The sequence below is a fragment of the Rhinoraja longicauda genome, chromosome 1 (assembly GCF_053455715.1).
Source record: "Rhinoraja longicauda isolate Sanriku21f chromosome 1, sRhiLon1.1, whole genome shotgun sequence".
In the NCBI taxonomy this organism is placed as follows: Eukaryota; Metazoa; Chordata; class Chondrichthyes; order Rajiformes; family Arhynchobatidae; genus Rhinoraja; species Rhinoraja longicauda.
This window is the reverse complement of record NC_135953.1, coordinates 96,489,405-96,599,965: the sequence shown is the minus strand read 5'-3', so window position 1 is coordinate 96,599,965 and position 110,561 is coordinate 96,489,405. Positions and strand designations below refer to the sequence as shown.

Here is a 110,561-nt window from a genome sequence, read left to right as displayed (position 1 = left end):
TAAAAAATGGTAAGTTATTGGAAACATTTCTTAGGCATTCTAAGGAAATAGATTTGTGTGTTTTCATGGCTGTAGATCAATGTGAGTTGACTAGGATGAATTGTTGGTGGTATTAAGTTGAAGTTCTCAGCCATCTCCCCTTTGAGGGGAACCGACAGGCAATGTGTTCCTATATACCTGCTACTCTTGTCCTTACCAGTGGTAAAGATCTCAGATCTCTGACATACATATAATAAAAGTTTGGATGGGAAATATTTGTTTGGGATAGATTCACACGGGCACATTAATAGCATCGTGTTATGTTACGTGGCTGTCTTCAAGTGATAGATGCTAACATCTGAAAAAAAATCCAAACTCCAGTTCAACTCAGCAAGAACTAGCAGCCCATGAAACTCTTGACCAGGTCATGACATTCCATGAAAGGTTTATTATAAAACTGTGTTGAAGATAGCTTAGAAATTTCTATTTAATGTAATGTTAATTTTGGAACATGTCAGTGTACCAGTCTCCTTTTCAGCCTGGGTATGTAACAGCATTGAACTTGGGTCTGTCTAGCAGTGCAGTGTATCATAGAGCATGGAGTTATTTGGCTTGGAAACAGGCCCAACTACCCCATGCTGACAAAGAGGCTCCACCTATGATAGTGCCACCTGCCCGTATTTGGCCCATATCCCTCTAAACCTTTCCTATCCATGTACGTGTCTGAATGTCTTTTAAATGTTGTTGCAGTACCTGCCTCAAATACCTCTTCTGAGAGCTCATTCCATACACCCACCACCCCTGTGTGAAAATATTTGGCCCACAGGTTCTTATTAAATCTTTCCCCTCTCACCTTGAACCTATGTCCTCAGGTTCTTGATTCCCCTATTCTGGGTAAAAGACTGTGCATTCACCGTATATATTCCCCTCATGATTTTATACACCTCCATAAGATCACCCCTCAGGCCCCTGTGATCAAGGAATAAAGTCCTAGCCTGCCCAACCTTTCCTTACAGCTTAGGCTCTCAAGTCCTGGTGAGATGAATGTTTGCATTTGAAGAAAATTCCCAGTCAATGTGAGCGGGAATTCCCAGTCTGTGCGCCTATTAGAATCATAGTCATACTGGCCCCTCGGCCCAACTTTCCCACTCCAACTAAGATGTTCCATCTACACAGTGGTGCAGCGGTAGAGTTGCTGCCTTCCAGCGCCAAAGACCTGGATTAGATCCTGACTACACGTGCTGTCTGTATGGTATATTGTGTGTTCTCCCTATGACTACATGGGTTTCCTCTGGGAGTTCTAGTTTCATCCCCCATCCTAAAGATATGCAGGTTTATCGGTATTTGGCTTCTGTAAATTGTTCCTAGTGTGTCGGATAGAACTAGTGTACAGGCAATCAATGGTTGGTGTGGACATGGTGGGCCAAAGGGCCTGTTTCCACGCTCTATATCTAAACTAAACATGTTTACAGCTTGAGGGAATCCATATCTAGCATTCATAGATAAAAGTTATCAATCTGACCTCAAGCTGTCCCTGACCTCCTAGTCACAGTCTGTAGACATGGAGTTGAACGATGTCTGAATGTCAGAGAGGTGGTAGGTCCTTGCTACTCCCATTAGAGCGCAATCTGTCCCAGTGTCAAATTAATTAAAGTAATCATGTTTAAAGTAATCATCTATTAGAATCATAGTCATACTGGCCCCTCGGCCCAACTTTCCCACTCCAACTAAGATGTTCCATCTACACTAGTCCCACCTGCCTGCGTTTGGCTCATATCCTTCTAACCCTGTCCTATCCATGTACCTGTCTAAATATTTCTTAAACGTTGCGATAGTACCTGCCTCAACAACTTCCTTCGGCAGCTTGTTCCATACACCCACCACTCTTTGTGTGAAAAAGTTACCCCTTAGGTTGCTATTAAATCTTTCTCCCCTCACCTTAAACCTATGTTCTCTGGTTCACGATTCCCCTACCCTGAGCAAGAGACTCTGTGTCTACCTGATCTATTCCCCTCATGGTATAATAATTGATATTATAAAGGATTGTAATGGAAAATATCAAACACTTCAAACAAAGAAATAGGTTTTATAGAATGCATTTTCAATACAATTCACATAGAACAGCACAGATACAAGGCCTTTGGTCCACAAGGTCTGTGCTAAACATGATGCCAATTTAAACTAATCCCTTCTGCCTGCATGTTATTTGTATGTCCGCATATCTCTCCATTCCCTGCATATCCATGTGCCTATCTAATAGCCTCTCGAATGACACTATCGTATCTGCCACTACTACCACCCATGGCAGCGTGTTCCAGGCACCTACCACCCTCTGTGTAATAAAATGCTCTGCACAAGTATATTTTCCCCTCTCACCTCAAAGCTATTCCTTCCAGTATTTCCACCCTGGGTGAAGGTGTTTTGACAGGCAACTCTATCTCTGCCACTTGTAATTTTAAAAACTTCTCGGAGACATAGATAGGACAGGCAGTCAGAATCTTTATCCCGGGATGGAAATGTCAAATACTAAAGAGTATAGCTTTAAGGTCAGAGGGGGAAATTGGGGGAGGATAAAATATGAGGAGAAAAGAATACAAGGATATGGTGTTGGTGTCGGGTCAAGTAGCTCATCTCTGTATTCCTTCCTCCTCATGTTTTATCTTCCCCAAACCCCCTGAAGCTGTCTCTGCTACTCACTGATTCACATTGTCAGCAGTGTCTTGAAGTGGGTCTTTATCCTTTTTTTTTAACTCTTTGCAAAAAATTGTCCCTCATATCGCCTTTAAACTTGCCCAAGACCTTTCCTTTTAACTTTCTCCGACCTTAAAGCTATTCTTGTAATAGTTGCATGTAATGGGTATACTTTTATTACTGAGCATCATGATTTTTGTTTGATTTAATTGATTGAAAGATGCAGCATGGAAACAGGTCCTTCGGCCCACCGAGGACACATCGACCAGTGATCACCCATTCACACTAGTTCTGTGTTATCGTACGTTTGCCTCCACTCTTTATGCACTAGGGGCATTTTACAGAGGCCAATTAGCCTAGAAACCCACATGTCTTTAGAATGTGGAAATATATACTGAACTTTTTTTGTTGTTTATTATGGTGTTTACAGAGTACTATGTTTAGGTATCTGTTCTGCTGCATGTAAGACTTTCATTGCTCCGTTTCAGAACATATGACAATGAAACTTTTGACTCTACTTGACTCATACCGGAGCATCTGGAGGATTTTCCAAATCCATTTTCAATTTACCGCAGCTTTCTGACAGAACAATTGGATCCCACATCGACGTAGCCATTTTGGTATTAACTCCACGAGAATTCTGTCCAGTTTGGCCGCCCACTCCACTGTGGAGTGGCACGATGGCACAGCGGGAGAGTTGTTGCCTTACAATGCCAGAGACCCGGGGTTGATCATGACTGATGCTGTCAGTCTGCTGACAAGGTGCTGTCTGCACTGAGTTTGTACGTTCTCCAAGTGACGTGTGGATTTTCCCCAAGTGCTATGGTTTCCTCCCACACTCAAAAGACGTACAGGTTTGTAGTTTGTGGCTTTGGTTAAGATTGTAAATTGTCCCTAGTGTGTAGGATAATGCAAGTGTACTGGAATCGCTGATCCGCGTGGACTCATTGGGCTGAAGGGCCTGTTTCTGCGCTGTATTTCTAAACTAAACACTGCTCTTGCCACATAGCCGGGTATAATTTCCTACCTTTATGTATTCTTTTGGAAGTTACTTCTGCATCAGATTCCTTCTATCAGATGGTCCAGTTTATTTTTAACGTTTTTTATCAGTCTGAAGAAGAGTCCAGACCTGAAATTCCTGTTCATTCCCACCAGAGACGCTGCTTGACCCACAGAATTACTCCAGCACTTTGTGTTTTACTCAAGATTCCAGCATCTGCAGTTGCTTGTGCCTCCATAATTTTTAAGGTATATACTTAACCTTCCTCACTCCTAGGAGAATAATCACAGCTGCTTCCGTCTCTCCAGAAGGCTCTTTAGCACTGCAAACTCTCCAAGTATTGCACGCCCCATCAACTGCAACCAAATATTCGTGTGTGAATTTGCAGAGAATGTACTTGCCTGCAATAACAGCAGAGGCTTCAATCATGTTAACATTCAGGAGTAATAGGATGCTTGGAATTGCATCAAGGCCCTTGGCACACTCTTGATGAATTTGCTTTCATCCTTTTCAGTCCTGAACAGAGCACAACAGATTACAACATAATAATGTTTGGACTCGTCTACTTTCAAGAAGGTAACTTGGATTTACATAGAACACAAATTTGAATTTGTGTAATACTTTTCAGCCAATTGAATTATTGCAGAGTTAGAAATCTTGCAGCTATCTTCGTCTGGCAGCAGATTTGAGATGATGGCTGACCTATTGCAGTGATCTTGATTAAAGGTAGACAGTCAGAATCTTTTTCTCGGGTGGAAATTATCAAAGACTAACTTTAAAGCGAGTTTAAAGGAGATGTGCGGGACAATTTGTTTATACAGAGGGTAGTGGGCAGCTGGATTGCTCTGCAAGGGCTGGTGATGGAAGCAGATGAGATAGTGTTATTTAAGAGGCTGTTAGACAGGCATATGCATTAAACGCAGGGAATTGGGGGGATTTGGAGCCTCTGCAGGCAAAGGAGATAAGTTCATCTTGGCATCATGTTCAGCACAGAAATTGTGGGCTGAAGGGCCTGTCCCCATGCTGCACTGTTCCATGTTCTAATGCTGGCTTTTGTGCCTGTAGCTAATTGGAATCTTACTATAAAAAACAGTAACTACACATTAACCATCAAATTGTGAAAAAAAGTGTAAGTTAGCGAAATCAAATTCAGAGTTTAGTTCAGTTTTTTAGTTTAGTTTATTATTGTCACGTGTACCGAGGTACAGTGAAAAGCTATTTGTTGCGTGCTAACCAGTCAGAAAAAAGACTATACATGAATACAATCAAGTCGTCCACAGTGTAAAGATGAAGGATAAAGGGTACAATATTCATGCAAGATATATAATTGAAATCTGATAAAGTCCAATTAAAAATTGTTCACAGGCCTCCAATAAGGTAGATGAGAAGTCAGGACCACACTCTAGCTGATGAGAGGGCCGTTGTGCTGCCTGGTGACAGCTGGGAAAAAAACCTCCCTGAATCTGGAGGTATGTGTTTTCAAACTTCTGTAGTTCTTGCTTGATGGAAGACGGAAGAAGAGGGAGTGACCGTGATGAGACTGGTCCTTGATTGTGTTGGTGGCCTTGCCGAGGCAGCATGAAGTGTAGATGGAGTCAATGGAAGAGAGGTTGGTTTGCGCGATGGTCTGGGCTATGTCCACAACTCTCTGCAGTTTCTTGTGGTCTTGAATGGAGCTGTTTCCAAACCAGGCTGTGATCTATCCCAATAAAATGCTTTCTGTGCCCTAGCCAAACCAGGGACAGAAAGTGAAACACAGAAAAAGCATGGATAAAGGGAGCAAAAATAGTCAGAAATGAAATCACATTTAAAAAATCTCTAACAAAATTGGCAGCACTGGTAGAGCTGCTGCCTCAGAGCAATAGAGACCTGGATTTAATTCTGACCTCGGGTGGTGTCTGTGTAGATTTGCATGTTCTCCCTGTGACTGCATGGGTTTCCCATGGTTGCTCCAGTGCCTTCCGCATCCCAAGGATATGCAGGTTTGTAAATTGCTCCTCGTGTGTAGGGAGTGAGAAAGTCAGATAAGGTAGAACTAGTATGAACTGGTGATTGATGGTCAGCATGGATTCGGTGGGTCGAAGGACCTGTTTCCATGCTGTATCTCTAAAATGAAATAAAATCCTCCAAGCCTGCAATTATTATTTTTTAGTACCAGAGATAAACATCGGTAATCAGCCTGAAGAAGTGTCCCGACCCAAATTGTCATTTCTCCATTCTCTCGTCAGATGCTGCCTCATCTGCTGAGTTCCCCCAGCAGTTTGTGTTTTGCTCAACCATTAGTAATTAGTCCCTAATCAGTTTTTGTAAGGCAGTACTTAGACAGATAATGGCCAAGACTGACCAGTTGGCGGTTTTGCATCAGTCTCACCCACGTAATGCAGGCAACAAGATGTGGCTTCAGGGGAGTTAATAATGAAGAAATACAACAAGGATAAGAATACAGTAAGGCCTCATTATAATGGACCATGGTGGGGGAATGATGTGTGATTGCCAATTGTCCGCTATAACCGGGTGTGGGGGGTAACTATTAACTAGTTTAACCCAAGGCTGGGTGGGAAGCGTGGGGTGGGGTGGGGTGGGGTGGGGGGGGGGTGGGGGGGGGGTGGGGGGGGGGGGGGGGGGGGGTTAAACCAGGGGAAATTCACAGGCCGGGGAGCTGCAGAGTCCCCAGCTCCACAAACAATGGAAGGGACGGGCCCGGTACACACACTGCCTTTATGCCACTCGCTCTCTCTGCTCCTGCAATCGGAAACACCCACCACATGGGGGCAATGCAACAGGAGCTTGACGCTGTCACCAGGTGACCAGGGCACACTTTGCCATGGTGACAGGTGTAGCATTGTGCGCCGCGTGTGCAACCAACAACCCACCCGGGACCTCGCTTTGTGGCAGCCTCTACAAACACATGCCCAATGCAACGCTCTCTCGCCACCGCCGCCTCTCCGCTGTGCTGTGTCGCCAACCAACCACCACCACAAATGGATGCCTCAGTCCGCCATAACCATAATCCGTTAGGAAGAGATCCATAATCTCTTCTAGGGTAGACTAAATTGATAAAAAAAGACCTTTTATGCTCTGAAACTGCTGTAAAATTTACATACAAATAACTTGCAGGAATAACAGTAGCCATAATTCTCAGACGATAAAAACTTCGACAGAAATACAGTTAAAATACATGAAGAATTGTTTGTATATTTGTTTGGTGGTGCAATGGAATTGGGATTGAAAGTGATCACACAACAAATGTCTGGGGGTAAACAGTATGGATATTTTGAAATGTAACTTGGTGAAACTTCTGGATGGATTAGTGTCTATTTAAAGTAAATGGAATCTCTTACTCTGAGCTTCGGGGTGTGGGGACGTTGTTAAATATGGCAATCACTCTGCCTGACAGAAAGTCTGGGAGAAAAAATGTAGCTCGCCAGTTGTCTCCTGTTGACAGGAGTTGGTCTGATATTAGTCTTTCTGTCAGATGTGATTATCACTTCTCAATGGCCAAATTAAGGTGGCTGCAGCTGACTAATAACTAGACAACCTACCAAAGTCCTGAGCAGCCTTCTGACTGACCATTATATCATTAGGATCTACACCAATCAGCCAAAACATTATGGCCACTTGCCTAATATGCTGTTGGTCCTCCGTGTGCCGCCAAAACAGCGCCGACCCGCCGAGGCATGGACTCTAACACATCTAATGCATCAACTTCAAGAACTGACTGTTCACTTGCTGCCTAATATATCCCACCCCTTGACAGGTGCCATTGTAACAAGATAACCAATGTTATTCACTTCACCTGTCAGTGGTCATAATGTTTTGGCTGATTGGTGTATGTTTTCTCTCTACGTTAGATAAAGTCAACCTGCTCACTACAGAGTTCTAGTTCTCATGTTTTCCATCTGCTTAATGCTAAATAATGATGCTCCTTTTTTTTTGCAAATGAAACATTCCTGAGTAACTCAGCAGGTTAGGCTGCATCTCTGGAGAAAAGGAATAGGTGGTTGGAAACCTTCTTCAGACTGAAAGATAGAGAAGGCCAGATCAAAATTGGGCCAGCAACAGATGCCCACAGGAAGAATGGTGCACATAACGCAGGCCCTGTTTTGTTCTGGCCTTCTCTGTCTTTCAGTCTGAAGAAAGTACCAACCCGAAACGTCACCTATTCCTTTTCTCCAGAGGTACCGCCTGACCCGCTGTTACTCCAGCATATTGTGTCTATCTTTGGTATTAATCAGCATCTGCTGTTCCTTTCTATGCCTTCTTTAGTTTAGTTTAGTTAAGAGACAACGTGGAAACAGACCCTTCAGCCCACCGATTTCACAATGACCATTGATCACACGTACACTAGTTCCATGTTATGCCACTTTCGTATCTTACACACGAGTGACAATTTACAGAAGCTAATTAACCTGCAAATCTGCCTCATCTTTGGAATGTAGGAAGAATCTGGAGCGCTCGGAGAAAACCCGTGTGATCACAGGGACAATGTACAACTCCACACAGATAGTACCTGAAGTCAAGATCAAAACCGGGTCTCTGGCGCTTAGAGGCAGCAGCTCTACCACTGTGCCACTGTTCCGCCTTCTGATGTCCATTACACTATTTCAGGGCACCCTAAAGGACAATATTGTAGTCAATATTGTATTGTGCGAAGTAAGCAGCCAATCTTTGCAGTGAGTTGGGGTGGCATAGTGGTGCAGCGGTAGAGTTGCTGCCTTACAGCGCCAGAGACCCAGGTTCGATTCTGACTACGGGTGTTTGTATGGAGTTTGCATATTCTCTCTGTGACTGCATAGGTTTCCTCCCACACTCCAAAGACGAGCAGGTTTGTAGGTTAATTGTCTTCTGTAAATTATAAATAGTTTCTAGTGTGTAGAATAGTGCTTGTGTACGGGGTGATTGCTGGTCGGCATGTTGGGCTGAAGGGCCTGTTTCCATGCTGTATCTCTAAAGTCTATAGATTAAAATACAGTTCTCAAAACCAGAAATGTGATGAAGGCCCGGTAACCTGCTTCTGATAAAAGCAGGGATATTTCTTCAGCTACCTGCACATTGCAGCCTGGGTACCTCGTACTAAACTTATCACTGAAGGAGTTAACTCTAAGGACTTTATAGATGATCCTATTTACTGTTATCCCATTCTACCTGCACCAGGTTATGTCCAAAATGTCACGTTTATTACTAAAACTTGACTTTAAGGCTTATTGCCAGTTTCATAGAATCATGGAGCTGTAGAGCACGGAATCTGGCCTTTCAGCCTAACTTGTCCATGCCAACCAAGTCGGCATTCTGGGTTAATCCTGTTGCCTGCATTAGGGCCCCATAGCAGAAGCGTCCACGTCGCGGGGCTGGAAACTGGAAGTGTCCTGAGCTAATTCTGCTACCACCATCCTCTACTGTACAAGTGAGGCTCCCACTGATTGTCGCCGGAAGCTTGCGCCCTTTTCAGGACGGACGATGATAGTGCTGTAACATTTGAATGATGGACACGAAAGAAGAAGCCTGCATTAGGCCTCCAAACTTATCGTTAAGCCCTTTTCCATGGGAAGGAGTCCTCCCCCCCCCAGTGATGACCACTTCTCCCGTCTCCAGCGGACCCCCTCCTCTTGGACCCCCCGGTTGGCCAATTACCCTCACTAGAACTTTTCATCTCCAACTGCCGGCGTGACATTAACCGCCTCAAATTCTCCACTCCCCTGACTCACTCTAACCTCTCCCCTCCTGAACGTGCAGCCCTCCACTCACTCTGCAACAACCCTGACTTAGTCATCAAACCCGCTGACAAGGGAGGTGCTGTGGTAGTCTGGCGTGCTGACCTCTACCGGACCGAGGCCAGACGACAACTCTCAGACACCTCCTCCTACTTATCCTTGGACCATGACCCCACCGACGAGCACCAGACCTTAATCATCAACACCATCACGGACCTCACCAATTCCAGCGCTCTACTCTCTCATGCTTCCAAACTTATCGTTAGGCCGACCGCTGCTTACCCGGGCTCCAGTTCCCCTCGGGCCTCCACCAGCGACTGTGTCGACCCGCGCCGCTCCACCGCCCAGCAGCAGACCACAGCCGTCGCTGTACCGAGCTCCCAGGCCCAGCAGCAGACCGCAGCCGTCGCTGTACCGGGCTCCCAGGCCCAGCAGCAGGTCGCAGCTTCACCCGGCTCACAGACACCGCGCTGGGCCCACAGTCCCCACGAGGCAGAGTCCCACAGCACCGCTGGGTCCTACTGTCCACCCCCTACTACAGGTAACCGCCGCAAGGTTTCCACTGGGTCTCCCCCTTCCCCCTCTAGCCAGGCGACCCTAACTACTCCCCACATCGGTCCTCATGCCCTCCTCTGCTCTGTTAACGCACCACCCCCTCACCATGCATCCCCTCCACCTCCGCTTGCCCCCCTGCCTTCATCCGACCCCAACCCCCACACTTGCTGGGTGTTCACCATCCCCCCTGACCTCCCCCTTCCAGACACCGAACGGTCTGTCCTCAGCAGGGGCCTTACCTTTGTTCCCCTCCGCCCCCACATCAACGAGTTCCGGGTCCGCAATGATGTGAAGCGCTTCTTCCGTCGCCTCCGCCTCCGAGCCTTTTTCCATGGGAAGGAGTCCTCACCCCTTCTCCCGTCTCCAGCGGACCCCCTCCTCTTGGACCCCCCCCAGTTGGCCAACTACCCTCACTAGAACTTTTCATCTCCAACTGCTGGCTTGATATTAACTGCCTCAAATTCCCCACTCCCCTGACTAACTCTAACCTCTCCCCTCCTGAACGTGCAGCCCTCCACTCACTCTGCAACAACCCTGACTTAGTCATCAAACCCGCTGACAAGGGAGGTGCTGTGGTAGTCTGGTGTGCTGACCTTTACCGGACCGAGGCCAGACAACAACTCTCAGACATCTCCTACTACTTATCCTTGGACCATGACCCCCACCGACGAGCACCAGACCTTAATCATCAACACCATCACGGACCTCACCAATTCTGGCGCTCTACCCTCTAATGCCTCCAAACTTATCGTTCCCCAGCCCCGCATGGCCTGATTTTACCTTCTACCTAAAATCCATAAACAGAACTGTCCCAGCAGACCAATTGTTTCTGCCTGTTCATGTCCCACCGAACCCCCCTGCCTGTAGGTATTTCCACCTACCTCGACTCCATCCTATCCCCCCTGGTCAAATCCCTCCCCACCTACGTCCAAGACACCTCACATGCTCTCTGTCTCCTCGATAACTTCCGGTTTCCAGGCCCCCACTCCCTCATCTTTACCATGGATGTCCAGTCACTCTACACTTCAATCCCCCACAAGGATGGTCTCGAAGCCCTCCGTTTCTTCTTCGACCATAGAACCAGCCAATCCCCATCTACTAACACTCTCCTCCGCCTAGCAGAGCTGGTTCTTACCCTTAACAACTTCTCCTTTGACTCCTCCCACTTCCTCCAAACCAGAGGCTTAGCTATGGGCACTCGAATGGGCCCTAGCTATGCCTGCCCCTTTGTCGGGTACGTCGAACAATCCCTGTTCCAGACGTACACTGGCCCCAACCCCAAACTCTACCTCCGCTATATCGACGACTGCATTGGTGCTACCTCTTGTACCCATGCAGAACTCACTGACTTCATACACTTCACTACCAATTTCCATCCTGCTCTTAAATATACTTGGACTATCTCCGACATCTCCCTACCGTTTCTGGATCTCACCATCTCCATCACAGGAGACAGACTAGTGACTGACATCTACTATAAACCCACTGACTCGCACAGCTATCTGGACTACACTTCTTCCCACCCTGTCTCCTGCAAAAGTCTATCCCCTACTCCCAATTTCCTCCGTCTACGCCGCATCTGCACCCGGGATGAGGTGTTCCACACTAAGATGCAACACCTGTCCCTTTACCAACCCCCTCAACTCCATCCAAGGACCCAAACAGTCTTTCCAGGTGAGACAGAGGTTCACCTGCACTTCCTCCAACCTCATCTATTGTATCCGCTGCTCTAGATGTCAACTTCTTTACATCGGCGAAACCAAACACAGGCTCGGCGATCGTTTCGTTCAACACCTTCCCTCAGTCTGCCTTAACCAACCTGATCTCCCGGTGGCTGAGCACTTCAACTCCCCCTCCCACTCCCAGTCTGACCTTTCTGTCATGGGCCTCCTCCAGTGCCATAGTGAGGCCCACCGGAAATTGGAGGAACAGCACCTCATATTTCGCCTGGGCAGCTTGCAGCCCAGCGGTATGAATATCTCCAACTTTAGATAGTTCCTCTGTCCCTCTCTTCCCCTTCCCAGTTCTCCCTCTATCTTCCTGTCTCCACCTATATCCTTCCTTTGTCCCGCCCCCCTAACATCAGTCTGAAGAAGGGTCTCAACACGAAATGTCACCCATTCCTTCTCTCCTGAGATGCTGCCTGACCTGCTGAGTTACTCCAGCATTTTGTGAATAAATACCTTCGATTTGTACCAGCATCTGCAGTTATTTTCCTGCATTAGGCCCATATACCTCTAAACCCTTCCTATCCATATAAAACTCTCTATTGTATCTACAAGTCCATATAAATAGTATCCGCTTCTATAGCTTCCTTGGGCAGCTTGTTCGTGATACAGATGACCCTGTGAGTGAAACAGATGCCCCTGAGGTCCCTTTTAAATCTTCCCCTCTCACCTTTGGCCTGTTCGCACTCATCTTTGAATCCTCTACCCTGGAAAAAAGACTATGAGTGTTCACTTTATTCATGCCCCTCATGATCTTGTACACCTCAATAAGGTCACCCCTCAGACTTCTACACAACAAAGAAAAAAGTCCCAGCCTATCCAGCCTCCCCCTATAACCCTAGGAGCCTCGATAGTGAGCTCATTCTATGGGAGCTCTGTTGGAGAAGTTATATTTGACAGTTTCAAATGTGGGAGGAAATTGGTGTTTTAAGTACATCTGCTGACTCGTGTTAATTAATGCAGTTGCAATTTTCCTACACTGAACACGAAATCCCTGATTTCTTGAATAGTAGCCAATTATCTTTGAGTCCCTGGTTATCCATGCATGCCAATAGGGAGAGAATGAAAAATAATACCCTCTGTTTGAAAATTGCCCACTCGGTTATTTGGGATTTGGCTGTCAGCGGCCCAGTTGATTAAATAAAATCCTACCTGGAATTATTTCCTAGGATCGGAAGCCAAAATAAGCTTTCCAGTTTACGTTGATGAAAGCTGGGGGCAAGTTCAAGTCAGCCTTGGGTAACTAAAGATAGCAAAGGACAATAAACAGCATAATAGTCCATTGCAAGCTGCGTAACTGACCTTTTTACAGTTGTTAATTTAACCCTTTGATGTACAGTGATTGGTTGTTTAGGTTTTTTAGTTTAGAGACACAGCGTGGAAACAGGCCCTTTGGCCCACCAAGTCCGTGCCCACCATCGATCAGCTGCTCACACTAGATCTAAATCTGAAGAAGGGTCTCAACCCAAAACGTCACATATTAATTCCTATTCTCCAGAGATGCTGCCTGATCCGCTGAGTTAGACAATAGACAACAGACAATAGGTACAGGAGTAGGCCATTCGGCCCTTCGAGCCAGCACCGCCATTCAATGTGATCATGGCTGATCATTCTTAATCAGTACCCCGTTCCTGCCTTCTCCCCATACCCCCTGACTCCGCTATCCTTAAGAGCTCTATCTAGCTCTCTCTTGAATGCTTTCAGAGAATTGGCCACCACTGCCTTCTGAGGCAGAGAATTCCACAGATTTCACAGAGAATTCCACAGACTCACAACAAGTTTTTCCTCGTCTCCGTTCTAAATGGCCTACCCCTTATTCTTAAGCTGTGGCCCCTGGTTCTGGACTCCCCCAACATTGGGAACATGTTTCCTGTCCAACCCCTTAATAATCATACGTTTCGATAAGATCCCCTCTCATCCTTCCAAATTCCAGTGTATACAAGCCTAGTCGCTCCAGTCTTTCAACATATGACAGTCCCGCCATTCCGGGAATTAAACTAGTAAACCTACGCTGCACTCCCTCAATAGCAAGAATATCCTTCCTCAAATCTGGAGACCAAAACTGCACACAGTACTCCAGGTGCGGTCTCACTAGGGCCCTGTACAACTACAGAAGGACCTCTTTGCTCCTATACTCAACTCCAGCATTTTGTATCTATCTTTGGTGAAAACCAGCATCTGCAATTCTTTCCTACACACTAGTTCTATGTTATTCCACTTTCTCATCCAATCCCGACACACAGGGGGCAATTTACAGAGGGCTATTAATCTACAAACCCACAAGTCTTTGGGATGCAGAAGGAAACGAGCATCCGGAGAAAACCCATGCAACTCCACACTCAGACAGCATCGGGGATCAGGATCGAACCCGGGTCTCTGCCTCTGCGTCACTGTACCTCCCGAACAGTGTGGTTATGTAGTGTGTTTATTTCAACCACACCAACGATCCTTGCGTGTCAGCTCTTCCAACAACAGCAACTTTCCTTCAATGCAGTAAATTATCCCAAAGCCCTTCGAAGGCATAAAAATTTGATATCGAGACACATAAGGAGAATAACAGAACAGATGACCAAAACCCAGGAAAGAAAGCGGTTTGAAAAGAATGGAGAGGGAAGAAGAGCATTTTTTTTTTAAATCATCACATTTAAATAATCTAAATTACTGGGAAGGATGTTTCAGGGGCTTTGATTGATTGATTGAAAGATACAGAATGGAAACAGGCCCTTTGGCCCACCAAGTCTATGCTGACTATCGATTAAAAAAAGGACACAAAGTTTTAGAGTAACTCAACAGAGTAACTCCAGCACCTCTGGAGAACATGGAGAAGGGTCTCGACCCAAAACATCACCTATTATGATCTCTGTCCATCGATCACTTCTTCGTGCCAGTTCGAGGTTATCCCACTTACTCACCCACTCCCCACACACCAGGGGACAATGTACAGAGGCCAATTCACTTATAAACCAGGTGTGGGAAGAAACGGAGGACCTGGAGGAAACCCACCTGGTCACAGGGAGAACGTGCAAACTTCACACAGACAGCACACAAGGTCAGAATGGAACCCGGGTCTGGCTCTGTAAGGCAGCAGTTCTACTGCTGCACCACTGCTCTATATTAGCCTGAGCTGAGTGCACACCACCGATGCTGGAGTGATTAAAACAGGGTTGAAATCACACCCAAAAGGCAATTAATTCGGAAAACTAACCTTTAAGAAAATGATCTACAACATTTTCAGCAATGTATCTTTTGTAAGTCACAAAGTCAATAAAAACCTTACCAGAGTCGTCTGGTTTGAAACTTTCAGAATCCCAGGTTTAATGCCCAACTTCCAGCATTGCTATAACATTATTACTAGAAAGGTTAAGGGGTGTGCTCACCTTGAAAGGAAAGTAGTAGCTGTGGCAAACCTCTAAGGCCCCCCTCGGTCATGGCCGACCATGGGCAATGCATCCCAGTCATTGGCAGCCCAATCCAAACCTCGGCTAGAGCAGCGTCAATGTGTGGTCGGATGCAAGCCTGGGCGATGTCATATGAAGGACAGGCTGTTGCCCATGCAGCACGTCCCCCCTCTCCGCGTCGCTAATCAATTCAATGGAACAGCAGAGCCGTTACAGTTTGGCACCAGCACTGTCGCAGGAGCTGCCAGAACAAGGTTGTAGACAACAACGAACTGCCTTAGGGACTCCGACTCCGGATTTTTTTGAGGTTTACTCCTGGAGCCTTTTCCATGACTGGATATGGCCACAAGGTAGTGGAGGTTTTAGATCAGAGTTTTCCCTCTCCTAGGTGGACTGCCTTCCCAGGCTGACGAGCCTCATCTGCCCGAGACTTGTGGGGGCTGGACTGTCTACCTTCCCGTCTGTAGCACCTGCCCACTGCAGCCTTCATCTGCCTTCCCAGCCGTTGTGACGCTTCACTAAAGTCAGTTTCACCGTAGAGGTCTTGGTTGGGTTGCTCTTTGACAGGGACCACCCCCTCGACCTTACCACCATGGGTGACCCTACCAGGAGCATAGCTCCAGACGGCATCACTCTCAGGATCTCAGGACCACACAAGCTTCTCCACCACGACAAGGTGACAATCCACGGAGAAGGTGGCAAACCATGCAGAAGATAATCAAAAGGAAGACACAAAGTGCTGGAGTAACTCAGTGGGTCAGGAGGCATCTCTGGAGAACATGGAGAGGCGACATTTTGGGTCGGGGCCCTTCTTCCGATTGATTGTGAGATGGGACACAGGAGGGGTAGAACAATAGGTTTATATAGGTAAGGAGAGTTCTTTGATAGGCAGATGGTTGGACAAAACCAGAGATGAAAGGACAGATGGTGTGAGTCAAGATTGAAGAGAAAGGAATTGTGAAGCTAGAGGAGAATTGGAGGTGGAAGGGGAGAAGGAGGGGAGAAATTAGTGTGAGGGCAGGTGGGGTGCAGGGGAGGGGGTATATGGGGGAAGAGGGGAGAGGGGGAGGGGTTTTTAGTTGCCCAAAATTGGAGTATCAAATGTTCATACCATTGGGCTGTAAGCTACCCAAACGGATTATAAGATGTTGTTCCTGCAGTTTCTGTGTGGCCTCACTCTATCCAAAATAGACAATGTGCAACTTCCAAAACAGGACCCAAATATAATCATAATCATAATAGTAATTTATTATAATATGTTTTGTAACATATTTTCAGGTAAACACATGAAAAGTATGTAAAGAGGTTTCTTGTTTCATAAAAAAGATGGGAATGTAAGGTCCACTTGATTGCAGTGCTGAATAAACAATGTGTTCAATGGTACTTTATTGTCACGTCTGCCGAGGTGCAGTGAAATACGATTTTTTCATACAGTTCAAATCTTACTATACATAAGCTCAAGCATACTTAGGAATAGTAGATTATACTAAGGCAGTACACAAGAGTCGCCATGTTTCTGCTGCCATCTTTTATCCTTCAAGTTTCAAAGTTGGAAAATGTGGAGTCTTTCTTAAAGACAGCACAGATCAATCTTTCGAAGAAACGCAGAAAACTGAGAGATCCAGCAGACCCTGGTTGATTTTCCCCTAGTTTGTGTGTGGCCTCACTCTGGTAATTTTCTCCAGTTTGCTCCCTAGAGAAATGTGTGATGCTGCACCATAATGTATCACCAAAACAGTCATGACACCTTCCATTTCACCTGCAGTAATAGGCTGCATGCACTTCTCAACCACATACTATTCATGGTCAGCTGTTATTTATGGTGTAATTAATGTAAAGGTGTCAGGAGCTGGGCAAAATGATATTTTGTGCGTACTGAAATGCACCCTGACCTGTTCTACAGCTCAGATTGTTTCTTTGAATTATTCCCAGAGAGTTTAGTCCTTCGCTAACACTTTAATGTGAATAAATTCAGTGTTGCATTCGATTTATTATTATCATGTGTACAAAGTAGAAAACTTTGTTTTGCGGGATATCGAGGCAAATCAAACAATAGGTGGTGGGCCGAGAGCGAGGATGGACCCAGCAACCGCTGAGAACAAAGACCCAGCGGTCGTCGAGAACGAAGACCCGGTGGGCTGCTACCTACAGGGAGAAGCTCGAGAGCCACGAAGACAGAGTCGAGGAGGGAGCCTCTGGTGATGAGGGACACGAGGTGTGGGCCGGGAGGAGAGGGATTGGGGTATTGCCTCCAGCGCCTTCAAGGTCGGCTGCAGGAGGTGCCCACTGGGATACAGAGGCGGTCGGGCAAGGAGAGGGATATCAGCAGTCTGGGGCTTACCTGGGCTTACCTGGATTGGGGGCACTGTAGCGCTTCCAGCATTTGAACTTTTGTTTCGTAAAGGCTGACAAAATATTGTGACTGCAATTGTGGGTTGTGCAAAAGAATTTCACTGACAATAATGAACTGTTAAAACATGCATGACTACAACAGGTTGTGCAAAATGAGAGAGGAAACAGTGGAGAATATGGTGTTATAGTTGCAGAGAAAGGACAGCAAAGAAAAAGTTCAAAGGGCAACAACGTGGGAGATTGGGCTTACGTTTTAACATATGAGAGGTGGATTCAAGAACAGGGAAGATGCTGTTCTTCAATCTGGTGGTACGTGCTTGTGTATCTTCTGCCCTAAAGGAGACGGGAGAAGAGAGAATGACTGGGGTGTGAGTAGTCCTTGATTATGTTGGCTGTTTTCCCAAGGCAGCTTGAAGTGTAGATAGAGTCAATGGTGAGGTGGCTGGTCTGTGTGATGGACTGGGCTGTATCCACAACTTGCAATTTCTTGCAGTCTTGGACGGAGTTGTTGCCAAACCAAGCTGTGATGCATCCCAATAGAATTGGTAAAAGTCATTGGATATTTTCCAAATATCCAAAGCCTTCTGAGAAAGTACAGGCATTGTGTGCTTTCTTGGCCACAGCATCGATGTGGTTGGACTAGATCAACTTTATGGTGATATTAATAAAGCTTTCTTCACTGCCTGCTGTACCTGCATGCTTACTTTCAGTGACCGATGTACAAGCACACCCAGGTCTCGTTGCACCTCCCCTTCTTCTAATCTGACACAATTCAGATAATAATCTGCCTTCCTGTTCTTGCAACCAAAGTGGATAACCTCACATTGGATAACCCACGGACCTTTCACCGTCCGGCGCGGCCTGAAATAGGCCGTTGACCTTTCACCGCCCAGCGGGGGCTTCAATATCGGGAGCCCCGACCGCCCCGACGTGGCAACTCCAACAGCCTGACCGCGGGACAAGACGGCAGGGAAGAGAAAAAGACATTTTGGCCTTCCATCACAGTGAGGAGGGACTGGAGGAGACTCACTGTGATGGATGTTTCTTTTTGTTTGGTGTTAGTTGTGATTGTATGTGTTATTGCATTTTTATTGATTAATCTTATTGGTCTTATTGTTCAACTGCGGGTAATGTTTCATTTTACTACACATTTATGTGTATGTAACAAATAAACGACTATTGACTATTGACTATTGATTTATCCACATTATACTACATCTGCTATGCTTCTGCCCACTCACAGCCTCACAGCATCCTCCTCGTAGCTCACACTGCCACCCAGCTTTGTGTCATCCGCAAACTTAGAGATGTTACATCTAATTCCCTCGTCTAAATCGTTAATATATTGTAAATAAATGGGGTCCCAGCACCGAGCCTAGCGGCACCCCACTAGTCACTGCCTGCCATTCTGAAAAGGACCCGTTAATTCCTAATCTTTGCTTCCTGTCTGCCAACCAGTTCTCTATCCATGTCAATATCCTACCCCCAATAGCTCTAATTTTGCACACTAATCTCTTTGTGTGGGACCTTGTCAAATGCTTTTTGAAAGTCCAGATACACTACATCCACTGGCTCTCCCTTATCCATTCTACTTGTTATATCCTCAACAAATTCCAGAAGATTAGTCAAGCATGATTAATCCATGCTGACTTTGACCGATCCCGTCACTGCTTTCCAAATGCGCTGCTATTCCATCTTTAATAATCTGCCTGCTGTATGACAGGTGATGTCTGTTTGGAGTTTGTACATTCTCCCTGTGACCACCTGAGTTTTCTCTGGGTGCTCCGGTTTCTTCCCACACTCCAAAGATGTCCAGGTTTGTGGGTTAATTGGCATTGGTAAAATTGTAAAATTGTCTCTGGTGTGTAGGATGGTGTTAGTGTGCGGGGTGATCACTGGTCGGTGTGGACACAGTGGGCTGAAGGGTCTGATTCCGCACTGTTTCTCGAAAATCTAAAGTCTAAAGTACAGCACCAGAACAGACTCTACGGTCCACAATGTCTGCACTAACCACGATGCCAATCTAAATGAATCCCATCTGCTTTCATAAGTTTGATATCATTCTATTCTTGCCTGCTAATGTGTCTGTTCTAATGCTTGTTAAACATTTCTATCATTTCTGCTTCCACCACCTCTGGCAGCGTATTCAATTGTTCAATGATTCTTTATTATCACATGTACAGGTTCTTTTTTTGCATACAGTTCTGTAAAGTATTGCCATACCTAAGCTCAAACCCCGATAGTACAAAGAGCATAGAAATAGTCCACTGAGAATAGACACAAAATGTTGGAGTAACTCAGTGGACAGGCAGCATCTCTGGAGAGAAGGAATGGGTGAAGTTTTGGGTCGAGACCCTTTTTCAGAGTAGTCCACTGAGAACACATGCAAGAGTCATCAGGTTTTGGCACCATTTTTAAAGTCCAGTCCACGTGCTCGGCCTTCTGGAGCTGTGCCCGATCCAGGCGAGCCCCAGGCTGCTGCAGGACCTCCAGCCGTCGCCTCCAACTGGATCGTCCAGCGAACCATCGTCTCTCTCCTCGCCCGGCCACCTTCAGCCTTTGTCCCCGGAGTACCTCAGTGGGTCAGGCAGCATCTCTGGAGAAAAAGGCTTGGTGATGTTTCAGGTCGGGACCCTTTTTCAGACTGAATGTCGGGGGTGGGGGGAGAGCAGGAGGCGAGAAAAAACCAGGCCCAATCCGGGTTGGCAACAAATGTCCTCAGGCAGGGCGGTGCCCTGGAAGGCCCATTGTTGGCGAGGGAAAGTGTGATCTCAAGAGGAAACAATGTGGTGAACTGTGGAACTGGTTCAATGATGGGGGTGGAGGAAGGGGGCAATGGGAAAGGGAGGTGGTCTTCTCAGGAATCTTTTTGCTCGAGATTCCAGCATTTGCAGTACCTTATGTCTACTTTTCTGTTTTTAACCCGGTTCCAAGATAATATAGTGCCACGGCAATGCTTCATGTGCAACAGCTGTGAAGCTGTGTACAGCACCTCTCTCACTCTCTGTGTAAATTTGTGGATCATGTTCCTCTCCAGGGACTTGAACCTCGAGTCTACACCAATAACATGTTGAAGGACTGAGAGCACTATCCGAGGTCCTGCGTTTCCAATGAGACGTTAAAGAGAAGCACCTTCTGCCTTGCCACGGGTATGTGAGAGATCTCACGACACTCAGCCTGGACGTGGCTGATGTCTGCCTCACCCCATCCCATTCACATTACTAAATAAACCATTAACCCGGCCATTATCAGATTCCAAAACACAAAGTGCTGGAATAACTCAGCAGATCAGGCAGCATCTATGGAGGATATGGACAGACAATGATTCGGATCTGAAGAAGGGTCCCGACCTAAAATGTTGCCAATCAAAGAAAAATCCAGCACAGGTATAACAGGCTGCATTCAATTTGATACGGTACAGTGGTGCAGCGGTAGAGTTGCTACCTTACAGGGCCAGAGACCTGTGTTCGATCCTGACTATGGGTGCTGTATGTACAGAGTTTGTATGTTCTCCCTGTGACCTTGTGGGTTTTCTTCGGGTGCACCGGTTTCATCCCACACTCCAAAGACATTCAGGTTTGTAGGTTAAATACAAAAAGCTGGAGTAATTCAGAGGGTCATATAGCATCTCTGGAGAAAAGGAATAGGTGACGATGCGGGTTGAGACCCTTCCTAAGACTGGCCAGTCTGAAAAAGGGTCTCGACCCGAAACGTCACCTATTCCACAGACAGGCTTCCCGACGGGCTGCGGCTGTGGACTGGGAACGCGGCCGGAGGCTATTATCGAGGCGCTTCTACGCGGTCTCGATGCCTCCCGGATCACTGCGTAGAAGCCCAGGTCGGGGTCTGGCCGGGGCCCCGCGGGTCGGAGTCCGGGTCGGCGGAGCCCACGGCTGAGGCCCGGGTCGGCACCATGGAGGCGTGAAATGGGGCGTCGACAGCGGTGACGCCTCGGCAACGGTGAACCTATGGCAGCGGTGAAGCCTCACAATGATGGGGCATCGGCAGTGGTGAAGCCTCACGGCGGCGGCGATGCCTCGCGGGTCGACTCGCGGTCAACAGTCGATGAGAGCGTGGAGGACCACCGTGAGGGGGAGAGGAAGAACAATGGGGGAACTGCTGTGAGGGAGGTGGGGGAACAATGGACAATGGGGGGGGGAGGGGACAAAGGACAATGGGGACCCGGCATGGGGGAACTGTTGGGGGGGGGGGAGAGACAACAGGGGGAGCCGACGTGCTTTGTAATTTTGTCAGAGCTGTAGGTGGCTGCTATTTTTATACATTGTGTATGCAAGCAAAGAATCTCACTGCCCAGTCACACGTGACAATAAAGTATTCCTATTCTCCAGAGATACTGTCTAACCCCTGAGTTACTCCAAAGGTATCACAAAATGCTGGAGTAACTCAGCAGGTCAGGCAGCATCTAGGAGAGAAGGAATGGGTGACATTTCGGGTCGAGACCCTTCATCAGACTGATGTCAGGCGGGGGGGACAAAGAAAGGATATAGGTGGAGACAGGAAGACTGGGAGAACTGGGAAGGGGGAGGGGAAGAGAGGGACAGAGGAACTACAGTGGGAGAACTGGGAAGGGGTTCCTCTGTCCCTCTCTTCCACTCCCCCTTCCCAGTTCTCCCACTGTCTTCCTGTCTCCACCTTTGTCCCGCCTCCCCCTGACATCAGTCTGAAGAAGGGTCTCGACCCGAAACGTCACCCATTCTTTCTCTCCTAGATGCTGCCTGACCTGCTGAGTTACTCCAGCATTTTGTGATACCTTCGATTTGTCCCATCTTTTGCAGTTATTTTCCTACACAACCTGAGTTACTCCAGCTTTTTGTGTCTATCTTCAGTTTAAACCAGCATCTGAAGTTTCTTCCTACACAGGTTTGTAGGTTAATTGGCTTCTGTAAATTGTCTCTAGTGTGTAGGATAGTGCTAGTGTACCGGGTGATCGCTAGTCGCCACAGACTCGGTGGGCCTGTTTCCGCGCTGTATCTCTAAAGTCTAAAGTGCAAATTCTCAGATGTTCTCATTTGTCAGCATTTGGAATAAACAACTGCAATCACACATCAAAGTTACTTCTGAGGAACTCAACGGTTCCAGCAACATTTGTCGAGGGAATGGATGAACAAGATTTCAGGTCATAAGGTCATGTGATAGGAGCAGCATTAGGCCATTCAGCCCATCAAGTCTACTCCACCATTCAACCATGGCTGATCTATCTCTCCATCCTAACCCCATTTTCCTGCATTCTCCCCATAACCCCTGACACCCGTACTAACCAAAATCAAAATCAGTTCTTCAAACTGAAACCGGTCCCGACCTGAAACGCCACCTGTCCATTCCCTCCACAGATGCTACCTTACCTGCTGAGTTTTACTGAGGCTCTCAGCATCTGCAGGTCCTTGTGTCTCCATTATCAGATGCCTGTCTGGGAGCTTGCTTTCAGTAAATTGGCTGCTGTGTACCCAACATTACAGCAGCAATTTCACTTCAAAAGTTTATTATTGTTTATGAAACATTCTGAAATACTGTGAATGGAAAGGAAAAGGTTTTGTATGAATGCATATCTTTCATTTTTTATTTGCATTATACTGATAAAAAGGATAGCACAGTGGTGCAGCTGGTAGAGCTAATGCCTCACAGCACCAGAGACCCTGGTTTGCTGTCTGTGCAGAGTTTACAAGTTCTTCACATGATCGCATGGGCTTCCTCCGGGTGCTCTGGTTTAGTTTAATTTAGTTTAATTTATTATCACGTGTCGCAAGGTAGAGTGAAAAGCTTTTTTGTTGCGTGCTATCCAGTAAATTGAAAGACTATACCAGATTACAATCAAGCTGCCCATAGTGTACAGAAACAGGATAAAGGGAATAACATTTAGTGCAAGATAATATCCAGTAAAGTCCTCCCACATTCCAAAGGTGTGGGTTTGTAGGTTAATTAGCCTCTGTAAATTGCCCCTGGAGTGTAGGGACTGGGTGAGAAAGTGGGATGACTAGTGTGAATGGGTGATTGACTTGGTGGGCTCTAGGGCCTGTTTCTATGCTATATCTTTCAATCAAACTTTAAATTGCCCCTGGTGTGAAAACAAAAGCAGGATAACAGAACCAGTGTGAGCGGGTGATCGATGGTCGGCGTGGCATCGGTGGGCGGAAGGGCCTGTTTCCATGCTGTACCTTTTAATCAAAAATTCTACGACTAGAAATTTACAAGTTGCAGCTTTGCTTGCCTCTTACAGCTGCCTGGAAAAGCTTTGACCTCTGGGTTTTCATTTGCTTGTCGCTGCCTTGGTGCAAGTTGCCAGTTCATTTCAGTTTTAAATACAGTCCCAGAACAGTGCAGTGATCTTTACCCCATTCTCATTACGTCATAACAGAGTATGTACATGATGTGTAGGAAGGAACCACAGATGCTGGTTTATACCAAAGATAGATACAAAATGCCGGAGTAACTCAGCGGGTCAGGCAGCATCTCTGGAGAAAAAGAATAGATGATATTTCGGGTCAGCACCCTTCTTCAGATGGGATGTTCCGACCCAAAACGTCATCTATTCCTTTTCTCCAGAGATGCTGCCTGACCTACTGAGTTACTTCAGCATTTTATCTACATGATGACTAACTGCACTGAGTAAATTGAGTAGTGGCCTTACTTATGTAATTCATCATGCCTTATTCACAGAAACCCAGGATTAAATTCAACATTATTAGCTTTGATGTTGACTCAGTCTCTTGATTAACTGGGACCACTAACAAAACACCAACTGCACTTAAGGGACGAGATCAAAGTCTAATGACCATGAGTGTGAGCTTCAGGAATGTGACTCTTGCCCTGTTGCTCAATCCTCAGTACAGCAAGCCAATGAGCTCCCGCACTCTTATGCAAGTCCGTGCCTACATCTAGCTAGTTATTTCATTTATGAAATACATCTTTGAGTGCTTGTAACATGTCTGTGACAGAGCCTAAATTGCAAAGTTCCCAAATGGTACTGGTATTGGTTTATTATTGTCATGTGTGGTGAAGTACAGAGAAAATCTTTGTTTGAGTATTATCCAGTCAAATCATGCTCTGCATGAATATAATCAAGCCATACACAAGCACAATGTTGCGCAAAGAGAAAAATACCAGCGTGCAGAATATAGTGTTGCACCATTATATCGTTACATTACAGAGAAAGTGCAGATTTTAAAAAGTGCAAGGTCAGCAATGTGGTAGGTTGGGATATTGGGACTACACGCTCAGTAGTCTGATAACAGTGGGGAAGTAACTCTTCCTGATTCTGGAGGTATGTGTTTTCTTGTCTTAAGGTCATAAGGAATAGTAGAATTAGGCTTTTCTCTCATCAAGTCTACTCCGCCATTCAATCATGGGTGATCTATCTCTCCCTCCTAATCCCATTCTCCTGCCTTCTCCCCATAACCTCTGACACCTGTACAAATCAAGAATCTCTCCATCTCTGCCTTTAAAAATATCCACTGACTTGGCCTCCACAGCCTGCTGTGGCAAAGAATTCCACAGATTCACCATAAATTTCTCCTCATCTCCTTCCCAAAAGAACATCCTTTAATTCTGAGCCTATGACCTCTGGTACTAGACTCTCCCACTAGTTGAAACATCCTCTCCACATCCACTCTATCCAGATAGACACAAAAACCTGGAGTAACTCAGCGGGATAGGCAGCATCTCTGGAGAGAAGGGATGGGTGACGTTTCGGGCTGAGAGAAGGGTCTCAATCCGAAACGTCACCCATTCCTTCTCTCCAGACATGCTGCCTGTCCCGCTGATTTATTCCAGCTTTTTGTATCTATCTTCAGTTTAAACCAGCATCTGCAGTTCCTTCTTCCACTCTATCCAAGCCTTTCACTATTCTGTATATTTCAATGAGGTCCCCCCTCATTCGTCTAAACTTCAGCGAGTACAGACCCAGTGCCGACAAACGCTCATCATAGGTTAACCTACTCATTCCTGGGATTATTCTTGCAAACCTCATCTGAACCCTCTCCAGAGCCGTCACATCCTTCCTCAGATCTGGTGCCCAAAATTGCTCACAATATGCTAAATGCGGCCTTACCAGCGTCTTATGGAGCCTCAGCCTAGTGTTGCAGCATTATATTGTTACATTACAGAGAAAGTGCCGATTTTAAAAAGTGCAGTGGTAGATTGGAACTACACCCTAAGAGAGGACTGCTCAGTGTCTGATAACAGTGGGGAAGTAACTCTTCCTGAATCTGGAGGTATGTGTTTTCATGCTTATGTATCATCTGACTGAAGGGTAAAAAGAGAATGATCAGGATGAAAATGGTCTTTGATTATGTTGGCTGCTTTCCCGAGGCAGGTTAAAGTGTAGATAGAGTCGATGGCAGGGTGTGGGAGGAGGGTGAAGTGCGAGGAGAGACGCTGGTTTGACTGATGGACTTGGCTCCATTCACAACTTTCTTCAATTTCTTGCAAACCAAGCTGTGATAACTCCCCAACTGGTTGAAGGAGTATCCATAAGCAACTCAATGTTTACAGTCTTTGCAGCACAGAAGCAAGAAGTGGTCCAATCTCTAGCGCATTCCCAGTTTCTGCAATTTCAAGATCAGCAATTCTGATGCTGGTTTACAAAAATAGACATGAAGTGCTGGAGTAACTCAGCAGGTCAGGCAGCATCTCTGGAGAATATGGCTAGGTTACATTTCGAATTGGGATCCTCCTTCAGACTGCTTGCCATATCCATGTTCTCCAGAGATGCTGCCTGACCTACTGAGTTACTCTAGCACTTTGTGTCGTTCTTTTGTTGTAAACCGGCATCAGCAGTTCCTTGTTTCTCCACGTTTGACCAACCTCTCCTTAAAGCTAACACCCTCTAATCCAGGCAGAATTCTGATTAACCTTGAGTAGATCGTTGGTCATTGGCCTTTCTTCACGTTTCCTGACATCAATCTTGGTGAGTAACCCCCACCCCCCTGGTGAAGTGTCTTGTGATGATTTAAAGGCCCTTCCCCATGGGGGAGATGTCATTGTCAGTGCTGTAATTCTGCTCTGCCGGTGTTTGAAGGGCGAGCAAGGGGCACGCTTCCAGGCCATAGTTCAAACCCAGCTCTGCTTTCTGTCATCACCTTCAAATGCCGCAGATGACTAGCTGAGTGGAAGGGCATGGTGTGTTGATTGCAGGGATTGTGCCTTGATATTTGAGATCCTCGTTCCTTCCACAGTCCCCTCTGACTAAACGTGTTGTTCTGCGTTGATGGCTACCAACGAGGTTAACCCTGGCGTCCCTACTGTAAGAATACAGATGCTGGTTTGTAGGTTAATTGGCTTCGGTATATTGTCCCTCATGTATCGGTTAGAACTAGTGTATGTGGTGATCATTGGTCAGTGAGGACTCCATGGGCAGAAGGGCCTGTTTCCACGCTGTATCTCTCAACTAAAAGTAGAAACAAGGAAGTGCAGATGCTGGTTAATACACAAAAGGACACAAAGTGCTGGAGTAACTCAGCAGGTCAGGCAGCATCTCTGGAGAACATGGAGAGGTGACAGCACAGTGGAGCAGTGCAAGAGCCGTAGCTTCACATCGCCAGAGACCCAGGTTCAACCCTGACTACGGGTACTGACCATGTGGGTTTTCTCCGGGTGCTCCAGTTTCCTCCCACATTCCAAAAACATGCGAGTTTGTAGATTAATTGCCTTCTGTAAATTGTCCCTAGTGTGTAGGATAGAACTAGTGTATGAGGTGATCATTACTCGGCGTGGAGTAAGTGGGCCGAAGGGCCTGTTTCCATGCTGTATCTCGAAACTAAACTAAGGTGATGTTTCCGGTCAGGACCCTTCTTCAGACCTCTGGTGTCTCTACTGGTAGGGTGAAAGGAAAGTAGAAAATAGATTAGTTTAAAGGATGAGAGGGGATCTTATCGAAACATATAAGATTATTAAGGGGTTGGACACGTTAGAGGCAGGAAACATGTTCCCAATGTCGGGGGAGTCCAGAACCAGGGGCCACAGTTTAAGAATAAGGGGTTGGCCATTTAGAACGGAGATGAGGAAAAACTTTTTCAGTCAGAGAGTTGTAAATCTGTGGAATTCACTGCCTCAGAAGGCAGTGGAGGCCAGTTTTCTGAATGCATTCAAGAGAGATCTAGATAGAGCACTTAAGGATAGCGGAGTCAGGGGGTATGGGGAGAAGGCAGGAACGGGGTACTGATTGAGAATGATCAGCCATGATCACATTGAATGGTGGTGCTGGCTCGAAGGGCTGAATGGCCTACTCCTGCACCTATTGTCTATTGTCTAAAGGTTTATTATTGTCACATGTGTTGAGGTATAGTGAAAAGCTTTGTTTTGCTTGCCAACCAATCAGATCAGATAATTCTATAAATAAATATAATCGTCAAACTTGAGTATGATCGGCAGAGCAAAGGGGAAGATAAAAAGTGCAGAATATAGTTTTCAGTATTGTAGCTCATCAGTTCCAGGGACCAAGTCCAATGCCCACAATGGGGTAGAGGGGAATTGTACTGTACCATGGATTATGGAAGTACCTTCAGAAGCCTGAAAACAGCAGTTTCAGATGCGTAATTACAAGCTTCATTATCTTCTGCCTGATGAAGGCAGGGAGATGATGGAGTGACCGTGGTGGCAAAAAAATCTGTGATTATTTTTGCTGCTTTGTGTAGATGAAGTCAATGGTGCGGAGTCTGGTCTAAAAGATACAGCATGACTCATTTGAAGATATATCATGGAAACAAGTCCTTCGGCCCACCGAGTCCATGCTGACCAGTGATCACCCGTTCATGCTAGTTCTGGTATCCTACTTTACCATCACTCCCTACACACTGAAGACAATTAACAAAGAAAAATTAATCTACAATATATTGATTGGGAATGATCAGCCATGATCACATTGAATGGTGGTGGTGGCTTGAAGGGCCGAATGGCCTACTCCTGCACCTATTGTCTATTGTCTACACCCTGCATGTCTTTGGGAACACACAAAGAAAATCCAAAGATATATCCCAGGTGGATTAATTTTATCCTGAATATTTAACAGGTTACCGGATTAGAAACTTTTGCTCGGTGCCAACAGATTAATGCTTGTTGGAGAGATTGCTGGAGAGAATAACATAGAGGGGGAAAGCCTCCTGTGCTTCTACCATGTCTTCCACAAACTCAGGACATCACCAAGCTCCTGACTGCTGTTAAAATGTGGCCACCACTGCAATCTGGAAACACAGCAAGCAATGTGAAAATCTAAAAGTATAAAAGAAAGGTAATGTACTCCTTTTTAAAAGAGGTGCAAGGGCAAGTTCTTTACACAGAGGAACGCCCTGGCAGGGGTGGTGGTGAAGACAGATACGGTGGTGATGTTTAAGGGTATTTTAGACAGGCACATGGATATGCAGGAAATGGAGGGATACGGATCATGAGCAGGCAGAGGAGATTAGTTTAACTTGGTATCATGTTTAACCTGGATATTGTGGACCAAAGGGCTTGTTCCTTTGTTCATATATGAGGGAGTGTCACACTATCAGAGGGCCAGTAGTAAAGGGTGCCGCACCACTGGAGGGTGGGACACTTCTGCTCTCCTGCTCTCCCTGGGAAGAAAGCCAACGGATCTTTTACACCAACTGAGAAGTCATCAGTTTAGTGTGGCACTGCCTCCAGCTGTTTGGCACACCTTTAGTACTGCCCCTCTCACTGTGTGGCACACCTTTACAACTGCTCCTCTCACTGTAGTGGGTGCAAGAAGACTGAAAAAGAGAAGAGGGGGCAAATCAAAGCCTGGTGAGTGATAGGCGGATATAGGTGAAAGGGTTGATCCTCCCCTCTCTGTTCCAGCCTTCTCCCCCCCCTATTCATTCAGTCTGAAGAAGGTTTTTCTGGACGTCACTGTAGCATAATGGTAGAGCTGTTGCCTTACTGCTCCAGAGACCCGGGTTCGATCCTGTCTAAGGGTGCCGTCTGCACGGAGTTTGTACGTACTCCCTGTAACCACCTGGGTTTTCTCCGGGTACTCCGGTTTCCTCCCACACTCCAAAGAAGTACAGGTTTGTAGGTTAATTGGCTTAGTTTAAACAAATTGTAAATTTTCCCTCATGTGTAGGATAGTGTTAGTGTATGGGGTGATCGCTGGTTGGCCTTGACTCGTTGGGCCAAAGGGACTGATTCTGCGCTTTATCTCTAAAGTAAAGACTAAAGTAAAGTTTAACCTGAAACATCTGTCCATTCCTTCTACAGGTGCCCCCTGACCCACTGAGTTCTCCAGCATTTTGTTTTTGCTCAAGATTCCACCATCTGCAGTTCCTTGTGTCTCCATTTTACTGTTCCTTTAATACCTCATTGAGAATGTTGACTGCTTCATTTTTTTGGAAGCTCAGCAGCAAGAGTGTGACCAATTGATCACGGCTGACAGATCAATCAGTGAGAATTAACGGAGGATCTGTTGCTAATTTGGTTCCCTGGGCCTGACGGCCGTATATTTCCCCGTCACAGTTAGACCATCTTCTACAAACACAATGCATAAGGACAGACAGAAACCTCTTGAATCGCAACCCATCTTCTGAAGACCCTTAATTGTCTTCATATCATCAAAGTGATGTTTTTAGGGTTCTTTGTTTGTATCAAGTAGCCATTTCTACATCAGTGGGAAACCTTTACGCTCAAAGTACTCCTCTCTCTTCACATGTAACGCAGTCAGATGAAATTCCTTGGCCAAAGTCACTGCAACCAGATATGCTACTCACTCTTGTTTCTCATGTCCAATGAGTTTAGATACAAACCTAATCCGTGACAGGATGTGGCTGTATATCAGTTACATGTGGGCCAGTGTGGGTCCCATTCCAGCCCAGGTTGGAATCAAGGCACGTAAACCCTCTAATTTCAATCCACGCCGCCCTCTGAGGACTGGGTACAGCGGAGTTCACAGGCGATGTAGATAATGAGCTGAGCTAATTGCTTCTCCAGTCTGAAGAAGGGTCTCGACCCGAAACATCACCCATTCCTTCTCTCCAGAGATGCTGCCTGACCCGCTGAGTTACTCCAGCTTTTTGTGTCTATCTTGAGCTAATTGCTGCCTTGTCCGCTGAGCCCCAGATCCTCCTGCAAAACAGTTAAATTTAGTTGGGTTTTAACCACACTGACCTGTCAGTTCAGAGCGATCAGTTTACCCACTGACGAACTAAGGCAGCAGATGTTAAATCACAGCCATCAATCAAAGCCCTGAATGCCTCCACCGACCTTTTTGGGCTGTCTGTTTCGGAGGTTCAGGTTTAAGTCTAATGTGGCAACACAACATTGAATTAAATTGTACTGCAGCAGGGCAAATAATATCCAGGCATAAATCCAACCCACAGGAACGCAAAAGAGTGGTGGACTCAGCCCGGTCCATCACGGGCACAGCCCTCCGCACCATTGAAAGCATCTACACCAGGCGCTGCCTCAAGAAGGCGGCATCTATCATCAAGGACCCCCACGATCCAGGCCATGCCCTCTTCTCATTGGTACCATCGGGCATTTGGTACAGAAGCCAGAAGTCTCACACCACCAGGTTCAGGAACAGCTACTTTCCTACAACATCAGGTTCTTGAACCGACCCGCACAACTCTAACCATCCCTCGGCAACGGAGCACTAGGGACTACCGCTTGTGCTACCATGGACATTTCCTAGTTGTGTTTTCATAAGATTATGTGTTTGCTCTGGGTTTGCACTAATGTCTTGTGTTTTGCTATCATTTTATTTTGACTGTCTTGCATAATTTAAGTGTAATTTACATTTTGTTTGTTGTCTGAGCCTGTGTGCCTGTGATGTTGCTTTCAATGTACCTGTACCTTTTCAGTTTAGAGATATAGCATGGAACAGGCCTACCGAGTTCACGCCAACCAGCAATCCCCATATACTACACTATCCAAGCATATACTAAGCCAATTAACCTGAAAACCTGTACGTCTTTGGAATGTGGGAGGAAACTGGAGCACCCAGGGAAAACCTACACGGTCACAGGGAGAACGTACAAACTCCATACATTCACCACCCGTAGTCAGGATCGAACCTGGGTCTCTGGCGCTGTAAGGCAGCAACTCTGCCGCTGCACAATAAACCCGACTTGATAAATTGAGGCGCAATGAAACACAGATGCTTGAATCTTGAGCTAAAGGACAAAATGCTGGAGGAACTCAGTGGGTCAGGCAGCATCTATGGAGGGAACAGGTATGTGACGTTTCAGATTGAGACCCTTCTGAAAAAGTGTGAAGGAGGGTCCCGATCTGAAACCTCACCTGTCCAATCCCTCCATATATGCTGCCTGACCTGTTGAGTTCCTCCAGTACTCTGCTTCGAGTTGAAAGTGTCTGCCGAGCTAACCACACTCCCGTCCAGCAAAGAAATAACATGCAATGGAATCAACATACTGTAAACCTTGTGTAACTGTAGATGGAAATGCTGTGTCATTTGATCATGTACAGACAGATTCACCAAATTAGATCTTTCCAAGTTAAACCTTGTAAACCTTGAACTAAGGGCTTTTCCTAGAGCAACAACATGGTGTCGATTTCCACCTCTATCCTGAGGCCTCTCAGCTTTACCTCAGCAATTCCACTCTCTTCAAATTGAATTGAATTAAAAGATACAGCAGGCAAGCAGGCCCTTCGGCCCACTGAGTCCATGCCGACCACCAATTATCCTTTGGCACTAGCTCTAGTGCGAAAAAGCTTTTCACTCTACGTCGGTGCACGTGACAATAATAAACTAAACTCTATGTTCTGCAGGTCAGGTCAGGCAGCATCTGTGGAGAAAATGGACAGGCGACATTTCGGGTCCGGACACTTTGTCAGACTGATTAATGATGGTTTATCTCTGGTACAAAAAAATAATAATTGCAGGAATGGAGGCCAGTTAACTGAGGTTTCCATTTAGTTTTAGAGATACAGCATGGAAACAGGTCCTTCGGCCCACCGAGTCCATGCCGACCATCGATCATCCGTTCACACTAGTTCTGTGTTATCTGACTTCCTCCCTACAAACCTGGGGGAATTTACAGAGGCTAATAAACCTACAAACCCGCACATCTTTGGGATATGGGAGGAAACCAGTATTCCTTCTTCTGACTTCATGATTTGGAACTCTTCAATCCGTATGTCTTTTCAACTTTGGTCTTTGATCAATCCTTTGTCTATCAACCCCCCCAGCCCCTCACCTGTATCCACCTATGGCTTACCTTGCTTCATCCTCCCCCTCCTCTCTTCTTAACCCTCCTCCCCACACAATCAGATTTAAAAAGGGTCTTGACCGAAAGCATCATTTATCCATATTCTCCAGAGATGCTGCCTTACCCACTGATTTACTCCAGCACTTTGTGCCAATTTTGTAAGCCAGCATCTGCAGATTCCCACCTTCTGTGTGAAATATCCTCAGTTTGCTATTAAATCTTTTCCCTCTCACCTGAACCCTGTATCCTTTAGTTCTTGATTCCCCAACCCCAGGTAAAAGCTGTGCATTTAGCCTATCTATTCCCCTCATGATTTTACACATCTCTTTCAGATCACCCCTCAGTCCCAGCCTGCCAACCTCTCCCTATGAGATGGAACCAATGATGTGAATGAGACAATGAGATGAAACCAATGATGTGAATTAAATGAATGTGACTTTTATAGAAAGAGGAATATGAAGTAGGCTCCATTTCTCTACAATTTTCTCCCTGCTGATGATATCTCTGACAACCTCGGTAAGTCTCCTTGCACTGGGAACAGTCAGGTTAAATATTGGCGCTGGCAAGAGTCCTAATCAAAACTCTATATTTACTTTGACTGACACGGCTGGGTTGGCAGTGATCATACAGCAGATGAGCATGAGCAGGTCAACAGTATTTGGTTACTTAAACCCAACTTTACTTTAACTTCAAGCAATGTGCTTTCTGAAGCTTGCATGGCATGCAGGTTCATGTTGTCCATTAGTTACCACGATTAAATCCCACACACTTAAGTAATGTTTTCCTATACAACTATTCAAAAAACAGCTACTTTCACTACAATAATCAAGTTCTTCAATCGACCTAATCCTACTTTGACAACATAATACGATTGTCCACCACTTGCACTACCCTGAACATGTTTTTATTTTGCTCTCGTTATGTTTTTACACTGATGTCTTGCATTTTACTGACACTTCTGTCACACTCTTGTGCTTTTCATGCTTTACGCCACTAGAGAGCAGTCATGAGCTACCATCTACCTCATTGGAGACCTCGGACGACTATCCTTAATCAGTCTTTACTGGACTTTATCTTGCACTAAATTGTATTCCTTTTATCCTGTCTCTGTACACTGTGGATGGCTTGATTGTAATCTTGTGTAGTCTTTCCCCTGACTGGATAGCATGCAACAGGAGAGCTTTTCACTGTACCTCAGTACAAGTGACATTAAACTAAACTAAACTAGAATTTTACATGTAATTTATGTATATATTTTTAGGTGTTTATTTGAGTCTGTGTGGCTGTGATGAACATAGAAGATAGAGCAGTACAGCACAGGAACAGGCCCTTTGGCCCACAAAGTCCATGCCGAACATGTCAAGCTGATCTCATCTGCCAGCAGATGATCCATATCCCTCTATTCCCTGCATACCCATGTAGCCTGTCTAAAAACCTCCTAAACACCACTATCCTCTCTACCTTCTCTACTATCCCTGGCAGCACATTCCAGGCATTCTCCACCCTCTGTGTAAAAAACTTGCCCAGCACACCTCCTTTAAAATTTTCCCCTCTCTCCTTTGCCCCACCATGAATATAGCTATATTCATAGACTATAGCTCTGCCTTCAACACAGTCATCCCCACCAAGCTCATCACCAAACTCCACCAGCTAGGCCTCAGCTCGTCATTATGTGACTGGATCCTGGACTTCCTGCTGGAGCGACCGCAGGCAGTGAGAATGGGCCCGCACCTGTCCTCCACTATCACCCTGAGTACCGGCACACCACAGGGCTGTGTTCTGAGCCCCATGCTCTAGTCCCTCTTCACGCATGACTGTGTTCCTGCATTCGACACCAACACCATTGTCAAGTTTGCAGACGACACAACGGTGATCGGGCTGATCACCAACGGTGATGAAACAAACTACAGAGCGGAGGTGCAGAACCTGGTGGACTGGTGCTCAGATAACAACCTGTCCCTAAATACCACCAAGACCAAGGAGCTGATCATCAACTTCCGTAGGTCACATAACGGGGAATATGCCCCGATCTCTATCAACGGGGACAGTGTGGAGAGAGTGTCCAGCTTCAAGTTTCTGGGCACTCACATTTCGGAGGACCTAACATGGTCCAGTAACATTGCTGCGCTGGTCAAGAAGGCACAGCAACGACTGTTCTACCTAAGAACACTGAAAAAGTCTGGTCTACCCCAACAGCTGCTGACGACCTTCTACCGCTGCACCATAGAGAGCATCCTAACGCATGGCATCCCTGTGTGGTACCTCAGCTGCACGGAGGCAGAGAGGAAAGCTCTACAGCGGGTAGTCCATAGAGCTCAGAGGGCCATCGGAACACAACTACCAGCCTTGGAGGGCATCTACAACACACGATGCCTCAGAAAAACCACCAGCATCCACAAAGACTCTTCACACCTCTGCAACAGTCTGTTCGAACTCCTTCCATCGGCAGACGATACAAGGCCTTCTACGCCCGCACCTCCAGACTCAGGAACAGCTTCATCCCCAGGGCCATAGCTGTTATGAACCGGTCCTGCTGAGCCGGATGGTCACATCGCACAGTGATCCGGCACAGATCTACTTGCACTTTATCCTGTCTAAAACTGTTACAATTGTTTCATTGGGTTGCTGTTGTCTAAATTAATTAAACTATTGCATCGTATGGGAGGCGCATTCCCAATCTCGTTGTACCCCTGGGTACAATGACAATAAAGATATATTGTATTGTATTGTATTGTATCAGTCTGAAGAAGGCCCCGACATAAAACGTCACCTATCCATATTCTCTAGTGATGCTGCCTGACCTGCTGAGCTACTCCAGCATTTTGTGTCCTGTTTTTATCCAGATGTGCTGGGGAGAGGGTGGTGTGAGGGGGTTGGAATTTGGGGTGCTGGGAGGGGGGGGGGGATGAGGTTGCATAATAATTACTTATACAAAAATATTTTAAAGTGGCTGTTAGAAATACAGCATGGAAACAGGCCCTTCGACCCACCGAGTCCATGCAACCTTCGATCACCCATTTACATTGATTCTATGTTATCCCACTTTCTTATCCCTCCCAACACACTAGGTGCAATTTACAGAGGCCAATTCACCTACAAACCTGCATGTCTTTGGGATGTGGGAGAAAATGCACGTAGTCACAGGGAGAACGAGCTGACTCCACACAGACAGCACCTGAGGCCAGGATTGAACCCGGGTCTCAGGCACTGTAAGGCAGCAGCTCTACCAGCCACTCTACTGTGACATCAGGTTAATGGGTGCCTCAGGCAAAGAGCTAAAAGCAAATTGCTGGAAAAACTCAGCAGGTCAGGCAGTATCTATGTGCGGAGTGGACAGAGGAGGTTTTGGGTGGTGTGAATCTTAAGAAGGGTCCCGACCCTAAACATCGTCTGTCGACTCCTTCCACAGATGCTTTAGTTTATTATTGTCACATGTACTGAGGTACAGTGAAAAGCATTTTGTTGCATGCTATCCATTCAGCAAAAAGACTATACATGATTACAATCGAGGCATCCACAGTGTACAGATATAGAATAAACGGTATAGAGTTATAGAGTAATAGAGTGATACAGTGTGGAAACAGGCCCATCGGCCCAACTCGTCCACATCAAACCAACAATATCCCAGCTACACTAGTCCCACTTGCCTGCGCTTGGTCCATATCCCTCCAAACCTGTCCTATCCATGTACCTGTCTAACTGTTTCTTAAATGATGGGATAGTCCCAGCCTCAACCACCTCCTCTGGCAACTTGTTCCATACACCCACCACCCTTTGTATGAAAAAGGTTACCCCTCGGATTCCTATTACATCTTTTCCCCTTCACCTTGAACCTATGTCCTCTGATTCTCGATTCCCCTACTCTGGGCAAAAGACTCTGTGCGTCTACCCGATCTATTCCTCTCATGATTTTGTATACTTCTATAAGATCTCGCCTCATCCTCCTGCGCTCCATGAAATAGAGACCCAGCCTAATCAACCTCTCCCTATAGCTCCCTATAGTCCTGGCAACATCCTTGTAAATCTTTTCTGAATCCTTTCAAGCTTAACAATATTTTTCCTACAACATGGTGTTCAGAACTTAACAAGATATTCTAGATGCGGTCTCACCAACGTCTTACACAACTGCAACATGACCTCACAACCTCTGTACTCAATACTCTGACTGATGAAGGCCAAAGTGCCAAAGGTCTACCTGCGACTCGACCTTCAAGGAACCATGCACCTGTACTCCTAGATCTTTCTGCTCTACAACACTGCCCAGAGGCCTACCATTTACTGTGTAGGTCCTGCCCTTGTTCGACGTCCCAAAATGCAACACCTCACACTTCTCTGTATTAAATTCCATCAACCATTCCTCGGCCCACCTGGCCAATCGATCCAGATCCTGCTGGCTGCAATCGTTCACAACCATCTTCACTATCTGCAAAACCACTAACATTTGTATCAGCAAATGTTCCAATCTTGCCCTGTATATTCTCATCCAAATCATTGATGTGTATAACATTTAGTGCAAGATAAAGTCCAGTAAAGTCTGATTAAAGATAGTTCAAAGGTTTCCGATGAGGTAGATAGGAGGTCAGGACCACCCTCTAGTTGGTGATGTGATGATTCAGTTGCCTGATAACAGCTGGGAAGAAACTGTCCCTGAATCTGGAAGTGTGCGTTTTCACATTTCTGTACCTCTTGCTTGATGGGGGAGGGGAGAAGAGGGAGTGACCGAGGTGAGACTGATGCGGGGTGAGACTGACAACTGCAGTTCCGCGTGCCTTAGGCAATATTCCTGGATCTCTGCCAAGCAGGACATTAGTTCTCTGCCTCAGAGCTCAGCCAACAAGAAGTGAAACTGAAACATACAGGCACAGTCTGCCGAGCAACATGGAGAGAAGCATCTTTTACTGGGGGGAGCTGGGCAGTAGGCTCAGGGGACCGAAACCCAACAAAACCCAAAAACTCATCCAGGCCACCCCTTGGGAAGAACTTGCCGACAACGAGGAAATTGACCACATCTGCTGCAGCCCTCAACTGACTGTGTTCGTCCTGAAGGATGGCAGAGTTTATACACTGAGCAACGGCCACAAGAGGGGAGGACGGCTGGGTGAGTGAGTGAGTGAGTGAGTTAAAGACCAAGGTTTTAAAGACCAAGCAGTCTGAAGAAGGATCCCGACCCGAAACGTTACCCATCCTTTTAATCCTGAGATGCTGCCTGACCCGCTGAGTTACTCCAGCACTTTGTGCTTATCTTTGGTATATACCAGCATCTGCAGTTCCTTTCTACACAAGGTTTTTATTTGTTTGTTGCCATCAGGTGGCACAGTGGCGCAGCTGGTAGAGCCGCTGCCTCACAGCACCAGAGACCCGGGTTCAGTCCTAACCTCAGGTGCTGTCTGCATGGAGTTTGCATGTTCTCCCCGTGACCGCATAAGTTTCATTCCACATTCCAAAGATGTGCGGCTTTGTAGGTTAATTGGCCTCTGTAAATTGCCCCGCGTGTGTAGGGACTTGTTGCATAAGTGGAATAAGATGGAACCAGTGCGAACGATGGTCGAGATGGACTCAATGGGACGAAAGACCTATACTTTTACACAGGGGGTGATGGGTGCCTGGAACGTGCTGCCAGTGGCACACTTGCTCACGCTTGGCTCATATTCACAGAGTTACTCCAGCATTTTGTGTCTTTTTTTGTAAACCGACATCTGCAGTTCCTTATGTCTCTCTAATAATCCAGCACATTCAGTACTTCTCTGATGCCAGATGGCAGACTTTCTGGACTATTGAAAGTTATTCTTATTTAAACACCTGAACATTTTTAAATTCTGTATAGTTTTAGATGTTGTAATGATTGCATAATAAATAATACATTAGAGCAGGTGAGTTTAAAAGGTGAGCAGGAACAGTCCCTACTGAGATAAAAGGGAATGGGGTGAAAGCAGGAGAATGGGGTTGAGAGGGAAAGATAGATGAGCCATGGTTGAATGGCAGAGTAGACTTGATGGGCCGAATGGCCTAATTCTACTCCTATAACTTATGAACATGAATGTGGGAATTGGGGTTCTGTTGAGTTTAAAGGGAGAGGGTGAGTACAGTCCCTGGTGAGTTTAAAGGGAGTGTGGGAACAGTCTCTGGTACGTGTAAAGGGAGCACACAAAGCATAACAGGTTAGCCAAATACAGAGCTTTCACTTCTTCAAAATAATTGGACAGGGAACTTTTGGAGTTTTACTGTATTTAATATTAGATTTAATGCAAAAAAAAATCCTTACGCAGGCAGTCTTACAATGATGTTAAAGGAATTATTTTTATATTACAAAGCAGCAAATATTTTGTAAATAATTTATTTTCATAAAATTAAACAGAAACAAGAGGAGTTGAGTATAGGAGCAAATAGGTCCTTCTGCAGTTGTATAGGGCCCAAGTGAGACCGCACCTGTGTGCAGTTTTGGTCTCCAAATTTGAGGAAGGATATTCTTGCTATTGAGGGCGCGCAGCGTAGGTTTACTAGGTTAATTCCCGGAATGGCAGGACTGTCATATGTTGAAAGACTGGAGCGACTAGGCTTGTATACACTGGAATTTAGAAGGATGAGAGGGGATCTTATCGAAACATATAAGATTATTAAGGGGTTGGACACGTTTGAGGCAGGAAACATGTTCCCAATGTTGGGGGAGTCCAGAACCAGGGGCCACAGTTTAAGAATAAGGGGTAGGCCATTTAGAACTGAGATGAGGAAAAACATTTTTCAGTCAGAGAGTTGTAAATCTGTGGAATTCATTACCTCAGAGGGCAGTGGAGGCCAATTCTCTGAATGCATTCAAGAGAGAGCTAGATAGAGCTCTTAAGGACAGCGGAGTCAGGGGGTATGGGGAGAAGGCAGGAACGGGGTACTGATTGAGAATGATCAGCCATGATCACATTGAATGGTGGTGCTGGCTCGAAGGGCCGAATGGCCTACTCCTGCACCTATTGTCTATTGTCTATAAATCTGGAAGAAATAAATGATTGCTTCAATGAAATGTCTCAGGATAAGTATATATATATAGCAACGTTGGTTATTAGTCACATGTGGCTGCGCCTAACGGCTGCGGCTCGCTGGCAGTCTGTTTGTCTTTTTTCCTTTTTTTTTGTTTGTGTGTCGGTGTTGGGATGGTTTTTGTTTCTGTTTTTGGCTGTGTATGCGGGGGGGGGGGTGGTGGGATGGGGGAAACCTTTCTTTTATTAGGTCTCTTCCCCGGGGCGCAGCTCGGCCGCGGGGCCTTCCATCGCCCGGGATTGGCTCGGCCGCTGGACTTGGCAGCGCTCGGTGCGGCTCGGCCGCGGGGCCTTCCATCGCCCGGTACGGCCGCAGGACGTTTCAGCGCTCGGTGCGGCTCGGCCGCGGGGCCTTCCATCCCCTTGCGGGGGCTGTGCGTGTCGGTCGCCTCGGTAGGGGTCGAGCTGCCTGTCCGTGGGCGTGGGGGGAAGAGAGTGGAAGTTTTGTTGCCTTCCATCACAGTGAGGGAGTGTTTGAAGTCACTGTGATGGATGTTTGTGTTGGGGTCGTGTGTCCTGTGTTCTTTTCTTTTTTGTTGTGTTCTGTGACTGCTGTAATTTCGTTCAGTATCTGTACCGAATGACAATAAAGTTCTGTATAACTGTATAACTGTATATATATCTACCTCCCATTCAATCCACATGCAGATAATGAAGAAAAATCCCATTAATTTTACTCCTGGAACTTTTGGGAGGGAGACCAGAATTTATTCAAAGTTCTTTGCAGTGTAATAGATTTATTTACCTCTGTAACCTTTTTGACATGTACTTTCACTTTCATTTCTGTTAGTCCAGGCTGTTGTAACATTGAATAGAAATTTTTACGTCAGAGATTATTCAGCTCCACCCCACAACACAACTTACATTGTTACAGTAATTCACAAGAGCACTGAGCCATAAGGATGTAATGTTGAGGCTTTATAAGGCACCGATGAGGCCACATTTGGAATATTCTGAGCAGTTTTGGGCCCCATATTTGAGGAAGGATGAGCTGGCTTTGGAGAGGGTCCAGAGGAAAATAATGAGAATGATCCCGGAGACGATTGGGTTAACATACAAGGAGCCTTTGAAGTCTCTGGGCCTGTACTTGCTGGAGTTTAGAAGGATGAGGGGGCATCTCATTGAAATCTACCAAACAATGAAAGGCATGCACAGAGTGGACGTGGAATGGATTTTTCCAATAACAAGAGAGTCTAGAACCAGAGGGCCCAACCTCAGAATAGAAGGATGTACCTTTAGAATGGAGAACATGAATAGGTGATCTTTCTTCACCCTGATTGCAGTAGTAGGGAGAAAGCTGGAAGAGAGATGGGGTGGGACAAGGCCTGACAAGTGATAGGTGGATACAGGTGAGGAGGATTTGATTGCAGATGGGTGGACAAAGGCCAGGAAGAAGGCAATAGGTTGTGAGGGAAGGAGAGAAGTGGGGTGAAACATGAAGTCAGAGGAAGGGATGTGGGTGGAAGCAGATAACAAAAAGCTCAGATGTTGGTGAGGCTGCACTTGTGTATTATGTGCAGTTTTGGTCACACTGCTATAGGAAGGATGTCATTAAGCTGGAAAGGGTGCAGAGCAGATTTACAACGATGTTGCCACGACTCGAAGGCTTGCAGCACTGGTGGCTGAGGGTGATCTTCTAGAGGTGTACAAAATCATAAGGGGAATAGACAGGATAAATACAGTTTTTCCCTAGGGTATAGAAATCAAGAACTTGTGAGTGTAGGTTTAAGGTGAGAGGGGAAAGGTTTAATAGGAACCGAAAAGCTTTGGGAACCTCTGCTCAATTTGTTCCAAAAAAGATCAAGACACGGATCAAAGACGCTGTCATTGCCCATCTACCTTCTGGGGGTTTGTTGGTAACTCCAAACTAGGCAGCGTACCATGGCAGAGTGACATTATCTGAAGACCAGAGCAAACAGCCCACTCCACAAGCAGAGGTCCACCAATCCAGGAAGAGAGCCCCCAAAAGACCACAACCCAAGCCCCTTTTCAGTGCCCCCCATACCCTCCCAAAGGAGTTTATTTTTCGATGTAGTGCATTGGTTGTGTTGGTTTTGTTTCTATGATCGAAAAAAATTAATAGAGTTCGCCTTTAAATGCAGTGAATTGTTTTTGTGTTAGTTTTAAATGATAAGCGTTTGCCTTTCAACGTAGTGAAATGCTTGTGTATGTGTTTGCCTCATTGATCTATATAAATGGAAAGAGTTCTCATTTACATGCAGTGCAGTGCCTGTGTCTGTGTTTATTTCATTGGTCAAAATGAATGAGACTAGAATCTTTGAAGTACATGGTAAAGTACTTAAAAATACAATAAATTCAGACCAAAATCACCAAAATCATCTTTATTTAAACAAACTATATTCCTATGAAAGATGGATAACTACATGCAAAAAACTTTTAAAAAGACTTCAAACAATTACAAAATATACCTAAGAAGTGGTCTGGCCGCATTTTGCTGTCGGTATGGTCAGATGTCCGCCCTTTGACAGAATCGCGGTCTCCGCCCCCATTCCACAGCTGGCTGTTGCAGCTGAACTTCTGTGGACGTGTTTTGACAGTTCCTGTCGCAACATGTCTTCTCCTGATCCCAGTACCTGTCGCCGGTTGACGTTGGTAGTCGCCAATGAAATTCATCCGTCCACAGTACCGGTGACAACAAAACAAATTGACCCAGCTGCCAAAGAATGTGTAAACAAAATAAAACTGAAGAGTGGTTTTTTATCTACAGTTTGCATTAAGGGTGCTATAGGAACTCGTAAAACGGGCAGACAAAAAAGATGTGTGTCCGTAGCCATATGTTTACTTCGAATGTGCGAAATTCTAAATGGCAAAACATTTAACAGCATCTTTTGCACAGAATTACATGGAGTGTTACAGGTTGACGTCGGTTGTCGTAGCTTGTCGTGGTCCCTGTCGTAGTGGACGTCCTAGGTCGCGAAGACTGGGTCGCCGGTTGTCGGCAGCTTGCCGTCGCCAAGGTGGTAGGTTGTCGTAGCTTGTCGTGGGCATTGTCGTGGTCATTGTCGTAGACATTGTCGTAGGGTAAAAATAAATTACGTTTTTCGGCGATCTGCTACGACTTTGACAGTGGCCGGCAGTCGCCTTATAAATCGCGTAACTGGGACAGGCCTTTAATGACCACAAGCTTTGTTTACTATTGTGCAAAGCTACAGGTTGATCATAACTCTGAAGTGAATAGATTTTAAATTCTGATTAATCCCTTGCTCACCTTCCTAATAAAACCAGTGCGTGTTAAATTCTACTTTCTGCGATTACAATATTTTGTGTTCTCTCCCCTGCACAGAGCTGATCACTACGTTACAGGATGAGAAGATTCATACAGTAGACAGCGGTGGCTCCAACATCCTCTACGTTTCTGAAGCAGGAAATGTATACTTCAGTAAAGTTGCAAATAAATCTTGCATCGTCACAGAACCAAAGTAAGAATTATCTTGTTTATTAGATTGTGATTGTGGTTACAAATGGTGTCTGCTATCTGTCAGTTAACATCTGTGTAGAGAGGAATGGTAATGTAGTTTAGTTCCCACTCCCTAAACACTTGGGGCAATTTGCAAAGGACAATCAACCTACAAACCCACACATGTTTGGGGTGTGGGAGGAAACCGGAGCACCCGGAGGAAACCCACGCGGTCACAGGGAGAACGTACAAACTCCCCACAGAAAGCATGCAAGGTCAGAATCAAACCCAGGTCTCTGGCGCAGTGAGGCAACGGCTCTACCAGCTGCGCCACCGTGCCGCCCCAAAAATGTTTCAACTTTTATCAGCGCTGGTTATTGGCCTGAAATATTCACTTTGTTTCACCCACCACTGAGGCTGCCTGATCAGCTGAGTGTTATCAACGTTTTATGTTGTTAATTTTTGAACTTCACCAACCATAACATTTAGAAGCATGAAAGCATCTACCACCTGAGTCAGGAACAGCTTGTTGCCCGCTCTTATCAGGCTACTCTCATAGGTAATGTAGTCCTACACTTATACCGTTGCCGGCTCAGGGGAGGACCGTTCAGTAGTTTGACAGCAGTGTGGAAGAAGTTGTTCCTGAGTCTGGTGTTATGTGCTTTCAAGCTTTTGTATCTTCTGCCGGACGGGAGAGGAGAGAAGTGGAAATAACCGGGGCGGGAGCAGTACTGAGGGAGCGCTGCACTGGTTTACCAAAACTAAATGTAATCAATTATTACAAGAATAATAGGTACAATACAAAACAATACCAACAAATCCACCACCATAGTACAAAGTAAAACAAATATTCCTAAATATCAAATATACTGAGTATTAAACAACTATGTTACAATTCTTGTCAAGGAAACATTCCACCCCCCGCGGTGTCCAGCGGTCCTGTATATCCCCCAGGGTGCCCGTGGACAACGCATAGTACATCTCTAGTACCACCTGGATGCGGATGTGACCCCGGAAAAGGGGCAGGCAGCCAGTTTGGGCGAAGCACTCTCCCCCCTGGCAGAGGGTCGACAGCAACCAAGTTCCAGACCCTCAGCAGGTCCCGGTAGAAACTGCCACTGTATTGTCCTTCCGCTGACTGGTTAGCACGCAACAAAAGCTTTTCACTGTACCTCGGAACACGTGACAATAATCTAACCTGAACTGAACACTTTGTGTCTCTATCTTCGGCATATTCCAGCATCTGCAGTTCCTTTCTACATATCCAATTAAAGATTGTTCAAAGCTCTGCAGTGAGGTAGACGGGAGACCAGGACCGCACACTAGCTGGTATGGGGACGGTTCAGTTGCCCGATAACAGTCGGGAAGAATGGGTAATGGGTAACGCGGAGAGTTTCTGGCTTGAAATGAAGTTCTCGCCTGAGTGACTGGCTCGTGGTTTATCTGTTTCCACAGGTTACTCAGCAGCTTTGCAGGGAGGTATGTCATTCAAGTTGCCTGTGGAAGCAATCACTCTCTGGCTCTCTGCAAAGGTAGGAGTACCACACGGTGGCAATGGGCCTGCTGATCACATTGGTCAATAGAACGCATCAGTCTGGGAAACGTGGACCAGGCAGATTGCCTCACTGTGGGTGGGGCAGTACGGAGCCACTCTCAGCATAGAACAGTTCCCTTGATCAGTAACGGTGTCAGAGATTATGGGGAGAAGGCAGGATAATGGGGTTGAGAGGGAAACAGATCAGCCATGATTGAATGATGGAGTAGACTTTATAGGCCGAATGGCTTAATTCTGCTGCTAGAACTAATAACATTAGTACAGCACAGGAACAAGTCCTTCGGCCCACAGTGTCTATGCCAAACATGATGCTAAGTTAAATGAATCTCCTCTGCTTGCACGTGATCCATATTCCTCCACTCCCTGTCTATCTAAGGTCTTTTAAATGCCACTAGTGTATCTGCCTCCACACCACCCCTGGCAACGTTTTGCAGCTCGATTGTAATCATGTATTGTCTTTCCGCTGACTGGATAGCACGCAACAAAAGCTTGTAACTGTACCACGGTACACGTGGCAATAAACTAAACTAAACTAAACTAACCATTCCTGCACCCTCTCCAAAGCCTCCATATATGAAGTATCCAATGAGAATTAAGGAGCATAACCGAATTACACATGAGCAGATGTACAGGTATATACATGTACAGGTATGTAGGTTAATTGGCTGGGTAAATGTAAAAATTGTCCCTAGTGGGTGTAGGATAGTGTTAATGTGCGGGGATCACTGGGCGGCACGGACTTGGTGGGCCGAAAAGGCCTGTTTCCGGCTGTATAAATATGATATGATATGATATGATAAACGTTCTGACGTGTAATTTTTGACAGTGTTTTAATTTTTATCTCTCCTCCGAGATGGTCAAGTCTTTGTATGGGGCAAGAACGCTCATGGTCAACTGGGAGTGGGCAATGCCGTTGGTTGCACGCACAGTCCGCAGCCTGTGGAGGCGCTGGCTGGTATTCCCTTGGCTCAGATTGCAGCGGGAAGATCCCACACCATTGCCGTGTCTCTGTCAGGGACAGTGTTCGGCTGGGGAGCAAATCACTATGGACAGCTGGGTCTAGACGATGTGAAAGGTAAGAAAAACGAGGACGGGGATCTTCCCAATTATACCCATGACCATCTCTGGGGTCCAGACCTGGTCATGGGAAATTTTAATTTAGTTTAGTTTAGAAATATAGCGTGAAAACAGGCCTTTCAACCCACCGAGTTCACACTGACACTAGTTCTACCAACACACAAAGGGTGATTTACAGATGCCAATTAACCGACAAACCTGCACATCTTTGGATTGTGGATGGAAACCGGAGTGCCCGGAGAAAACCCACGCGGTCACAGGGAGAATTGATTACTTAAGGATTACTTGATTAGTAAGAGTGTCAAGGGTTATGGGGAGAAGGCATGTGGTCACAGGAGGAACGTACAAAGTCCGCACGGACGGCACTCAAGGTCAGGATCAATCCCGGGCCTCTGGCTGCTAAGAGGTAGCTGCTCTACTCGCCGTTGCTGTGCTGCACTGGTCTTCATTCTATGTTACCCCTTCTAATGACTGCAGGCCTTTTCCTCTCCTAAATCTCTTCACCTCTCGCCCCCTTCTGACAACCTTTGAAAAGCCAAAATGACACAGACGATGGAAATCCGAAATAAAAGCAGGAAGTACTGGAAACACTCAGCAGGTCAGGCAGTACTTGTGGAGACAGGAACAAAATCAAGGTCTCAGGTCAATAGATTAAAAAGACATGTCCATAAACATTTGGTTTGCACCATATTACAACTTTCCCCCTATTCCCACCACCCTTCCCTATTTCTGCCATTGAAGACAGGCTTGTTTTCTCACTTTTCCAGTCTTGATTAACTTGAAAGATTAACTCTGTTTCAATCTCCACAGATGCTGCCTGGTGTGCTGAGTATTTCCAGCATTTGCTTTTTTAAAGACCATAAGATGTAGGACCAGAATTAGGCCATTCGTGTGTCTATTCCGCCATTCAAACATGGCTGATCTATTTTCCCCTCTCAACCCCATTCTCTTGCCTTCTCGCCATAACCGTTGACACTCTTACTAAAAAAGAAAATATCAATTTCCACTTAAAAAATTCCCAATGACAGGCTCCACAACAGTCTGTGGCAATGACTTCAACAGATTCACCACCCCCGGCTAAAGAAATTCCTCCTAATCTCCATTCTAAAGGTGTGTCCTTTTATTCTGCGGCTGGGCCCTCTGTCCGAGACAACTGGAAACATCCTCTCCAAGTCCACTCTATCCAGGCCTTTCATTATTCGGTGTAATCCCCCCCCCCTCATCTTTCTAAACTCCAGCGAGTACAGGCCCAGTGCCATCAAACGCTCATCGCACGTTAACCCATTCATCCCTGGGATCATTCTCGTAAACCTCCTCTGGACCCCCTCCAACGGCAGCACATCCTCCCTCATGTAAGGGGCTTAAAACTGCTCACGATATTCCAAATGTGGCCTCACTAGTGCCTTATAAAGCCTCAGCATTATATCCTTGCTTTTATATCCTAGTCCCCTCAAAATGAATGCTAACTTTGCTTTGGCCTTCCTTACCTCCAACTCAACCTCCAAATTTATATTTTCGGAATCCTGCCCGTTTAGTCTTTAAATCCCACTTGATTGACCAAGCCAATGTCACCTGAAAGCTGTTTATATAACTTGGTATCAATGTTTGTCTGGCAGTACTCTGGGGTATTTTGATTAAAGGCACCAGAGAAATCAGGGTTGTTGTTGTTGCTTGAGACCAGCAACTGTGGTAACCACTCTCCCTCTGATGGTACACTGCAGAACTGCAGTTGGAGCGATGAAAGTTCTTAAAATTCTGCAGAATACAGCATTTAAAACAAATCAAATAATGATTATAGAATCATGCATTTTAGAACAGTGTGGTTGCTTATTATTTGCATAATGTATTGATTTATTGCTATTTATTTGTGTGTTTTAAGTATTCTGCATGGTCGGCAATGATACAGCTCCCCCTTCCAGTGACGAGCCTTCTCCCACCTCCCACATTCCCCCTCCTCTTGGACCCCCCATGCCGGCCTTCTTCCCTCTCAGGGTGTATGAAGAAGCGTCTTCACCCGAAACGTCACCTATCCATAGTTTTGGGGGATGCTGCCTGACCTGTTGAGTTACTCCAGTATTTTGTGTCCTTTAATGCACACAGCAAAATGCTCCATCTCCTCAATGAAATATAAAGATTTTTTTGAAGTTTGGTTTAGTTTGGAGATATGGCACGGAAACAAGCCCTTTGGCCCACTGAATCCATGCTGACCATTGATCACCCGTTCACACTAGTTCTATGTTACCCCACTTCCTCTTGCGCTCCCTACACACTAGGGGGAATTTACAGAGGGCCAATTAACCTGCAAACCCACACGTCTTTGGGATGTGGGAGGAAACCGGAGTCACATGGAAAACATGCAAACAGAGGAGGGGCTGGGTGATAGGAGATGGGAGGTCACGGGATGAATCTCCTTGTCATTTGTCAGTCGTATGAGGCAGTGTCCCAGTTGCCGATCATCATCAAAGACCCACACCACCCTGGCCACGCTCTCATTTCACTCCTACCATTGGGAAAGATAGAGTGGATGTAGAGAGGATGTTTCCACTAATGGGAGAGTCTCGGACCAGAGAGCACAGTCTCAAAATATAAGGAGATGAGGAGGAATTTCTTTAGCCAGAGGGTGGTGAATCTGAGGAATTCATTGCCATAGATGGCTGTGGAGCACTGAGGCGCAGTGTTAGGGCTGCCGCCTTACAGTGCCATAGACCCGGGTTCGATCCTGACTCTGGGTGCTGTCTGTACTGAGTTTGTATGTTCTCCCATTGACTGCGTGAGTTTTCTCCAGGTGCTCTGGTTTCCTTCCACACTCCAAAGACATGCAGGATTGTAGGTTAATTGGCTTTGGTAAAATTGTAAATTGTCCCTAATATGTAGGATAGTGCTAGTGTACGGGGTGATCGCTGGTCGGCGCGTATTCGGTGGGCCGAAGAGTCTGTTTCCGTGCTGTATCTCCAAAATCTAAAGTAAAGTCTAAAGTCGTTGGGTATTTTTAAATCGGAGATTGACAGGTATTTGATTAGTAAGGGTGTCAATCGTTATGGGGAGAAGGCAGGAGAATGGGGTTGAGAGAGAGAGATAGATCAACCTTGATTGAATGGCGGAGTAGACTCGATGGGCCGAATGGCCTCATTTTGTTTCTAGGACTAATGAACTTATGAGAGGGTGGCTGAATAACTTACCCTGTTCTCATCGCAGCTCGATACCATCCCACTTGTGTGAAACTCCTGGAGTGTAAGAAAGTGGTCCGGGTGTTCTGTGGGGCCCACCACACTGCTGCGCTGAACAAGGTTTGTCCCTGTCTCTGCAGACGTAATCATGATGCTGTAACCTGTCACACGGACCCGAATCACTGCATGCATCGCAACCCGTAACAACCAGGACATTGGTAACACCTCAATGGCAAAAAGAGTCGACTTTAGAGTTACTGCATGGAAACAGGCCCTTTGGCCCACCGAGTTCGTACCGACCAGCGATAACCATGTATAGTAACACTATCCTACACACAACGAACAATTTACAGAAGCCAATTAACCTACAAATGTTCATGTCTTTAGAGTATGGGAGGAAACTGGAGCACCTGGGTAAAACCCAGGTCACAGGGAGAACGTACAAACTCTGTACAGCGTTTTTCCTTAACAAGGAATTTTTAATGTGAAGGTTTGTGGGTTAATTGGCCTCTGAAAATTGTCCCTAGTGTGTAGGATAGAACTATTGTACAGAATAGACTGGCGATGTTTCAGGTCAGGACCCTTCTTCAGACTGCTCAAGATTTCAGCATCTGTAGTTTCCTGTAACTCTCAGGTTTAGAAGGATATGGGCCAAACCTCACTCACCTGTAGCCACCTCTCATTTGCCAGGTTTGCCCCAACCCCACCTCTCTTTCCCAGCTTTTTCTCCCCATTCATCAGTCCAAAGAAGGGTCCCAACCTAGAATGTTGCGTGTCCATTCCCTGACCTGCTGAGATCCTCCAGCACTTTCAACCTGCTCAAGATTCCAGCATCTGCAGAACCCTGTGTCTCTGTGTCGGTATTTGTGTGGTTGATGTGCCTATAAGACCATAAAACCATAAGACATCGGAGCGGAATTAGGCCATTCGTCCCAGCGAATCTGCTCCGCCATTTGATCATGGTTGATCTGTATTTCCCTTTCAAACGCATTCTCCTACCTTTGCCCTGTAACCTTTAACACCCTTACTAATCAAGAATCTATCAATCTCAGCTTAGAAAATATCCAGTAACTTGTCTTTCACAGCTGCCTGTGGCTGTTCATTCCACCGATTTGTCACCCTCTGGCGAAAGAAACTCTTCATCTCCATTCTAAAGGTATGTCCTATTATTCTGAGGCTGTGCCCTCTGGTCCTAGATTCTCCCACTAGTGCAGACATCCTCTCCACATCCACTCCATAAAGGCCTTTCATTATTCATCTGTGGTGTTATTGTGTTAATGTGCCTGTAAAGCCTCAGCACTGTCTGCCTGTACTGTGGCACCTCCACCCCCGTTGTGGACATTGGACTTTGTCTGTGATACTGCTGTGTACAATACTGAGAACTATATTCTGCACTCTATAGAAACAAGGAACTGCAGCTGCTGGTTAATACACAAAGGGACATAAAGTGCTGGAGTAACTCAGCAGGTCAGGCAGCATCTCTGGAGAACAATGATAGGTGATGTTTCGTGGTTGGGACCGTTTTTCAGACGGTCTAAAGAAGGGTCTATTTCATGTTCATGTTTTCCACAGATGCTGTCTGACATGCTGAGTCATTCCAGCTCTTTATGTCCTTTTCTGCACTTCATATCTTCCTCTTTGCTCTACCTATTATAACAATGTTTAAAAAAACATTTGGACAAGTACACGATAGGATAGGTTTGGAGGGATATGGGCCAAATGCAGGAGGGTGGGACTAGTGCAGATGGGACATGGGGCCTGTTTCCTGTATGACTCCATGACTCTATTGTACTTGAGTTTGAACTTATTGTATTTATGTATAGTATCATCTGATCTGTTCTGATAGCATGCAAAAAAAGCTTTTCACTGTACCTCGGTACATGTGACAATAATAAATCTAAAGCTGGAAGTTGTGTCTCCGTCAGGATGGGCTTGTTTACACCTTCGGAGCGGGAAGGTGCGGTCAACTCGGCCACAACTCTGACAAAGACGAGTGCAAACCTCGGCTGCTCGAGGGGCTGAGTGGAATCAAAGTCTCCCAGATTGCCTGCGGGAGGTAAGCTAATACAATGCCGAGATTAAGCCGTGACGCAGAGGATATCAATAAGTCACAGGAGCAGAATTAGGCCATTCGGCCCATCGAGTCTACGTCGCTATTTAATCGCAGCTGATCTATCTTGGAAGGAGATGCATTACGTGCAGGCCGAGGAAATTACTTTAACTTTGTATCATGTTTGGCAAAGACATTGTGGGCTGAAGGGCCTGGTCCTGTGCTGTACTGTTATACTTCTAATAGCGCAAAGCTGCTGTACGTAGTGCAATCTTATACAAGCTCCATAGTCGATCGGTGCTGAGGTACATTTGTATTTAGTGTTGTGCAGTGTCCCACAGCCCTGACGGTTGCTGGGAAGAAGCTGTTCTTGAACCTGGAGGTCACAGTTTTCAGACTTTTCAAATCATGAGAGGAATAGATCGGGTAGATGCGCAGAGTCTCTTGCCCAGAGTAGGGGAATTGAGGACCAGAGGACATAGGTTTAAGTTGAAGGGCAAAGGATTTAATAGGAATCTGAGGGGTAACTTTTTCACACAAAGAGTGTATGGTATGTGCTGCCAGAGGAGGTAATGTAGTTGAGGCAAGAACTATTGCAACATTTAAGAAACAGTTAGACAGGTCCATGGATAGGACAGGTTTGGAGGGATATGGGTCTAGTGTAGCTGGGACATGTCGGCCGGTGAGGGCAAGTTGGGCCGAAGTACGTTTCCACGCTGTAAGACTCTGTAACTCTATGACTCCTTCCTGAGAGTGGTAGTGAGATGAGAGCGTGTCCAGGGTGGTGTGGATCTTTCATGATGTTGGCTGCGTTTTTGAGGCAGCGCTTCCTGTAGATCCCTTTGATGGTGGGGAGGTCAGTATCGGTGATGGACTGGGCAGTGTCCGCCACTTTCTGCAACATCTTTCGTTCATTCGAGTGGTATTCTGGTTACCAAAGCAGGCCGTCGCACAACCAGTCAGCGTGTACTCCACCGTGATATGGGGCAACCATTTAAAGTTCCTGCAAGTGATGGCTGCTGCCCCTTTGTGTCTGTCCCCCCCAAAAATTGCATCCACAGCTTGTTGTTCAAAGAAAACAAAACAGAATACGCTAGAAATACTCAACAGGGCGGGCAGTGTCTGTGGAAAAAAAACAGAGCGGCACAGTGTCGCAGCGGTAGAGTTGCTGCATTTATTTTTTAGATTTTTTAGATTTAGATTTAGATTCTACAGCGCGGAAACAGGCCCTTTCGGCCCACCAAGTCCGCGCAGCCCAGCGATCCCCGCACACTAACGCTAGCCTACACACACCAGGGATAATTTTTACATTTACCCAGTCAATTAACCTACAAACCTGCACGTCTTTGGAGTGTGGGAGGAAACCGAAGATCTCGGAGAAAACCCACGCAGGTCACGGGGAGAACGTACAAACTCCATACAGACGGCGCCCGTAGTCAGGATCGAACCTGAGTCTCCGGCGCTGCATTCGCTGTAAGGCAGCAACTCTACCGCTGCGCCACGGTGCCGCCAATGCCACCACCGTGCATTACAGCACCGGAGACCCGGGTTCGATCCTGACTATGGGTGCTGTCTGTACGGAGTCTGTACATTCCCCCTGTGACCACGTGAGTTTTCTCCGGTGTTTCAGCTTCCTCCCAAACTTCATGGACGTACAGGTTTGTAGGTTAATTGGCTTTGGTAAATTGTAAATAGTCTCTATCGTGCAGGATAGTGCTGGTGTACTGGCTGATCCTTGGTCGGCGCCGGTCAAAGTAACTGGGTCGGAAAGAAAACAAGTTTCAGAGGAAGTGCTGAAGAGATAGAAATAGAAAGAAAACGTCACTGACAGGGTGAGGAGAGATGAACATTGAACCGTACAGCAGAGCAACAGGTGCTTCGGCCCATAATGTCCATGCTGAACATGATGCCAAGTTAAATTAATCTCCTCCACCTGCACGTGATCCATATCCCTCCATTCTCTGCATATCCATGTACCTAGCTAATAGCCTCTTAAATGCCACTATTGTATCTGCCTCCACCACCACCTCCAGCAGTGTTCCTAGAGGTAGGAAACATGTTCCCAATGTTGGGGGAGTCCAGAACAAGGGGCCATAGTTTAAGAATAAGTGGTAGGTCATTTAGAACTGAGATGAGGAAAAACTTTTTCAGTCAGAGAGTTGTGAATCTGTGGAATTCTCTGCCTCAGAAGGCAGTGGAGGCCAATTCTCTGAATGCATTCAAGAGAGAGCTCTTAAGGATAGCGGAGTCAGGGGGTATGGGGAGAAGGCAGGAACGGGGTACTGATTGAGAATGATCAGCCATGATCACATTGAATGGCGGTGCTGGCTCGAAGGGCCGAATGGCCTCCCCCTACACCTATTGTCTATTGTCTATTGTTCCAGGCCCCCACCACTCTGTGTAAAAAGCTTGCCTCACATATCTCCTTTACACTTTGTCTCTCAATGACAGTTTCTTCCAAGCTGTTATTAGGCAACTGAACTCATCCTATCACCAATCTGAGAACGGTCCTGACTTCCCACCTAACTCATTGGAGACCCTCGGACTATCTTTCATCGGACTTTACTGGACTTTATCATACACTAAATGGTTGTTCACTTTATCCTGGATCTGCACAGATGGCTTGATCGTAATTATGTATTTTTTATCCGCTGACTGTTTGGCATGTAACAAAAAGCTTTTCTTTTACCTTGGTGCACGTGATAATAATCTAAACTAAAACAATCCAAGTTTGTCCAACCTCTCCATCTAGCTAATACCCTCTAATCCAGACAGCATTCTGGTAAACATAAAAAGACGCAAAGTGCTGGAGTAACTCAATGGATCAGGCAGCATGTCTGGAGAACAAGGATAGGTAATGTTTTGATTCGGAACCATTCTGGTAAATCACCTCTGCATCCACTCCAAACCTTCCACATCCTGTAATGGGCCATCCTGTTTCTCTCTCCACAGATGCTGCCTGACCTGCAGTGTGTTTCCAGCATTCCCTGACTTCAATTACATTTCCAGCTTGTTAATTGTGGTGTTGTGGTGGATATGTTTTGCAGCTACCACACCATGGTGTTCAGTTCGGCATCGGGGCAACTCTATTCCTTTGGCCGAGGAGAAAACGGGCAGTTGGGAACCGGACAAACCATTGCCCATTTTGTGCCTTGCCTGGTCACCTTCCCAACAGACAGGGCCCACAACCTGCAGCCTGCTCCTGGTAAGAATATTCCGTATTGTCATGGAGGAATAGAGTCATACAGCACAGAAACAGGCCCTTCAGCCCGAATCGTCCATGCCGACCAAGATGCCCCATCTAAGCTAGTCCCATTTGGCCCATATCCTTCCAAACCCTTTCTGTCCATGTGTTTGTCCAAGTGTCTTTTAAATGGTGTTATAGCACCTGGCTCAACTATCTCCTCTGGCAGCTCGTTCCATCTGTGTAAACATATTGCCCCTCAGGTTCCTATTTAATCTTTCCCCTCTCATCTGAAACGTAAGTTAGACACTGCCTGGTCCATCATGGGTCCTGACCTTCTCCACCATCGAAGGGCTCTGCAAGAAGCACTGCCTCAAAAGGGCAGCTAATATCATCAAAGACCCACACCACCCGTGTTTTTGATTCTCTTACCCTGGGTAAATGACTGTGCATTTACCCTTTCTGTTCCCTCATGATCTGAAACACCTCTATAAGATTAACCCCTCAGTCTCCTGCTCCAAGAAATAAAGACCCACGGGTTGCTTTGCAAACATTTCCTTATTCAGTGACTATCCGTCTGTCTCTCTCTCTGTCTCTCCCTATTTTCATCTCTCTTTTCCCATCTTTCGCACTCTCTCTCTCTCTCTCTCACCCTGCCTCTCTCTATCTGTTCCTCTTTCTCTCTTTTTCTCTCCCGATCCACACACTCTGTATATCACTTCCTTTCTCTATCTCCTTGTCTTTCCACCTCTCTCTATCTCTTTTTCTTTTTTTTTTCTTTTAAAAGACTTTATTCAGCACAAACACATGATACATCAGAGTCCCCGTGGACACCAGAGTCCCCGTGGACACCGCGTGTTCCCTCTCTAGGGACACGCGCGCACGGACGTAGACCCGGAAGAGGGGGAGGCAACCGACTCTGGCAAGACTCTCTCTCTCTCTCTCTCTCTCTCTCTCTCTCTCTCTCTCTCTCTCTCTCTCTCTCTCTCTCTCTCTCTCTCTCTCTCTCTCTCTCTCTCTCTCTCTCTCTCTCTCTCTCTCTCTCTCTCTCTCTCTCTCTCTCTCTCTCTCTCTCTCTCTCTCTCTCTCTCTCTCTCTCTCTCTCTCTCTCTCTCTCTCTCTCTCTCTCTCTCTCTCTCTCCTCTCTCTCTCTCTCTCTCTCTCTCTCTCTCTCTCTCTCTCTCTCCCCCTCCCCCTCCCTCTCCCTCTCTCCCTCCCTCCCTTTCCCTCACACAGTGTCTGTGCCTCTGAAATATTTCCTAGATGTGATAAAAAATTGAATTTATTTTTCTTCCTCGTGACCCTCCATAGGTGGTCTGCTCCAGCCAGCTGTGAAAAGGATATTTGCAGGTGCCAACCAGAGCGTTGCCTTGTGCTTTGGTGTTAAGGTAGGAAACATACCCGCAAATATTCTGCCCTCTCGGTACAGCCCAGTCATGTCAGTATGATATCCTTACTGACACAAAGTGCTGGAGTGCTGGAATAACTCAGCGGATCAGGCAGCATCTCTGGAGAAAATAAATAGGTGACATTTCGGGTCGAAACCCTTCTTCAGACTGGAAACGTCTGAAGAAGGGTCCCGACCGAAATGCCACCTATTCATTTTCTCCAGATATGCGGCCTGACCTGCTGAGTTACTCCAGCATTTTGTGTCCACATTCGGTGTAAACCAACATATGCAGTTCCATCCTACCCATTTGCCTGTGATTGGCCCTTTCCTCTCCATGTATCTGTTCAAGTGCCTTTTACCCAGTTTAGAGGATTCAAGAACCAGAGGACATAGGTTCAACGTGAGAAGGGCAAGATTTAGTGGGAAGCTGAGGGTTGGCTGTGAGTTATCTGCCTTGCAGATAAACCGCTACCCCTTTGGATGTACGCACGCTGAGCAGCCACTACACTCGTCTCCACAAACGTTTCGCAGCAGGTTAAATTGTGAATCAAAGTGGAAAAGCAGCAAAGTCCTGAGTTCCTGGGGTGGCTGAGAATGAGATGCCATGTTTGAGATCACAGCTTGATATGGCATCGACTCTGCCTCTCTGACATCACAATACAATGCAGAGAGTTGGAGACGTAGCCCACTCCATCACACACACCAGACTCTCCACCATTCACTCCATCTACACTTCACGCTGCCTTGAGAATGCACTGCTGAGCGTGATGGTATATACAGATATGATAGTGGCAGAGAGTCATAAAGTCATACAGCGTGGAAACATCCCCAGTTGCCCAACTTGTCGCACCGAGCAACATGTCCATCTACACTAGTCCCACCTGCCTGCATTTGGCCCATATCCCTCTAATCCTAACCTGTCCATGTACCTGTCTAAATGTTTCTTCAATGTTGAGATAGTACCTGACTCAACTACCTCCTCCGGCAGCTCATTCCACACACCCACCACTCCTTGTGTAAAAAAGGTTTCCCCTCAGGTTCATATTAAATCTTTCCCTCTCACATTAAATCTATCTCTTTTGGATCACAATTCACCCTGCCTGGCCAAGAGACGCTACAAATCTACCTGATCTATTCCTCTAATGATTTTGTACACTTCTATAAGATCACCCCTCATCCTCCTGCGCTCCAAGGAATAGCGTCCTAGCCCACTCACTCTCTCCCAATGGCTCAGGCCCTCGAGTCCTGGCAACGCACCATTTGCAGCTTGACAACATCTGTCCTATAACATGGTGCCCAAAACTGAACACAATACTCTAAATGTGGCCTCACCAATGTTTTAAACTTACAGCCCTAAATTGCTGCCAGAAGGAGTGGTGGATTTGGATACAATCACTACGTTCAAGAGGCATTTAGACAGGCAGTACCTCTTCTGGCAGCTGGTTTTGCAAACCCACCAACCTCCCTGTGAAAAACCTACCGCTCAGGTTGCTTTCTATATACTAAAACTCTCGTTTGTTTGTGACTGAACTTCAGCCAAAACTGTACACAATAGCGGGACATTTTTAGGCCCACCTTGTTCACCGTCATCGCTTTAATGGTAAAAATGGTAGTTTTATTGAAATTGGTGTTATATTTTTAAAGTTATTCATTGTGCAACATTGAGAAGAACTCCAACATGGTTCATTTGATCAGGAGTGTGAGACTGATTGTTTGGGATGAGTGCCCAATGATTAGGAGGGAGAGCTTTGAAGCGGTGGACGGAACTCTTCGAGATCTATGCAAAAAGAACGATGAGCCTTTTGGTGGCATTCTTACCTTTTGTTGTGGCGATTTTCGCCAATTCCTTCCTGTTGTGAAAAGGGGAAATGATGCTGATGTTGAAAATTCCTGCATCTAGAAATCCTATTAACGTTCAAATAGTTATATTTTGTTATTCACATTTTAATCTTTAATAAATCCATTTTCCACTTGCTGTGCCCGTCAGCCTCCATGTTCGACGTAACCATGGAAACCCGACGGGCGGGAATGGTGCCGCCGCCGGAGAGCCCCTAAGAATGGAGGGGGGGGGAGATAAGGGGGGATGGAGTGGGTGACTGGGGGGTGGGAGGGGAAGGGGGGGAGTGGGTGGGGAAGAAGGGGGGTTGAGGGGATGGAGTGAGGGAGGGGAGGGGAGGGTGCTAGACCAATGCAGAAAAAAACACAATTTTAAAGAAAACTCACAATTTTCATTGAGATTTATTTAATTTTTTTTTAAAGCCATTTATTTTAAAGAAAAAAGTGCGATTTTCCCCACATCACAATGGCAACCCAATGAGTTGTGGGCCCAACGGGTCCACTTGGTCCAGTTAAATCTTAAATCTTTGGGGTAAACTTAACTAAACCAAACTAAATCTGGTGATTTTCAGTATAAGACCACATATTATGCATTAATAAAGGTGAATTTCTGTGCAGTTATTTGGAGTTTCCTGAGCAAGCTATCTTCCTTGGTTTACTTTACTCATTGTAGGCCTCACACTCTGCTGAATACCAGTCTTCATTCAGTCCTCTAAGGAGAATTATCATGGCTGAAGACTCATTCTGGAACACCTGGAACATTCTGGATAATGGGGAGCTGCAGAATGACATCAAAGAGTGAGTGTGACTTTCTTTATATTAAATGTGACTCACATTGGTTTAGGGGCGGCACAGTGGCGCAACGGTAGAGTTACTGCCTTACAGCGCCAGAGACCCGGGTTCGATCCTGACTACGGGTGCTGCCTGTGTGGAGTTTGCACTCTTCTCCCATGTGCTTTCCCATGTGCTTTTCCTCCATGTTCTCTGGTTTCCTCTCACAGTCCAAAGACGTGGGGATTTGTAGGTTAGTTGGCCACTGTAAATTGCCCCTAGCATGTAGGGAATGAATGAGAAAGTGAGAAAACATAGAAGAGTTTAGCTTAGTTTTGTTTATTATTGTCACGTGTACCAATGTACAGTGAAAATCTTTTGTTTGCATGCTCTCCAGTCAAAGAAAAGACTATACATGAATAAGTGATCAATGGTCGACATGGAATTGGTGGGCTGTTGTCTGTTTCCATGCTTTATCTCTAAAGCAAAAATTGGACAACCATACTGATTGCATAGATACCGTGGGGACAGATCTGAGGTAAAAATAAAAAATGCCAGAATAACCCAGCAGGGCAGGCAGCGTCTGTGGAGGGAGAAACAGAGTTAACATAACAAGTCATTGGCCTTTCGTCAGAATATTTGAAATGAATTAGGCTGTCAATGGGATAGAGATCAGCTACAACAAAGAGCGAAGAAATGGCAGATGGAGTTTAATCTGAGCAAGTGCGAGGGGAATGTAAGGGGAAGGTATATAGTTGATGGCAAGACTCTCAACAGCATTGATGTACAGAGGGATCTTTGTGTCCAGGTCCACAGCTCCCTGAAAGTAGCAACTCTAGTAAATAGAGTGGTAAAGAAGGCATATAGTATGTTTACCTTCATTGGTCGAGGCATTTGTATAAGAGTCAGGAAGTCATGATGCAGCTTTGTAAGACTTTGGTTAGGCCGCATTTGGGGTTATTGTGTGCAGTCTGAATGCCCCCATTACAGGAAGAATGTTGAGACTTTGGAGAGGATGCAGGAGGTTTACCTGAATAATGCCTGGAGTTGGGGATATTAGCTACAGGGAGTGGTCGGACAAAATTGGATTGTTTTCTCTGTAGAGTCAAAGATTGAGGGGAAACCTGATAGAAGTATATAAGATTATGAGACGTAGGTAAAGTGGACAGTCAGAACGTTTCATAATTTTATATATTTCTATCAGGTCTCCCCTAAACCTCCCTTACTTCAGAGAAAACAATCCAAATTTGTCCAACCTCTTCTTGTTGCTAGTGCCCTCTAATCCATGCAACATTCTGGTAAACCTCTTCTGCACCCTCTCCAAAGCCTCCACGTACTTCCTGTAATGGTGTGACCAGAATTGCATGCAATACTCCAAATGCAGACTAACCTAAGTCTTATACAGGTACACATGATTTCCTGAGTTCTTCTCAGTATTCAGAATGCTCAGGAGGTCAGAATTAGAAGTGATATCGGGAATGCGAGAGGGCTTGGATTTAGTTTAGTTTCGGAAGGAACTGCAGATGCTGGTTTACACCGAAGGTAGACACAGAATGCTGGAGTAACTCAGCGGGTCAGGCAGCATCTCCGGAGAAAAGGAATAGGTGATGTTTTGGGTTGATTAAAGATAGTTCATAGGTTTCCAGTGAGGTAGATGGGAGGTCAGGACTGCATTTTGGTGCAAAATCAAAGTTCCATTCTGTTATATTTTCTGGTTTGCATTTATTACTCTTTGATTGAAAGACTAAACCGTAACCACAATCTGAGATTGATTTCAATAAACAGTGTCCACTTTTTTCCAGGGAGATTGGTCACATTTTCTCCGCTGAATGCCTCAACGGGAGCTTCTTGGAAGTCAGGTAAGAGTAAAGTGTCTTGGATGGAGGGTGGGAACACTGAAATATATTCACCAGAAGCAGAGGTAGGATGTGGAGATGTAGGCTCAGCACAGCAGTAGTGCTGCTGTCTCACAGCTCCAGGGATCTGGGTTCAGAGTAAGAAAGGTTAGTGTGGCTGAATGGCCTGCTTTACCTCTTATGTTTTTATTAAAGATGAAGGTTAAATAGAGCAGAGAGGTAACAATCAACAATGGCGCGGCTGGAAGAGCCGTTAACGCACAGCGGTAGAGACCCAGGTTTGATCCTGACCTCAGGTGCTGTCTGTGTGGAGTTTGCATATTCTCCTTATGATTGCATGGGTTTCCTCCAGGTGCTCCGGTTTCCTCCCACATCCCCAAATCGGGTTTGTAGGTTAATTGAAGATCTTGGACAGAGCTGTTCCCAAACCAACCTGACAGTGTGCTTTCTATGGTATTTATTCACAAAATGCTGGAGTGTGCTTTCTATGGTGCCTCTGTGGAAGTTTTGTAAGAGTCATTGAAGACATGCCAAATTTTGTCCGTCACATCAGCAAGTGGAGGTGTTGGTGTGCTTTCTTGGCTGTCGCATCAATGCGGTTGGTCCACAACAAATCATGATGATATTAACACCACGGAACCTGAAGCTCTCACCATTTCCACATCCGCACCATTGATGTTGATTAGGGCATGCACTCCACCATGCTTCCTGAAGTCAATAACTAGCTCCTTCATCTTGCTGACATTGCGGGAGTGGTTATTGTCCTGACACAATGTCACTAAGTTCTCCTTCCTATACTCCATGCTGAATCACCCCAAGCCGACAATGAGTCAGATGCCAGAATCTACCCTAAACTATCAACTCTTGTGTAAAGTTAACGGTATATTTTCTTCTTACAGTGGGGATGAGCATTTCAAAATAGGCAGAGGAACCTCGGGACTCGACCTGTCAGCTGCCAGTCTCTGGTTCGAGAAACTGGGAAAACATCCCATACTTTTGCAAGAGGTAATTGTAAAGATAAAATAATTCACTCTCTACCTGGAAAGAACAACTCATCGAGTCCCACAGCATGGTAACAGGCCCTTATCCCAACCTATCCATAGCGACCAAGATGCCCCAACTAAGCTCATTCCATTTGTCCATGTTTAGTCCATATTCCTCTAAACCTTTCCTATCCATGTTACTATCCAAATGTCTTTTTAATGTTGTTATTATAGCTGACTTCACTACATCCTCTGGTAGCTCGTTCCATATACCCTCCACCTTCTGTGTGAAGACATTGCCCCTCAGGTTTCTATTAAACCTTTCCACTCTCAGCTTAAACCTATGTCTTCTAGTTCTTGATTTTTGTACTCTGGGCAAAATACTGTGCATTCACCCTATCTATTCCCTCATGATTTTATATCCCTTTATAAGATCATCCATCAGTGTTACATACTCCAAGGAATAAAATCCCAGTTTACTCAGTCTTTCCCTATAGCTCAGGCCATCAAGTCCTGGCAAAATCAATTTAAATCTTCTCTGCATTCTTTCCAGCTAATAGCATCTTCCTGTTAGCAGGATGACCAAAACTGAACATAATACTCCATGTGCAGCCTCACCATTATCTTGCACAACTCTAATAATAATAATAATAATAATAATACATTTAATTTATATAGCGCTTTTCAGGAAACTCAAAAACGCTTTACAGAGCAAACAAGACATAAAAACAAACAAACAAACAAAAGATTTGTCAAATATGACATTCCAACTTATTTTCCCGTCTCCAGTTTATTTCCCACCCCACCTCTACTTTCAGTCTGAAGAAGGGTTCTGACCCAAAACATCACCAATTCTTTTTCTCCAGAGTTGCTGCCTGACCCACTGAATTACACCATCATTTTGTGTCTTATCTTCTATAATCAATATGTGTAGGAAGGAACTGCAGATCCTGATTTAAACCGAAGATAGACACAAAAAGCCGTATTAACTCAGCGGGTCAGACAGCATCTCTGGAGAAAACAAATAAGTGACGTTTCGGGTCGACACCCTTCTTCAGACTGGTGTGAAGAAGGGTCTCAACCCGAAATATCACCTATTCCTTTTCTCCAGAGATGCTGCCTGACCCACTGAGTCACTCCAGCTTTTTGTGTCTATTTTCCATAATCAATTCCCTGACTGATGAAGGCCAATGTGCCAAAAACCTTCTACACCACCCTATCTACCTGTGACACCATTTTCAGTGAACTATGTACTTGTGCTCCTAGACCCTGCTGTTCTATATGGATCCACATAAATTTTGGAAGAATTTTGTAAGAACATTTTCTTGAAACACGTTGCTATATAAATATAAATTATTGTTAACGATGATACATTAATCATACTCATTGATTTTTCCTAATAGGTCACTACCACAGTGGAGGAAAATCTAATTCCCTCCTTGACCAAGTCTCCTGCTGGTGTGGAAGCTCTTCGAGTCTATCTTGTTCTGCCCGAACTCATAGATGTCCAGATGGAGGAGAAAAACTCAGTGAAACTCACAGTTCTTCTGAGTACAGCCATGGCGGCTCTGGAGGAAAGCCAACTGCAGATACTTGGTATACGCACAAGGGATTCTCCCAACTCAATGTGTGGCCCAGGAAATGTTGATGTGTGGTTATGCCATATTTGGTTTATCGCATGCAGTTCGGGTCGTCCCTTTACAGGAAAGATGTGGAGGCTTTGGAGAGGTTTTGGAGAGGGTGCAGAGGAGGTTTACCAGAATACTGCCTGGATTAGGCAGTATTAGCTATAAGGAGAGGTGGACGGATTGTTTGACGTCAAAGGCAGGAGAATGAGGGAAAACTATCAGCCATGATCGAATGGCGGAGCAGACTCACTAGGCAGAATGGCCTAATTTATGGTCTTATGGTTTTCTCTGGAGCGTCAGAGGCTGAGGTGAGACTTTAGACCTTAGAGATACAATGTGGAAACAGGCCCTTCAGCCACCGAATCCACACCGACCAGCAATCACCTCGTAGACTAGCACTATTCTACACACTAGGGACACTTTACAGACGTACAAACTTACAAACCTGTACGTCTTTGGAGTGGGAGAGGAAACCGGAGCACCCGGAGAAAACCCATGAAGAAACCACAGGGAGAACGTATAAGCTCCGCAGATACGACGTTTAAGCGGCTTTTAATAGGCACATGGATATGCAGGGAATGGAGAGATGTGGATCATGCATAGGCAGATGAGGCTAGTTTATTTTGGCATCATGTTCGGCACAGACATTGCAGGTTGAAGGGCCTGTTTGCTGTGCTGTCCCTTTCTATTTTTTTTTTTGCAAGAATAAAATGTGTGGATGCTGGAATTCTGACATTAAACAGAAACAGTGAGGCACTCTGCAGATGGATTCAGAGGGAGTTTTGTGTTTAATGCACCCTAATCTGGCTTACACGTGCGGCCCAGTTGCCCTCTTAATTATGGCACAGATAGGAACAGACACAAAGAACATCTCTTAGAGCAGAGGTGAATTTCTCGAACAAGTCGGTTTATTCATGGCCACAACATTATGCATTGGAAAACACCCTGAGAAAATCCAAAGTGTTTCAAAGATTCGCAGCACCCACAGCATTTTTATATTCTCACAACACAATGGCTACATGTGGATATTACACCTATGGATCAATTCACCATTGCTCTCTACATCCTTTCATCTTTGTTTTTCCCCAATGTTATCTGTTTAATTTAGTTTATTTATTGGTGTCAGAGGTTATGGGGAGAAGACAGGAGAATGGGGTTAGGAGAGAGAGATAGATCAGCCATGATTGAATGGCGGAGTAGACGTGATGGGCCAAATGGCCTAATTCTATTCCTATCACTTATGTTCTTATGACCCTCTTGCCACGTGTACAGAGTTACAGTGAAATGCTTGTTCTGCACGCTATCCAAACAAACCATACCTTATGTGTAGGAAAGAACTGCAGATGCTGGTTTAAATCGAAGGTAGACACAAAATGCTGGAGTAACTCAGCGGGTCAGGCAGTATCTCTGGAGAGAAGGAATGGGTGATGGTTCGGGTCAAGACCCTTCTTCAGACCATACCTTACATGAGGACAATGGATCCTCTTGTGGAACAACACACAGAGAGTCGCCACGTTCTTGAAACCTCAAGGCACTGAGAAGAACGATCTGCTGCTGTCTGTCTGTTATCTTTAACCTCCTGTGTCCTGTTACTGGATAAAACATTCTTCCATTTATCTAACAAATGGGTGTAATAAAGGATACCTTTATTTCCCGATTAATTATTGTCCTCAGCCTGATCAGCCATGATCACATTGAATGGCGGTGCTGGCTCGAAGGGCCGAATGGCCTGCTCCTGCACCTATTGTCTATTGCCTGGTTTAAAACTTGCAATGTTTACTTTACGTTTAGTTTGCTATGCCATGGAATCTAACCACCTGATAAATCTATTACTTGCCACTCCTAACATCCTGGTTCTGTTCACTATGTTGGCCTCTTTTCCCATCATGTTTCCGCAGTATGTAACCTTGTGGGTTAAACATATTACAAACTATTCATCTTCAATTTTACCTTCAGAGGTGAACTCAGTGCGGCAAGATGGTGCAGCAGTAAACTAAACTAAACTAAAAGCTAAACTAGGTAAATATTTGCAAGGAAAGGATTTGGGGGTCAATGGGAAATGGAAAGCCTCTTGGATAGAACTAGTATGGATGCGACAGGCCAAAAGGCCTTCTGTGAATTTAGTTTCAGGTTTAGTTTAGAGATACAGCCTGAAAACAGGCCCTTCGCCCCACTGAGTACACGCCAACCATCGATCACCGTGCACACTAGTTCTATGTCATACGACTTTCTCATCCACTCACTACACACTAAAGCGACAATTTACAAAGCCCTATTAACCTGCAAACCAACATGTCTGGGATGTGGGAGGAAACCGGAGCACCCGGAGGAGACCTATGTGGTCACAGGGAGAACGTGCAAACTGCACCGAGGCCATGATCGAACCCAGATCTCCAGCGCTGTGAGGCAGCAACTCTACTAGCTACTGTGGAGCCTTGATATGAATCTTACTGACATGTTCTTTGCTTTTAACCAGAATCGTGGTGGAGTAACCTCAATGAATTTTGTTTCAACAAACTGGTGAATTGGTACATAAGTGCATCGCACTTCCTTCTTCAGGGGATCTCCAGCACGCATATGACAATTGCTGATGAACTTCGCAGTTGTCTATCTATTTTGCAGAGGCTTTTTAAGGTAAGTTCAAGCACTGTAAGTGTTTTACTCTCATCCATTAATAACATTGAGAAACCAGATTGCACAGGTCAAAATTAGGGTTAAAGTTAGCATCATCGTGTGAGAGGTGACACAGTGACACAGCAACAGAGCTGCTGCGTCACAGCACCAGAGATCCAGGTTCAATCCTGACCTCGGGTGCTGTCTTTTTGTGGAATTTGTATGTTTTTCCTGTGACCCCGTGGGTTTCATCCGGGTGCTCCAGTTTCCTCCACATCCCAAAAATGTGTGGATTTGTAGGATAATTGGCCTTTCTAAATTATCGCCTGGTGTGCAGACTCGATCGCCTGCCTGTCTGTCTGCGTCTTGCCTGCTCCAGGATAGAGAAATGTCCATGATAGAGACCCACTCCTTGACCACAGACCCCAGAGTTTGGTGAGGGTGTGGGACATTGTTGTTGGTCTCCACTTACAGCTCCTTACACAGTGGAAGGACGTCCCAAGACGACGCCAGGGGACTTGATGAAGTTTGATCACTTTTATACCAGGTTAATTGCCCCTTTATTTACGGTGCAGCAGTAGAGTTGCTAGAGACCCAGGTTCAATCCTGACCTCAGGTGTTGTCTATGTGGAGTTAGTACATTCTCCCTGTGACCCCGTGGGTTTCCTCTGGGTGCTCCGGTTTCTTCCCACATCCCAAAGACGAGCAGGTTTGTAGGTTAATTGGTTTCTGTAAATTGTCCCTAGTGTGTAGGATAGAACTAATGTACGGGGTGATCATTGATCGGTGCAGACTCGATGGGCAGAAGGGCCTGTTTTCACACTGTATCTCTAAACTAAACTATTTCATTCTGTTTCCATTGATAAATTCCATTGATTGTGAAGTTGTTTTGGTAAAGTTTGTTAAAAGTTAAACCAGGAGGCTCTTGCCTTACCTTAACATAGTTTGTTTATTTATTCATGGCGTGAGGACTTTGAATGAATGAATGAATGTTTATTGGCCAAGTACGTGCCAATACAAGGAATGTGCCTTGGTGCTCCGCTCACAAATTACAACACAAAAAAACAGTTAACAATTAAGAATAAAGCATAAACACATCAAAACAATAAGGATACAGCATTGCTGGGAATGGTGATTTTTACTGTCCATGGCTGGGCCACTTAGCAAAGGAGGAATTAAATCAAACTAATCAGACCAGAGTCAACCTATGTCTGGAGAATAGATTCCCCCCCCTTCTTCCCCAAGAGCATTAATACGCCAGAAGGATTTTTACAACAATCCACTATGATTAGAGCATAGAACATAGAACAGATCAGCACAGGAGTGGGGCTCTTTAGCTGATAATGCCTGGGCCGAACATGATGCCAAGTTAAACTAATGTCCTTTGCCTGCACGTGATCCATATCTCTCCTTTGCTTGCATATCTATGTGCCTATTTAAAAGCCTCTTAATCACCTCGATCGTATCTGCCTTCATCACCCTGGCCCTGCATTCCAGGCACCCATCACCCTTTGTGTAAAAAACTTACCCCCCGCATCTCCTTTACATTCTGCCCCTATCACCTTAAAGCTATGCCCTCAAGTCTTTGGCATTTCCATCTTGGGGAAAAAAGTTCTGACTGACTACTCTATCGATGCCTCTCATAGCCATATATACTTCTAACAGGTCTCAATAGCCTTAGATGCTCCAGAGAAAGCACTCCAAGTATGTTCAACCTCTCATTGTAGCTAATACCCTATAATTCAGGCAACATTCTGGTAAACCTCCTCTGCACCCTCTTCAAAGCCTCTGCATCCTTCCAGTAATGGGGCAACTAGAACTGCAGACAGCCTCAACAAAATCCTATAAAGTAGCAACATGACAGACTGATTCTTAGACACAAAGCCCCGACTAATGAAGACAACCATGCCATGTGCCTTCTTTACCACTCAATCAACCTCTGTTGCAACTTTCAGGGAGCTATCGCCTTGGACTCCCAAGATCCCTCTGGATGTTGATGCTGTAAAGGGTCTTGCAAATCCTCACCCTTGCTCGGATTATACTCCATCTGCCATTTCTCCGCCCATTTCTGCAGTTGATATACCATATCCCGCTGTATATTTTGACAGCCTTCATCACCATCTCATAGTTTTTGGTTTAGCTTTTAAATTCGGTAATTTCTGTTAGTTTACTTTGTTTTTTTAGTTTAGTTTAGAGATACAGCGCAGAAACAGACCCTTCGGCCCACCGGGTCCACGCTGACTAGCGATCCCCACATATTAACACTACACTACACACACTAGGGACAATTTTTACATTTATCAAGCCAATTTACCGACATACCTATTCGTCTTTGGAGTGTGGAAGGAAACCGAAAATCTCAGAGAAAACCCAGGCAGGTCACGGGGAGAAACTGCAAACTCCGTACAGACAGCACCCATAGTCGGGATCGAATCAGGGTCTCCGGCGCTGCAAGTGCTGTAAGGCAGCAATTCTACCGCTGCGCCACCGTGCTGCCCACTTAATTTCCTCATCTACCTAGGTGGGGGTTGAATTCATGTCTTTTGAATCAATGATGCAGGGCTTAGGACTCCAGTCTGGTAACTCTGCCAATAGATTACTGGAACCTTCAATTCATTAAATGCCATTTAATACAATGCTAATACAACCATTACTGAATAGTCATTGAGTTATACAGTATTGAAGCAGGCCCTTCGACCCAAAATACTCATGCCAACCAAGATGCAACGTCTACACTAGTCCCACCTGACCACATTTGGCTCTATTCCTCTAAACTTTCCTATCCATGTCCAAATGTCTTTTAAATGTTTTTATAGTACCTGCCTCAACTACCTCCTGTGGCCGCTCGTCCATATACCCACCACCCTCTGAGTGAAAAAGTTACCTCTCAGTTTCTTATTAACTCTTTCCCCTCTCACCTTAAAACTATGTCCTCTTATTCATGATATCCCTACCTTGGTTCAAAGACCGTGCATTTACCCTATCTATTCCCCTCGTGATTTTGTACACCTCTATAAGATCACCCCTCATCCTCCTGCGCTCCAAGGAACAAAGTCCCAGCCTACTCAACATCTCCCTCTTGCTCAGGCCCTCAAGTCCTGGCAACATCCCCATAAATCTTCTCTGCACCATTTCCAGCTGACAACATCTCTCCTACAGCAGGATGACCAAAACTCAAAAGGAACTCAAAATGCACCTGTTGATGTCAACATTAGCATGGGATTCACCAAGGACCTTCTGAAGATAATCTAGTTGCACGCTCTACAAAAGTTATTTAAAATGTTAATAAAGTACTGTGGTAAGAGTTTTTCTTTCTCTGTTCACAGGTCAATTCTACCAGAAAGCCTAAATACCAGAACAAATTCTACATCTGTGCACAAGAAGTTTTTGGTGACAGGCCTGTCTCCTGTGTGAGTTCAGAAAACTGATGCCCAATGTTTATTCCTATATTTTGGTGGTTCTAGGTGTGGATTCCTGTATATTGGCAAGACCAAGCCCAGACAGGGCGATCGTTTCACTGAACACCTATGCTCAGTCCGCCTTGGCCTACGTGATCTCCCGGTTGCCAAACACTTTAACTCCCCCTCCCATTCCCACACTGACATTTCTGTCCTGGACCTCCTCCACTGTCAGAATGAGGCTAAATGCAAATTGGAGGAATAGCACCTTATATTTCGCTTGGGCAGCTTACAACCCAGCGGATGAATATTAATTTCTCTAATTTCAGGTAACCTTTGCATTTCCTCTCTCTCTTCCCCCCTCCCCCCCACCCCCCCCCCCCCCACCCTAGTCGTCCTAATAGTTTCACTGTCATCCTGCTTAATTTCACCGTTCATATCCCCTCATTATCCCCTTTTACACAGCCAACAATGGACCATTATGGGCTCCACCTTTCCTTGATCATCAATGCTGGCATTGATTTGTTCATTTAATACTTTTCATTCATTTGTTCTTTGTACCTTTTCATACCTCTAGTTTCCCTGTCCCCTGACTCTCATTCTGAAGGTGGGTTTCGATCCGAAACGTCACCCATTCCTTTTCTCCAGAGATAGGGCGGCACGGTGGCGCAGCGGTAGAGTTGCTGCCTTACAGTGAATGCAGCACCGGAGACTCAGATTCGATCCTGACTACGGGTGCTGTACTGTAAGGAGTTTGTACGTTCTCCCCGTGACCTGCGTGGGTTTTCTCCGAGATCTTCGGTTCCTCCCACACTCCAAAGACGTACAGGTTTGTAGGTTAATTGACTGGGTAAATGTAAAAATTGTCCCTAGTGTGTGTAAGATAGTGTTAATGTGCGGGGATCACTGGACGGTGCGGACTTGGTGGACTTGGAGGAGCTCAGCACATCACCACCCCTTCCCCTCCCTATCTCTACCAGCTATGTACTCTCAACGCCATCAATCTGAAGAAAGGTCCTGATCCAAAACATCATCTATGTAATAAAAAGGAACTGCAAATGCTGGTTTATACCAAAGATAGAAATAAAGTGGTGGAGTAACTCAGTGAGTCAGGCAGCATCTCTGGAGAAAATGGATGTGTGACATTTCGGGCTGGGATCCTTCCTCAAACTGATTGAGGGGAAGGGGACTGGAAGCAAGTAAAGACCAGGACAAATCAAGGCTGGCAACGGATGACCTCAGGCAGGGAGGTTCCCTGATAGGCTGATTGTTGGCTAGGGACAGTGTGATCGCAAAAGGGATACATCGTTCTGAAGTGTGGAACTGGTTAACTGAGTATTAGTGGAGGAAGGTGGGTGGGGTGGGAGGGGGGGGGGGGTGTGGAGTGCCTGTAGAAATTACCTAAAATTTAGAGAATTCAACATTCATACCATTAGGTTGTAAGCTAACCAAGCAAAATATGTGGTGCTGTTCCCCCAATTTAAGTGTGAGCAGTCCTGGGCAATGGAGGTGGCCCAGGACAGAAAGGTCAGTGTGGGAATGGGAAGGGGGAGTTAAAATCATTGGTAACTGGGGAGAAACATCGCCTGTCTATTTCCCTCCACAAATGCTGCCTAGCTCACCATAGTCCTCCAGCGTTGTGCTTTCTTTTGCTCTACATTCCAGCATCTGCAGTCTGTATGTTCTTTACATTTACAGTATTACATTTATTATTAGTTCATTTATGCAGAAGTATCTTGGCAGAACTCTCTTGCCTATACAGTACATTGCCTTCAATTGCTCACAGCCTTTGCACTGTCACCAAGATAAGGCAGAGGGAAGAGCTTATAGTATAAACTATGACAGTCAAATACAGAATGTCACAAATATTAATGAAAAAGTACAAATCTCAATTGTTCATTTCTTTTTTTTTCACAGAAAGCATTGCTAGACCTAATTCCCTACCCTTGTATTTTTAATATGGAAAACAAAATTATGATTTTCAGGATGATCTGTCAGCCGAATATTTCTGTAAGTCTTATTCTATTGATCTGGTTTACGGTATAATTAAAGGTTTTTCATTAGATTGTCCAGAAATAAAAATTCTAATGTTGTTTTATTTCTTCCAGAATGATAATATCACTGATTACAGTATAATATTTGGCAATATTAACAGCACCAATGCATCTGCTAGTTTAGAAATGGATACCTGTATTGAAAACATTGTTGCTTCTGCTGGAGATACTGATACATCCAATGGGATCATTGAGGCTTCTGCTGGAGATACTGATACATCTACTGGGATCATTGAAACATCAGCTGGAGATACCGATACATTTACTGAAATCATAGAAGTCTCAAATGAGAACACAGAAATATCTACAGTGGACATTGAAGCCTCAACTGGGAACCCTGATACATCTACTAGGATCACTGATTTCTCAGCTGGAAACACTGATGCATCTAGCAGGATTCTTGATGCTTCCAGTGCAAACATTGAAGTCCCTATGCAGAACAGTACATTCACAGAGATCAATCAAAGTTTGGAGATTGATATTTCTACCAGTGTAACTGACGAACCTGTCGTGATTGTTGATGCCCCAAAGAGGAACACTGATGGCCCTACTCAGATCAGTAATGTCTTTACTGCAAGCACTGAGACATCTGCTGGGAACACTGAGATATCTACTGGGATGAATGAAATCTCAGCTGGAGATAATGGGAGCACTGAAACATTGACTGGGAACACTGAGACATGTGCAAGGATGAATGATGTACCAAATGGGAACTCCGAAACATCTACTGGGAACACTGAGATATCTACTGGGATAATTGAAATCTCAACTGGGATCAGTGATTCACTTACTGAAGCATCGGCTGGAGATAATAGGAGCATTGAAACATCAACTGGGAATATTGAGGCAACTGCAGGGAGCACTGAAACATCTACTGGAAACACTGAGGCATCTACTAGGAGCACTGAAACATCTACTGGGATGATTGAAATTTCTACACAGAACCCAGAAACATCCACCGAAATCATGGCTACATCTGCCAGGACTGTTGAGACATCTACAGGTAACACTAATGACTCGAATGGGATAGTTCCTGCCCCTGAACTAACCCTTGAGTTATCTGGTGAGATCGATGAGAACTCCGCTGTTGTCGATTTTGAATTTGATTCGAATGCTGAAGAGGATGATTTCGAGGATGGTTATTATTATTTTGACGATGAACACGAGATTATTCCCTCTGACGTTGACTGGCCAGCAGCATTACTATCACTTGCTTGGAGTATATTAGATCATAATAGAACTTTTCTACATGTCAACAGAACAGAGATCCTTCAAACCACATTGACACAACTACGATCCAAGAACACAACTGCACTGCGTGGCTATTTTCAGGTAAAATATGCATTTTTTCTTAAAAATCACATTTTTATTTTTGTTTCTGGGATCTTGATGTGTGTAAATTGATCTCTCTCCTGCTTACATAACAACTGACTTTACTTAAAATAAGTTTAAGATTCCCTATCGTACTAGTAAAATAAAAGGAGGTTTACATGAATGATCTTAGGAATAACTGGGTTAACATATGATGAGCGTTTGACAGCACTGGGCCTGTACTTGCTGAAGTTTAGAAGGATGAGGAGGGACCTCATTGAAACTTATCGAATAGTGAAAGGCCTGGACAGAGTCGAAGTGGAGGGGATGTTTCCACTAGTGGGAGAGTCTAGGACCAGAGGGCACAGCTTCAGAATAAAAGGACGTACCTTTAGAAAGGAGATGAGGGGGGATTTCTTTAGTCCGAGGGTGGTGAATCTATGGAACTCATTGCCATGGATGATTGTGGAGACCAAGTCAATGGATATGTTTAAGGCAAAGATTGACAGATTCTTGATTAGTAAGGGTGTCAAAGGTAATGGGGAGAAGGCAGGAGAATGGTGTTGCGAAAGAAAGATAGATCAGCCATGATTGAATGGCAGAGTAGACTTGATGGGCCGAATGGCCCAATTCTGTTCCTAGAACATATGAAAGGGAATCACTTCCTTGGGGGAGAAATTAATCTGTATCTGTAATTCATATAGCTTGAGGATCTTCCTGTATTTCATGTGGGCCTAGTGTCGATGGGACATGTTGGTCGATGTGGGCAAGTACGGCTGAAGGGCCTGTTTCGATGCTGTATGACTCTATGTAAAGACATGTTGGTATTGGCTTATTATCGCTGTGTGTACCAAAGTGAAAAGCTTTTGTTTGCGTGCTATCCATTCAAATCAGACATACCCTACATGAGTATGATCATGCCACACACAAGTACAACAGGTAGTGCAAATAGAAAAATACCAGAATGCAAAATATAGTTTGACAGCGTCATAGTATTACAGTTTAGACTTTAGATACAGCACGGAAACAGGCCCTGCAGCCCACTGTGTCCACACTGTCGAGCGATCACCCCGTACACTAATATATACACACGAGGGACCATTTTACAACTGATCAAAGCCAATTAACCTACAAACTTGTACGTCTTTGGAGTGTGAGAGGAAACCGGAGCATCCGGAGAAAACCCATGTGGTCACAGGGGGAACGTACAAACTCCGTACAGGCAGCACCTATAGTCAGGATCAAACCCGGGTCTCTGGTGATGTAAGGCAGCAACTCTACTGCTGCAGGGGAAAAGGCTAGCGGCCACTATGACGTAGGTTGGAAGATTATGACTACCCCATAACTAATCGGAGAACCATTTAGTAGTCTGATAACAGAGGGGAAGAAGCTGTTCCTGAGTCTAGTGGTGCGTGCTTTCAAGCTTCTGTATCTTCTGCCCGACAGGAGTGGGAAGAAGATGGAAAGACCCACTGAAGAAAGCCCTTCAATACATTGATTATGTTGGCCGCTTTCGCAAGACAGTTCCAACCATCAAAACCTCCTCTCGCCTACGTCCACTTGTACTTGTCATGCTTGCCATGTTTTGTCTTGCCTTTCCCCCTTTCCAGCTTTCTTCCACCCCCCCGCCCCCCACTCCCTCTACAATCAGTCTGAAAAAGGTTCTTGACTCAAAACATCACCTATCCATGTTCTCCTGAGATGCTGCTTGGCCTGCTGAATTATTCCAGTACTTTGTGTCTTTTGTGTATTAACCAGCATCTGCAGGTGTTTGTTTCTACTCTCTATCTCTTTATGTAGCTGAGGGTCAGATATTGTTTGATAATCATCAAACAATAGGTCTTTTATAAAATACAAGCGATTGTGTAATGGATTTAAGAGAATTGAGAAACTGCAAATCTGAAAGAAAATAAGATTATTTTAATTTTAACTCTGTTCCCATTCATTCCAACCATCTCAGGTCGAATTTATGGGAGAGGCAGGCATTGACGAAGGTGGAGTTTCACAGGAATTCTTCTCTGTTATTGCCGAGGAATTTTGCAGACGACCAAGGATCCTCAAACACTACGAAAAATCCAGACTTGTTTGGTTCCCGGAATGGGTAAGGGAATCAGAATGGTGGACATGTCCTGTTTCCCTCTGAACCTTTCCCATCCATGTGTCTGCCCAAATGCCTTTTAAATGTTGTTATTGTACCTGCCTCAACTACCTCCTCTGGCAGCTCGATCCATATACCTATCACCCTCCGCTGCCCCTCAGATTCATATTAAAGCTAGTCCCATTTGCCTGCATTTGGCCCAAAGTTTAAGAGAGATGTGTGGGGTAATTTTAATGCACACAGGGTGGTGAGCATAGCACGCAGGAGTGGTAATTGAAGCAGATACGTTAGTAGCATTTAAAACACCTTTGGATAGATACATGGATATGGAGGGATATGGGTTATGGTCTTATAGAGGTGTATAAAATCATGAGAGAAATAGATCAAGTAGGTGCACTGAGTCTCTTACCCAGAGTAGGAGAATCGAGAAACCTGACATCAGTTTAAGGTGAGTGAGGATAGATTTAATAGGAATCTGACGGGTAGCTTTTTCACACAAAGTGTGGTGGGTGTATGGAGCGAGCTGCAGGACGAGGTAATTGAGGCAGGTACTATCGCAACGTTTCAGAAACATTTAGACAGCTACATGGATAGGACAGGTTTAGGGGGATATGGGACAAACGCAGGCAGGTGGGACGAGTGTAGATGGGACATGTTGGTTGGTGTGGGCAAGAAGGGCCTGTTTTCACACTGTATGACTCTGTGGAGGGAGATAATGTTTGGCACAGACATTGTGGGCTGAAAGGCCAGTTCTTGTGCTGTAGTGTTCTATGCTCTAATCCCACTCGTCAGTTCCAGATCTGAGCTCGGTAGTTTCAAGGGCCCAGTTGACCTGCCAAGCTGTGATGTATTCTGATAGTTTCGTTTATTTTAATTTAGTTTAGTTTATTGTCACGTGCACCGACGTACAATGAAAGGCTTTTTTGGTGCTATCAAGCTGTCCTCAGAGTATAAATACAGGATAAAGGAAATAAGTTTTAGTGTGAGATAAAGTCCAGTAAAGGCCAATGACAGATAGCCCAAGGTCTCCAAAAGAGGTAGATGGTAGTCAGGACTGAATAGGAAGATTTCCACAATGCATCTATGGAAATTAATGAGTCATTGGAGACATGTCAAACTTCTTTATGTTTTCTGAGGATGTTGGTGTGCTCTCTAAGCCAAAGTATCACTGTGGTTGGACCAGGTCAAATAGTTGGTGATGTTTCCATCCATCTTTCCCTCTCAACCCCATTCTCCTGCCTTCGCCCCATAACCCCTGACACCCATACTAATCAAGAATCTGGCAATCTCCACCTTAACCTATTAACTTGGCCTCCCTAGGCGTTTTGGCAACAAATTCCACAGATTACCACTCACTGACTAAAGAAATTCCCTCTCATTTTCTTTCTAAAGGTATGTCCTTTTATTCTGAGGCTGTGCCCTCTGGTCCTAGACTCTCCCACTAGTGGAAACATCCTCTCTACATTCGCTCTATCCAGGCCTTTCGCTATTCGGGAGGTTTCAATGAGGTCCCCCCTCATCCTTCTAAACTCGAGTGAATACAGACCCTGTGCAAACGCTCATCATATGTTAACGCAATCATTCCTGGGATCTTTCTTGTAAACCTCCTCTGGACCCTCGAATGCCAGCACATCCATCCTCACATATGTGGCCCAAAACTGCTCACAATACTCATGACATAAAACCTCAGCATTATTTCCCCATTTTTGTACTCTAGCCCTCTTGAAATAAATGCTTGCATTGTATTCGCCTACCTCACTACTGATTCGACTTGCAAATTAACTTTTTGGGAATCCTACACCAGTACTTCCAGGTCCCTTTGCACCTCTGATTTGTAATTTCTCTGCTTATTTAAAAAATAGTCTATGCCTTTATTTCTACTACATGACTCCACACTTTGCTAGGCTATATTCCATCTGCTACTTTTCAGCCCACTCTCCCAACTTGTCCAATAGATTGGGTAGACACATAGAGTCTCTTGCCCAGAATAGAGGAATCGAGGACCAGAGGACATACATTTTAGGTGAGGGGAGGAATGATTTAATAGGAACGTGAGGGGTAGTTTTTTCACGCAAAGGGTGGTGGGTGAATGATGAAGGTAGTTGAAGGCAGATACTATCACATTGTTCAAGAAACATTTAGACCGGTACGTGGATAGGATAGGTTTAGAGGGATATGGGCCAAATGCAGGCAGGTGGGACGAGTGTAGATGGGACATGTTGGCCAGTGTGGGCAGGTTGGGCCGAAGGGCCTGTTTCCACGCTGTATGACTCAATGATCAGTGACACCAAGACAAGTGAAGAGTGCTGATGAACGGGTTACATTGTTCACTTTTAAACACACAGGAGCCAGAAGTCAAAGATGTATATCGCCTGCTGGGCATTATCTGCTGGCTAGCCTTGTACAATGGTTATGTGGCGGACTTCCACTTCCCATTGGCCCTCTACAAGAAGCTGCTAAATGAGCAACCAACTCTCGATGACCTGAAGGAGCTCTCCCCAACAATCGGCCGGTAAGTCATGCTCATAGGTTCATAAGTCAGAGGAGCAGAATTAGCCCATTCGTCCTTTCAAGATTCAAGATTCAAGATTGCTTTATTTGTCATCCAATATTGGACGAAATTCAGTCACCCACAGTCCAACAATAAAAGCATTAAATAGGCATTAAAATTACACAACCCCAAAAACACACTAAAAAAGAAACATCCATCAGAAACATCCATCACAGTGAGTCTCCTCCAGTCCTCTCCTCACTGTGATGGAAGGCCACAATGTCTTTCCCTTCTCCTGCCGTCTTCTCCCGCAGTCAGGTTGTTGTGGTTGCAGGCCGCGCCGGACGGTCCGCAGCGGGCCGAGCCTAAGGCGAGTCGCAGCCGCTCCCGCAGCCTCCGAAGACGGCCGGCTCCGCCGATGATAAGTCCAATCCGGGGCGGGCGAACACGCTGCCGCTGTTGCTGCACGTCGGGGCGGTCGTGGCTCCCGACATTGAAGCCCCCGCCCAGCAGAGAAATATCCCGCGGCATATCTTAGGCCGCGCCGGACGGTGAAATGTCCGCGACCCAAGCCCCGCGATCCGGGGCGGGCGAACACGCTGCCGCTGCCGGAGCTCCCGATGTCGGCATCCACGCAGCCCGAGACTAAGGCGAGTCGCAGCCGCTCCCGCAGCCTCCGAGGACGGCCGGCTCCGGTGATGGTAAGTCCGGTCCGCGGGCTCTGCGAACCAGAGCCCTGGAGGCCGCCAGCTCCAGGAGTTGGGCCGATGGTAGGCCGCAGCAGGAACGGAGACACCACCCAGAAAACAAAGGTCGGGTCTCCGTTCGGAAGGGACACCTATTTACAATTTTACAGTTCCCCCCCTCCCCCCCACATACACACACAGTACACAAACACAAAAACACGACATCACAACTACAATTAAGACAAAAAAACAACAAAAACACAAAGACAAATGGACCGCAGGTAAGCCGCAGCTGCTATGGCAGCGCCGCCATTTTGGTCTACTCTGCCATTCAATAATGGCTGATCTATCTTTCCGTCTCAACCCCATTCTTCTGCTTTCTCCCCATAACCCCTGACACCCTTACTAATCAAGAACTTATCAATCTCCACCTTAAAAATATCCAATGACTTGGCCTCCACAGCCGCTGTGACAATGAATTCCACAGATTCACCACCCCTGACTAAAGAAATTCCTCCTCGTCTCCTTTCTAAAGGTTTGTCCTTTTATTCTGGGGCCAAGGCCTCTGGTCCTAGATGCTCCCACTAGTGGAAACATCTTCACCACATCTGCTCTATCCAGGCCTTTCACTATTCGGTAAGTTTTAATGAGGTCCCCCCCTCATCCTTCTAAACTCAGTCTCAGACGCTTCGTTAACTCTGGTTGAGAGCCTGGAGTTGTGCTATTAACCTTGTTTTGCTATCTGGGGACTTTCATTGGTCTCATTTGATCAATCCAACGAAGTCATCAGAGTGGAGATACAAGAAACTGGAAACAGATGCTGGAATCTTTACCAAAACACAAAGTGCTGCAGGAACCCAGTGGTTCAGGCAGCATCGGTGAAGGAAATGGATAGACGACGTTTCGGGTCGGGACCCTTTTTCAGACTGATTGGAGTAGGTGGGAGAAAGTGGTGGGAAAGGACAAAGCCTGGATACAGATGAGGGGGGTGATTTGATCGGCAGGTGGGTGGAGTAAGTGACAAAGACTGCAAGTGACAAGGAGACAAAAGAATGTCAGATAAGGAGAGAAGAGGAGGAATGAAATGTAAAGCCGGAGGGAGGGATATGGGTGGATGGCGATGGGAGGAAAAAGAGGGGGGACAAAAGGGAGAATTGGGGTCTCGGGGTTGGGAGTGTATGCAGGAGGAGAAAGGAACAGGGTGACTAGAGGTGGGAGATGGTGGAAGAAATGTGCTTCACGGGTGGGGGGCAAGGGAAAGAGAAGGTGGAAGAGTAAGAAGTGGACGGAGAGAGAGGGGATGCAAGGGTTATTTAAAGTTAGAGAAATCAATATTCATACTGCTGCAGTGTTAGCTGCCCAAGCAAAATATGAGGTGCTGCTGTTCCTCCACTCTGACAATGGAGGAGGCCCAGGACAGAAAGGTCAGCGTGGGAATGGGAGGGGGAGTTAAAGTGATTAGCAACCGGGAGATCACGTAGGCCTAGGCGGACCGAGCGGAAGTGCTCAGCGAAACGATTGCCAAGCCTCCGCTTGGTCTCACTGATATATAGAAGTCCACACTTGGAACAGCGAATACAGCAGATAAGGTTGGAGGAGGTGCAAGTGAACCTCTGTCTCACCTGAAAAGACTGCCTGGGTCCTTGGACGGAGTCGAGGGAGTAGGTGTAGGGACAGGTGTTGCATCTCCTGCGGTTGCAGGGGAACATCCTTGGGGATGGGTGGTTTGGGGGGGAACAGATGAGTGAACCAAGGAGTTGTGGGGGGAACAGTCTCGACAGAAAGCGGACAGGAGTGGAGATGGGAAGATGTGGCTAGTGGTGGGATCCCTTTGGAAGTGGCAAAAATGTCGAAGGATTTTGTGCTGTACGCGGCGGCTGATGGGGAGAAAGATGAGGACAAGGAGGATGGTTGCATCTGGAGAAAGGGGGAGCAAGATTGGAGCTGTGGGATACTGGGGAGTCCTTAGTGACAGCCTCATCTCTGATGTGTGAAAGTCCCAAAAGCCGTTGGATACACTAAAACAAGCTGCCAGTTGGTATCTGTTTTTTAACATATTCATTTTCACCACCTTTGAACTCCGCTCCGTGCGGTTTCTGAAGACAATAGCTGGTATCGAGCATTTAATGTACTCGCTGTTATTTCCATCATATCTCCAAAACGCACAGACTTGCCATGAACACATTTGTTGTCACTACCTTTGACCTCCACTGCGTGCAAAGTTCAGCTAGTATCAATTGTCATTATATTCATTGTCCTTACCATGACACATGCAGCACTCAGAAGCCACCAGCTATTTACTTCCTTATCTGTGTACCCAATTAAGCCAAGACCCAAACAGTCATGATCCATTGTCAAATTATTAAGGTATTAAGTATGCTTACCTTTGTACCTTGTTGCAAGCGGAACCAAGAAGTGGCGACTTTATACAATGTGAAAGTAAAGCACAATTCCTGTAATTAACATCAATCTACAGTACCTCACATCATAGAAACATAGAAAATAGGTGCAGGAGTAGGCCATTCGGCCCTTCGAGCCTGCACCGCCATTCAATATGATCATGGCTGATCATCCAGCTTAGTAACCTGTACCTGCCTTCTCTCCATACCCCCTGATCCCTTTAGCAAAAAGGGCCACATCTAACTCCCTCTTAAATATAGCCAATGAACTGGCCTCAACTACCTTCTGTGGCAGAGAATTCCACAGTCTCACCACTCTGTGTGAAGAAATGTTTTCTCATCTCGGTCCTAAAAGACTTCCCCCTTATCCTTAAGCTGTGACCCCTGGTTCTGGACTCCCCCAACATCGGGAACAATCTTCCCGCATCTAGCCTCTCCAACCCCTTAAGAATTGTATATGTACTTGCTCAGTTGTTATCTTTTTTTGGTGTAGAAATATCCTGCTGTGCCGACTTAACTTTGGAGTTGTGATCACAGCCTTTGACTGAGACACTTCTCCCTTTGTGCAAGTGAAACTCATTGCTGATGGTTATTCTTATAGTTCCTTGAGTGTTATTAAAGGGTCGACTTCGTCAGTTGGAAGAGTGGATTCCCCGTTTCCGGAAGAATGAGGACATCTCTGATGTCCTGGTATGGAACACCTCATCTTGGGTGCAGATGCGGCATAGATGGAGGAATTGAGAGTAGGGGATAGAGTCTTTGCAGGAGGCAGGGTGGGAAGAAGTGTAGACTAGATAGCTGTGGGAGTCAGTAGGTGTACAATAGATGTCAGTCGATAGTCTATTTCCTGTGATGGAGACAGTGAGATCAAGAAACGGAGATGGTCCAAATGAATTTGAGTGCAGGATGGAAATTAGTCATGAAGTTAATATCACTGGCTACTTATATTTTTTAAAGGGTTTGTTGACCAGGTTCATCGCGGACAACATTGAAATCGGAATTGATCTGGGATTAAATGTTCCGTGAGTCAGCATTCCAGGATTCTAAGAGGCAGGAAATTGTGCAGCGTGTTCGGACTTCAATAAACTCCTGTTTTTAAATCTGAAAGTATCATGGATCATAGGAACAGTGATGGTTCTTCACGATCCTGGTCAAAGTTTAGTTGAGTTTAGTTTAATTTAGGGATACAGTGTGGAAACCGGCCCACAGTCCCACCAAGTCAATGCCGACCATTGAACAACCCTGCACCAGCTCTATCCCACACATGAGGGACAATTTACAGAAGCCAATTAACCTACAAACCTGCACATCTTTGGTATGGGGGAAGAAACTAGAGCACCCGGAGAAAACCCACTCGGTCACAGGGAGAACGTACAAACTCTATACAGACTGCACCCGTGGTCAGGATCGAACCCGGATATCTGACGCTGTAAGGCAGCAACTCTCCTGATGTTGCTAGGTTGATGCCCTAGGTTGTTTACGCAGTCAGTGGTGGAGCAACAAAGCCAGAACCAGTGAGGCATCAGCCACTTGCAAACTCGAGTTTGCTTCAATCATGTTTCCCACAGTGGTTGGTCATTGACTTGCTTTCCTTTTTCTTGCAGAAATCTTCAGGAGCTTCTCAATTATGAGGGTGATGACTTGGAGGAGATATTCTCCATGGATTTCACAGTAGGTCATGGTTGCCTTTCTATTAACCTTGTTCTGATCTTTGTCCCTCTGCTCTGAGTGGAGCTCAGGTCCTGATACACTAGCCCCAGCTCAGTGAATTCCCCCATTTTAGGTAGCGCCCATTCCCTTTTCCCCCACTGTGCCCCACCCTGGTGCACAAACTCATATCTCCCACCATCCCACCCCCTTTTCGCTTCATTCCCCCTGTCCCCTTCCATCAATATCCCTCCCTCTGGCTTTACATTTCATTCTTCCTCTTCTCTCCTTATCTAACACCCTTTTGTATCTTTTTCATCTCCAGCCTTGGTCTACTCATTTGCCCCACCCCCCCCATCACCTGTATCCACCTATCACTTGCCAGGCTTTGTCCCATCCCCACCTCTTTTCCAGCTTTTTCTCCCTACTCCATCAGTCTGAAGAAGAGTCTCGACCCAAAACATTACCTATCCATGGCCTCCAGAGATGCTGCCTGACCCGCTGAGTTACTCCAGCACTCTGTTGGTTTTTATTTTGGTAAACTATTATCTGCAGTTTCATGTGCCTTCATTCAGTGTTCATAGATATCATAGCGGGAGTGTCATTCTGCACTAGCAGAGACATGGAAGTGTCCAATCCAGGACATATCCTTCCCATAGGCCTCATCTCCAAATACCAATATCCATCCCGCCCGAAATGCCACCTATTCATGTTCTCCAGATATGCTACCTGACCCACTGTTACTACAGCACTTTGTGTCTTTTTTTTGTAAACCAGCAGCTGCAGTTCCTCCTTGTTTCTCCAATTATTAATTTTATCCAGTTAACCAAGCCAGACCCACACCCACTGAACTGAGGATTCTGCAAGGAATATGATGCTGTTTTCATACAATCTTAGTAACTATCTGAGTAATTAAGTTGCTTGCTGTCATTTCCAAAACTCTGCGTTAAAAAAAATCTGTTGGCATCTTCTCCTGTCTCATGTTGAATTTATCTTTTAGATCGGGGTTGATGGATCAACAACTGGACATGAACTCATTCCTAATGGTAAAAACATTCCAGTGCAAAGCCACAACAGGTCAGTTCCTTCAGACTTTAGACTTTAGAGAGGTACAGCACGGAAACAGGCCCTTCGGCCCACTGAGTCCGCACCGTCCCATCAATCACCCACACTTTAGTTCTATCCTACACACTAGGGACAATTTACCAAAGCCAATTAACCTACAAACCTGTACGTCTTTGCTGGGAGGAAACCGGAGCACCTGGAGAAAACCCACATGGTTCACAGGGAGAACGTATAAACTCCGTCTGGACAGCACCCATAGTCTAGATCACACCCGGGTCTCCGGCGCTGTAAGGCAGCAACTCTACCACTGCGCCACTGTGCCACCCTAAACTTTGTGTTCTACGCAAAATTCCAGCATCTACAGTTCCAGGCTTTATGCCCCATAGGTAATTTCTCAATTTGCTCTGGTATAAAGTCATACAGCATGGAAACAAGCCTGGTTCCATTTGCTTGCTTTTGGCCCATCTTTCTTCAAACCTTTCCTATCCGTGTACCTATCGAACGGTGTTTTAAATGTTGTCATAGTACCTGCCTCAACTACCTTCCCTGGCAGCTCGTTCCATATACCCACCACCCTGGACTCTGGGCTCTTTGGGGCACTAACTATGGTATCCTGTGCAACAATTATCCCTCAATTAACATCAAGCTATTATCTCATCATTGGTGTCTTCAGCGGGAGCTTGCTGTACTCAAAATGGCTGCTGTTTGTAAAGTACCTTGGGGTGATCCTGACATTGTGAAGAGTACAGGGTGATAGTGCACCTTTCCTTCATTAGAACCTGGTGGAAGGACACTGGTGAGGACACACTTGTTTAGTTTTGGTTGCCCTGCTATAGGAAGGATGTCACAAAGCTGGAAAGAATGCAGAGAAGATATACAAGGATGTTGCCAGGAATCGAGGGCCTGAGCTTGGGAGAGATTGGGCAGGCTAGAACTTTATTCCTTGGAGCGCAGGAGGATGAGGGATGATCTTATTGAAATGTACAAAAATATGAGGGGAGTAGAAAGGGTGATTAGGGGAATCAAGAACTAGAGGGCATAGGTTTAAGGTGAGAGAGGAAAGATTTAATAGGAATGTGAGCAGCAACCTTTTCACACAGAGGGTAGTGGCTGTATGGAATGAACTGCCAGAGGAGGTAGTTGAGGCAGGTACTATAACAACATTTAAGTCACTTGGAAAGGTTTAGATAGCATTTGATAGACACTTGGACAGGTACATGGATAGATCAATATGGCAATATGCGAGCAAATGTGACTTGCTTAGATGGGGCAGCTTGGTCGCCATATTGGGCCGAAGGGTTTGTTTCCCAGTTGTATACTTCTATGACTATTATCTTGCCCTTCTCAGCCCGATAACCAGAGAAGAAATGAGAAAATAAATTTCCACGCACTCAGTTCCTGAAAACTCTGGGATAGTCCAGAAGAGTTGATTTTAGGAATGCGCTGAAATCCAATTTATTGGAGGCAATAGTAGTATTGTTGAGAGTCATATAACTATGTAGCGTGGAAACAGGCTCTTCAGCCCAACTGATCCATGCTAACAAAGTTAGTAAAAGAAAATAACTGGTACAATGATGCTGGTACAAATCGAAGGTATTTATTCACAAAATGCTGGAGTAACTCAGCAGGTCAGGCAGCATCTCAGGAGAGAAGGAATGGGTGACGTTTCGGGTCGAGACCCTTCTTCAGACTGATGTCAGGGGGGCGGGACAAAGGAAGGATATAGGTGGAGACAGGAAGATAGAGGGAGATCTGGGAAGGGGAGGGGAAGAGAAGGACAGAGAAACTATCTAAAGTTGGAGAAGTCGATGTTCATACCACTGGGCTGCAAGCTGCCCAGGCGAAATATGAGGTGCTGTTCCTCCAATTTCCGGTGGGCCTCACTATGGCACAGGAGGAGGCCCATGACAGAAAGGTCAGACTGGGAATGGGAGGGGGAGTTGAAGTGCTCGGCCACTGGGAGATCAGTTTGGCCAACGCGGACCAAGCGCAGGTGTTGAGCAACGCGATCACCGAGCCTGCGTTTGGTTTCGCCGATGTAAATAAGTTGACATCTGGAGCAGCGGATGCAATAGATGAGGTTGAACAAGGTTGATGAGTCAAATTGGACCCACTTGCCAGCATCTGACCCACATTCCTTCAATCCGTTCCATCAATATGGAGTTGAAGGGTGGAGAAGGTTTCACCTGAATTCAGTACTGATTTGTAGATCACTATCTCATGTTTATGCCCCCTAATTCTGCACTCCCCACAACAATCAGACTACTATTATCAGACAGACACAAAAGTCTGGAGTAACTCAGCAGGACAGGCAGCATCTCTGGAGAGAAGGAATGGGTGATGTTTCAGATCGAGACACAGCACAAGTTGTGAACACTGCCCAGTCCATCACCGGCTCTGACCTCCCCACCATCAAAGGGATTTATTGGAGTCGCTGCCTCAAAAAGGCAGCCAGCCTCATCAGAGACCCACACCATCCTGGCCACACACTCATTTCATTACAGCCATCAGGAAAAAGGTACAGGAGCCTGAAAACTGTAATGTCCAGGTTCAGGAACAGCTTCTTCCCTACAACCATCAGGCTATTAAACACTACAACCTCAAATAAGCTCCGAACTACAATAGACTATTATTATTATTATTACACTACTATTGTTTGTTTTTTGAGTATGTGTGTGTATGTATATACACAGTATATATGTGTATAAATATATATATGTATGTGGATATATATATATACATAGTGAGGCCCACCGGAAATTGGAGGAACAGCACCTCATATTTCGCCTGGGCAGTTTGCAGCCCGGTGGTATGAACGTCGACTTCTCCAACTTTAGATAACTCCTCTGTCCCTCCCTTCCCCTCCTCCTTCCCAGATCTCCCTCTATCTTTCTGTCTCCACCTATATCCTTCCTTTGTCCCGCCCCCCTGACATCAGTCTGAAGAAGGGTCTCGACCCGAAACGTCACCCATTCCTTCTCTCCCGAGATGCTGCCCGACCTGCTGAGTTACTCCAGCATTTTGTGAATAAATCGATTTGTACCAGCATCTGCAGTTATTTTCTTATATATATATATATATATAGATGTGTGTGTGCGTACTTGTGGGTACACACTGAAGTTTTTTCTCTCTCGTTTATTATATTGTTTACAGTGTACTATGTTTACATATTCTGTTTACGTCTTTCTGTGCTGCAGAAAGTAAGAATTTCATTGTTCTATCAGGGACACATGACAATAAAACACTCTTGACTCTTCTTCAGATCAGAAACATCACCCATTCCTTGTCTCCAGTGATGCTACCTGTCCCGCTGAGTCACTCTAGCGTTTTGTGTCTATTTTCGGTTTAAACCAGCATCTGCAGTTCCTTCCAACACATACTGTTATCAGACTACTTAACAGTCCTGCCAAAGCTAGGGTACAGCCCGATCTTCCAACCTACCTCATTGTGGACATTGCACTTTTCTCTTTAACTGTAATGCTATAAACCTGTAATGATATATTCTGCACTCTGATATCTTTCTCCTTGTTCTACTTGTTGTACGTGTGCATGGCTTGATTGTGCAGGGATGTTGTATGATTTGACTAAATAGAATATAAACAGTCTTTCTCTGTATCTCAAATATACGGGGTACAGACTGCGAAAACACATACCTCCAGATTTAGGAACAGTTTCATCCCAGCTGTTATCAGGCAACTGAACCGTCCTATCACCAGCTAGAGAGTAGTCCTGGCCTACCATCTACCATCTACCTCATTGGAGACATACAGAATATTTTCAATCAAATTTAACTGCACTAAATATTATTCTCTCTACCCTGTATCTGTACACTGTGGATGGCTTGATTGTAATCATATATGGTCTTACTGCTGACTGGATAGCACGAAACAAAAAAGCTTTTCACTGTACCTCAGTACATGTGACAATAAACTAAATAAAACTAAACTAATCTAGACAATAGTAATAGTAACAGTCCAGTCTCAAGAAAGGTCTCGACCTGAAATGTCACCTATTCCTTTCCCCCAGATGTGCTGCCTGACCGCTGAGTTACTCCAACATTTTGTGTCTATCAATAGGAAACCAACACCAATACCAACCGATACAACTTCAGCTTAATAATCTCTCTCATGGATTTTTCTCTCTCAGGAAGTTATTCGTCGACAAATATGTGGACTACGTATTTAACGAATCGGTGAAGAAACATTTCCAAGCTTTCTCTGAAGGGTTTCGATATGTTCCTTTGCCAGTTATAGATTTGTTCTTTCCTGACGAACTGATGGCTCTTCTCCAAGGAAACACGATGTACGACTGGCCTAAGCTGGAGGAGGTAAGCGATTCACTGATGTCACGTGCCGAGGCACAGTGAAATGCTTTGTTTTGCATGCAACTCTGTAAAATCATACAGCAGACCTCACCTCTTAAAAATAAGGGGCGGCCGTTTAGGACTGAGATGAGGAAAATGTTTTTCACCCAGAGAGTTGTGAATCTGTGGAATTCTCTGCCACAGAAGGTAGTGGAGGCCAATTCACTGGATGTTTTCAAGAGAGATAGATATAGTTCTTAGGGCTAACAAAATCAAGGGATATGGGGAGAAAGCAGGAATGGGGTACTGATTTTGGATGATCAGCCATGATCATATTGAATGGTGGTGCTGACTCAAAGGGTCGAATGGCCTACCCCTGCACCAATTTTCTATGTTTCTAGGTAGTACACAAGTGTCACTACGTTTCTGGCACCGACAAAGTTACAAAGGTTCACAAAACAGTCCTATCCTCTGCCTGCCGCCGCCTGTGGCTGCAGGAGGTCTCCAGCCGGGTCCCCCCTTCTTCCCATCACTCTTGGTGACCATCTGTCGGGTCACCCCTCGTGCTCGGCGCCCCCCCCACCAGGTAGCTCTTGGCATCCCTCCTCACTCTCGACAGTCCACCTCACTCTCAACGGCCCTCCTTGCTCTCGACGGTCGCCCTGTGCGATGATGGTTCTGCTCTGACCGCAACTCTCTCACAATCAGCTTCAGTGTCATTGCATCTTTCCTTAAACCTAACCACTCTGGTTTCAGATGCCTCTGAGATCTAGCTAGAATCTCAGATTCTTTCAAAGCAACATTATCAAAAAGGCAAGTTCGCAGAACTGGGGCGGCACAGTGGCGCAGAGGTAGAGTTGCTGCCTTAAAGCCCCAGAGTCCAAGGTTCGATCCTGACGATATGACTATGAGTGGTGGGTGCCTGGAACTTGCTGCCTGGGGAGGCATATGTAATAGTGGTGTTTAAAAGACTTTTAGATACCCACATGGATATGCAGCGAATAGAGGGATATGGATCATGTGCAGGCAGATAGAAGTTAGTCTTAGCATCATGTTTGACATGGACATAATGAGATCTGCAGTCTGAAGAAGGGTCCCGACCCAAAACATCACCCGCCTGTTTCCCTCCACATATGCTGCCCGACCTGCTGAGTTTCTTCAGCACTTTGTGCTTTGCTCAAGACTCCAGTATCTGCAGCTCCTCATGTTCCCGTGCTCACAACACCTGTGTGTGGGGTGGGATTTCCTGCCCTCACAATGTTTCTAGAAGGATATGGGATGACATTGAAACTTACAGTATAGTGAACGGCTTGGATAGAGTGGATGTGGAGAGGATGTTTCCACTAGTGGGAGAGTCTAGGACCAGAGGGCATAGCCTCAGAATAAAAGGACGTAGCTTTACAAAGGAGATGAGGAGAAATTTCTGTAGCCAGAGGGTGATGAATCTGGAATTCATGCCACAGACCGCTGTGGAGGCCAAGTGATTGGGTGTTTTTATTGTGGAATGATAGATTCTTGATTAATACTGCTGTCAGGGGTTATGGGGAGAAGGCAGGAGAATGGGGTTTTGAGAGGGAAAGATAGATCCGCCATGATTGAATGGTGGAGTAGACTTGATGGGGCGAATGGCCTAATTCTGCTCCTATAACTTACGAACTGTTTCTCTGCCCTCTCTGACAGAGCGCCAGATATGAAGTCGGATACACAGGAAAGGATGAAGCCATTGTTCAGTTCTGGCAGATGTTTCATGAGCTAACCCAGGAGGAGAAGAAGCATTTTCTGAGTGAGTGATCCAGCTGGTTACAGACCTTTAGTCGGGTTCTGGTGAAGCATATGAAGAGCGTTTGATGGCTCTGGGCCTGTACTAGCTGGGATTTAGAAGGATGAGGGGGGACCATCAGGGGTTAAGGGGAGAAGGCAAGTGAATGGGGTAAACCTCTTCTGCATCGTATCCAAAGCCTCCACATCCATCCTCTAATGGTTGGGGGTGTGAAGCAGAGGTAAGTTATAGGATGAGTTAAAGTTGATAAAGGGGATTGACTGTCCAACTCATTTAGTGATGAAGTTGGTCACATGCTCACCTTTCCACAATCCCATACTCCCACTGACTGGCTTCATAAGTTCCTAAATTCATAAGTCATGGGAGCAGAATTATCGAAAGATCGAGTCTACTCTGCCATTCAGTCATGGCTGATCTATCTTTCCCTCTCAACCCTATTCTCCCCATAATATTTGACACCCTAACTAATGCAGGAAAAAGGCAGGAGAATGGGGTTGAGAGGGAAATATAGATCAGCCATGATCGAATGGTGGAGTAGACTCGATGGGCCAAATGGCCTAATAATGCTCCTATAACTTATGAACTAGCTGAATAGTAAAAGGCCTGGATAGAGCGGATGTGGAGAGGATGTTTCCACTAGTGAGAGAGTCTAGAACCAGAGGCCATAGCCTCAGAATAAAAGGATGTACCTTTAGAAAGGAGCAATTTATTTAGCTAGAGGGTGGTGAATCTGTGGAATTCATTGCCACAGATGGTGGTGGAGGCCAAGTCACTGGATATTTTTAAGGATGAGATTGACAGATACTTGATTATTAAGGATGTTATGGGGAGAAGGCAGGAGAATGGGGTTGAGAGGGAAAGATAGATCAGCCATGATTGAATGGCAGAGTCGATTCGATGGGCCAAATGGCCTAATTCTGCTTCCACTAGAGGAAGGATGTGGAGTCTTTGGAGGAGGTGCAGAATAGGTTTACCACAATGCTGCTTGGTTTAGAGGGTATTGGCCACAAGGAGAGGTTGGACAAACTTGGATTTCTTAGTTTTCTCTGGAAAGTTGGAGGTTGAGGGAACACCTGATAGGTATATAATATTAGGAGAGGCATAGATAGGGTAGACAGTCAGAACCTTTTACCCCAGGATGGAAAAATCAAATACTACATAGCATGGCTTTAAGGTGAGAGAGGCAAAGTTTAAAGGAGATATGCAGAGCAGGTTTTTTACAAAGAGTGGTGGGTGCCTGGAACACATTGCCTGGGGTGGTGGAGGGAGATACAATAGTATCTGGAGGCTTTTAGATAGCCTCGTAGATATGCTGGGGCTGGAGGGATATGGATCACGTGCAGGCAGAGGAATGAATATTAACAAGGTAACATGTTGGGTTCAGACATTGTGTGCCGAAGGTCCTGTTCCTGTGCTGTAAAGTTCTCTGTTCTGTGTTCACCAACAGTAGCATGGAGCACATGGGTATTTTGCTGTGTTTCTCTAATAGTGAATAGTGTAAGAGGAGCGGCACAGTGGTGCAGCAGATAGAGCCACTGCCTCATGGCCGCACAGACCCAGGTTCGACCCTGACCTCGGGTGTTGGCTGTGTGGCGTTTCTAGGTTCTCCCTTTGATCGTGTGGGTTTTCTCCGGGTGCTCTAGATTCCTCCCACACTCCAAACATGTACAGGTTTGTAGGTTAATTGGCTTCGGTAAATTATCCGTAGTCTGTAGGATAGTGCTAGTGTACGTGGGATCAGTGGTCGGTTCGGATTCGATGGGTCGAAGGGCTCGTTTCCGAGCTGTATCTCTCAACTAAACTGAATACACCACAGTTCCAAACACCACTTCGTTATGTGGCAGATGTGCTTGTAGACACAAGGAACTACAAATGCTGGTTTACAGAGAAAGACACAAAGTGCTGGTGTAACTCAGTGGGTCAGGCACTGACACTGACACACTCTACTAGTTTAGTTTAGAGATACAGCAAGGAAACAGGCCCTTCAGCCCACAGAGTCTATGCCGACCATCGATCACCAGTTCACACTGGTTCTGTTATCCCACTTTCTCATCCACTCCCTACACACTGCGGGCAATTTACTGCGGTCTGTACAAACTCGGTACAGGCAACACCTAGGATCAAACCTAGGTCTCTGGCGCTGTAAGGCAGCAATACCACTGTGCCGCCCAAAACGTTTATTTCTAAACATGCAATTGCTGACATATTGAGGTGTTGATTTCTGTTCTGTCACTGCTCCCAGCCTTCCTCACAGGTTGTGACAAGGTTCCCATTGGAGGCATGGGCACGCTCAGGATCACCATTCGGTTGGATTTCAGGACTGATCCGGATTTGAACTTCCCGACTGCTCACACCTGCTCCCGAACGCTGGATCTTCCCAGGTACAGCAGTCCGGACATCCTGAGGGAGCGGTTCCTCCGAGCGATTGGGTGCAGTCGGGTGTTCGGGATTGTCTAGTGGCTGAAATCATTTGCTGTTCCTGAACGTGTCTCAGAGTAGAAATCATGTCGCAAATGCCCAATGGTTCAATGGTTTCTTTATAAGGACGTGTAGCAAGGTACGTTGAGAAGACAGTCTCAGCAAGACCCAGGCAGGGATGAGGAGGTGGGTACCAGGCCCTTCGGCCCACCATGTGTGTGCTGAACACAATGTCAATTTCCCAGTCACCAGTGCAAACATAGAAACATAGAAAATAGGTGCAGGAGTAGGCCATTCGGCCCTTCGAGCCTGCACCACCATTCAATATGATCATGGCTGATCATCCAACTCAGTATCCCGTACCTGCCTTCTCTCCATACCCCCTGATCCCTTTAGCCACAAGGGCCACATCTAACTCCCTCTTAAATATAGCCAATGAACTGGCCTCAACTACCTTCTGTGGCAGAGAATTCCACAGATTCACCACTTTCTGTGTGAAAAAAACTTTCTCATCTCGGTCCTAAAAGACTTCCCCCTTATCCTTAAACTGTGACCACTTGTTCTGGACTTCCCCAACATCGGGAACAATCTTCCTGCATCTAGCCTGTCCAACCCCTTAAGAATTTTGTAAGTTTCTATAAGATCCCCCCTCAATCTTCCAAATTCCAGCGAGTACAAACCGAGTCTATCCAGTCTTTCTTCATATGAAAGTCCTGCCATCCCAGGAATCAATCTGGTGTACCTTCTCTGTACTCCCTCTATGGCAAGAATGTCTTTCCTCAGATTAGGAGACCAAAGCTGTACGCAATACTCCAGGTGCGGTCTCACCAATGCCCTGTACAACTGCAGCAGAACCTCCCTGCTCCTATACTCAAATCCCCTCGCTATGAATGCCAACATACCATTAGTTTTCTTCACTGCCTGCTGCACCTGCATGCCTACTTTCAATGACTGGTGTACCACGACACCCAGGTCTCGTTGCATCTCCCCTTCTCCTAATCGGCCACCATTCAGGTAATAGTCTGCTTTCCTGTTCTTGCCACCAAAGTGGATAACCTCACATTTATCCACATTATACTGCATCTGCCATGCCTTTGCCCACTCACCTAACCTATCCAAGTCACGTTGCAGCCTCCTAGCATCCTCCTCACAGCTAACACTGCCCCCCAGCTTCGTGTCATCCGCAAACTTGGAGATGTTGCATTCAATTCCCTCGTCCAAATCATTAATATATATTGTAAATAGCTGGGGTCCCAGCACTGAGCCTTGCAGTACCCCACTAGTCACTCACTGCCTGCCATTCTGAAAAGGACCCGTTTATTCCTACTCTTTGCTTCCTGTCTGCCAGCCAGTTCTCTATCCACATCAATACTGAACCCACAAGACCATGTGCTTTAAGTTTGCATACTAATCTCTTATGTGGGACCTTGTCGAAAGCCTTCTGGAAGTCCAGATATATCACATCCACTGGTTCTCCCTTATCCACTCTACTAGTTACATCCTCGAAAAATTCTATAAAATTCGTCAGACATGATTTACCTTTCATAAATCCATGCTGACTTTGTCCAATGATTTCACCACTTTCCAAATGTGCTGCTATCCCATCTTTAATAACTGACTCTAGCATTTTCCCCACTACCGATGTTAGGCTAACTGGTCTGTAATTCCCCGTTTTCTCTCTCCCTCCCTTTTTGAAAAGTGGGGTTACATTAGCTACCCTCCAGTCCTCAGGAACTACTCCAGAATCCAAAGAGTTTTGAAAAATTATCACTAATGCATCCACTATTTCTGGGGCTACCTCCTTAAGCACTCTGGGATGCAGCCTATCTGGCCCTGGGGATTTATCGGCCTTTAATCCATTCAATTTACCTAACACCACTTCCCGACTAACCTGGATTTCACTCAGTTCCTCCCTCTCATTTGACCCCCGGTCCCCTGCTATTTCCGGCAGATTATTTATGTCTTCCATAGTGAAGACAGAACCAAAGTAGTTATTCAATTGGTCTGCCATGTCCTTGTTCCCCATGATCAATTCACCTGTTTCTGACTGCAAGGGACCTACATTTGTTTTAACTAATCTTTTTCTCTTCACATATCTATAAAAGCTTTTGCAGTCAGTTTTTATGTTCCCTGCCAGTTTTCTTTCATAATCTATTTTCCCTTTCCTAATTAAGCCCTTTGTCCTCCTCTGCTGGACTCTGAATTTCTCCCAGTCCTCTGGTAGGCTGCTTTTTCTTGCTAATTTGTACGCTTCATCTTTTGTTTTGATACTATCCCTAATCTCCCTTGTTAGCCACGGATGCACTACCTTCCCTGATTTATTCTTTTGCCAAACTGGGATGAACAATTGTTGTAGTTCATCCATGCGGTCTTTAAATGCCTTCCATTGCATATCCACCGTCAACCCTTTAAGAATCAATTGCCAGTCTATCTTGGCCAATTCACGTCTCATGCCCTCAAAGTTACCTTTCCTTAAGTTCAGAACCGTTGTTTCTGAATTAACTAAGTCACTCTCCATCCTAATGAAGAACTCAACCATATTATGGTCACTCTTGCCCAAGGGGCCACGCACATCAAGACTGCTAACTAACCCTTCCCAAAGCACGACACAGTGTGCTGGAGTAACTCAGAAGATCAGGCAACATCCGTGGCAACATGGGTAGGCGATGTTTTGGTTCAGGTAGGTTCCTGACCCGCAACGTGGCCTATCCGTGTCCTGCAGAGATGCAGCCTGACCCGCTGAGTTACACCAGCACTTTGTGTCTTGTTTGTAAAACAGCACATGGAGTTCCTCATAACGACAGGTAGCTCTGCTATCATAAGTGTTTCCAGAACACAGATTGGATGTCACACAATTGATGCATTGGGGAAAACCCCTTTTATTACTTATGCGGTGTTGGTTATAATAGCACTTCGATCAGGAACTAGAAAACCGATTCAATGTTACTTTGAAAATTGACAAGCATTATAAAAGCTGTCTTGCAAAGAAATGTACTAACAATGTGTATAAAATCATGAGAGAAAGATCGGGTGGAACGGTCTCTTTCCCAGAGTAGGGGAATCAAGAGCCAGAGGACATAGGTTTATGGTAAACCGGGAGAGATTTTATTGGAATCCGAGAGGCACCTTTTTCACACAGAGGGTGGTGGGTGTATGGAATGAGCTGCCTGAGGAGGAAGCTGAGGCAAGGACTATTGCAACATTTAAGAAGCAATTAGACAGGTACACGGATAGGACGGGTTTATAGGGATATGGGCCAAACGCAAGCAGGTGGGACTAGTGAAGATGGGCCATGTTGTTCGGTGTGGGCAAGTTGGGCCGAAGGGCCTGCTGCCACACTGTAAAAATTTGATCAGAATTCAAAAATCCTGTCTGTTAGGAATTCTTAACAATGTTGAATTGCACATGAAACGACAGAAATATACGACAAATAGTTCTGGCTCTCATCTGGACAGCCAGGGGGGCTATGTGAGGATGCTGTTCATTGACTTTAGTTCAGCATTCAACACATTAGTCCCCAGCAGACTGGTTGAGAAGCTGCTGAAACTGGGGCTTAGCACCCCTCTGTGTGCCTGGGTCCTGGACTTTCTCACCGCCAGGCCCCAAGTGGTCAGGATGGGGGAACACACATCTAGCTCCCTCACCCTGAACATAGGATCCCCCCAGGGTTGCGTCCTTAGCCCCCTACTGTACTCCCTGTACACACATGACTGTGGGGCCAGGTTCAGCTCAAACTCCATCATCAAGTTTGCTGATGACACTGTGGTGGTGGGCCGGATCTCCGACAACGATGAGAAGGCCTATCGGGAGGAGGTGGCTGATCTGGCACTCTGGTGTCAGGACAATAGCCTCCTCTTGAATGTCACTAAAACTAAGCAGCTGATTGTGGACTTTAGAAGGGCTAAACATCCAAGGACGTACATGCCACTGGAGATAAATGGGTCTACTGTGGATAGGGTGAGCAGTTTTAAATACTTGGGAGTCCACATCACAGAGGATCTGACATGGGCAACGTACATTGCCGCACTGGTGGGTAAGGCAAAGCAGCGCCTTTACCACCTGAGACAGCTGAGGAAATTCAGAGTGTCTCTGAGGATCCTTCATTGCTTCTACTCTGGGGCTGTAGAGAGCATCCTGTCTGGCAACATTACAGTCTGATTTGGGAACAGCTCTGCCCAGGACAGGAAGGCCCTGCAGAAAGTAGTGCGTTCGGCAGAACGCACCATGGGAACTACATACATCAGGAGGTGCAGATCCAGAACAAGTAAGATTATGAGGGACCCCTGCCACCCCAGTAACGGACTGTTCCAGATGCTACAGTCAGGCAAATGCCTCCGCTGTCATGCTGTGAAAACGGAGAGGATGAGACGGAGTTTCTTCCCACAGGCCATCAGGACTGTCAACTTTTATAATTCCAGGGACTAAATTTTGTCTACTCTATAGTAACTTTATTAACTTTATTTATATGCTGTAACTGTAATTCTTTTTTGTGCACAATCCGCAGGCATTGCCACTTTCATTTCACTGCACATCGTGTATGTGTATGTGACAAATAAACTTGACTTGACTTGAACAATACATGTTTCCACAAAGCCCATTTGATACAACGTGATTTATGAACTAGAAACAGTTTTTTGTATTAAGCACGCCAAATTGGTTATAATGCCATTTCAATCAGGAAATGAAGAACTAATAAAAAGTGACTTTGGAAATTGATAAGCAGGAAAAAAACCTGTCTAGGTGTTGGGGGGGGAGGGGGGTAGGCGGGGGGAGGGGGGAGGGGGGAGAGTGTCCAGGAGAAAACAAACTGTTTCCATGTAACCTCCCTGCGATAATCAGACACCATTGTCTCTGAAGAACACAGTCTATCAGTTTCACTGCGGCCGGTCATTGAAACTACCAAGCAATCACATCTAGTGATGTGTGCAATGAAAGTCTATTAAACAATGTAACATACAGACTTTAAGATTTTTGGTTTGTACAAAAATAAACTTATAGCTGGTAAAAACGCCTTTGGTTTGAAAGTCCAGCAGGGAAAATAACTTGTTACAGCAAGTCCTAAACTCTCAGCCCCAAAACACTTTTCACATTGACAGAATTATTATACTGCAATTAGTCTCAGCGGTTTCTTTGAAATTCACAATATTATAGCAATACCACCTGTATTTTGTCCAAAAAAAATCTTTTGTGACCAATGGGATGAATTTCTGAGTCAGAGTAAAAGACACTGAGCAGACAACAAAAGTGCATGTCCACCATCGATCAGATGACAAAACCAGATAACAAAAGTGTAAAACCACAGTCTGTAGTATATTCAAAACCAGGTCCATAGAAGATCAGTTGTGGAGGCTAGTGTTCAAGAGACTGATGGTTGATTGGAAGAAGCTGTTCTTCAATCTGGAGGATTTCAGGCTCCTGTACCTTCTTCCTGATGGGAGCAGTAAGATGAGAGCGTGGCCAGGGTGGTGTGGGTCTTTAATGATGTTGGTTGCCTTTTTGAGTCAGAACCGATAGATCGCTTTGATGGTGGGGAGGTCAGTAGCTACGATGGACGGGCAGTGTCCACCACTTTCAGCAGTCTTCTTTATTCCTGGGGGCTTTGAGTTATCGCACTAGGCCATGATGCAAACAGTCTTAACCAGTCAGGGAATGAAGCGATTTCTGGGTCTTAACGCGCATTTATGCAATAACACAATGAATTAATAAAATGTAATATCAGGTAACCAGTTCATACTAGTTCAAAACCAAAGTCCGTAGTACAACGAAAACAATCCGCCTCAATTACCTCCTCTGGCATCGCATTCCATATACCCACCAACCCCTGAGAGGGTGGCACGGTGGCGCAGCGGTAGAGTTGCTGCCTTACAGCGAATGCAGCGCCGGAGACTCAGGTTCGATCCTGACTACGGACGCCGTCTGTACGGAGTTTGTACGTTCTCCCCGTGACCTGCGTGGGTTTTCTCCGAGATCTTCGGTTTCCTCCCACACTCCAAAGATGTACAGGTATGTAGGTTAATTGGCTGGGTAAATGTAAAAATTGTCCCTAGTGTGTAGGATAGTGTTAATGTGCGGGGATCGCTGGGCGGCGTGGACTCGGTGGGCCGAAGGGCCTGTTTCCGCACTGTATCTCTAAATCTAAATCTAAAAGGTTACCCCTCAGGTCCACATTAAATCTTTCCCCTCTCACCTTAAACTAATGCCAAGTTATCATATCATATCATCATATCATATATATACAGCCGGAAACAGGCCTTTTCGGCCCACCAAGTCCGTGCCGCCCAGCGATCCCCGTACATTAACACTATCCTACACACACTAGGGACAATTTTTACATTTTTTACCCAGCCAATTAACCTACATACCTGTACGTCTTTGGAGTGTGGGAGGAAACCGAAGATCTCGGAGAAAACCCACGCAGGTCACGGGGAGAACGTACAAACTCCTTACAGTGCAGCACCCGTAGTCAGGATCGAACCTGAGTCTCCGGTGCTGCATTCGCTGTAAAGCAGCAACTCTACCGCTGCGCCACCGTGCCACCAAGTTCTTGATTCCCCTACCCTGGGTAAAATTCTCTGTGCATTCACCCTATCAATTCCACTCATGATTTTATACACCTCTATAAGATCACCCCTCATTCTCCTACGCTCCAAGGGATAAAATCATAGCCTGCCCAATGTCTCCCGACAGCTCAAGCCCTCAAGTCCTGGCAACATCTTCGTAAATTTCTGCACTCTTTCCAGCTCAATGGCATCCTTCCTATAGCAAGGTGACCAAAACAACATAAAACTGTGCACAGGCAGCACAGTGGTGCAGCGGGTAGACTTGCTGCCTCACAGTGCCAGAGACCCAGGTTAGATCCTGACCTCGAGTGCTATCTGTGTGGAGTTTGCACGTTCTCCCTGTGACTGTGTTGGTTTTCTCCGGGTTCTCCCAAAGACGTGCGGGTTTGTAGGTTAATTGGCTTCTGTAAATTGCCCCTAGTGTGTAGGGAGTGGATGAGAAAGTGGGATAACAGAGAACTAGTATGAATCGGTGATCGATGGTGGACATGGACTCGGTGGTGTGAAGGGCCTGTTTCCATGCAGTATTTCCAAACTAAACTAAAGTAAACTAAACTAAACAAAACAATAATCCAAACGTGGTCTCACCAACCTCTTGTTCAACTGTAACATAACGTCCCAACATCTATACTGAATACCCTAACTGAAGGACAATGTACAAAAAGCTGCCATATTCCATGTTCTATGCTCTAACAACATGCTGCAGAAACCAAATCTTCCTTGTGTCACTTCAGCTTTTGCTGCTAAACGCCTCTGATCAGTGACCATTGGTGATCCACTCTTCTGCAACTGAAAGTGCCTTATTTTCCCTCTGAGGACCCTGCATGTTCCAACACCATTATCCTTCCCTCTGTGCCCAACTATATTTAGAGTCAAAGGTGTTTTAGTATCATATGTCCCGAAACGGAACAATGAAATTCCTACTTGCAGCAATGGTTGGCGCAGTGGTGAAGTGGCAGAGTCGCTACTTTACTGTGCCAAATACCCAGGTTCGATCCTGACTAGGGGTGCTGTCTGTACGGAGTTTGTACGTTCACCCTGTGACCGTGTGAATTGTCTCTGGGTACACTGGTTTCCTTGCACACTCCGAAGGTTTGTAGGTCAATTGGCTTCTGTAAATTGTCCCAAGTGTGTCGGATAGAACTAGTGTACGGGGTGATCGTTGGTCAATAGACAATAGACAATAGGTGCAGGAGTAGGCCATTCAGCCCTTCGAGCCAGCACCGCCATTCAATGCGATCATGGCTGATCACTCTCAATCAGTACCCCGTTCCTGCCTTCTCCCCATACCCCCTCACTCCGCTATCCTTAAGAGCTCTATCCAGCTCTCTCTTGAAAGCATCCAACGAACTGGGCAGAGAATTCCACACCTTCACCACCCTCTGACTGAAAAAGTTCTTCCTCATCTCTGTTCTAAATGGCCTACCCCTTATTCTTAAACTGTGGCCCCTTGTTCTGGACTCCCCCAACATTGGGAACATGATATCTGCCTCTAATGTGTCCAATCCCCTAATTATCTTATATGTTTCAATAAGATCCCCCCTCATCCTTCTAAATTCCAGTGTATACAAGCCCAATCGCTCCAGCCTTTCAACATACGACAGCCCCGCCATTCCGGGAATTAACCTAGTGAACCTATGCTGCACGCCCTCCATAGCAAGAATATCCTTCCTCAAATTTGGAGACCAAAACTGCACACAGTACTCCAGGTGCGGTCTCACCAGGGCCCGGTACAACTGTAGAAGGACCTCTTTGCTCCTATACTCAACTCCTCTTGTTACGAAGGCCAACATTCCATTGGCTTTCTTCACTGCCTGCTGTACCTGCATGCTTCCTTTCATTGACTGATGCACTAGGACACCCAGATCTCGTTGAACTCCCCCTCCTCCTAACTTGACACCATTCAGATAATAATCTGCCTTTCTATTCTTACTTCCAAAGTGAATAACCTCACACTTATCTACATTAAACTGCATCTGCCATGTATCCGCCCACTCACACAACCTGTCCAAGTCACCCTGCAGCCTTATTGCATCTTCCTCACAATTCACACTACCCCCCAACTTAGTATCATCTGCAAATTTGCTAATGGTACTTTTAATCCCTTCGTCTAAGTCATTAATGTATATCGTAAATAGCTGGGGTGCCAGCACCGAACCTTGCGGTACCCCACTGGTCACTGCCTGCCATTCCGAAAGGGACCCATTTATCCCCACTCTTTGCTTTCTGTCTGTCAACCAATTTTCTATCCATGTCAGTACCCTACCCCCAATACCATGTGCCCTAATTTTGCCCACTAATCTCCTATGTGGGACCTTGTCGAAGGCTTTCTGAAAGTCGAGGTACACCACATCCACTGACTCTCCCTTGTCAATTTTCCTAGTTACATCCTCAAAAAATTCCAGTAGATTTGTCAAGCATGATTTCCCCTTCGTAAATCCATGCTGACTCGGAATGATCCCGTTACTGCTATCCAAATGCTCAGCAATTTCGTCTTTTATAATTGACTCCAGCATCTTCCCCACCACTGATGTCAGACTAACTGGTCTATAATTACCCGTTTTCTCTCTCCCTCTCTTAAAAAGTGGGATAACATTTGCTATCCTCCAATCCACAGGAACTGATCCTGAATCTATAGAACATTGAAAAATGATCTCCAATGCTTCCACTATTTCTAGAGCCACCTCCTTAAGTACTCTGGGATGCAGACCATCAGGCCCTGGGGATTTATCAGCCTTCAGTCCCATCAGTCTACCCAAAACCATTTCCTGCCTAATGTGGATTTCCTTCAGTTCCTCCATCACCCTAGGTTCTCCGGCCCCTAGAACATTTGGGAGATTGTGTGTATCTTCCTCAGTGAAGACAGATCCAAAGTAACGGTTTAACTCGTCTGCCATTTCTTTGTTCCCCATAATAAATTCCCCTGCTTCTGTCTTCAAGGGACCCACATTTGCCTTGACTATTTTTTTCCTCTTCACGTACCTAAAAAAACTTTTGCTATCCTCCTTTATATTATTGGCTAGTTTACCCTCGTACCTCATCTTTTCTCCCCGTATTGCCTTTTTAGTTAACTTTTGTTGCTCTTTAAAAGAGTCCCAATCCTCTGTCTTCCCACTCTTCTTTGTTATGTTATACTTCCTCTCCTTAATTTTTATGCTGTCCCTGACTTCCCTTGTCAGCCACAGGTGTCTCTTACTCCCCTTAGAGTCTTTCCACCTCTTTGGAATAAATTGATCCTGCAACCTCTGCATTATTCCCAGGAATACCTGCCATTGCTGTTCTACCGTCTTCCCTGCTAGGGCCTCCTTCCAATCAATTTTGGCCAGCTCCCGCCTCATGCCTCTGTAATCCCCTTTGCTATACTGTAATACCGACACTTCCGATTTTCCCTTCTGCCTTTCCATTTGCAGAGTAAAACTTATCATGTTGTGATCACTGCCTCCTAATGGCTCTTTTACCTCTAGTCCCCTTATCAGATCAGGATCATTACACAACACTAAATCCAGAATTGCCTTCTCCCTGGTAGGCTCCAGTACAAGCTGTTCTAAGAATCCATCTCGAAGGCACTCTACAAACTCTCTTTCCTGGGGTCCATTTCCAACCTGATTTTCCCAGTCTACCTGCATGTTGAAATCTCCCATAACCACCGTAGCATTACATTTTTGACACGCCAATTTTATCTCCTGATTCAACTTGCACCCTATGTCAAGGCTACTGTTTGGGGGCCTATAGATAACTCCCATTAGGGTCTTTTTACCCTTACAATTTCTCATTTCTATCCATACTGATTCAACATCTCCTGATTCTATGTCACCCCTTGCAAGGGAATGAATATCATTCCTTACCATCAGAGCAACCCCACCCCCTCTGCCCACCTGTCTGTCTTTTCTATACGTTGTGTACCCCTGAATATTCAGTTCCCAGCCCTGGTCCTCTTGTAGCCATGTCTCAGTGATCCCTACAACATCATACTTGCCCATGACTAACTGAGCCTCAAGCTCATCCACTTTATTTTTTATACTACGCGCATTTAAGTACAACACTTTAACTTCTGTATTTACCTCCCCTCTCACATCGGTCACAATTGGCCCTGCCCTTAATTTATTTTCCCCTCTAGAACTTCTGTTCCCATTCTTCCGAGAGTCTTTTGCAATATCTCCTGTATTCCCTTTTACCTCATCTTCATATTCACAATTTGTTAACCCCTCCCCCCCACTACTTAGTTTAAAGCCACAGGTGTCACACTAGCAAACCTGCCTGCCAGAATGTTTGTCCCCCTGCTGTTAAGATGCAACCCGTCCCTTTTGTACAAGTCACCCCTAGCCCAGAAGAGATCCCAGTGGTCCAGAAATCTAAATCCCTGCTCTCTGCACCAGTCCCTCAGCCATAAATTCATACCCTCTATCTCTCTGCAGACTCAGCGGGCTGAAGGGCCTATTTCCACGCTGTAAGTCTAAACTAAACCTAAGCAGCAACACAACAGGCTTGTAAACATAGATCATATAATAAACAAGCAAACAAAAAGAAGTTAAATATAAAATATATAGTGCAAAAAACACCACAAAGCCCTAAGACCCTAGTGCAACTCAGGCAGTTCCTAGTTTGGAGTTTAATTGGAGTTCACAGTGTTCAACAGCCTGATGGTTGTAGGGAAGAAGCTGCTCCTGAACCTGGACATTACAGCTTACAGCTACACCTTCTTCCCGATGGCAGGAGTGAAATGAGAGTGTAATTTGAGGCATGCAGAACTGAAATGGTCTGACTACCTCCCTCCTGCTCCCTCACTGCCATCAGCACTGCAGAATACCCAGGAGTTCCCCTTATTCTGCATGTCGGTGAGTGAAGGATTGAAGTCGGAAGTCGTGGTTCAGTTTCACAGCCATAGCTGCTACAATGGAATCAGCAAACACAACCGAAACACAACCGAGCTGTTGGAAAGAGTTCCTCAATTAAGTTATTCTCTCCCTGACATTTCCTTCCTGTCAATGTTCCCTTTTCTTGTGCATTTATTCAATTGCCTTTTGAAAATAATATATTCAATAAAAAATCTCATCTCTCTCTCTCTCTCTCTCGTTACTTACTACAGTGCAGAAGGCTAAAGGCAATTTAACATAGAACAGTATAGCACAGGAACAGGCCCTTCGGCCCACAATGTCCTTGCCGAACATGATGCCACGATAAATTAATCAGGAAAGATACCCCAAGAGTCTGCGAGAGCGGGGGCGGAAGATGACCAGATGGATTATCTGGGTACAGATCATGGAATGGAAAAGACTATGAATAGGATTAACGCATCAACGAAGGACAGGCACTGAGTGGCAGAAGGAAAGAAGCTCCAGGTTTGCTCTCGTGGTTGGCACAAAGTAACAACAGCAAAGGGCCTCAGAATATATCAGGGAAGGGAGATGCCTGTTAGAGGGAGTGCAGGGACATTGCATTGAGCAGTACTTCTTGAGAAGTCAGTTGAGTGAAGTCCAGCAAAAGGGAGAAAACCACAGTTTCAAAGATTTCAAAGGTCTTTTATTGTCACATGTACCAATTACCATACCCATATGAAAAAAAAGCACTAAGACACACAACTACATAAAAGTTAACATAAACATTCACCACAGCGGATTCCCCACATTCCTCACTTTGATGGAAGGCAAAAAAGTCCAATCTTCTTTCTCTTTATTCTCCCGTGGTCGGGGCAGTCGAACCATCCGTCGGGGCGGTCGTAGCTTCCGCATCGGGGCGATCGAGGCTCCCATGTTGGGGCGATTGAAACTCCCACATCGGGGCAGTCGAAGCTCCTGCAGCTTGGAGCTCCTGAAGTCGGTCTCTGACCAGTGACTGCGAGCTTGGTGATGTTAAGTCCGCAAGCACCAATAGTTGGAGCTCCGAGGTCGATCCCTGGCAAAGGGATTGCGGGCTCTGTGATGTTAAAGTCCCGTAGATTCCCCACGGTGGAGCTCTCAAAAGTTGGTCTCCAGCAAAGGGCGCCAACTCCTCGATGTCAGGCCGCAGTGCGGACGGAGATATGATACGGGAAAAAAATCACATCTCCGTCGAGGTAAGGCATTAGAAAACGTTTCCCCCCACCCCCCCACATAAAACAAGCTAAAGAACACTAAAAACATACATTTAACACATACTATAAAACACAAAGAAGGGCTTTGTGTAAGTCGGTGAGGACTTGGTGGGCCAAAAGAACCTGTTTCCAATATGAGCCAAACGTGAGCAAATTGAACAAGCTTAGATGGGAGTTCTTGATCGGCGTGGACGATTTAGGCTGAATGGCCTGTTTTTGTGTTGGTTGACTCTGTTAGCATTAACTAAGGAGACATATTATTCCAGATGTGGTCTCATCAATGAGGTATGTAACTGAAGTATAAGAGCCCCACTGGTGAATTTAATTCCCCAGGCTATGTACACCACATTGCCTTGGGAAAGCAGCCAACATTACCAAGGATCACTTACACCCCGGTCATTCCCTCTTCTCCGCTCAAGAGATTTAGACAAGCACATGTACAGGCAGGGAAATGGGGGGATCGGGAAATAGTATAGATAGACAAGACTACTTAGATTTGCATCACCATCAGTGTGGACATTGTGAGCTGTAGGTCCTGTTCCTGAGCTGCACGGTTCCATGCCTAACTTCTAAATCAGATCATACAGGTAAATAATTAAAACATAGTTTATTGAAGGCAGTCAAGTCCCAACAAAAGCAGTGGCAGATACAACAATGTACCAAAAGTCTTATCATATAATGTTTAGCTTTTATCCCCCTTTTTTCCCTCCTCCCAGTACCCTTCCACCTATATCCATCCCTCCGGCTTACATTTCATTCCTCTTCTCTCTTTATCTGGCACCCTTTTGCCTCCTTTTCCACTTGTTCCTTCCATCTGCAATTCAATCCCCCTCATCTGTATCCACCTATACAGATTCTGCCCCCACCTCTCTTTTCCAGCTTTCTCCACCCTACTACAATTAGTTTGAAGAAGGGTCCCAATCCAAAGTGTTACCTACCCATCTCCCTCATATGCTGCCTGGGCAGCACCTTGGCATAGTGGTAGAGCTGCTGCCTTACAGCGCTAGAGGCCCAGGATCAACCCTGCTGTCTGTACGGACTTTGTACGTTCTCCCCATGACCTACGTGGGTTTTCTCCAAGATCTTCGGTTTCCTCCCACACTCCAAAGACATACAGTTTTGCGGGTTAATTGGCTTGGTATCAATGTAAAATTGACCCTAGTGTGTGTAGGAAAGTGTTAGTCTGCAGAGATGGCTGGTCGGTGCAGATTCAGTGGAGACTCGATGGGCAAGGGCCTGCTTCCGTAATATAATCCTTAAACTAAACACACTGAGTTCCTCCAGCACTTGAAGTTTTGCATGTTTAGTTCATTGAGACACCACAATATACTTTCTGGAATGCTAATTGTGAAGATTTTAATTTGGAACTTCCTTTAAGGGGTTGAGGAAGTTTATTCAGCATCAACTGCCCATTGATTCATGTTACTTATTAAACTGTGGCCTTAACACTCCTTTTCACTTTAAAAGGGGCTCTGATTCTTTTGCATGTCCTTACACTGGGGCTATTTAACTCAATCAGACTTGATTAGTTTTGAGATACAACATGGAAACAGGCCCTTGGGCACACCACACTACAGCACATTAAAGGACGTTCTTTTAGGAAGGAGATGAGGAGAAATTTCTTTAGTCAGAGGGTGGTAAATCTGTGGAATTCTTTGTCACAGAAGGCTGCAGAGGCCATCAATGGATATTTTAAAGTCAGAAAGACAGATTTTTGATTAGTACAGGTGTCAGAGGTTATGGGGAGAAGGCATGAGAATGGGGCTAGGAGGGAGAGATAGATCAGCCAAGATTGAATGGCGGAGTAGATTTGATGGGCCGAATGGCCTAATTCCACTCCTATCACTTACGACCTTATGACACCAAGTACACACCGACCATCGATCTCCCGGTCACACTAGTTCTAGGTTATCCCACATTTGCACACTAGGGACAATTTACAGAAACCTGCATGTCTTTGGAATGTGGGAGGAAACCAGAGCAACAGGAGGAAACGCACACGGTTACAAGTTACAGGGAGAACACAGACAGCAGTGAGGTCAGAATCGAACCCCGGCCTCTGCCGCTATGAGGCAGCAGCTCTACCAGTGCGCCACTGTGCCGCCCTACACAGACTTCTGTCCAAGCTTTCCAACGTCGCTGAGGGTTCTGTACTGGAACATCCCTCCCGTGTGGGAGAAGTTCAACCAAGAATTCTCCTGGTACTTCCCACACCTCAACATTTCCCATCCGCCCTCTTCCTGCCCTCAAACTCTGCACATTGACAATAGGGCTCCTGTGAATTCATGAATTTATAGTCATAGAGCATGGAAACAGGCCCTTCGGCCCATCTTGGCCATGCCAACCAAGATGCCCCATCTACACAACTCCCATCTGCCTGTGTTTCAAAGGTTTCAAAGATCTTTTATTGTCACGTGTACCAATTAAGGTACAGTGATATTCGAATTAGCATACAGCCATACTAAAAAAAGCAACAAGATACACAACTACATAAACGTTAACATAAACATCCACCACAGCGGATTCTTCACATTCCTCACTGTGATGGAAGGCAATAAAGTCTAATCTATATACTAAAACTCTCGTTTATTTGTTTGTTTGTTCCTGAACCACAGCCAAAACGGTGCACGATAGCGCGACAATTTTAGGCCCACCTTACTCACCGCCGTCCCTTTGGTGCGAATGGAAGATGTTTCATTGAAATTTGAAGTTTCATTTTAAAAGTTAATCACATTTTAAAGTTTAAATCTAACTCCTAGGGAGGGAGGGGGGGAGGGAGGGGGGAGGAGGGAGGATAAGGGGGGTTGAGGGGGATGGAGTGGGAGGGAGGGGAAGGGGGAGGGGAGGGGGAGGGGGAGGGGAGGGGGAGGGGGGTGGAGGGAGGGGGTGGAGGGAGGGGAGGAGGGAGGGGGGGAGGAGGGAGGGGGGAGGGTGGGAGGGGAGGGGAGAGGGAGGGGGAGGGGAGATTTACGTTGACAAAATGGAGAGGGTGCAGAGGAGATTTACTAGAATGTTGCCTGGATTTCAGCACTTAAGCTACAGAGAGAGGTTGAACAGGTTGGGTCTTTATTCTTTGGAGCGTAGAAGGTTGAGGGGGGACTTGATAGAGGTTTTAAAAATTTTAAGAGGGACGGACAGAGTTGACGTGGGTAAGCTTTTCCCTTTGAGAGTGGGGAAGGTTCCAACAAGGGGACATAATTTCAGAATTAAGCGACAAAAGTTTAGGGGTAACATGAGGGGTAACTTCTTTACTCAGAGGGTGGTGGCTGTGTGGAATGAGTTTCCGGTGGAAGTGCTGGAGGCAGGCTCGATTTTATTATTTAAGAGTAAATTGGATAGGTATATGGACAGGAGGGGATTGGAGGGTTATGGTCTGAGAGCAGGTAGATGAGACTAGGTCAGTGAAAGTGGTCGGCGTGGACTGGTAGGGCCGAACTGGCCTGTTTCCGTGCTGTAATTGTTATATGATTATATATATATGATTATATGGAGAGGGAGGGGGAAGGGGAGGGGGGAGGGTAGGGGAGGAGGGGGAGGGTAGGGGAGGAGGGGGAGGGTAGGGGAGGAGGGGGAAGGGGAGAGAGGGAGGGGAGGGAGGGGAGGAGAGAGGGGGGGAGTAGGGGGAGGGAGGGGGGTAGGGGGAGAATGGGGGAGGACAGGGTGCTGCACCAATGCAGGAGAGGTTTGGGCCCAACGGGCCCACTTGGTCTATTATACTTTAAAACAACAAAGAAGGAAGAGACAGACAGACTGTTGGCAAGGCGGCCATTGCTGGTGCCACCCGGTTTGGCCCATATTCCTCCAAACCTTTTGTATACATGTGCCTGTCCAGGTATCTTTTAAATGCTGCTATAATACCTGCCTCACCGACCTCCTCTGGCAGCTCGTTCCATATATCCACAATCATTGGAGTGAAAAAATTGCCCCTTGGTTTCCTATTAGGAAGTTGGGAGGTCTTCAGAATCAGAATCAGAATCAGAATCAGAATTACTTTTATTGTCATCCAAAAAAAACAAGTCTTTTGGACGAGATTTCGTCCCCCACAGTCCAACAATAAGAACAATAAAATAAACAATTACACACACAACCACAAACCAACACAAAACAAAAAATAGAAAAAAGTCTCCTCCAGTCACCTCCTCAATGTGATGGAAGGCCAGAATGTCTTTTCTCTTCCCCTGCCGTCTTCTCCCGCGGTCAGGCTGTTGGAGTTGCCACATTCCAGGCCACGTTGGACGGCGAAAGGTCCGCAGCGGGCCGACCCAAGCCCTGCGACTCGAGGCGGGCGAAGACGCTGCCGCTGCACGTCGGGGCGGTCGTGGCTCCCGACATTGAAGCCCCCGCCGGATAGAGAAAAATCCCGCGGCCTATTTCAGTTATATAAGACATTGGTGAGACTGCATTTAGAGTATGGTGTTCAGTTCCGGGCACCATGTTGCAGGAAAGATGTTGTCAAGTTGGAAAGGTTACAGAGAAGATTTATGAAGATGTTGCCAGGACTAGAGGGTCTGAGCTATAGGAAGAGGTTGAGCTCTATTCCTTGGGGCACAGAAGGCTGAGGGGTGATCTTATAGAGGTGTATAAAATCATGAGAGGAATAGATCGGGTAGATGCACAGAGTCTCTTGCCCAGAGTAGGGGAATTGAGAATCAGAGGACATAGGTTTAAAATGAAGGAGGAAATATTTAATAGGAATCTGTGGGGTAACTTTTCCACACAAAGGGTGGTGGGTGTAAGGGATGAGCTACCAGGGAAGATAGTTGAGGCAGGGAATATTGCAAAATTTAAAACGTAATTAAACAGGTACATGGATAGGACAGGTTTGGAGGGATGTGGACCAAACGCAGGCAGTTGGGACTAGTGTAGATGGGGCATGTTGGGCGGTGTGGGTAAGTTGGGCCAAAGGGCCTGTTTCCATGCTGTATAACTCTATGACCTTTCACCTTATACCTATGCCCCCTAGTTCTTGATTCCCCTATTCTGGGTAAAAGACTGTCCATTCACCCTTTCTATTCCCCTCATGATTTTGTACACCTCTATAAGATCACTCCTCATCCTCCTTTGCTCCAAGGAATAAAGCCCTAACCTGCCCAACCTCTCCCTTTAGCTCAGGCCCCTTAGTCCTGGCAACATCCTCGTGAACATTCTCCAACTTTGACTTTGTATATTCTGCTCTGGCTTTCTAATGTCACTGAATGTTCTGCCATGCAGCATCCCTCCCACAGGATGGGATTGTGGGAGGAATTCACCTTCAAGAATTCTCCCATCTTCATGCCGCCCTCCAACTTTCACAACCCACCCTCTTCCAGCCCACAAGCTCTACCCATTGACTATAGGCTCCTGTGAGTTCACAAAGGTCCTCCAACACTTTGACATACCACTGGGCATTTCAACAGGCATTGTATATACAGTAAACATACATACCTGTGTGGATGCTTGCCTTTGTGGAAGCTTTGGAGGGGGTGCAAAAGTGGCAACTTGAGTAGATAGTGGTTAAGAAGGCATATGGTATGCCTGCCTTCATTGATCAGGGCATTGAGTACGAGTGTCAGGAAGTCATGATGCAGCTTTATACGAATTTGGTTAGGCCGCATTTGGAGTATTGCACGCAGTTTAGTTTGGTTTAGAGATACAGCGCGGAAACAGGCCCTTCGTCCCACCGAGTCTGTGCTGACCAGCGATCACCCCGTACACTAGCACTATCCTACACACCAAGAACAATTTACAATCTTTATCAAAGCCAATTAACCTACAACCCTGTACGTCTTTGGAGTGTGGGTTCAAACCAGATCACCCAGAGGAAACCCGCTCAGTCAATTCCATACAGACAACACCGAGGTCAGGATCAAACCCGGGTCTCCGGTGCTGTAAAGCAACAACTCTACTGCTATGCCACTGTTCCACCCAGTTCTGGTTGCCCCAGTATAGGAAGGATGAAGGGCCGAATGGCCTCCTCCTGCACCTATTGTCTGTTGTCTATTGTCTATTGATGAGGTGACTTTGGAGAGTGCGCAGAAGAGGTTTACCAGAATGATGTTTAGATTAGAGGGTATTAGCTCTCAGGAGTGGTAGGACAAACTTAGATTGTTTTCTCTGGAGTGCCAGAGGTTGTGGGGAGACCTGTTAGAAGTTTATAAAATTCTAAGAAGCTTATCGAAGGTAGACAGTCAGAACCTTATTCCCAGGGTGAAAATATCAATGATTATTTAAAAATATCAAAGGGCGTAGCTTTAAGTTGAGAGGGGTAAAGTTGAGAGGAGATGTGCGAGGAAAGTTTGATTTTACATAGAGGTTGGTGAATACATGGAAGGTGCTGCCATGTGGTGGAGGCAGATACCCTAATGGTGTTTAAAGGATAGGTGACATTTCGGGACGGGATCCTTCTGAGGAGGCTCTGCTCTTTCAACGTCTGCAGTAAGATGCTCCAGATGTTCTACCAATCGGTGGTGGACATGTTCTTCGCTGTCGTGTGCTGGGGTAGCAGGACGAAGGCCGCGGACACCAACAGAGTTAACAAGTTCACCAGGAAAGCAGGCTCCATCCTGGGGGTGGAGTTAGATTCTCTCGAGATGGTCTTGGAATGAGGATGCTTCTCAAACACCGGAGCATCATGGACAATACAGCTCACCCCCTCCATGACACACTGGTCAATCTGAGGAGCACCTTCAGCAACAGACTGGATCCACCAAGATGCAGCACACAACGCTACAGGAGATCCTTTTTCCCCATGGCTATCAAACACTACAACTCCTCCCCCTTCTGTCATGTGGTAGACTGACTCCCCTCCCACCCCACCCCACCCCAATCTTTGCACATCCCCAATCCTGGACTTCCCACTCGTCACTTTAATTTCATGTTTCTTTTTTTAAATTAAATCTATTTATTTATTTATTTTTACATTTAATTTTATTTGTCATATGTAGGTTGGCACAGGGTCAACAGTACAATGAGATGTATTTGACAAGACAACGGGTCACCTCAGCAGTAATATTCCAAGGATAAATAAGATAGAAATGACATTAGTAAGGTTAAAAAGACAATATTAAAGTAATCAACATATATGATTTGAAATGTGTTTATGAGTTCAGAAGCCTGATGGCCTGATGGTAGAAACTGTTCTTAAGTCTGGTGGTACG

The 110,561-nt window shown here is 45.8% G+C and overlaps 1 protein-coding gene across 1 annotated transcript; it reads left to right on the top strand.

Moving 5' to 3' along the window:
* Positions 1-37,460: 37,460 nt before the first annotated feature.
* Positions 37,461-91,438, top strand: LOC144600060 (putative E3 ubiquitin-protein ligase HERC4). Its single transcript, XM_078411431.1, has 23 exons — positions 37,461-37,687; positions 42,922-43,057; positions 44,491-44,567; positions 45,444-45,665; positions 48,863-48,954; positions 50,760-50,890; positions 53,932-54,089; positions 55,380-55,456; positions 57,968-58,092; positions 59,868-59,924; positions 60,821-60,926; positions 62,308-62,500; positions 65,009-65,166; positions 68,472-68,555; positions 70,461-70,553; positions 70,652-71,929; positions 73,869-74,009; positions 76,352-76,518; positions 81,187-81,253; positions 82,230-82,306; positions 86,441-86,621; positions 88,278-88,380; positions 90,620-91,438. Exons 1-23 carry the CDS (start codon positions 37,468-37,470, stop codon positions 90,832-90,834), a joined length of 4,158 nt encoding a protein of 1,385 aa, XP_078267557.1. The 5' UTR covers positions 37,461-37,467; the 3' UTR covers positions 90,835-91,438.
* The last annotated feature ends 19,123 nt before the right edge of the window (positions 91,439-110,561 follow it).

Bases quoted from the DNA above. Each gene is read 5' to 3' on its own strand.
- LOC144600060 (XM_078411431.1), top strand. From the start codon at position 37,468: ATGGAGAGAAGCATCTTTTACTGGGGGGAGCTGGGCAGTAGGCTCAGG. The intron at 59,925-60,820 runs GTAAGAGTAAAG...TTCTTCTTACAG, and splicing joins GGGAGCTTCTTGGAAGTCAG to TGGGGATGAGCATTTCAAAA. The intron at 76,519-81,186 runs GTAAGTCATGCT...TTTTTCTTGCAG, and splicing joins CTCTCCCCAACAATCGGCCG to AAATCTTCAGGAGCTTCTCA.